The following is a 144,179-nucleotide window of genomic DNA, read 5'->3' as shown; positions in this document are numbered from 1 at the left end:
GAGCAGATGTGTGTGATTAATTAGTATTTTAGTTGAATAGCTAAAATAGTTAAAATAGAGTAGCTTAGCTTTATAACCAGTTGAGAATAAATCCAAATAATGAGGTTGTTTAATCAACTTTCTGTAGGTTTTAACAGCTAAATGAAATTCTACAATGTTATCATTAAATTTTTTTTTATTTATTTGCAAGACCCATAATCAGGTTCATGACCTCCAGACCAACTATAATGAGGGACCAGCCCTCCTTTTTCATATGTAACATTTTGTGTTGCTATGTAAAATAAATAATGCCACTCTATAATAATTTGTATAATGTGGATGAATTACAGTCTGTGGAGAGCATCATTTTGAATCTCCAAATTCTATTGTAGCTTGGCTTCATAAGAAAATTAGGCTTATACAATCTTTCTTTGTCATCAATCTGTCTGTGTGTTAGTCCCCCTCACTAGTAGCTTCTGACCTTGTTTTCAACAGAATTTGAAGAAGGATTACAGTTAATTATGTTTTCACTAGATTTGTGAAAACTGCTTTCTGATTAGAAGAAAAAACACAAAGGTAGTACCTCTACAGAGGAGAAGGCAGGTAAAGCATAGATGTTAGCTGTTTAGGTAAGTAAGCAGTCAACATGGAGCTCCCTAGCACAGCATACATTGCCTTGCACATACAGGGTATGTACCCAGGATACAGTGGGGAGTGAGGAGACAGGTTTGGGCAGCAGTGACTGGGGAAAGCAAGCTGATGAGACAGACTTGACCTCTGTAAGCAACCAGGTTTCATTTTAATGTTCATAGAATAACTTTTTTCACATGTAAAATAGCAAAAGAAGAAAAGGGCATGACTGTGTGGTAAAATGTTATGTGTGAGCTTCAAAGCACAGGGCAGGCATTTGGTATTTCTGAGGTTTACTCTAAGTAAGCATTATTGTGTTTTCAAAGTGAAGAAACTGAGACACTTTCTTCACAGAGATTTGACTTGCTCAAAAGCACTGAATGACTGGCTTAGCAGCACCCCGGTACAGCATAGGGACGTATTTAGGTAGCTTTCTGTATAAATATTCACCTACCACTTGTCCTAGCCACCCCAAATGTTCTCCTTCCTCAAGGCCCTGGAGCTCAGCAGTGCTCCCTAATCCTGAATTCTGGGTTGCTCTTTAGGGCCTTTAGGCTGCTTCTGCTAGTACTGTTAGAAGAGAGCATTGCCTGTTCAAGCCCAGCAATTTTTTTTACGTCCACATAAGCTGTTGTATGTGTTGCCATAACAAGTAAACAGCTTCCAAAAGCCACTGGTTGTTTTGCTCTTCTACCAGAAACAAGAGGATGCTTCTGAAGCAGGATTGCAAAGAAGTGTAAGTAGCCTGCACAAAACTCTAAACCGTGCTAGCAAGTGTGCTCCTGGTATCTGAGCTAGCTTGTTTAAAGTTAGTTTGGCTTCCTCCATGCTATACTACCCAGATGACCAGCTTTGGATTTGACAGCTAATAATCATTGCTGTTTCATACTGCTCTTCTTTCTTATCCATTGCCTGAATGCCAATCAGAGACTATGGGGAAGAGTAATCCTCAGAAGCATTCCCTTTCATCTCTTTAGATGCAACAGTGACTGTGAAGAAGCTTATCGGTGGATTGTGTTTCTCAGAATTGGTGGGCATGGGTTTACAAATAATTTGTATTTGAATTAGGAATGGCATTGCCCTCATGATACAGAGCACTGCTTCAATCTTACTGTGCCACTGAAGTGTTGTCATATTGAGGCCAGAAGCGCTCTCATAAACTAGTCCGAGTATTGGTACAGAGGAGGGGGAAGAAAAGGAATAAGAATTGCTCCTGATACCATGGTTATTTTGTATATAGGAATGCAGCAGCACTGGGAAAGTGTGTGAGGGGGTGTGGGGGACAGGCTTACTAGTGTGAATTCCTACTGCATCTTCCAATAAGACAAACTGATTTGTCTTTCCCCAAATGAGCATCAGATGGGAAAGAATACTTGTAGAAAACTTAAGCCTTTATAGTACATTTATTTCTGGGACAGAATTACGTCTGCTGCTCATGTGACTTTAATGTAATGTGTATGAGTGCACACATACGCAGTGTTTTTGATTTTTATCACATGGCTGCCAAGGCATAGGGTAAAAATGACACTGAAACATATAAGTTAAGCAAGCCATTATAATATAATGGCACTTCATTGTCATTCAGGGCAGCTCAGGTTTCTTTCTAACCGTGTCATAGCCAGTGGATTTAGTATCTTCAGTAATTGTTTTTTACAGTGTTGAATACCATAAATATGGTAATATCAAATTGGATGCTCATGGAGTTTTTCCAAATTACAGCAGTTGGTCTTAGAATAATTTCTCTCTAATCATGAGTCTCTTTCCTTTGTAACTCTTCTTCTAATCTTATTTTCATAACTTGCTACTTCTCTGACTTTCAATTAACACTTCATCTAGGTTCTTTACTTATACACAGTAGGTGTAGCCTTTTGAAATTCTTCTCTAATGTGATTTTAGTGCTGTCATTTCAGTTAGGGGCACAGTAATGACTAACCTCTGTTCCTGTAGCTCTGTTGCTATGTTGCCTAATGACTTTTCACAAATTCTGGATTAACGCAGGTCAGTTGATAATTCGGGGCTACATGGCAATATGATGTCTGGAAAAAATCCATTTATAATCTGAAATCTCTCATGGGAGTGTTGCATAATTTGAGAAAGATAATAGCTCATTAGCTAAAAGTCTGAGGAGTGATTGACTGAGTGTGGGTAAACAAAACCTGATGATTAGTATCACATTTAAATTTTAAAACCTCCCTTTTTTTAAAAGTACTCTTTTCATATACAATATCATAGTAGTCTCAGGTAATGATTGATGTTTCAAACAAATTATTCTGCTCTGGAGCCCTGTTTCTGGAATCCTATCATTTACCAAGTCTCATCTTGCATGTTGATACAGCATACCTCTGCTCTAAGTTTCCTTGCTAAACATGCCAGATGTAGCGTTGCCATAGAACCAAGAAATTTGTTATGCCATTTATTCCATTCTGTCACATTTTAACCTGTATGTGATCTGGCAGTTGTCAACAGGGAAACAAAATAAATAAAAAGAGCAAATCCTATCGTTATTAGCAAATAGGTTTCAGAAAGCTGATGGAAGAAAGCACAACAGCAAATATCTATAAATTGTGAGTGCTCTTTCTGCCTGGGGTCTAAGTTTTTTTCCAGCCTGATGACAAGATTTTATTTTCTTAGTTTATTATATACAGAGAATTCCAGATGAGATTGTGATAGCAAGACCACAGCAGATACTGGGGAGTGTCATGGAGCACTGAGTAGCTGACATGGTAGGTTGTTATGAAATTGTTTTTAAAAATAATTCTGGAATCCTGCCCCTCTTTCAGTTTATTTTAAGGTTCATATGCAATGTGTTGAATGTCTACGATGTCCTGAATTATACTGCCAGTGGATCCTTCCTGCTGGTTCAGTAACTGTGACTAGGACCATCATGTTTTCATGTTAAAATTTAAAAAATAATTTAATCATAACTATGTTTAGTGACATAATTTTAGCACCTGTACAATTTAACTCTTCCTTGCACTTTGCCCGAAACCCTACAACAGCTGGATAGTATCCATGTACATCCCAGTATTTCAGGCACAGTTAAATTTTCAGAAAGAAAGAATTATACTGCCCAAGATCACTGCATGTTCCTCTGCTGTATAGGCTCTAATTTCACTACATAAATGCTTGAGCTTTCTTTAGTCTTCATAAATCTTTGGAAAAAATGTAAAACATTTCCTAAAGGTTCCTGTGGTATATTTTAATACAATTATTCCTTTCAGGGTGAACATATTGGAGACAGATGATTTCTTCTTAAAATGTTGTATTGCCTTTATTATCACTTAAATGATGCAGTGCAATGTTAATAGGCTGCACTGATTTTGGCTGGGATGGAGTTAATTTTCTTCATAGTAGCTTGTATGGGGCTATGTTTTGGATTTAGGATGAAAACAGTCTTGATAACACAGAGATGTTTTAGTTATTGCTGAGCAGTGCTTACACAGCATCAAGGCCTTCTCTGTTAGTAGCAAATGAATTCCTTATTTTGTTTTGCTTGCGTGCGCAGCTTTTGCTTTACCTATTAAACTGTCTTTATCTCAACCCACAAGTTTTCACATTTTTACCCTTCCAATTCTCTCCCCCATCCCACTGTGGGGGGAGTGAGCGAGTGGCTGTGTGGTGCTTAGCTGCCTACTGGGGTTAACCCACAACATAGGTTTATTCTATTAATGACAAATAGTGTTATTGAAATAAGTCGTAAGGTACTGGTCTTCCCATTAGAAAGCTTTTGCATACAGAATCTTTATTGTTCAGGGACGAATATTTCTGAAAAACCTATCACTCATCTTCCCTCCCTAGCTGCTTTGCTGTTTTCATGCAACTGTGACTGGGTATCAGTTAGCATGTTAGCAATTCTGTTTATAGTAAGATAAGATGCACCATAGTTTGCTTTTAGCTACATTGCTGACAATTCAGGATAAGTTGGGTAATATCATTGATAGATAGAGAGCTGTGAGTAGAATTTGTTTGCCTTTTTCTGTCAATCAGGGATCTTCTCTTCATTTAAGAATATGTTCTTTTCATTTCCACAAGATTGTTTCTCATAAGCAAACATCAGAATATTTTTTACCAAATAAGAAAAGCTTTTGCTGCAGTTAATGGTTTAATCTGATGTGTATGGAAGGCAATCTGTAAAAACATGAATATTGACTGTGAGGTCTCATATGTTTCTCTAACTGGCATGTAATAAAAAGCCCCCCAGCTCTACCTTATGTTTGTATTTCACAGGACAGGTAGTTTAGAGTATTCTGAGAAACGTTTTACACTTTCTTCAGCACAGGAAAGATAGGAGAACTACTTTTCTCCACTCCAGCTCCAGTTCAGGTATAAAGCTGACATATTTTAGCCTTCATGTCTGTGTAGCAAAGATGTCTGAGCAAAGTCTGCTCAGAGCCATGCATGGATTTAGCAGTCCCTGGTGTCTCTGTCTTTGAAGTCCAGGTTACAAACCTTGTTGTGCTTTCAGTTTTACCATAGAGAGGGTGTTTTTTAATCTGATTTACATGACAGGCATACTTCAAAACCTATCCTGAGGTCTCCCATTGCAGGTGAAAAAGCTGAGGTATTAAAAAAGAAAAGAGGTGATAAAACAAATGTGGTGGGTTAGTCTTGGCCAACAGCCAAACTCCCACCCAGCCACTCACTTACTCCCCCTCCTCAGCAGGACAGTGGGAGAAAATAGGATGAGAAAGTTTGTGGGCTCAGAAAAAGACAGGGAGATCACTTACCGATTACTGTTGTGGGCAAAACAGACTCGACTTGGGGAAAATTCATTTAATTTATTGCCAACTAAAATACATTCAGGTAGTGAGAAACAAAAAGACAAACATTGAAACAACACCTTTCCTCCCATCTTTCCCAGGCTCAACTTCACTCCTTCACTCCTGCCTCCTCTACTCCCCTGAGTGACACGGGGGGTGGGGAGGAGGGATTACAGTTGGTACTCCAGGGACTGGAGCATCTCTCCTATGAGGAAAGGCTGAAAGAGCTGGGACGGTTCAGCCTAGAGAAGGCTCAGGGCGGGGGGATCTTATCAATGTCTATAAATACCTGAAGGGAGGATACAAAGAAGAGGGAGCCAGGCTCTTTTCACTGGTGCCCAGTGACAGGACAAGAGGCAATGGGCACACAGTAAAACACAGGATGTTCCATCAGAACATCAGGAAACCCTTTTTTACTGTGAGGGTGACTGAGCACTGGAACAGGTTGCCCAGAAAGTTTGTGGAATCTCCCTCCTTGGAGATAATCAAAAGCCGTCTGGACATGGAACTGGGCAACCTGCTCTAGGTGGCCCTGCTTGAGCAGGGGGGTTGGACCAGATGACCTCCCTCAGTCTCTTCCAACCTCAACCATTCTGTGATTCAGTGATTCTGTGATACATAACAGTTTCTCTCTTCTGCTCCCTCCTTCTCACACTTTTCCTCTGCTCCAGCATGGATTCTCTATGGTCTACAGTCCTTCAGGAATATCCATCTGCTCCAGTGTGGGCTCTTCCACAAGCTGCAGGGAACATCTGCACTGATGACATGGAGCACCTCCTCTTCCTCCTTCTTCTCTGACCTTGGTATTCCCTCTGTTGTGTCTCACTCTTTTTCACTCCTCCTCTGCCTGTGTGGTGTTTTCTACCCTTTATTAAATATGTTTTCACAGAGGCGCCACCAACTTCAGTGATTGGCTCAGCTTTGACCTGCAGTTGGTCCATTACCAGGCTGGCTGGAACCAGCTGTGTTGGGCACAGGGTAGCCCCTGACCTCTTCTCACAGAGGCCACCTCTGCAGCCCCTCCACTACCAAAACCTTGCCTCATACACCCAATACAGCAACCTGTGTAATCAATCATTTGATCGTTGGAAGAATTGCCTAAATCCTCCAAGGGAAGAACAGCAGCTGAACTGCTAAGAAGAATGTGTAGTTTATCACTGTGGTTATTTTACAGGAGGGTTGGCTGCTGGCTACTATTCAGTCTGGTTATAAAATTCATTCTGGTTAATAATAAATTCAATAAAAAGATAGCTAAATAAAATTACCTGATATGGCTTGTCACAGTATTGTCAGGAAGCCAAAAGATGCTTTCGCTTCTAGTTTTCTCACTGTCTTGTATTGTATCCAACCAGGCCTTGACTGAGACAGGAACCTTTAAGTTTCTGTGCTAGATGTCAGTGTTATTGCATGAAACAAACCAGCGTGGCTTTGAATTATGATTCCCTTGCCCTCTCAATGGAACCTTGTATTAGGTTCGGGAGGCAGGTCCATTAAATCCGGTTTTGCGGAAGAAATCAGGTCCATAGGTAGGAAAGAAGAATAGAACAGAACAGAACAGAATAGAATAGAATAGAATAGTTCAGTTGGAAGGGACCTACAACGATCATCTAGTCAACTGCCTGACCACTTCAGGGATGACTAAAAGTTAAAGCATGTTATTAAGGGCATTGTCCAAATGCCTCTTAAACACTGACAGGCTTGGGGAATTGACCACCTCTCTAGGAAGCCTGTTCCAGTGTTTGACCACCCTCTCGGTAAAGAAATGCTTCCTAATGTCCAGTCTGAACCTCCCCTGGCGCAGCTTTGAGCCATTCCCACGCGTCCTGTCACTGGATACCAGGGATAAGAGATCAGCACCCCCCGCTCCATTTCTCTTCCTCAGGAAGCTGTAGAGAGCAATGAGGTCGCCCCTCAGCCTCCTTTTCTCCAAACTAGATAAACCCAAAGTCCTCAGCCGCTCTTCATAGGACATGCCTTACAGCCCTTCCGCCAACTTTGTTGCCCTCCTCTGGATGCATTCAAGTACTTTAATATCCTTTTGAAATTGTGGGGCCCAGAACTGCACACAGTACTCAAGGCGAGGCCGCACCAACGCTAAATACAGCAGGATAATCACCTCCTTTGACCATCTGGTTAATGCTGTGTTTAATGCACCCCAGAATGTGGTTTGCCCTCTTGGCTGCCAGGGCACACTGCTGACTCTTATTGAGCCTGCTGTCAACCAGCACCCCCAGATCCCTTTCTACAGGGCTGTTCTCCAGCCACTCCTCTCCCAGTCTATACTTGTGCCTGGCGTTACTCCGTCCTAGGTGCAAAACCCAGTATTTGTTCTTGTTAAATTTCATGCCACTGATGATTGCCCAATGCTCCAATCTATCTTGATCCCTCTGCAAGGCCTCTTGTCCCTCAAGAGAGTCACCAGCACCTCCCAGTTTGGTATCATCAGCAAACTTGCTAATGGTGCATTCAACTCCTGCATCCAGCTCATTGATAAAAATATTGAACAGAACTGGCCCTAGAATCGAGCCCTGAGGAGCACTGCTGGTGACTGGTCGCCAGCCAGATGTAGCCCCATTCACTACAACCCTTTGAGCCCTGCACTTCAGCCAGTTCTTCACCCAGCACACCGTGTACCTGCTCATCCCACGGTTGGACAACTTGTCCAGAAGGATGCTGTGAGGGACAGTATCAAAAGCCTTCCTAAAATCCAGGAAAAACTACATCCACTGCCTTCCCTTCATCCACTAGGTGGGTGACCTTATCGTAGAAGGATATCAAACTAGTTAGACAGGCCTTTTCCTTTGTGAACCCATGTTGACTGTGCCTGATGATTGCATTGTCCTTTAAATGTCTTTCAGTAGCACCCAGTATGATCTTCTCCATAATTTTCCCAGGTACTGAGGTGAGACTAACAGGTCTGTAGTTTCCTGGGTCTTCCCTCAAGCCCTTCTTGTCAATTGGAATAACACTGACGAGCTTCCAGTCAGCAGGGACCTTCTCAGACTCCCAAGACCTTTGGTAGATGATCGAGAGGGGTCCTGCTGTAACATCCTCTAGCTCCTTCCATACTCTGGGACGAATCCCTCAGGCCCCATGGACTTATGAACATTCACCTGATACAGCTGGGCCCTTACAATGTCAGTGTCCACAAATGGAAAGTCACTGTTCCCACACTCGTGGTCCTCCAACTCAGAGGACCGGGCAGCCCAAGGTCTATCAGTATTATTAAAGACAGGCAAAAAAAGCATTGAATGCCTCTGCTTTTTCTTCATCCCTATTTGTCAGGTGACCATCTTCAACAAGTATCAGTCCAATATTTTCCTTGGACCTCCTCTTGCTATTAGCATACTTTAAAAAAGCCTTTTTTGTCCTACTATATTTTTAATTGGCAATAAATTAAATTAATCTTCCCCGAGTTGAGTCTGTTTTGTCCGTGACGGTAATTGGTGAGAGATCTTCCTGTCCTTATCACGACCCACAAGCTTTTCATCTTATTTTCTCCCTCTGTCCTGCTGTGGAGGGGGAGTGAGAGAGTGGCTGGGTAGGCATCCAGCAGCCAGCCAAGGTTAACGCACCACACTGACAAACGAAGTCTAAAAATGCTGTTGATTTTTCTAAAACATTTTATAACTTCAACTTAAAAGACCAGATTTCTCTTAGCTCCTAGTATGAACCTGGATTTCATGACCAATATACTGCCTTTAAACAATCTGTTGTTTCTTGAGAAGTTTTTTCCACTAGAAATAACATTACATCAGAACTGATGTGTATTTTTCACCTCCTGATTGCAATGTTGCCAATAATTTTTCATTTGTTTCATTGAGTGTTTCACTGAAATGTGTTTTGCACCAGGAGGTGCTGGTCCATTATGAATCCCAGTAAGAAAGGCCCTCAGACTCTGTAAAGTATCATTTAAAATGCTCTTTATTAGAGCTAACACTGTAGGAGAGGATAGTGTAGATAATCTTATGTCCCTTTAGATGCTGGGAACCTTGATGGTGTAACATCATCAAATGGCCTTCTGATTCACATGCAGCATGCTGTGCAGACCCCATCCATAGAAGACATTCCCCCATTTTGGTCATTTGAGTTATTATAGGATTTTCTTATGGGGAAACAACTCTATTCATCATTTCTACTGTCAAACAGGAAGGATGTTCCCATGAGAACTTCTTGCTGCACTTTTAGATAAAGGCAAGGACAGGCAGGTGGCGTAATCACCAGTACCAAGTGGGAGCTGCCTGCAGTCTCCTCTGTTACAATGAGCTGGCTGAGTTTATCCTGTGACCGAGGAATTTGTGCAGCACAGCACAGGCCTCGGCCTAGTCAGGTTAACTGTTATATGGATCACTAACTCTTCGATGTACAATGGTCTTCCAGCCAGGATCACTACAAAATGTCCCTGATTACTTTAGTTCAGAAATAGTTTTTTAATAAAATGTTATTCAGATGAATTGTACCTTAATTTCACTAAAGCCTTATTTGGAGGAAAACCCCACTCTCTGAATTTAGATATTGGTTTTGATAAATTAGTAATTCTGTGCTGTAAAACGCTTCCTTCTCTGAGCTAATACATAGTTCTATTTCATTCTTCTATATAGCATAGATTGGACAAGATTGTTTTCTGCTTCCTTAGCAGTAGCCCAGATAGCTTTTTACTACACATAAAGGCACCACAATAAAAATGGAAAATCCTCTTTCTACTAGAATTTCATATCAAACATCTTACATCAAATACCAGTTACACTGGTAGTACTCTGCCTTGGTTTCCATGCTTCTCCTTGGCAGCTTTTACTTTCCCCTCTCTACTATAAGAGAGCTTGTCTTCCCAGTTGCCAAAGCAAAGATCCTTCAAGATATAGTTAACAATAACGTTGACTCTGGAGTTCTTCAAAAGAATACAAAGAAGGAAGGGGAGAAGTGCATCATATAAAAGCTCTTTTAGAAGCCTGATCATGGAGAAAATATGATTTTAACAATGTATTATTGCATTGGGTCTGGCTGGGATGGAGTTAACTTTCCTGGTAGCAGCCCTCATTGTGCTGTGCTTTGTATTTGTAGCTAGAAGGGTGTTGATAACACACCAATGTTTTGGCTACTGTTGAGCAGTGCTCCCACAGCATCAAGGCTCTCTCTCCAACCCCCTACCCCCAAAGGCCAGTAGGCTGGGGGTGGGCAAGAGGTTGGGAGGGGACAGAGCCAGGACAGCTGACCCAAACGGACCAAAGAGATATTCCATACCACATGACATCGTGCTCAGCAATAAAAGCTAAAAGAAAGGGGGGGGGGGGGCATTCATTATTAAGGCATTTGTCTTCCAAAGCAACAACTACTTGTACTGAGGCCCTACTTCCCAGGAAGTGGCTGGACATTACCTGCTGATGGGAAGTAGAGAATAAATCTTTTTGTTTTCTTTTGCTTCCACATGCGGCCTTTGCTTTTCTTTATTAAGCTGCCTTTATCTCAACCCACAAGTTTTTAATCTTATTTTCCCCCCCATCCCGTTGAGGAGGGGGAGCAATAGAGTGGCTTCATGGGCACCTGACAGCCAGCCAAGGTCAACCCACCACATTTATAAATAGCTTAAAATTCAGAATGATACATTCAAGATAAAAATTGTTTCGATGATGCTCTGGTTGCAGTTTGCCTGAGTACACAGTTACTTAATTGGATAGGGGAATGTCTGTTCTGCTGAGCAACTTTAAACACATAAGAAATCCTTTTGAAAGCTTTGGCAAAAGAAGGAGACATATCAGTATTCAAAGACTTGGAGTTGTAATTACATACAAATATCTCAATTTTTAGTAATCTCCACTGTTAGCATGAATGTGTTTTGTTTCTGTGGAAGAAGGTTCTGTTCAATATTCTATTTCCTCTCTCTCTGCTTATATCTAACCCCATATAAAGAAAAATCTTTTTTCATGCCCTTTTGGGATAAACTGTGTGCCCCAACCCAAGAGAAAACATTCTGTACAATTTCTTTACTAAACGTCTGCCCAATTCCTGTTATAAATACCTAAGACCCTCCTTAGACTCTGATGTTCAGATATCACATGGTTATAGCTCTGTGGCAGCTATTGCAAATTTACTCATGTAAGAGGCCTTGCTTCTCACATGTTGTGGTTTAACCCGGCAGGCAGCTAAACACCACACAGCCGTTCACTCACTCCCCCCAAACACAGTGGGATGGGGGAAAGAATCGGGGGAAAAAAAAAAGTAAAATTCGAGGGTTGACATAAAGACAGTTTAATAGGACAGAAAAGGAAGGGAAAATAAAAATAATAATGATAAAAGAATATACAAAATAAATTATGCACAATGCAATTGCTCACCACCCACCAACCGATGCCCAGCCAGTTACCAAGCAGCAGTCACCCCTCCCCCAGCTAACTCCCCCCAGTTTATATACTGAGCATGACGTCACATGGTATGGAATGTCCCTTTGGCCAGTTTGGGTCAGCTGTCCTGGTTGTGCCCCCTCCCAGCATCTCGCTGGCAGGGCATGGGAAGCTGAAAAGTCCTTGACTAGTGTAAGCACTACTTAGCAACAACTAAAACATCAGTGTGTTATCAACATTATTCTCATCCTAAATCCAAAACACAGCACTATGCCAGCTACTAGGAAGAAAACGACCCCTATCCCAGATGAAACCAGGACAGTATCCACCCCTTATTCTATACCATCTACGTCATGCCCAGGTCCCCACACTTTCCAATACATTCCAATTAATCACCACCACTTTTCCTGTATTTTGATATATACAGACAGATATCGTTCTCTTAGTCTATGGGCCCTCTAAAATGTTCGTTGAGTTCATTTAGTCCATGACTTTGGGCTCCATCTGTGATAACAGTCCTTCAGGGCAGGAGAGATGGTGTGTGGTGTTGGATTTTTTTTTTTTTTTTTGCATGCTGAAGCCAGTTTTGCACTTGTCCAGTTCTATCATCGCTGCACTTTCCTCGGTTTCATCAAAGTTCATTCTTCATTAATCTGGGTGATTCTTACTGTAATACAGTTGATATGGCATATAGCCACCACAGAAGTGATGATATACAATATTATATAGTAATTAACATCATACAACTTAATTCATTGGCTATTCGCGCACAAAATCAAATCCCCTTGAGGTACACAGCGGACTTCCCCATCCTCCCGCATCACCCACCAAGTGCACCCAGGCCCTTGAGCAAAAGCAATCCCACGGATGGGTTTGCCTTTGCCCGAGGCAGGAATAACCCAGACTGTCTTCCCCAGCATATTTTTTGCGTGCACTACAGGGACTTTATTCCCATCTACAGTACGTAAAAGTATTGACTGGGCAGGGCCAGCTCGATTGGCAGATCCCCTAGTGTTGACTAACCAGGTGGCTTTTGCTAAATGGGTATCCCAATGTTTGAATGTCCCGCCACCCATTGCTCTCAGCGTAGTCTTTAACAGCCCATTGTATCGTTCAATTTTCCCAGAGGCTGGTGCATGACAGGGGATGTGATACATCCACTCAATGCCGTGCTCTTTGGCCCAGGTGTCTATGAGGTTGTTTCGGAAATGAGTCCCGTTGTCTGACTCAATTCTTTCTGGGGTGCCATGTCACCATAGGACTTGCTTTTCAAGGCCCAGGATAGTGTTCTGGGCAGTGGCATGGGGCACGGGATATGTTTCCAGCCATCCGGTGGTTGCCTCCACCATTGTAAGCACGTGGCGCTTGCCTTGGCGGGTTTGTGGGAGTGTGATATAATCGATCTGCCAGGCCTCCCCATATTTGTATTTCAGCCATCGTCCTCCATACCAAAGAGGCTTTAACTGCTTGGCTTGCTTGATCGCAGCGCATGTTTCGCATTCATGGATAACCTGCGCAATAGTGTCCATGGCCAAGTCCACCCCTCGATCACGAGCCCATCTGTATGTTGCATCCCTTCCTTGGTGACCTGAGGTGTCATGGGCCCACCGAGCTAGAAATAATTCACCCTTCTGTTGCCAGTCCAGATCCACCTGAGCCCCTTCAATCTTAGCAGCCTGATCCACCTGCTGGTTGTTTTGATGTTCTTCAGTGGCCCGACTCTTGGGTACGTGAGCATCTACGTGACGGGCTTTTACAACCAGGTTCTCCACCCGGGCAGCAATATCTTGCCACAATGCGGCAGCCCAGATGGGTTGGCCTCTGCGCTGCCAGTTGCTCTGCTTCCATTGCTGCAACCACCCCCACAGGGCATTTGCCACCATCCATGAGTCAGTCTAGAGAGAGAGCACTGGCCACTTTTCTCGGTCAGCAATGTCTAAAGCCAGCTGGATGGCCTTTACTTCTGCAAATTGGCTCGATTCACCTTCTCCTTCAGCAGTTTCTACAACTTGTCGCATAGGACTCCATACAGCAGCTTTCCACCTCCGATGCTTTCCCACAATACGACAGGACCCATCAGTGAACAGGGCATATTGCTTCTCATTTTCTGGCAGTTTATTATACATTGGGGCCTCATCAGCACGCGTCACCTCCTCCTCTGGCGATATTCCAAAATCTTTGTCCTCTGGCCAATCCATGATCACTTCCAGGATTCCTGGGCGACTGGGGTTTCCTATTCAAGCCCGTTGTGTGATCAGTGCGACCCACTTACTCCACGTAGCATCAGTTGCATGATGTGTACAGGGGACCCTCCCTCTGAACATCCAGCCCAGCACCCGCAGTGGGGGTGCCAGTACCAACGACTTCTGAAGCAGCTCGAACCCCTTCATATGCTGCCAATATCTCTTTTTCAGTTGGAGTATAGCGGGCCTCGGATCCTCTGTATCCCCGACTCCAAAACCCTAGGGGTCGACCTCGAGTCTCCCCTGGTGCTTTCTGCCAGAGGCTCCAGGTAGGGCCATTCTCCCTGGCTGCGGTGTAGAGCACATTTTTTACCTCTTGCCCTGCCCGGATTGGCCCCAGGGCTACTGCATGAACTATCTCCTCTTTAATTTCTTCAAAAGCTTGTCGTTGTTCAGGGCCCCATTTGAAATGGTTCTTCTTTCGGGTCACTTGATAGAGAGGGTTTACAATCAGACTGTACTTTGGAATATGCATTCTCCAAAAACCCACGACGCCTAAGAAAGCTTGTGTTTCCTTTTTGCTAGTTGGTGGAGACATGGCTGTTATTTTGTTGATCACATCCATTGGGATCTGACGACGTCCATCTTGCTATTTTATTCCTAAAAACTGGATCTCCTGTGCAGGTCCCTTGACCTTACTTTGGTTTATGGCAAAACCGGCCTTCGGAAGGATTTTCTTCCCTTTCTCAAAAACCTCTCCTGCTCTGTTACCCCATACGACAATGTCATCAATGTATTGCAGGTGATCTGGAGCTTCACCCTGTTCCAGAGTAGTCTGGATCAGTCCATGGCAAATGGTAGGGCTGTGTTTCCACCCCTGGGGCAGTCGGTTCCAGGTGTACTGAACGCCCCTCCAAGTGAAAGCAAACTGTGGCCTGCACTCTGCTGCCAAAGGGATTGGGAAAAACGCATTAGCAATATCAACTGTGGCGTACCACTTGGCTGCCTTTGACTCCAGTTCGTATTGAAGTTCTAGCGGCACAGCAGCACTCAGCAGTGGCGTGACTTCGTTCAGGCCATGATAGTCTACTGTTAGTCTCCACTCTCCATTAGAGTTTCGCACTGGCCATATGGGACTGTTAAAGGGTGAGCGAGTCTTGCTGATCACTCCTTGGCTCTCCAGCCGACGCATCGGCTTATGGATGGGAATCAGGGAGTCTTGGTTGGTGCGATATTGCCGCCGGTGCACCGTGGTGGTAGCGATCGGCACCTGTTGGTCTTCGACCTTCAGCAGCCCCACAACAGAAGGGTCCTCCGAGAGACCAGGCAAGGTGGACAGCTGTTTAATTTCCTCCGTCTCCAAGGCAGCTCTACCAAAAGCCCACCGGTACCCTTTTGGGTCCTTGAAATACCCTCTCCTGAGGTAGTCTATGCCAAGGATGCACGGAGCCTCTGGGCCAGTCACAATGGGGTGCTTCTGCCACCCGTTCCCAGTTAGGCTCACTTCAGCCTCCAATACAGTTAGCTGTTGGGATCCCCCCATCACCCCAGAAATACAGATGGGTTCTGCCCCCTTATAGCTTGATGGCATTAGTGTACACTGTGCACGGGTGTCCACTAGAGCCTAATACTCCTGTGGGTCCGATGTGCCAGGCCACCGAATCCACACAGTCCAGTAAACCCGGTTGTCCCTTTCCTCCCCCTGGCTGGAGGCAGGGCCCCTCTAGTCCTGGTGATAGTATTCATTACTCACTTCTTGTAAATGCAAATCAAAAGTCCCTTTATTAAGATCGGAAGTAAAATCAGCCCTTCTACTCTGTCTGCGGAACTGCCCACAGGAAACTGGAGCAGCAATTTTCCTGGAAGAACCCCTTCTGTGATTGTTTTCCCTTGCAATTCGCGTACCCGTGCCTCTAGGGTCAAGGTAGGTTTTCCGTCCCACTTCCTCATGTCTTCTCCGTGGTCACGCAGGTAAAACCACAGGGTGCCCCGTGGTGTGTACCCTTTATATCCTCTCTTTCGAGCAAAGGGACGCTTACTCCTAATGGCTGAGTTACTGGTCCGTACAGGTGGAGAGTACGACCTATCCTCTTTGAGTTGCTGGACCTCCCAGGACAGTTTCTCCACAGCCGAAATGAGGGAAGAAGAGAGACTTTCTTCGTATTGCCGGAGTTGGCCAGCCAATTCATCCACTGTTTGTTCCTCTCCATCTTTCCAGGTCATCACTGCCAATGAGTTGGCATACGACGATGGTGCACTCCCTACAAACTTCTGCCACATGGGTCGTGTGCACTTGACTTCATCTGGATCTTTGGATAACTGCTCATTGTTCAGGTCATCGTAAATCACCTCCAGTACAGCTAATTCCCTTAGGTACTAGATACCCGTCTCCATGGTGGTCCACTTGCCTGGGCGACATATGACATCTTCCTTGAAGGGATACCTTTCCTTCACATCTGACAAGAGTCGCCTCCAAAGGCTGAGGACTCATGTCCCTTTTCCAATTGCTTTGTCAATGCCCCCTTCCCTGGAAAGGGATCCCAGCTGCTTGGCTTCCCTACCCTCTAATTCCAGGCTACTGGCCCCGTTATCCCAGCATCGGAGCAGCCAGGTGACAATGTGCTCGCCTGGACGACGACTCTTTTCACATATCTCGCAGCTCACTCAGGGATAGGGATTGGGTGGTTGCCATCTCATTTATGGGTTCTGCCTCTTCCTGCTCCTGTTCTCGTGATGGCCCTGGTTCATCTTCATCCCTTACTAAATGAGTTGATTTTCTTGTGTATTTCTTCTTGTCTATAGGGGCGACTGATACTGGCACAGGTTGGTTCTCTGGTTCAGCCGCAGTGCCTGTCGACCGGGTTTGAGTAGCCACAGTGGCTGTTGCTGGGATTGATCTCTGGATGGTATTCTTAAATAGTTGTTTAACCTTAAACAAGATCACGACCTGAACCACATTCAGGAGACAGAGCAATAGGACCATGCTGGTTTGAACATCCCAAGGATATTCAAAATTCTCAAGAGCTGTTGTAACTCGCCTGAAGGAGAAAGGGAAGGTGAAGGAGCGGGGGAAAGTGTCCCCCCCCCCATCTCCCCCACAGATTGGTTCCCCGAGGAGAAAAGGTAAAAGGTGTAATTATTAATAGTTCCCGAAAAGTGGCTCCCAAGGTACAGAGATGATGGCAATGCCAAGTACAAATACAGAAGTACAAATACAAAAAATAGTCTTACGACCAAAAATTTTATCACATCATAAACCAGTAGTGTTACACAGTGCAGCAAAATGATATCCTTGATCCAGCTCCCAGAGGTGATATACAGCACAACAGGGAACATATACAGCAAGTAAGGTGTTACATAACACAACTTTGAGAGCAAGCACGACAGATTTGAGAGTAAATTAATCAACACTGTCACCAGCGACTATTAAACCAATATGATGAATGCTTATAACAAATTTGCCTTAACACGCTCTGGTGAGATCTGTCGTTATCTCAACCCTTCGTGCCCCACGTTGTGTGCCAAAAGGACTGTTGTGGTTTAACCCAGCAGGCAGCTAAACACCACACAGCCCTTCGCTCACTTCCCCTCCCCCACAGTGGGATGGGGGAGAGAATCAGAAAAAAAAAAGAGTAAAATTCACGGGTTGAGATAAAGACAGTTTACTAGGACAGAAAAGGAAGGGAAAATAATAATAATGATAATGATAAAAGAATATACAAAATAAGTGATGCACAATGCAATTGCTCACCACCCACCGACTGATGCCCAGCCAGTCCCTGAGCAGCGGTCACACCTCCCCCGGCTAAGCCCCCCCAGTTTATATACTGAGCATGATGTCACATGGTATGGAATATCCCTTTGGTCAGTTTGGGTCAGCTGTCCTGGCTGTGCCCCCTCCCAGCTTCTCACTGGCAGGGCATGAGAAGCTGAAAAGTCCTTGACTAGTGTAAGCACTACTTAGGAACAACTAAAACATCAGTGTGTTATCAACATTATTCTCATGCTAAATCCAAAACACAGCACTATGCCAGCTACTAGGAAGAAAATTAACTCTATCCCAGCTGAAAACAGGACACGTTTATATTCCTGTAACCATTTTAGCATTCTGCCTTGTTTGTGATCTGCAGAGAATGGGTAGACATTTTGGTTGCTTCTACCTTCCATGTTTGGGCAGTAGGATTTTAAAAAGCCTCTTGTGTAATTTGCTCACATACGCCACGCACTTGTCCGCTAAATCAGACCAATATAATTGTCTCCATTTTCAAGATGCAAGAGTATAAGCACAAATAAATGGGATAGACATGAATGCAGAGACAAAATTTGTCCTGTGTTCTGAGGCAAGAGTGATACATGTGCATTTTTGAGCCATGTGTGCTGGAACCAGGTAACAAGTGCTACATAAGCGAACTTGCAAGCGTGCTCAGGTAGATTGAGCTTAGTGAGAATAATTTCTGAAGAGGAAAAGTATGCTGTAAAAACATATCTCAGTTTTATAAGCTTAAAGCTGCACTAAGCAGAAAGAAAATAGGCAATCTGAGGAAACAGCTGCATGTGAAACATTGAATAGGCATCATGCCAGAAAGTGAATGTGCTGTGTTACATGCTCATTAATCATATATAACAACAAGAGATTTTTTTTTCTGCATTATCAAAGTTAGAAGACCAAAAGAGCTTTTAAAATAGTTAAAAATCAAGATTGGAAATGCAATAAAATGTGCTAATTGGACAACACAATAATCAGTAAAATTTTGCTGTTAATTACTTAAAAGCAAATATGTTTATTTGCAAGTTTAGAAGAGACAAAAGCTCCTGGCAAGTGGTGTGAAATTGAAACAACCTCTATAAACCAACTTAGAGAACAGGTAGCTAAATGGACCTCACACTCAAATGTCAACAGTCAGTTTACAGAGACAATTCATTTACACCTTGCAAGAAACACAAGTGATTTACCTTAAAAAGCAAAAATTGGGAGCACCATTTCTCTGCTAAAATATGTTACCTTTTCACTTTAGCTACACGCTGCCAATGATGTGCTCATCCAGGGAAAATGAAAACTATCCCTTACACCTTATCTACATGCACAATGTAAAAAAATCAAAACAACTCAAAACTGAGATCCTTTTTCCTTATTCCTGTGTTATTGTACATATTGTCTACACCTTTGCATTGTTACCTGTAAAGTCCAATATTAGTATAGATACACATGCAATTATTTTTTTCTTGTGTCATTTGAAATGTTCTTTTTTATCATTATTTTTAATTATACTTAATGCCTAACTAAACACCCACAAGTACTTTCACACTCCTTAGCTTTAGGTATTAATTTTGATCTTAAGTTTAGAGGCCAGACTCCTCCACTCCTCCATTATAGCTAATTAAGAGTGAGATGGTTCCTCTAGAGAGGGAACTATGGCAGGAGCCCTGCACTGAAGTATGTTGAATGATGTTCTGAAGAAACTTATCTCCACTAACCATGTAGGCAGTTTCCCAGTTTCAGCACCTAGGCGCTGTATTATGTACTCTAAAGTTACTGCAACAGTACTGGATAAAAAAAAAAAAAAAAAAAAAAGAACCCCCTACCCCAAGCTCCAAACTCCCTTCCTTTCAAGCTACATTTTCAAACAAAAGCCATGTGTGAAGCTAAAAATGGGGCCACACATTTCACTTTTCAGGCTCAGTCCTGTACACTGTGAGAACCTGCAACCTGATGTGAATGGGCTTTCCAAGATAATTCCAAATGCAAAATTAATCAAAGTGAACAACCTTGAAGTTTTTTCCCTTAGATTAGATTATGATTGAGTGACCATATTACAATAGCTGAGTACAGAGTATTGCTGAGCTATTCTGCATCTACATTCATTCTATTTTCATTCATGCTAATATTACTTCTCTGAGCATGAGGGAGGCTCAGTCACAATTTATACAGTGCTAAATCAATTTTACCCATCACCAAGTATCAGCATTTGGATTTCTGTGTGTGGAAGTGGTCAGGTTACCGGGCAGTATCATATGTTATTTCATTAGTTACTTAACAGTTTTGTTCTGGTTGCTACAGCATTTTTCTTACTAGTTGCACTGGGTCTGGCTGGGATGGAGTTAACTGTCTTCATAGCAGCCCATATGGTGCCGTGCTTTGCATTTGTGACTAAAACAATGTTGATAACACACCAATGTTTTGACTTTTATTGAACAGTGCCTGCACAGGATCAGGGCTTTCTCTCCAACCCCCCTCCCCCAAGGCCGGTAGGCTGGGGGTGGGCAAGAGCCAGGACAGCCGACCCAAACTGACCAAAGGGATATTCCATACCATATGATGTCATGCTCAGCATATAAAGCTGGGGGAAGAAGAAGGAAGGGGGGATCATTCGGAGTGATGGCGTTTGTCTTCCCAAGTAACCGTTACGCGTGATGGAGCCCTGCTTTCCTGGAGATGGCTGAACACCTGCCTGCCCATGGGAAGTAGTGAATGAATTCCTTGTTTTGCTTTGCTTGTGCATGCAGCTGTTACTTTCCTTATTAAATTGTCATTATCTCGACCCTTAAGCTTTTCCATCTTATTTTCTCCCCCTCTCCTGTTGAAGAGGGGGAGTGAGAAAGCAGCTGGGTGGGGGACTGACAGCCAGCCAAGGTCAACCCACCACATTAGTATATAATATAGGATTTAAATAGTAATCTGCTGTACTGGATCTGGCTGTGATGGACTTAATTTTCTTCATAGCAGCCAGTATAGTGCTATTTTTTGAACTTGTGACTAAAACAGTGTTGATAACACACCAGTGTTTTGGCTATTGGGGCTATTGCTGAGCAGTGTTTGCATGGCATCAAGGCTTTCTCTTTTTCAGCTCTGCCCCCCCAGATAGTAGGCTGGGGGTGCACAAGAAATTGGGAGGGAATGCAACCAGGACAGCTGACTTGAACTGAGCAAAGGGATATTCCATGCCATATAATGTCATGCTCAGCAATAAAAGTGGAGGGGAGGGGGTTTGGGAAGATAGCTGGTAGACTGGCTGGGCATCGGTCTACTTGTGGGAGGTGGTAAGTGATTGCCTTTGCACCACTTTTTGGTTTTGTTTGGGTTTTTTTTCTTTATTCTTCCTCTTTTCTTCACTTATTAAACTATCTTTATCTTGACCCATGAGTTTTCTTGCTTTTATTCTTCCTATTCTCCATGTTGTCGTCATCCCCCGCCCCGTCCTGCTGCAGGAGTGGGGGGAGTGAGCTGTGTGATGCTTAGCTGCCGACTGGGGTTAACCCACAACATCTCAATGTCGACATTCTTCCCCTCTGTAACTAAATGTGCTTTTCATATAGTACTTTGACTTTAAAGCTGTGTTGGTAGAACTAAATCACAGTGAAAAAAACAGGGAAGCAGAGAATGTGGAAAACTATGCTTCCATCCAAGAGTCCTGATTCATGCTCGGGATGCCAGTGCAATGGGAGGAACTGAATATATAGTATTACAATATGCACTGTAGTATTAAATTACCAAAATAAAACATATTTATGTATCATGCAGTTTTAAGCATTAATGCAGAGAGACAGTTCAAAGAAAGGAATGACCTACTCTAACAGGCATTAAACATGTCTCTTGTTGCTAATAATTTTAATTTTGATTTTTTTTAAAAAATCACATTTACTATATGGACTGGAAAAAATCTTCAAGAGCTTTTGATTTTTTTTGTTTTGTTTACAATGGTAGCTATACTATATTACCAGTCTTCTCAACTGTTCTGTTTTCAGAAAAGCACTAATGAGGTCACTGGAAATGAAACTTTTATCTACATTTAAACATACCTTAGCAATGTAGATGTGGGAAATGGCAGAAAACCTGATCAGTTATTAAATTAATTTTTCACTTCTTATGCTAAGCAAGTAAAATCAAACAGCGCCAGTGCAGAAGAAAATTATATTTATAAAATTCTTTCCATTTTAATAGTGATTCTGGGTGTTTGTACACCAGACAGGAGGCTATTAGGCTTGATTCCATACACTGACCTCTGCTCAGGAAAGTATTTGCTAGTCCCCAAGTCAAAGAATCTGGAACCCATTGCAAATGACAGCTGTACAGGGACGGCACATCTGCCTTCAGCTTTAAGGCAACAGTATGGTACTGTAGAGAAACTAATTCTCTGTTTTTAATGTCTTTTTACTTTACCCTGTTTCTTTTAGAATAGTGCTGTCTCCCAATTTCCACTGACATAATTAGGTATTATCTTTCAAAATCCATTCTCATAAAATAAAATGTTCTTTGACTGTGAACAAAATTTCCAGGTGTGGTGGGTTGACCCTGGCCAGCAGCTAAGCACCCACACAGCTGCTCGCTCACTCCCCTGCCATCCCCCAGCAGGACGGGAGAGAGAATAGGAAGAGCAAAAGCGAGAAAACTCATGGGTCAAGATAAAGACAGTTTAATAAGTGAAGGAAAGAGAAAACAAAAACAAAACAAAAAACAAGCAATGCAAAGTCAATCACTCACCACCTCCCACAAATAGACGGATGCCCAGCCAGTCTCAGAGCAGCAGCTACCTTGGAAGACAGTGCCCCCCCCGGCCTTCTTCCATCTATTCACGCTGAGCATGATGGAATAGTATGGAATATCCCTTTGGCCAATTCGTGTCAGCTGTCTCGGCTATGTCCCCTTCTAACCTCTTGCCCACCCCTAGCCTATTCACTGGGGGGGGGGGCAGGTGCAGAGTGGGGAGGAAAAAAAGCGAAAGCCTTGACACTGTACAAGCACTGTTCAGTAATAGCCAAAACATTGGTGTGTTATCAACACTGTTTTAGCCACAAATCCAAAACACAGCACCATACAGGCTGCTATGAAGAAAGTTAACTCCATCCTGGCCAGACCCAGTACACCAGGATAGGCATTCTTCGTTCCTTTGTGGTGGAAAAGTCTTTAGCATATTGTGGGCACTAGTGGAGCAAACTGTGAATCACAAGATATAGTCCTGTTTAAATAATAAAACATAATAAATGCAAGGCAATAGTCGTCCGTCCCCCCCCTTCATTTGCCCTTCATGGTGCTCTACAAGAACAAATGGGATGTTATTTTTAGACTTTCATTTCTTCAGGAGGAAGGCAGCGGAGGAGCTCCTGAGCAACCACATGAAGGAGAGGAATGCAGTAGCTAGTGTTCCCAAGCAAGGTGGCTCCATCTGAGCCTTTGCTCAGAAGCGGTACTGCTTACTTGCTGCCTGTTATAATACTAATTTCTGAAAATTACAGGGGATGGCTCAAAAGCACATCTTCAATTCTCAAATACTAATTCTTCAAAGTAAATAAAGTTTAGTAGGACACAATTTACATCCTTGGGAACCTCACTACTATCCTACATTAATTGCAGCTGTAGCAACCTTTTCCAAGTCCTATGTGAGGAATAATTGTCAAGTCAACTTTTTTATTCATATCTAATATCTATACTCTGCCTCAACTAAAAGTTATGGTATTGATGCAAGAATCAGTGAAATTCTACAGTCTTTCTGAAACAGGTCAAAAAGATACTCATAGTGATCTTATAACACGTGAATTTGCAACTAAAGATCAAGGGAAGTATCTCCTCCCTCCTCCCTTAGGATTAAAGGATATCACTTAAATACTTTAATTTGCTTTATGCAGATAGGCCTGTCAGAATGCATGGACTGCATATTGAAAGATTTGGGCCTAGAGTGTAGATACCAAGATGGTGTATTTTAACAAGACATAACTAGGCTTTAACTCAGCTTGGTTATACAACTAAACCAAGCTGTGAATTCCAAGTTTTGCTAATTTGATCTTTGCTTTTGCAAAACAAACATAATTTTGAGTATTCAAAAAAAGGGGATGGGGGCAAGGTGAAAGGAGAAATCAATATGAGCAGCCTTTTGTTTTAGTGATGTAAAACTAAACCCTACTTCGAAAACTAGTCTATTTTAGTTAATTTTTTTGGTAAATATTGATGGCATCACTGGATCTGAGCATGGTTTATTTATGCTAGATCTTGAGCTAGCTCGGTTGCATACATATGTCTAAGGTAACTCTCCCATTGATACAATAAGCATTAACAGGCCAGGAAAGGTGATGCTTTGCTTCAGTTGCACTTTCCACGAGGGCTGCTACTACTGAGCTTGCTACCAGCGAAACCACAATGGCTCCCTGGTGACAGCTGCGCGCGCGGGGACGGGCGGGTGCCGTGAACGTCCTCGCGCTTAGGCGACAGCAAGAGAGGACGCAGCCGGCGGCGCCCCGTGCGTGTCGTCGCCAGTCACGTGGCGGCGGGAACGGCAATTGCGATAGGCTGAGTCGGCGCTGGTGCGGTGTAAACAGGCAGCATGGCGGCGGCGCTAGGTGGTTTGGGTCTTTTGCAAGGTAGAGTCGGGTTAGCTGCTGCAGCTGCCGCGGCTTTCTTTAGTCGGCCCGGTTGCAGGGCGCTGGTGTGGGGAGGTGGTGCCGTTTTCTCCTCGGCCGGAAGGAGCTACAGTTTCGAGGCGAAGGAGGAGGAGCTGCGGGTCCGGTACTTAGATGACGAACACAAAGGTAACGAGGGAAAGGCGTCGGCAGCTCCTCTGTGGCAGCGACGGAGTGGCCTTTCTGTGCTGTTTTCGCCTAGCTCCTGTCTAGCGGTGGTCTGTCCCGGCTCTGAAGAGTGCCCTGTGCCGCCCGGCTGGGGTAACCTGCGCGATGTCATGGCATTGCGGGATGGCTGCGACCGCGGGGCAAGGAGCGGGGAGGCGGGCTGTGAGGGGTGGGAAGAGAGTGCTGGTGGCTGCTCTTGCTCCTCTTCATCATCTCTGTCACGACTGCTAGTTTTATCACACGTTGTTAGGATTTACCGACGTTTCGCTTAAAACCGGGGTAAGCTTCCCCACTGTCGTGGTTTAACTCCAGTTGGCAACTGAGCACCACACAGCCGCTCGCTCACCCTTCCCTCCCCCCCCCCCCGTGGGATGGGGAGAGAATCGAAAGAGCAAAAGTAAGAAAACTCGTGGGTTGAGATAAGAACAGTTTAATACTTGAAATAAAATAATAATAATAAAATGTAATGAAAAGTAAAACAACAAGAGGGAGAGCGAGCGCAGAACAAAACCCGGGGGGGGGGGAGGGGGAAAACCAAAACCAAGTGATGTAACTGCCTACTGACTGATGTCCAGTCAGTCCCTGAGCAGCGGTCACTGTCCCCCAGCCAACTCCCCCCAGCTTATATACTGAGCATGATGTCATATAGTATGGAATACTCCTTTGGCCAGTTTGGGTCAGCTGTCCTGGCTGTGCCCCCTCCCAGCTTCTTGTGCACCTCCTCGCTGGCAGAGTATGGGAAGCTGAAAAGTCCTTGACTTAGTGTAAGCACTGCTTAGCAACAACTAAAACATCAGTGTGTTATCACATTATTCTCCTGCTAAATCCAAAACACAGCACTATACCAGCTACTAGGAGGAAAATTAACTCTGTCCCAGCTGAAACCAGGACACCCACTCTAGACTTTATTTTTAAAAAGTACTGTATGTGCAAAGTACGCTTTTTTGACTTGGCATCTGGTGGCTACTTTAGTGGGAGAAAATAAAGTCTAGCAACAAAATGTTACAATTATGCTTCTTCTCATATCTGTTATGCTTGTGTTCAGGGGTAGACAGGGACACAGAAGTTGCATCCACAATTTCTTTTCTGGAAAATGTGGCTTCTACGTTCTTGCTCATTTCATGTTGCTTTCCTACTAACCTCTTCCTCCTCCTTGGTTCTAGTGCTGTCAGCTACTGCCAGCCTTGTTCTCCAACTCTCTCCTCACCTATACCAAGCGTCTTGTTTTGTTCTGTGTGATTGAAGTCCATGCTCCAGAGTAATCCGTAGCCAGTGTATCACAATTTGGAAACTGTATTTCCTCCTTTGGTTTACTGTTCACCAAACTTTGGAGGTGCTCCTTCTTTGGAGGTGTTTCATCTCCTTTGGTGTTTGTTGCTTCCTTCCCATTGCATACAGTCAGGCTAGGGATGGTAGAGAAATAATAACTGCAAGTTGTCCTTCTGAAGATTTATTTTTGGAGCCATGATGTTGTACCTACCCCTATAGAGAGGGCACTAGTCTGATGTGCTCTTCTGCAGCATGTGAATTTCTTTGTGGATAGCAGGTCTTGAAATAACCATGTTCTGAGATGCACAATTCGGTTTACGTCTTTCAGAACGTTAACTCAATTATTTTGGAGTTGCTGCAAATTTAGGCAGATGCCTATGAGTTGGGGTTTTTTTTTGGGGGGGAGGTGTATAGAGAGGCTACTTTGAATTTTAGCATGAGGTTTAGAAAAATAATCCTTTCTTCAAAGGAAAACTGAGGTTCTACTCTCATTTGACTGCAGGTTTTGCTGTCATTGTTAATAGCTAGTAAGGTTGATGATGTAATCTGATCTTAAAATCTACTTAGTGATTGTTCTGTACCCAAATCCTTCCACTTCCTTAAAGATGTGCTGCTTTATCCCCATTTTCTCAACCAGCTGTGGAATTGGGAATTGGTTTGAAACAGTTATTTTAATTTTGTAATGGTATTTTTGATTTGAGGTGGAGGCAAGGCAGGAGGAAAGAAAACTTGTAAAACGCTGGAGGTATGTTTTTGCTTGCTTTGTAATTTTCCAACAAGTTTTAGAAAATACTTGAGTAATTATGATACTACATAAGATCATTTTTATTTCTGCTATTACAAAGCAGGTAATTGAAGTAGGTACTCTGTTTCAGCTTTTGAATCAGCCAGGAATCGTTGCTTCTGTAATGTTATCAAGGTGTTCTGTACTCTGTATCTATCTTAAGTTCATTGCTGGGAGTTTTTGATGCAGATACTGTAAATTACTGTGCCAGACAGAGCCAGTTCCAAGACAGATCCACTGCTGGCCAAAGCTGAGCCAATCAGTGAAGCTGGTGGTGCCTCTGTGAAAACGTATTTAAGAAAGGTTAAAAAAAAAAAAAATTGTGCAGCAGGGGAGAGAGAGATATAGGATTGGGGGGAAATGTGTAAGGAAAAAAAATCCCGCAGACATCAAAGTCAGAAAAGAAGGAGGGGGAGGAGGTGCTCCAGGTGCTGGAGCAGATATCCACACTGCAGCCTGTGGAGGAACCCATGCTGGAGCAGGTGGATATGCCCTGAAGGAAGCTGCAGCCCATAGAGAGGAGCTCCTGCCAGGAGCCTGCTCCTGCATGAACTGCAGCCCATGGAGGAGCCATGCTGAAGCAGTCTTTTCCTGAAGGACTGTAGCCTGTGGAGAGGACCCACACTGGAACAGTTCTTGAAGGACTGCAGCCCATGGGAAGGACCCACGCTGGAGCAGGGGAAAAGTGTGAGGAGGAAGGAGCGGCAGACAGGAACTGTTTTGAACTGACTGCAACCCCTGTTCCCCCTGCACTGCTGGTAGGGAGGCAGAAGGGTCTTGAATGAAGGAGTGAAGCTGAGCCTGGGAATTATTATTTTCCCATTTAATAATCATGCTATTTAAGTTGAGGGGGAGAAAATAAGGACAAACAAATGATGTTTCTACTGCAACATTCGAACTGATGCACATGTAATCGATCAACAAGCCAGCTGATCTCTATCTTGACTAAGGGAGTTGTGGAGGTATGGTTGGAGCTGTGTAGCCAAGCACTGAGCACAGTTTATGCTGTAGCTTGGGGGAGAATTCATTTATTTAACTGAAACTTTAGTTTTCCATTTGATCCTATTCCCTCTGTGTTCAGAATTGCTCATCTTAGCTGTGATAACACTTCTTGCTTTAAGTCTCAGAAGGCAGCCTACCTAAATATGTAAACATATGCTTTACAACTGAGTGTCTTTCCTGATTGCATGTTAAAACTTTGTATGCAAATGTGAAACTTGTGCATGCAATTGTGTAATTACACATTCAAACTTTGTAAGCACTGTTTCCATGTGAAGGCATTAGGGGATATATTTTAGTTCTTAAGATATATATCACTTCTGTGATACTAAAATGTTCAACAATGGAAAAGGTAAGTTGATTTTTTTTTTCTTCCCTAGCACAAAGTAGCTAAATAATTACACTGGCATGTTTTTGGTGTGCTGGTGGTGTTTTGTTTTTTTTTTCAGTGCTCATTTATACTTTTTTTTTTATGGCAAAATAGTATACACATAGATAATATATATTTTTCTATACAATATACAATAATGATACAGTTTTTTCCCCCTCCAGGAATTGTGGTGCTTGGATTAAACAGATCTCATGCCAGGAATGCACTTAACAAAAATCTTTTAAAAATGGTAAGTCAAAAAAAAATACCTTCTAGTATGAAGGTAAGTATTAGAATTAAATGCTTAAAAAAATGTTTGGTTATTCCCTTCCCTCCTTTTCTCTGTAGATGACAAAAGCTGTGGATGCTTTGAAATCTGATAAAAAAGTACGAACTGTTATATTCCGGAGTGAAGTCCCAGGGATATTCTGTGCTGGTATGCAAACTTTTTTTTTTCCCCCCTGAGAAGCTGGAAATCTGTACTCTAATGTTGCACAAAAATAAGGTGTGGGTTCCAAGGAAACATATCTTTTGTTTATATTCTTCTCAGTAGCTAGCAAAATCTTTTTGTAGTATTTTCCTCAATTGCTAACAAGAGTCAAATATCTGTTTTATTCTTTCTGTGTCAAAGTATTTCAAAATGTATGATAGATTATTCATGGTGGTGGAAAGTTATTTAATTGAGCTCATATAAAGTATTGCCTGTACTTCTTAAATGAGGACTAAATGAAACCCTTGTCCTGTCACTACAGGTCCTGGTAAAAAGTCTCTCTCTGTCTTATAAGCCCCCTTTATATACTGAAATGCTGCAATAAAGTCTCCCCGGAGCCTTCTCTTCTCTAGGCTGAACAACCCCAACTCGCTCAGCCTTTCCTCATAGGAGAGGTGTTCCAGCCCTCTGATCGTTTTCGTGGCCCTCTGGACCTGCTCTAACAGGTCCATATCTTCCTTGTACTGGAGACCCCAGAGCTGGACGCAGTACTCCAGGTGGGGTCTCACCAGAGCAGAGTAGAGGGGCAGAATCACCTCCCTCGACCTGCTGGCCACGCTTCTTTTGATGCAGCCCAGGATACGGTTGGCCTTCTGGGCTGCGAGCGCACATTGCTGGCTCATGTCCAGCTTTTCATCCACCAGTACCCCCAAGTCCTTCTCGGCTCTCCATCCCTTCATCCCCCAGCCTGTATTGATACTGGGGGTTGCCCTGACCCAGGTACAGGACCTTGCACTTGGCCTTGTTGAACCTCATGAGGTTCACATGGGCCCACTTCTCGAGCTTGTCCAGGTCCCTCTGGATGGCATCCCTTCCCTCTAGCCAGTCAGCTGCACCACTCAGCTTGGTGTCATCTGAAAAGTTGCTGAGGGTGCACTCGATCTCGTTGTCTATGTCGTTGATGAAGATATTGAACAGTATTGGTCCCAGTATGGACCCCTGAGGGACACCACTCGTTACTGGTTTCCACTTGGACATTGAGCCATTGACTGTAACTCTCTGGATGTGGCCATCCAGCCAATTTCTTATCTGTCAAACCCATATCTCTCCAGTTTAGCAGCAGAATGTTGTGGGGGACTGTGTCAAAGGCCTTACAGAAGTCCAGGTAGAGGACATCGGTTCCTCTTCCCTTATCAGCCATCACAGTCACTCCATCATAGAAGGCCAGTATAGGAAATATGAGAGCAGGAATATTGTTTTGGTTTTTTGTTTGTTTGGGGGGGGGGGGGGGGGGGGGTATGCTATTGGAATTGTATTTCTGAGCTCCAAGTACTTATTTGATATTCTTTGTTCGCTGGTTTTGCAGAGCTGCTTTGTTGCCTGTCCCTTTTTTTTTTTTTTTTTTGAAAAAAAAGCTTAGAATACGTATGCACAGCTGACTGTAGACAAGATGTAAAGGTGTTTGTGTGGACATTAGGAAGGGAAATTAACCCTGAAAGAAGGAATGTGAAAGAGTAGGGCTGGATAGCTAGAGTCTGGATCTTGCATCAGGGAGTGGGGATAGAGCATGTACCAATAACCTGTGATTTTTCAAATAAAAAAAAAAAGGCAGGGGGGAGGCAGGGCAACAGATAAAAGGAGGAGCCTGAGAAAGGAAACTATTTCACTGGTTCAGTAGCAACGTTGGACAGTAGTAACTGAAATTCAGGGTGAATTGGAAGACTTGAGGTAGAATTGGGCAATTAAAATAAGCAGAAAGCTCAGGTGCTGGCTAGGTTTTTCCTGTAGATGAGATTAAGGGGTGTCTTTTTTTAATATTAAGGAAAAAAATCAACAGCAAAAAAAGAAACTCAAAAGAAAACCTACTAGATAAAACATAGCGGGCATATGGAAAAAAAATAGATAAAGGCTTAGGGAAGTAGGGTGAAGGGAGGGGCATGTTTGATGTAACAAGGAATTTTCAGGGGGGACTTACCTAGGAAACTGAGTAGATGAGAGGAGAATGTTTTCAAACTTCTAAATGTAAAGGGACAATGTGTTGTTTCAAGATTATTTAATTTCTTTAATGTAAATAAATAAAAAATATATGCAAGGATCATCTTGTGAAGTGTTGTCATGTTTTGCTTTGTATTATAATGAGATGGTGGAGTTCAGAATCTTGGGAGGAGGGTAAAGAAGCAAGCTTACAATCCTGGACTTGAGGAGAGCAGACTTTGGCCTCTTCAGGGATCTGCTTGGAAGAGTTGCATAGGATAAAGCCCTGGAGGGAAGAAGGGCCTGAGAAAGCTAGTCAATATTCAAGGATAAGGAATAGTCAAAAGGAAAGGAAGACTAGGGAAAAATATGGGGCAGTGCATTGAAAAGGCTGAGGTATTGAATGCCTTCTTTGCATCAGTCTTTACTAGCAAGACTGGCCTTCAGTAATCTCAGAGATCAGTGGGAAAGTCTGGAGCAAGGAAAACCTACCCTTCGTAGAAGAGGATCAGGTCAGGGAATACTTAAGCAAACCACCAGTGGGTTGTGCTGCCATCTGGAGGGACCTGGACAGGCTGGAGAAATGGGCTGACAGGAACCTTATGCAGTTCAAGAAGTGCCAAGTCCTGCACCTGGGGAGGAATAACCCCATGTACCAGTACATGCTGGAGGCAGACCAGCTGGAAAGCAGCTTGGCAGAAAAGGACCTGGGGGGGTGGGGGGTGGGGGTGGGGGGTGTGTGTGTCCTGGTGGACACCAAGCTGACCATGAGTCAGTAACGTGCCCTTTCTGCAAGGAAGGCTAACAGTATCCTGGGCTGCATTAGGAGGAGTGTTGCCAGCAGGTCGAGGGAGGTGATCCTTCCCCTCTACTCAGCACTGGTGAGGCCACAACTGGAATAGTGTGTCCAGTTCTGGGCTCCCCTGTATGAGAGATGTGGATATACAGGTTGGACTCTGTAATACAGTCACATGGAACTACAAAGTTGGTGTTTTTAAACTGGCTTATGTGTTCTGGAAAGTATATGAACAGAGCCAAAGTATATATCTTTGGCTGCTGAAGAACATAGTGAGGCTGATAAAACACTGTGGGTAGTGGTGGGTTTTTTTTGTTTGGGGTGTGGTGTGTGGTGTCTTTTTTTTTGTTTGGGGGGTGGTGGGTTTTTTTTTGTTTGGGGGGTTTTTTAAATTACTTTGCTTAAATAGTTTAAAGTGTTTCCTTGGGCTATTAATCCAGTAGGAAAAAAAAAAGCATACAATGTATGTGATATTTCCTGTAAATATTTTTTCAGTGACAACCACCTTAAAAATACTGAATGCTTTATAGACTGTATATTTCTGAGAGGGCAGAATCTGGTTGGTTCTTCAGTTTATTCAGGGGAGGGTAATGGGAAGCAGGGACAACCTTTAAAATTGATTGTAAATGCATGGGGGGAAAAATTGATCAAGTTGAATGCCTGAAGTTATTAAATTTAAATATTAGGTACAAAATAAGTTGTTCTTATGTTATAGAGAAGTAGTCACAAAGCATAGACATATTGTCAAAAAGAGCGATCTAAATGTTTGGACATACAATTTCGCTGTATGGGAATCAGAGTTGTTCTCCAGGGTATCCTCTGAAGGCTATACTTAGCCTTTGTGAATTCCCTCCCTATGTCTAATTTTTACCAAGCTGAGTGAAATTTGTGGAAACGGGTTTATTTTTTGTATTGCTGCTTGCTTTTATTTACTGAAAATATAGGTTTTGAAGCCTGACTTTAGTCATTTGGTTATGAAAATATTAGCTCTAAACTTCATTAATGAGAATAAATATAACTGTATAGCTTACAAATAACCAAATTAAATGGGATCCTGAACAGTTAGAGAACTACAGCTTTGTGAGATGTTTGAAACTGACCTAGTGTCAGGTCTTTGGATGGTTAGAGAAATGATACAGAAGTCTCCTGAGCAGAAACTTCTTGTGACTTGGGGTATATAAACTCGACATAAGTACGAGTTGTGGAAAAGCATCTTCAAGTGTATGTTAGAATTTAAATGGAAGTGACATCTTGTCAAGTTGATACTGAAGCAGTGAAAAGCACTTCACTGAAATATGTGGAATAGTGAAATGTGCATGCATAACTTAAAGTACTATAACCAATTTTCAAATAGTTAAGTCTTTTCTAGAGTGGACTTCAGAATGAACTATATTAAAATGCAAAAAGATACCAGATGAATGCAAAACATTTTATATTGAGGAAAACCTATGTTCTGCTGTGGATGTCTTTAGGTATTCAGACAATGCTTTTCTTTTCCTTTCTCCTGTTCCTCTTACAATGAGAGTAGAGTCTTACAGACTCTTTATGAATATAAAATATGTCTAAATTCTTATTTCAGTATTTAGAGAATAATTCAGTATATTAGAGAATAATTAGAAATAGTTTTGCTCTATATTTGTCTTTTTTAAAGGCTTGATCAATAGTTGTCTTTGGTCCTGTTACTGGGTTATGTGAGCTTGTATGTAATGGAAATACATCTTCAGTAGTTATGTATATACTGCAACTGCAGTGCATTTAACTTTGGTTTTACAAATATGTTCTATAGTATTCCTATTGGTTTATACAAAACCACTTTTTTTAGGTCATGTATGTAGACATCTTCCTACGTTTTATATGCTTATTACAGTCGAATTCAACTTTTGGACTACAGTCCTTGTGGCACTGGCCCTAAAGAGTACTTAGAAGCGGTTTTGAATTTGGTATACTGCAGCTCTCCTAAATGCACATGCTTTCCCTACCTGTATTAGAGAAGCTTGTAATTAGTTGACTACTAGTGTGTCCTTGTAACCTTGGGCCACAGTCTATACTATGTAAAAAATTTTTTCTATATTCATCTGAAATGGAAACAGCAATTACCTATGTGTAGAATTTAGAGATGCTCAAACTCGAATGCTGCAAAAACTGCATGACTCTACTAAAAACTTAAAGCACCATCGCCTGACCACTTTTGGTATTTTTGTGTGTGTATCAGACTGAGGACTGCAAGATTCAGTGTTGAAGTCTTTGATTTAGTATGGTAGACTAGTGGAAAGGATGCTGTATCTGAACAGTCTTTGTTTCCACAGAAGTGAGCAAACTCTGCTCAGCATGTTTGCAGTTCTGTTCAGCAAAATCTTTAATATGGCACAGTTTGTCATCCATAGGCAAGCTATAGGCTTTGTAGATACCAGCAGGCATATTAGAGTTAGATAACTGTTGATTTCTTATCCAAAGCTAGAGAAATATCTATGCAGTCTTCATTGGTATCTCCAGCTCATATAAAGTCACAGTGTAGTTCAGGTGGGTTTTCTTACAAATTTCTTACAAATTTACTTTCCTTAAACTGTGTAGTAGGAACTTTCATTTTAAATTTGATTCTATATGCATATCTTAGCTATCTCTGTGGAATGAATAGGATGTTATATGTGGTAGCTGAAAGCTTTGATTCACTTTTTAATTATGCACACATGGGTATTTTGTCTGCAAAGCATAAAACTTTCTTATTTTACACAGGCAAAAGATTTCAGTAGTGGTTGGCTTTGATTTGTGTTGTGGTTTGTCAAGCATATAGGTTTAAACATAGAAAAATGCTAGATGAAGGCAAAATAAAATTCATTAATTTACATGGTGGCATTACTGCCCTAAAACTTAAATTATGTTTTCGCAGTGAACGATTTTTAAGAATATTAACTTGAAGCATATATCTGTTAGCAAAATAATATTAATAACTTTTATTATTGTGGTGTATATTGTTAACAAACATTAATTCTATTTAAACAAAGTTTTGCACTCCTTAGATGTTACACTATCTCTAAGTAAATGTATTTGTTTCATGAGGTATTGCAGTTTCTATTCAGAATTAGGAATTAATTTATCCTGAATAAATTTCAGGATGAAAAAGCTCTATTTCTGAAATACAGAGAATTATTGGAAATTTGGAGGGAAAAAAATGTTAGTAAATCTTTACTTTCTGAGTTTGAATTTAAGTTGACTGTAATGTTGTCCTCAAATACGTACGCACAGCTCCCTTTTGGGATAATCCTAACCTGATAAACATTGTTTGGGGTTCTACCACTGATTTCAGCTAAACTTGGGTTTCTCACATTGGTTTCTGTAGGAGTTGCACATACCTGCCTTTGAGGAAAGTTGTTTACATGTACAATGAAGGGTGGTGGGTTTTTTTAGTAGTTACAAGTTAAGCTATAATGTGTGTCAAAGTTGGTCCTTTGCCTCGGTATTTTAGTTCAGTAGCTTAAGTGGTATTTTTCCTATGTGGAGGAGGAGGAATATTAATGCAATCTGCTTAATTTCTTTGTATGGGAATGAGCTGTGTGTACACAGCAATTCTAAATGTTAATTGGTGAGGTAGGGCATGTTTTATACTCCTGCTTGAAAGCATAGTAAGCTTATTATTCCTTATTAACTTGTTTCCTCAGGTTATTAAACATATTAAAACTGGTCCATGCTACACAGTTTTTAGTAGTAGTAGTTTTGGTAGTTCTTGCCACCAAGGTACAGAGAAATCAGAGTACACAGAAGGTACCTGCATATCTTCTGATACTCTTGGATGTCACCTCATTATTGAAATTTTGTTGTGTAAACAGGGTTGGCCCATTTGCTTTTAGCCAGATCAGAGGGCAAGCTCAAAATAACATTGTTACAGTAAGAATTTAATACTTTATTCTACCTCAATAACCTGTGCATGAGTTGCTTCCTTTCCTCTTCTCAGAGAAAAGGCACTTTGGGCACCTTTTGACACTCGGTAGAATGACTTCACTGTTTGATTTTGGTGTGCCAGATTTGTAAAAGAATTACTATTTAATAAATGTATTAGAGTGTAATTACACTTTTGAATATGATATATAACCTGTTACAATTTATGCCTTTTTTTAGTTTACAGCTTTTGTAGCGTATTATAGAGGTATGTGTCAAAGCATTTTATAGAATAGTACTGTACAGGAAAATTTCAGGGTATTTAAATATGGCATTTGGAAAGAGAAGCTTGTACAAAGATGTTTGGAACAGATTTCTCAAATACAGCAGTTTTTCAACAGTAAATAAATTCTGTTTAGAAAGCGTGAAAATATCCAAATAAGGCAAGAGGCATAGGGATCAGAGCAATCACTGTTAAAATTAGTTTCTTTTGGTGTATTTTCTAAGTTGAATAGCCTTCCTTGTCATAGAAAAGTGTAGGTAAGAAAATTCTGGTGAATAACAGCAATATGCTTATCTTGCTGGACTCCCTTTGTCTTTCTCAAATAAACATTTTCTCTGGCATCACTGTGAAATGCAAGTCAAACACATGCTGCAAAAACTCTAGATTAACAATGTAAAACAGCCAGACATTGAATAGCCAAATGTTTTAACAATAAAAAGAGAGTTAATTGTATCAGGGTTCTAACACTCATGGGAAGTAAGGAAAAAAATAATTAATATTTTTGTGTTCTCCCAGTTTTGGGGAGGGAAATATGAGGGTGATGGGTCAAAATCAGAGATATTCTTCAGGATTGCAAACTTAAGTAATGATGCCAGTAATATTTAAAACAGCATGCATCTTCCTCAGAGTAGCTTTAAGGATTGATCTACCTATACCAAATTGTTTATGTACTTACTGATCAGCAGATCTGGAAAACCCTGTGCATATCTCCAAAAGAATGCTGTTTGTACTGGTATTTTGCGAACAGGACTGTTAATTTGAAGCTTGCAGTACAGTTCTCTCCTACCAGTTTGTTTGATAAATTTGGAAGTAATGCTTCTTTTGAATGAAGTTGATTCAAGAAAAGTTTCTTCATGAGTGGAGAGTATCTGTCCTAATCCTAATGTAGCTGTAGGAGGAAGCTGCTGGTAGTAGTGTCAACATAGTCTTTCACTGTACTAACTCCTAATAATTTGAAAATGGCACTGCATAGCCTTTAAAAGGGGGTTTGTAAAGTGCTGGGAGCAGAGAGGTGAGAATTGGTGAGCATGACCCCAAGTCCTAGAATCACAACTAGTTTTGATTAGCTTTTGCTGTGTTTCTGGGTGGATAGGATCCAGCCAATGGGGCAAAGCATCAAGATGCCAAAACCTGTAATATGGAGAAAACAATGACTCATATTTCAGTATGAACCGGATGGATGTGGGGACATAATTACAGTGTACAATCAAATCTGCAACAGTTAGTGTGCCTCAGCTCAGTGGCAATTAGGGCTTCCCTTTTCTTACATTTCTGGGTAGAAAGGCTTAGAGAACACTGCATTCAGTGTGATATAGAGTCACAAAGCCAGAGTACAACCCCTGAAGTCTGTTGGAAGTGGATATGGGGAAGGGAATAGGCCAAATGTATCCATAGATTTCAACTGTGGTCCATGGGAAAGTTGCAGAGGTTCATTCTGTGAGTTGTGATTTGCAGATCTTCAGCTGCTTTGTTGCTCTCAGCAGTTGAGCAAATATTGTTTCCAGATACCTTAAGGTACTAAACTTGGAATGAGAGGAGGAATCTTTGATTTCACTAGCTGAGAGAACAGAAGTCTCAGCTTGAAGCTGTACTCTTCTTCATGACTGCCTTCAGTAACTTAACCTTTCCTACTTCTGACTTGAGAACAGATTTCAAAGAAACATGAATAGTTCTTCACTATATGGATCAAGAAATTCTTTGATCAGTGGTTGAATCTTATAACAGGAAGAAAAGTATTAAGTCGGTGGCAGTTCCATCTTCTGTGAACCAGAGGATGCTGAGGCGAGTGTTCTGTTGGAGTGAAATGAATGGTTTCTGCCTAAAAGTCTCTGAAAAAGTTTCAGTTACTATTATTACAATGCTTTGGAGTGTTAAAATAGGAAAGTGTTAGTAAAAGAACTTTCTTTTTTCATTTTCTTGACAGTGATGAGGGAGAAATACTTAAAAAGAGGGAAATGTAAGATTGCAGAAGTTGGGTGAGGCACTAAGATCAAATACTAGAAATTATTTTTACAATATTCAAAATCATTAATTTTAAAATGACAGTTACCTTTTAATCCATTCCTATGAAAGTTTTTGTTGAAAGCTTAATATATTTCCTCAAAGAAATATATTCTAAATATATAAAGAAGTCTGCAGCTTTTGTATTTTTTAATAAAGTTATTTTTTGTGTTGAGTCCATTTTTTTTTTTTAGTCCAAATAAATCAAAACCTAAAAATTGCCTTAACAGTAATACTAAAGATATTCTTAGGTTCACTATTTCTCTTTTAAAGTTGACTTTTCAAGGGTATGCCAAGTGAGCAGGATTTTGGTGTATGAAAGTTTTGAGTAATTTTCTAGTTCCTAAAGTACAGGGTTTCTTGTTGTTCTTACATGGGCAATAAATTGCTTCTAGACAGAGTTGTAGATGCCAAACATTAAGAAACTGATGTCAGAGAAGTGATTTTTTTTTTTTTATTCACACACTTCCTGATGTAGCTTTTAAAGCATGTTTTGCCATCATGTTTTGTAAAGCTGTTCCTTTCAGTTACAGAACTCTATACATAAATGCATTTGTAAATGTTGTTTGCAGTTGTATAGGACTTAAAGGTCTATCCAGATTTATGCACACTTGCATGCAAATTTTGTTTGCCTTTGAGGTTCCTGGCAAGTTTTCTGTATGCATTAATTGTGAATTACTAAGGTAGACAATTGTAGCGATTTTGCTGCAGTACAGACCACAGTAACCCCTATTTTAGACTGACTGCTCAACTGGCCTGCCACACTGTCTTCAGTTGGGGCATATCCTAGAAGATCATTTGGAAGCTTTTGGCAAGGTATCTGGTAGTATAAACTGGACATTATTTAGTGGAAAACATACAAATGCAGGTAGGACTGATGCTTCATTGTTTTTGTATTGGACATGCATAGGAGAACATAGGCCCTAGTAAAATGGCAAGCTTTGCTATGATGAATGTAAAAGGGGAGCAATGTAGAGCTTGCTTTTTTTGAGAATGTTATCTTAAAATGGTAGCTGGATGTCTATCAGAAAATGTCAGTGTTGTGAGTTTTAACTACTGCTGTCAACAGCAATATATCTAAAACTGTGTTTGACAGAGGGTCTAGCATGAGTAAAGTCCAGAAAGGTAAAATAGGCTCCCCATCTATGACTGATTAATTTTAAACTTGGTGTTAGATCTTAGCTGAATTAATCTGATGCCTTTTCCTAAATGGACAGTGTTTTGGTTCTCAGGGTATAGAAATTTAAAACTGTTTTTTGTCAGTTATATGTCTTGTGTTTAGTCCTTTCAGACATGCCAAGAGACTAATTTAATAGGTTCATTTTTACAAAATGGAAAAAAATGCACACTAAATTCTAGTGGGAATGTTGCACTTCTCCAGACAGTAAATGGGTATATGCAGATTTTTTTCTCATGTATTCTTTCTCTGTAAGAAAGATGGACTTTTCAAGATGGTCTTTTTCAAGATGGTCTTTTTCAATATGTTGTGGTTGCCTGTTTCTCTTTTTCCTTACCTGTTCATGAGAGAAAATGTCAGGTTCTCATAACAATGAATTTTTAAAAGCACATTTTTATAACCACCTCTATTTATACTGTGCTTTATAAACAATTATTTTTATATATTCATGATTAAAATGTTCATGTGAAGTTTTTGCATGCCCCCCCTCCCCCCTTGCTTTGGAAGGACCAAAAGGAAATATTGTATGTAACTTTTTCAAAAATACATTTCACTAAAATCACTGTAGAAGTGGTAGAAACATGAACCCTAGGTATTTTGTATTCTTTTTGTTATCATTTACTGGTAGATCATAATATGAAAAATGCATAATTAACAGACTTTGTGACATAGGAAAATAAAAGTATATGTCAGATGAAATATTAACTTCTGTTGTTCATAAACTATTTTAATTTGAGAAGAAGAAATATCACTGGGAGGAAGCTAGTGAAAATCTGGTGGCTATTTGAAATTTTTTTTTTTATAGTAAACATTGTGTGTTGTATTTTCCTTGAAATCTGTGTTAATGAATGCGATCAATTTGAACTGACCTTGTCTCAAAGTAGACTTACATTTTTTGGCACACAAATATTTTACTTCTGAAAACATATTTATGGTACTGTGTACAGCTTGCTACCATATATGTGAAATGTCACTTACAGGTGCTGACCTTAAAGAAAGAGCAAAAATGCACTCAAGTGAAGTTGGTTCTTTTGCCTCAAAAGCAAGAGCAACTATTAATGAAATGGGTAAGTAATCTCTCCCTTGAACAATGTATTGTTTAACTGTAATCTGAAAAGGTTAGATCAGACGAATAACATAAATATGCATGATTAATTCTTGACACATAATAGGATATCCACAACTATTTATATTGATGAGATGAATATGAATCATGAATCAACCAGTAGTGAAGCTGAGCACATATCCCAGAGACATACACGCACAGCCATGCACTGGACAGTCACACAACTGACTACACAGACTGCCCCATACAAGGTGCTGCCAACAGCACCCACATATAGGACTCATATAAGATATAAGCAGACAGTGGAGTCCCCTCTTCTTTGAATTGTAGAGATAGAAGTTCACTAGTGAAGGCACACACACAACACTCACATGCACATTCATGGATCCCCCAAGTACCGGCACAGTCTCTCTGTCTGTCTGGTACCACTGCCCAGATCCCAGACCCTCTTACCTGCTTCATGTGTCCCCTACTCACTGGCTAGTCCAGCTTGATGCTTTCTAGCAAACATGCATGCACGCACGCACTCACAGACTTGTCCCACAGGCACTCCACATTCGCAAGTCCATATGGTACGGAATATCCCTTTGGTCAGTTGGGATCAGCTGTATTGGCTGTGTCCCTTCCCAACCTCTTGCCTACCCCCAGCCTACTCGCTGGGTGGGACAGGCCTTGACGCCGCGTAAGTACTGTTCAAGAATAGCCAAAACATTGGTATGTTATCAACACTGTTTTAGGCACAACTGCAAAGCACAGCACCATATGGGTTGCTTATGAAGAAAGTTGACTCCATCCTAGCCAAAACTAGTACAATCTCCACCCCTTATTCCATACCATTTGCATCATGCTCAGGTCCCACATTATCTCATACATTTAAAGTATCCTCTAACAATCCCATTCGTATATTGTTTCATTTCTATACCCTACTCAAATCTTTCCACTTATTTACCTAACCCACACTGCATTACAATATTTGATCCTTTTATTGCATACCTTCCTTTTTCCTTCTATTCCATCTATTTCTCATTCCTGAAATTCCCTCTCATCAACACTTACAATTTATACTACATACTTAAACCGTCTTTTCATCTGACAATCAGGTTTATACATCCTCATTAACCACCATCCCCTGTCCATTGACATGCACACAGATATTATTCCCCCATTCCATGCCCCCTCTGCCAAACGTCCATAAGAACAGTTGATGACTTGGGCCTTATCTGTCAAGGTGGTCACTCAGGATTGTTTTGGATTGTTGGGTGCCAAGACTGGCTTGGGTTGGGTCATGGCTGCACTCTCCCAGTTCCTTGTGAGGCTCATTCTCCATTGGTTCCTGCTGTAGTACTTCCTATAACATACAACTCAAATCATGGGTTATTTTCCTCCAAGGTTAAATCTCCTTGAGATACACACCAGACTTCCCCATCTTCCCACTTTGCCCACCAAGTGCACCCAGGTCCTTGAGCAAAGACAATCCCATGAACAGGCCTGCCTTTTCCCAAGGGAGGAGCAACACATGTTGTCTTTCCCAGCCAGTTCTCTATGTGCACTACGGGGACCTTATCTCCTCCCACTATAAGTAGGGGCTTTGGGCAGGACCAGGGCGGTTAGCAGTTCCTCTGGTGTTTAGCTTTTGCTAAATTTGCATCCCAGTGCTTCTGTTCCCTGGCACCCAACACTCTCAGTATAGTCTTAAATAGTCCTTTGTATCATTCAATCTTTTTGGAGGCTTGTGGGTGATAGGGGATGTGAAACACCCAATCAGTGCTGTGTTCCTTGGCCCAGGAGTCTATGAGGTTATTTTGGAAATGAGTCCCATTGTCTGACTTGATTCTTTCTGGGGTACTGTGTCACCACAGAACTTGCCTTTCAAGGCCCAGCATGGTGTTTCGGGTGGTGACATGGTTCACAGGGTATATGTTTCCAGCCACACGGTAGTCACTTCCATTAGGGTAAGCACGTAGTGCTTGCCATGGCAGGTTTGTGCCAGTGGTCCAATATAGTTGATCTGCCAGGCCTTGCCATATTGATATCCCAGCCACTGTCCTCTGTTCCAGGGAGAATTTACTCGCATGGCTTGCTTGATTGCAGCGCATGTTTTGCATTCACGGGTGATGTGTGTGATGGTGTCAATGGTCAAGTTGACCCCTCCATCACAAGCCCATCTGTTTGTTGCATCTCTCCCTAGATGTCCCAATGTTTCATGGGCCCACTGAGCTATGAATAGCTCACCCTTACATTCCCAGTCCAGGTCCGCCTGAACCACTTCAATTCTGGCAGCCTGGTCCACCTCACCTGCTCATTGTTTCGATGTTCTTCAGTGGCACAGTTCTTGGGCATGTGAGCATCTACATGATGGACCTTTACAGGAATGTTTTCTACCCAGGCAGCGATGTCTTGCCACAATGCAGCAGCCCAGATGGGTTTACCCCTGCGCTGGCAGGGGTAAAGCAATGGTCTGCTTCCATTGCTATAGCCACCCCCACAGGGCATTTGCCACCATCCATGAGTCAGTATAGAGATAAAGTACTGGTCACTTTTCTCATTCAGCGATCTCTAGGACCAGCTGGATGGCTTTTGCTTCTGCAAACTGACTCAATTTGCATTCTTTGATGGCTGCTGTGATTTTTCATGTGGGACTCCACACAGCAGCTTTCCACTTTTGATGGTTTCCTATAACATGACAGGATCCCTCGGTGAACAGAGCATAGTGCCTTTTACCTTCTGATAATTCATTGTATGGTGGTGCCTCTTGGATATAAATCACCTCCTTGAGTGATGCTCCAAAATCTCTGCCTTCTGGTCAGTCCATCATCAATTCCAGAATTCCAGGGCGGTTGGGGTTCCCCATTCAAGCCTGTTGTGTGATCAGCACTACCCACTTACTCCTCATGTTGTTGGCTACATGATGGGTAGAGGGGACCCTTGCTTTGAACAATCAGTGCAGCACAGGGAATCACTGTGCCAAGAGGAGCTGTGCTTCTGCACCAACTATCTCTCTTTGTAATTTCACCCTCTATCCAGTGTGTATGTGTGCTGCAAAGGCTTAAGTGCCAGCTACTGGTGAGACCTGTGTGAGTAGATTTGGGGCCAGCTACTGGAGCAAGTGAGGGTTTTAGCATCAGTAGTTGGAAGGATCATAGCTCTCTGGATCTAGGGACGGTCCTACAGACTTTGTGCCCAGAGTGCCAGCTACTGGGGGGACTGGCGTGAGTGGAATTGGGGTCAGCTACTGGAGTCAGACCAGGGGTGTAGGCACCCCTGGCCTGTGATATCAGCTATTGGAGCTAGTGGGAGTCTCAGTGTCAGCTACTGGAGCAGGTGGGGATCTCGGCCACCAGCCACTGGGGCAGGAATGGTGTGTGTCACGAAAACCAGCTACTAGGGCGGACCGGCATGAGTGAGGCAAATGAGGGGCTCAGCACCAATGGCTGGAGCGGGACTGTGGGTCACAGCCCATGTGCCTGGTGCCAGCTGCTGGGGGGGATGAGTGTCTGTATCTTCCCTTATCTGGTGTGCGTGGGGGTGTGCATGTGTATTCTCTAGCAAACTTCAAGCGGGACTAGCTGGGGAGTAGGAGGTCTTGGGTCTAGGCAGAGGTATCAGGTGGGCAGAGGGTCCATGCAAATGATGTCATGCTCAGCAATAAAAGCTTAGGGAAAGGAGGAAAAAGGGGGGATATTTGTGGTTATGGTGTTTACGTGTGCTGAGGCCCTGCTTTCGAGGAAGTGGCTGGATATCTACCTGCTGATGGAAAGTAGTGAATTAATCCCTTTTTGCTTTACTTGCATGCACAGCTGTTGCTTTCCCTATTAAACTGTCATTATTTCTATCCACAAGTCTTTTCACCTTCCATTTTCTTCACATCCTATGGGAGAGGGGAGCAAGTGAAAGGCAGAGTGGGTGTTTGGCTGTTGTCTGAGGTTAACCTACCCCAGTCTTTTTTTGGCACCCAACTTGGGGCATGAGGTAATGACAATTTTGATCTGAGTGTGCTAATGTTATATAGCAAGGGAACAATATTTCCAGTTTACCACTTGGTTCTTTTCTATCCAAGTTTAAAATGTGTTCTACTTTTTGCTCTTCAGAAATAGGTCATGTTTTGATAATTGTGTTTATGTTCAGATATCACCCCTAGTAAAGAGGTGCTTCTTTTTCACAGTGTTTTCAGAAAGAAAAACATTATCATCTCTATAGATGAAATACATGAAAAATTACTTACATCTTGAATATCTGCATAAACTTAGCATTTTAGAATTGACATGGTTTTGCTTTCTTTTAGTTCCTGTCAATTTCATTATGTTTAAAATTCTTACACTAGTGGGTTTCTAAAATGCTGCAGTATCATTTTGGAATATAGCTACAGAGAAGAATTTTCTGGAAATTAAAAGCTAACCACACTCTTTTTTTATGGGATTAATATATAACTTCTTGCTAAATTTGGGTGAAATATCAAGAGTTGCAGCTCTGAGAGCTTTAAGTTGAGGGGGGAAATTAAAGCACCCTCTGTTTTTAGCAGTGGGTGCTTTTGCTAAAATTATACAAGAGTTGTGTGGGTGGGTGGGTGGTGGGTGATTTTTTTGTCTGTTGGTTTTTGTAGGAATTATAAGAGCTTGAGGTTCTTTGTTACAGACTTAAGGCTGCCTTTACACTCAAAAAAACTGAGAGAAAAACATTAATAGATCTCTTGAAACCATATATAACAAAACATGCTTACTGACTAAATGAAATAAAATCTTACTGACTCCCAGAAACCTGGTTCGTTGGTTGGTTGGTTTTTTGTTTGGGGTTTTTTGTTTGTTTGTTGTTGGGGTTTTTTTACATTTTGGGGGGGGAAATGCCATAATTATGGGTCACATCTTCAGCATATATTATATAACTACCAATTAAATCCATGTTGTTCTTTATACTGACTGTGGGGTCTGGGCTATGATATTACCATTGTATATATGTTATCCACTGGGATTTCAGCTGTAAACCTGAGGGGACATATGCAGCTGAATGCAATAACTACTCTCCACCAGAAAAACAACTTGTTTAACAGAAGGAAAAAACGAAAATACAGAAGGAGTTTGGACTGGGCACTCGAAGTTTGGCCCCAACCTCTAATATGTGAGAAACACCATTGGTGTGTGTAAGTGCTTAAATCCCACTGAATGTGAACAAAATTTGGAGGCTGACTTTCTTGAATACTTGAAATCCCAGCTGAAGTGTGGTCAAGCTTGATTTTATATCACATTTGGAGACAAAACAGCTTTCTAGTGGCCTGACAGAAACTAGATCTGAACTAAGCTAAGGAAGGAGTTTTTATTGGAATACTAATATTACTTAAGTAACTTGTTTCTTCTTGGACATGTTCCATTCTAACAAACTTTATACTGCTTTATTTATGACATCTGATAAGTTTCCATGCATAAGTTGTGAAGTTTTACTGGACTTCTGGTCTATTAATTGCCACCCTGCTTTCTCATGCTAAAGCCTGAAAAACAGGAAAGAATGATCAGTGATGAGGTTTGATTCAGTGCCTTATTTTAGTATATGAGTTTCTAGGGCTTCTGTGGAGCTTTGGGTTAACATTAAAAGTCCCGGTTTAGTAGTAGAAATTCCAAGGAAAGAAAGTGGCAGCACTGCTGACTGGCTTCTCCAGCATAAATGTATCTTGTTCTCTGGTGAAGGTATGCCAAGAACATGCAGGTTAGGTATGGTGAAAGAATATTCCCTTGCATAGTAAACTGAATATGGAATTTGAATCTTAAAATGTAGAATATTTCATCTTTGCTATGATAAGTGATGATAAGCATTTTCTGTCCATAAACTTCCTAATGGTGATCAGCAACGCAAAGTCTAATTGGAGGCCAGTGACTAGTGGTGTACCCCAGGGATCAATACTGGGTCCAATCCCATTTAACATCTTCATTAATGATCTGGATGATGGGGCAGAGTGTACCCTCAGCAAGTTTGCTGATGACTTGGAACTGGGAGGAGTAGCTGATATGCCAGAGAGTCATGCTGCCCTCCAGAGGGACCTGGACAGGCTGGAGAAATGGGCTGACAAGAACCTCATGCAGTTCAACAAGGAGAAGTACAAAGTCCTGCATCTAGGGAAGAACAACCCCATGCACCAATATATGCTGGGGGCTGACCAGCTGGAAAGCAGCTTGGCAGAAAAGGACGTGGGGGTCCTGGTGGACACCAAGCTGGCCATGAGCCAGCAATGTGCCCTCATGGCAAAGTAGGCTAACAGTATCCTGGGCTGCATTATAGGAGGAGTGTTGCCAGCAGGTCAAGGGAGGTGATCCTTCCCCTCTACTCAGCACTGGTGAGGCCACACCTGGAGTCCTGTGTCTAGTTCTGGGCTCCCCAGTACAGGAGAGACATGGACATACTAGAGAGAGTTCAATGAGGATGATGAAAGGACTGGAGCATCTCTCCTATGAGGAAGGGCTGAGAGCTGGGACTCTTCAGCCTGGAGAAGAGAAGGCTCAAGGGGATTCTTATCAATGTGTACAACTACCTGAAGGGAGGGTGTAAAGATGATGGAGCCAGGCTCTTTTCAGTGGTGCCCAGTGACAGGACAAGAGGCAATGGGCACACAGTAAAACACAGGAGGTTCCATCAGAACATCAGGAAACCCTTTTTTACTGTGAGGGTGACTGAGCACTGGAACAGGTTGCCCAGAGAGATTGTTGAGTCTCCATCCTTGGAGATATTCAAAATCCATCTGGACACGGTCCTGGGCAACTGAGTCTAGGTGGCCCTGCTTGAGCAGGGGTGTTGGACCACATGACCTCCAGAGGTCCGTTCCAACCTCAACCATTTTGTGATTCTGAATTTCACTTTCTTCTGCTCTCCAAAGGATATCTTGATGACCATTGTCTTTATTTTGAGGACTATTTATTGCTTCGAGATCACTTTAAGGATGTGTTTGAGGTTTTTTAAAATATGGTTGATGCTTTGTGGAAAAAAACACGTCTGTTAGAAAAGTCTGGACCATGTGAGAAATGGTCCATACATTTCCATCAAGGCCATAAGATGCTTTTAGAAAGGAGGGGGACAGGAGCTAATTTTTTTTTTTGTCAAAATGTAGTAAAATGCATTTTGCAATTTCTTATGCAACTGCATATTTACATCTTATGCAATAAAAATGTATTTAATCAATGCTCACCTGAAATTCATACTATAATAGCTGTTGTGTGATGAATTTTTACCTCCTGCAGGTGTTTCTAGAGAGCAAATTTGCTGTTTGATATATTGCTCTTCTTTCTGTATCGAGATTTTACACAATGTTTCTTCCTTTAATAAACATTATTTTCATAGAATCATAGAATCATTTAGGTTGGAAAAGACCCTTAAGATCATCGAGTCCAACTGTAAACCTAACACTGCCAAGTCCACCACTAAACCATGTCCCTAAGCGCCTCATCTACGTGTCTTTTAAATGCCTCCAGGGATGGTGACTCAACCACTTCCCTGGGCAGCCTGTTCCAGTGCTTGATAACCCTTTGAAGAATTTTTCCTAATATCCAATCTAAACCTCCCCTGGCGCAACTTGAGGCCGTTTCCTCTTGTCCTATCACTTGTTACTTGGGAGAAGAGACCGACACCCACCTTGCTACAACCTCCTTTCAGGTAGTTGTAGAGAGCGATGAGGTCTCCCCTCAGCCTCCTTTTCTCCAGGCTAAACAACCCCAGTTCCCTCAGCTGCTCCTCATAAGACTTGTTCTCTAGACCCTTCACCAGCTTTGCTCTTCTTTGGACGATCATTTTAAAATGATTTTTCATGTTAAGACACTAAATAAAATAATAAAATGTAAATATTTTGTTCTGATGGAATATTTGTTTATTTTGGAGCTCTGGGGAAGAGCTGTGGGAATTAGCTGTATTAATTTCAGAATGCATGGATTTGTTTTTACTTTGCTGCTTGTTATATGTGTGAGTGAGAGTTTTAGACAGGATTCAGTGCTTCATTGTCAAACGAAAGATAGTAGAAGTCCACTTTATGAAGATTAATTTCCACTGCCTGTGGCAGATACACATATATGCATTTGATTAGGTTTAGGAAGATGCACAAAACTTCAGGAAAGTTTAAGGTGGCAACTTCTGAAGCGACTGTCATTTGAAGTGGATATAAAATTGCCTGTCGCCTAAGGAAGGTACACATAAACTGTGAATGAATATTGGGCAGTTGAAAAACTAAGTGGATTGTCTTGCCCAGACTAATGTTTGGTAAGTTTTTTGAGCGATATACTGGAATGAGCAATGACAGTCTAGGGTTAAGTAAGAAAATACATGCTTAGACATCTTTATTTTCAACTTTACATCTTTGGTGATATTGTTATAGATAAATCATATATTTTATATACTATAGATCCTATTTTGTTTTGGACAAACTTTTATCTCCTGATTACTACTCCAAGAAAGGACTGCTTATGTAACATTGACCTAATCCATCTGTATTTGCTGAAGGTAAATCTGGGCAGCAGAGATGGACTGCTCTAGTTTGGAAATCCAGTGAGAAGAACTGTGGGTTTCACTCTTAGGGAAGTGCAGATGTAGGCCATAACTTGAAAAGACATTCACTGGGAAACTGAATGTAATATTGCAGATAGAAATCAAACTTGAAAAATGACAAATGTATAGCTAACGGTGCCATGCTTAGCACCCTCATCCTCAGGCACCATGGTCTCCCTATGTTGCTGAAGCTGTGAAAGGGAGACTTTGGCACAGTATTTCTCCTTTTATGATATGCTGTTGCCTGTTCAACTGAAGTGTAGAGTATGGCTAATATAGTCCAAGACTGCTAGCATTCTGAAATACTTTGCTGAGCTCTTGGTTGTTTTCCAGTACTAGCTTTGATTTACTGCTTCTTTTAACATTGAATTAATTTAAGATACCCTTTGACTAAGTATTGTCTGTCTTCTAAATAGACAGTGCTGTCCCTGCAGAGCTGAAGTTGTGCTTTGTCAAATTGCATTGGATTGTTTTTTAATTAAAAGAGCACAGTTCTAAATGCTATACCATTATAATGCCAATGAATGCAACATTAAACTCTACCAAGATGTTTATTAGCTGTTTATATGATAGCATTGCTTCCATGATTGTTAATATACTGTTTTCTTTCCATAACAATAACTTTTTTAAAATCATTATAAAAATGATGCAGAAATAGAGGACCTGAATATTAAGATCAGCTGATTGTACTTCCTCATAGATCTGAGGATTAGGGAAGGAGGTGGCTTTGCATTTGCTAATTCATTTATTTGATCTCTGTCAATGCTGTTCAGCCTTAACATAAATTAACATAGCCTCAGCTGTAGTTTAGTTTTCCCTCTGATAGTAATTCCAAATGCTGTTCTATGAGGAAAAGGGACTGTGCTTTCATTTTCCTCCCACAAAAATAACTGTACCAAAAGAGGGGTTCTGCTTAGTCAAATTATCTTTTGAGGTCATCATAGCCAGTTTGCACACTGGTTATTAAACCATACCTCCAGTATGACCTGATGTCCACTGCTTCTGTCCCCCTTCTAGGGAGTCACACGTGGAAGTAAAATAGTTAACACTTCATAGCCCTTTGCAGGTCGCACTAGTTAAGAAATACATGTCAGCATGACCTAACAGCCTCACTGAGTCAGCACGATTTAATTAACAAAGGAGTAAATTATTTGTAAAAAAGAGGTCCTGTCTAGAGCTTCCTTATCTGACTGTCTGCAGCCTCCCTATATGTAGTAGTCCATATGTTACTGTTCTTTGTTGCAATTTACTATAGTCCTGCTTATCTGACATGGTTTGGTGAAGAACGAATTGTGTAACCTTGGAAAAATTATGGAGAAGACCATACTGGGTGCTACTGAAAGGCATGTAAAGGACAATGCAATCATCAGGCACAGTCAACATGGGTTCACAAAGGGAAAGGCCTGTCTAAATAATCTGATATCCTTCTACGATAAGGTCACCCACCTAGTGGATGAAGGGAAGGCGGTGGATGTAGTTTTTCCTGGATTTTAGGAAGGCTTTTCATACTGTCCCTCACAGCGTCCATCTGGACAAGTTGTCCAACTGTGAGATGAGCAGGTACATGGTGTGCTGGGTGAAGAACTGGCTGAAGTGCAGGGCTCAAAGGGTTGTAGTGAATGGGGCTACATCTGGCTGGCGACTGGTCACCAGCAGTGCTCCTCAGGGCTCAATTCTAGGGCCAGTTCTGTTCAATATTTTTATCAATGAGCTGGATGCAGGAGTTGAATGCACCATTAGCAAGTTTGCTGATGATACCAAACTGGGAGGTGCTGGTGACTCTCTTGAGGGACAAGAGGCCTTGCAGAGGGATCTAGATAGATTGGAGCATTGGGCAATCATTAATGGCATGAAATTTAACAAGACCAAATGCCGGATTCTGTACCTGGGATGAAGTAACGCCGGGCACAAGTATAGATTGGGAGAGGAGTGGCTGGAAAGTAGCCCCATAGAAAGGGATCTGGGGGTGCTGGTTGACAGCAGGCTCAGTAAGTCAGCAGTGTGCCCTGGCAGCCAAGAGGGCAAACAGCATCCTGGGTGACCTCATTGCTCTCTACAGCTTCCTGAGGAGGGGACGTGGAGAAAGTGGAGAGGGAGGTGCTGATCTCTTCTCCCTTGTATCCAGTGACAGGATGCGTAGGAATGGTTCAAAGCTGCGTCAGGGGAGGTTTAGACTAGATATTAGGAAACATTTCTTTACCAAGAGGGTGGTCAAACACTGGAAAAGGCTTCCTAGAACACAGAAAATTTTTTCTTTTCTAATTATGCACTGGATGTTAAGGGGGATAAATTGCTTTGATGATGTTACAGAACTAGTGGGTTTGTTGGGTTTTTTTTAAACTTACTGTGAGACAATTATTTAGAGAATTTTTTTGTTTGTTTCCTCTGTAGTGTTCAGTGAATGAGCTGATTGAAAATATTACCTAATACATTAAGCTATTATAGAACTAAAGATATTTTAGTATTAGAGTGAAGAAAGTAGATATATGAAATATTGGTGAAAATAGATATGAGAAACATTTCTAGAAATGCTCAGCTAAAATGATCACACTCTGGGATTTTTCCTTATATTGTTTCAAAGAAGAGCTAGTTATACTGGCACTAGAGTATGTGTTATCTTCATACTGTAAGTCAAAGAAGTTAGCCAATAAACACTTTTATTTTTTGAGGGGAAAAATCTGAATTACACTCTCGGGAGCAACATCGCAAAGAGAAGTTAAAGATCTGGATGGTGAACAGGTGGAAGAGAAATTATTCTGAGTTATAGAATATGAATGTTTAGGTATAAACTCAATTATTTTATAACCAAATTAAAAATCCACTCAGTTATTATAGCAAGCTAGCATATAGTTTTAAGTAATCATTAATGCTGAGTCAAAATTCATACTAACATCTGTGGTCTTTTGAAAATTATTTCCTAAGTTGCAACCAGAAAACTTGCAGAGTTTGGGTTAGTAAAGAAATTCTATATAGTAACAGATCTTGTACCTTTCTTTCTACATTGTTGATGTAGGAATCAGCCCATTCAATAGGCCTTGCAGTATTATGTGATTATAAGCTATTGTCAGTAGATCTTCAGATGATACAAAAAGTTTTCACTGAAGACAAATAGGATGTATGTAAGTACATTTGTTTTTAATAATAAAACCAAATTTTGATAATTCTTTCTTTGACATTTTCACTGTATGATGTGACTTTTGTTTCTTCTTTCTTGCTGGCCCATCAATTATGCAATCTACAAACAAGTGTTGAGCTGTGTTTAGATATTTTATGGGCAGGTGACCATTTGTTTTGTTAATTAGAAGGCTCCATTATCAGTATTACTTTTAAATAAGCATACTAAAAAACAAATTAGAGGAAGGTTTCTTTTCAATAAGTTAAGATTTTAAAAGCTTATCTTTTGCTGCAGGCATGAGTATGCAAATATTTCCCACACTTTCTTCATCTGCTTCAGTTAGATAATGAATTGGAGAACTTCTTATATATCAGCCGTTTTATAGCATGCTTTTCTCTAGTATTCCATGTAATACTCAGAGTATACAGGATATTTTTAGGTAGTTCATCTGTTTCTTTGTTTTATGGAATCTGTTATTCAAGGGGAAAAATAAGCTGCTAGAAATGCCGTCTGAAGTTGCTCATCCCAGTAAGTTACACACTAATCAAACATTATTTGTCAAATAATCAGAAATGTAGTTGTGGAATAAGTTGTTTGGAGAAGTGTATTTCTCCATTCTGATTCTCATTCCATTCTGTCAGTACTCAGTTGTGCTGAGTTGTGCTCACGTGAATTTGAATTCTGTTGCTACTTGTATCTTAGTTGGAAACCCCCATAAAATGTGGGCTTTATAACACACATCTGAGAAACTCTTTCTTGGTAGAATTTTCCAGATCTGATTATAGTATTTATATGTTGGTCTTGCATTCATCATATAATTGTCTCTAAGCAAAAAGAAAATTCCTTGTTAGTTACCAGCAGTGGAAATCACGTGGAAAGTCACTTGAAGGTGAACTAATGGTTATCTGCTTCAAAATATTTGTGATTTTGTTTGTTTCCTGCACATTGCATTTGTCCTTATGTGCTTAAATTCAAAGTCCTCCTGTGATATTCTGTGTTGGTGACATAATTGTGGGAGAGTCAAGCTCACTCCACTCTTTGTCTTTTGGTAATGGAGAGTGGCAGGAAAGGAAGAGGCATCTGAAGGCTACAGATGCTGCTGGTCAGCCTAATCTAAAACTGCATTAAGGTATGTATTCACCAAGAATGGATTCCTGAAGTTGAGCTGAAGATCCATAGTTGTTATAGAGTAGGAAACATGCCCATTTCTTTATATCATCTTTATATAATCTTTTTTAACTTTTGTCTGAACTCCTTCTGGGTTACTTGGACTTACTAGCTACATCATATTATTATGCTTAATTTTTCTTATTAGTGTTTTGCATACCATTTGTATGGGCATTTGCATACCCATAGTTCTTCAGTTTACCTATTGGTCATTCCACCTGTATCAGGTCTTGAATGGCTAATAAACATCCTTTATACAGATTGTATAGCTTTCTGTCCTTTATAAAAAAAAAAAATTATTCTTCAAATAACATTTAATACATAAACATGAATTTGATCTGCTTGTTCATGTTTGTCTCTTTTCTTCAGCTAATCCAAACTCCATCACTACTCTTGTGATCTCAAATACAGAAATACATTTTTGTCCTATATCTAGCTCTATTGCTGAATTATCAGTGACATTTAGTGAAATGGGCCTTTCTTTTTCTTTATCATACTTAAAACCTTCCTCTTCCATATTATCATTAAGCACTGATATTAAAGTAGCACATCAGTATCAACTTTTTATTGTACACTTTTGTAGTGTTCTGTGCACAACAGAAGTGTTTATACAGAACATGCATATGTTTTAAAATATAATTGGAATGTGAAATAATCCTTTATAAATTCATTGTATGAACTGGCTTATTTAGTTTCCTTCATACTCCATAATTTGATGCACTACACTAGTTTAGTGTGAGTCTTTGACTACAATTTAATGCTGCTTATTGCTTAGTCTTTTTTAACTACTTCTAACAACAATCTGTGTATATATACAATCTACTATTCTCTGTATGTTGTGCAATCTAATTTTGTTAAATTATTTTGTATCTCATATATATATTTCTAATTCCTTTTGTGGACTTTATTAAGCAGCTCATGATTCAAATTGTAACTGCTCAGCAGTGGTAATTTGTGACTGAGGAATGATCAGGGCATGGAGGGCAAGAAGGCCCAACTGCAGAAGGGGTTAAACGGGCTGGAAGCAGGAATGCCAGAGACAGAAGGCTCCCTGTAAGGGAGTGAAGTTTCCCGTGGTGATGAGATAAGAAACAGCCCAGCATTGTCTTGTAGCCATCCTGGAATGGGAGAGCTCAGGGACCACCTGTGGGCAGCAGAGCTGGGCTGGGGGATGGACCCAAGGCACCCCATGCAACCGCTCATGGGATTGGTGCTGGTGCAAGAGTATATAAGGAATTGGCTCGTGAAGCATCTTTGCAGACTCCTTGTAGAACCACTTATGGCGGTAGGACTCGGCCCAATGCAGTGTTCATTAAATTTTTTTCTTTATGTTTAAGCACAAGTGTGTATTTAATTCACCTCAAGGGATACCATAAAAATTCCCCAACACTGCACACTGATAAACCCATATCAGATTTAGAATCTAGCACTAATGATCAGTTGTACAAAACTTGCCTTAAATTTATATCCATTATTTTCAGCATGAAAAAGTTGTGGAATGTTTTAGAATAAAACTATTGAGCTTCTTGACAAGGCTTTAAATAGATTTTGCCTATCACTCATAGCAAATGAGTCTTACCATGTAAAATCATTATGGAGACTGACCTGTCTATTTACTCAATTTATCATTCTTAAAATTTGAATGCATACAACTCAGTTAACTCTACAGTTTGATATATTTTTTTAATTACTATTATTTATTTTTTTTTCCTCCAAATATCTCATCTGGATTTGTTATGAACTGAACAGTTTCAGCTATTATGTATTAACATTATGAAAATAAATATAAACAAGTGCCTTTTGTGGTACAGAATATGAACATTCCAAGAAACTTTACCCTTACTATTAAGTTTTAGTGACTTAGAAACTCACTTTTTTTAAATCCAGAGCAATTGCTAATTTATTTCTCTATTGTTTTCTCTGATGGTTCAGAAAAAGATGTTAAATGGATTAATTTCTTCAATTCTTTTGATATGCATGTGTCATTAGCACAGAGCTATTGCAAAGAATTTGTATTTTACCTTTCAAGTGTTGTTCATTGTTAACTTACATGTGTCAGGTGATCTTTTAGAATTAATATTCTTGAGAAGCGATGATGTTAACATATGATAAAGAAAACCAAATTGCTTTTTATCTCTGTGAATTATGATTTTTAGTATTTCTTGTTAGGAATCATGTTTGTAATTATTGAAACCAAGGTATTTTATAATAGTCATCTTCTATAAGTTTCATTTCTGTGTATGATAGTGTACTTGGATTTTACCATAGCTAGGACTGGAAGTTATTCATCACAGAGAAAGTAGTCTGCCTTGGAGTCCTGCAAAAATTGTGTAAATAGTACTCAGGATACTGTTTGCTAATCTCTCAAGAATGGAACATATATGTAGGCAGTAATCACTGGAAGCTACAGTTAATTATGATTATGCTTTCATGTTCAGGTAAATAATTTTTCATTTGCCTATAGCAAAGGCATATTCCTTTAAGAGAAACACTATATCTGTATCAGCTGTAAACTTTGAATGTAAGACTGTATGGCACGTTGTTCATGGTGACAGTTAGTACGGTTTTTGGTCAGCAACCAGACCCTGCTGGAAAAGAGTTGTCTTCTTTTCTTGTCTTTCCATATTACTAAGAAAAAGTGGATGGAGAAAGAACAGATTTTTACTCCTATTCTTTGGTCTCCTATGCCTTCTGTGGTTGATGGCAAATGCAATAGATATCTTGGAATCTTTTAAGTGACTCCAAGTACTTGATGTTGCAGACAGTAATCAATACTCTCTTTTGGCATTGGAACTGATTTTAATCATGGTCTAAACCAGAAAATGAGACTTTGATTTCAAACATCTATCTTAATTTTGAATAGCATTTGTAAAGTTTTGTTCTTTTCATAAAGAAAATGTGATTTTCATTAGTTTTTAATCATAAAAGCATGTTCATTTGTAAATAAAACTAGCCTTTCACTAAATTTGATATTTTGTTTTGTTAATGAGTGGGAGATCACCTGTTTGTGCATAAATGTATTTATGTTGATATAGATTAACATTTAATTAATTTTTTTAAAAAAATTAGTTATCTGAAGTATATCTGTCAGAAAAGAAAAAAGTAAGCTTAGTGGAACAAATTTTAAACTTTAGAAATAAGTAGTTCACTAAAAAAAGAAGTATTATTTGAAGTTAATACATTAAATTGATCATGCTTCTAGATTTTAAAAAGAGAAAACTTATTCTCTCACACTTCACTTTCATTTATATTTTGGCAGCAGAGTTTTCTTTTTCAATTTCCAACTAAGATTGAATGAACTGGTCATTGAATTCAAGTAGCTGAAACATTAAACCAAAGAATATATTTTTTTAACATTTGCAGAAAATACTGTTGCTGTCAAGAGTTGGTTTAACTTTTCAACAAGCTGTACACCCAAGTGTTCAGCTGATGAATTCCAACAGTTCATTGCTTTTGACTGTCTTTGAAACTAGTAGCAAAAATATACTACTTGAATATTTTTTCAGTATAGTTTAAAATTATTGATAGTTTGTGTTAAACATAATATTAAATATAGTTAAAGCTGTAAACATGTTAATTTTTCATGTGAAAAATACATTTTTCATCAGACTTCTTTGAGTTCAGGATGCAGATGGCAGGAAAGAACTTAAATATGTTAGAGGTAAAGAGCAATACTTATACTTGAATGTTTAATACTAGAATTTCTCATGCCACAACGTTGACAACAAATTAAATACACATTATGTCATGGTAACACAGGCCTCTGGAGCCCTGCTACTTGTCATGTATATTTGCAACATGTGGGGTTTTTTTTGTTTTAATCTGACTGAAAACTTTCCCACACTCTAGTCCAGCTATCTGTTAGCTGCTGCTTTATAGCAGAAAGGGACCACAGTGGTGGCCACAGCACATCTGGTAATATTAAGACACAGAGAACTTCCAGCTATGCCATCATCACAGTTGCTAATAATTATGATAGAACATCTGTATTTCAACTGGGGGTTGTTTGTGTATGTGGTTCTTCAAATATTCCTGTTTTATTATTTGCATAGCTTTTCAATGTGTGTTTTTGGAGTTTACTATTAAAATTTTTGTCAAAGGTGAGTAGAAGCTGGAGAAAAAAACTTGCAACGCAATTTGGCCAAAGAGTGATTAGAGGGGAGAGTCAAGTTTTTGCAAAGTCATACTGAAAAATCAATTATAAGATCTGCTTTGTTGTTTTATGAGACTTTTTTTCCCCCTAGTCTGACAGATATTTGAACAAATTGTAATGAAATGATGCTTACAACATGTTCTTTGTGAGGCAAGTGTTAATCGGTACTTTCTTTTTTAAGCTAATCTTCCAGTACCTACTATTGCTGCAATAGATGGGACTGCATTAGGTGGTGGCCTAGAACTTGCTTTAGCGTGTGACATAAGAGTGGCAGGTAAGTCTGAATCCTATTGAGCAAAGGATTATTCGTGTTGCAGAAGGCTTGACTAATTTTTGCCTTGGCAACAGTCTTATAAAATTGATTTTGTATTCTGACATTGTTTATGACAATTATTTCTAAGAGATTTAGCAGAAGCTTAACTGAAGTAATTGCTGATGTTTAATTTCATACTACTTACCACTGATAGCTAGATCATTTTTGTTGCATGTTTTCTTTTGTTCTTATGATCTTCGCTTTATCATTAACAGTATTCCCCGAAGGGTTAGGTAGATATTTTGGTATTTTATTTAATAATTGAAATACTCTTCTCATCTACGCTTGAGTTCTAGATGGACTATTTGTTTTTATGCAAACAGGTTGCAGGGAACAAGCAAAAACTGAGTGTACTATCAAATAAGCAATTAAGCTGTTATAAAAGAAAAGTAACAACAACACATGAAAAGAAGAACCTTGACCTATCCAGCTATCAGAACTTTAAAGCCATTTGTTGGAAAGTAAATGGAAACTTGATCCTGAACAGTTGCCAGTAACTCATAGTATATAAAGCTGTTTGATCCTGAGGGAGTATTCAGTCAGCTAAAGAATTCATAATCATCAGAAACAGAATTCACCTCCCCCATTTTAAGTTGTTAAATAATAACATTCTCTTTCTTTTAGTACTTTATGTTCTACAAATAAGTCTCTGTTATTCACTGTAATACCCTACTTGCATCATCTATCTTCTTATGTGAAAATTTATAAGGTACAGAACTTGCCTTGATGGGAGCAGTTGGGCCTTTTGATAAAGGTAGATTACTTGAATCTATTTAAAGATTTTCATAAGCAAATGCATGTAAAGGGATTTATTGTTCTTTATGAACAAAATATAATACATTAACACTCTTGTAGGTTGTATTTTTCTGCAAGCTGTTTCATATCGATTATAGTAAGAACTCATTTAAACTCTGTTTTTCAGCCTGTTCTGCTAAAATGGGGCTAGTTGAAACAAAGTTGGCAATCATTCCAGGTGCAGGTATGAATATTTTGCTTTTGTTACCATAGATAACTAAATAACGTGCTTTTTGTACTTTGTTTTAGATTGTTGTTGCTGAATTTCTGCTTATTTTTTTTATTTTCATTAAGGATCATTAGCATGTTTTTAAAGCTTATTGCTCATATTGCTTACTGAAAATTAATTTAAAAACGGTGTGTTTCTCATTTTTAAGGAAGTGGCACTTGTGTGCAGTCAAAATCTACATTAACTTAGCATTGACTGATTTTGTTAATGAGACTTGATGTCTTGATCTGAAGGCTGGGTAATTTTGTTGAGGGTCATACTAGGAAAAAAGGTAATAATGATCAATTTATGAAAATGGTAATTTAATGATCCACTTTTGCATACCATTTAGTACTTTAGGATGCAAATTCAGTTTTCATGCTGCTTATGAATTGGTTGCAAAGAGTTTAAAAACTGAAAGTATAGCTGTGAATAGATCTTTTGTATTATCAACATTTTTAGAGATTTTTGAGGTACAAAATCTTGTCTAATTTGGAAGGCCAGTTGGCTGGCTTTTTCTGGATTCGGGTGAATGAAAGTTATAAATGTATGAATAATGTTTGAGACCTTTGTGTTATGAAGACATTTGGTTTTATTTTATGGATAAATCATTCTCATTTCAATTGAGATATCTACCTTTCTGGGGAAAGGGCAATAACTCGAAAACAAGGGTTTTTTTCGGTGATTCCCTCCCCCCGAGCCTTTGGCCATCATTTCTGGAAGTTCTGGGCAACTGTCGTGGTTTAATTTCAGTCGGCAACTAAGCACCACGCAGCCGCTCGCTCACTCCCCCCTACCCGGTGGGATGGGGGAGAGAATTGGAAGAGCACAAGTTAGAAAAACTCATGGGTTGAGATAAAAACAGTTTAATAATTGAAATAAAATGATAATAATAATATGATAATAATAATAATAATACACAAAGCAAGTGATGCACAGTACAATTGCTCACCACCCGCCGACCGATGCCCAGCCAGTCCCCGAGCAGCGGCCCCCCCGGCCAGCTTTCCCCAGTTTATGTACTGAGCATGACGTCACATGGTATGGAATGTCCCTTTGGCCAGTTTGGCTGTGCCCCCTCCCAGCTTCTTGTGCACCTGCAGCCTTCTCAGTCGGTAGAGCATGGGAAGCTGAAAAGTCCTTGACTAGTGTAAGCATTACCTAGCAACAACTAAAACATCGGTGCGTTATCAACTTTGTTCTCATCCTAAATCCAAAACACTGTACCAGCTACTAGGAAAGAAATTAACTCTATCCCTGCCGAAACCAGGACAATATCCACCCCTTATTCTATACCATCTGCGTCATGCTCAAGTCTCATATTTTCCAGTACATTTTCATTAATCACCACCCCTTTTTTTTTATATATATATATATATACACACACACACAGAGATATCATTCCCTTCGTCTGTGGGCCATCCCTCTAAAATGTTCGGTGAGTTCATTTAGTCCATGACTTCGGGCTCTATCTGTCATAATAATCTTTCAGGGCAGGAAAAATGGAGATGGTATGTGGTGTTGGATTGTTTCATGTTGAAGTCAGTTCTGGTACCATCATCACTGTGCTTTGCTTGGTTTCACTGAAGTTATTCTTCATTAGTCTGGGTGATTCTTATTGTAATAACATTAGTATGGCATATAATGTTATTAGTATGGTTAGTATATCTGTGTATTATTAGTATAACTATTATAACTATAATTAGTACTTAACATCACATAATTCAGATCATTGGCTATTCTCACCCAAAATCAAATCCCCTTGAGGTACACAGCGGACTTCCCCATCCTTCCACATTATCCACCAAGTGCACCCAGGTCCTTGAGCAAAAGCAATCCCATGGATGGGTTTGCCTCTGCCTGAGGCAGGAATAACCCAGACTGTCTTCCCCAGCATATTTTTTATGTGCACTACAGGAACTTTATTCCCATCTACAGTACGTAAAAGTTCTGACTGGGCAGGGCCTGCTCGATTGGCAGATCCCCTCGTGTTGACTAACCAGGTGGCCTTTGCTAAATGCGTATCTCAATGTTTGAACGTCTCGCCACCCATTGCTCTCAGCGTAGTCTTTAACAGTCCATTGTATCGTTCAATTTTCCCAGAGGCTGGTGCATGACAGGGGATGTGATACATCCACTCAATGCCGTGCTCTTTGGCCCAGGTGTCTATGAGGTTGTTTCGGAAATGAGTCCCATTGTCTGACTCAATTCTTTCTGGGGTGCCATGTCGCCATAGGACTTGCTTTTCAAGGCCCAGGATAGTGTTCCGGGCAGTGGCATGGGGCACGGGATATGTTTCCAGCCATCCGGTGGTTGCCTCCACCATTGTAAGCACGTGGCGCTTGCCTTGGCGGGTTTGTGGGAGTGTGATATAATCGATCTGCCAGGCCTCCCCATATTTATATTTCAGCCATCGTCCTCCATACCAGAGGGGCTTTAACCGCTTGGCTTGCTTGATTGCAGCGCATGTTTCACATTCATGGATAACCTGCGCAATAGTGTCCATGGCCAAGTCCACCCCTCGATCACGAGCCCATCTATATGTTGCATCTCTTCCTCGGTGGCCTGAGGTGTCATGGGCCCACCGAGCTAGAAATAATTCACCCTTCTGTTGCCAGTCCAGATCCACCTGAGCCACTTCAATCTTAACAGCCTGATCCACCTGTTGGTTATTTTGATGTTCTTCAGTGGCCCGACTCTTGGGTACGTGAGCATCTACGTGACGGACTTTTACAACCAGGTTCTCCACCCGGGCAGCAATATCTTGCCACAATGTGGCAGCCCAGATGGGTTGGCCTCTGCGCTGCCAGTTGCTCTGCTTCCATTGCTGCAACCACCCCCACAGGGCATTTGCCACCATCCATGAGTCAGTCTAGAGAGAGAGCACTGGCCACTTTTCTCGGTCAGCAATGTCTAAAGCCAGCTGGATGGCCTTTACTTCTGCAAATTGGCTCGATTCACCTTCTCCTTCAGCAGTTTCTACAACTTGTCGCATAGGACTCCATACAGCAGCTTTCCACCTCCGATGCTTTCCCACAATACGACAGGACCCATCAGTGAACAGGGCATATTGCTTCTCATTTTCTGGCAGTTTATTATACATTGGGGCCTCATCAGCACGCGTCACCTCCTCCTCTGGCGATATTCCAAAATCTTTGTCCTCTGGCCAATCCATGATCACTTCCAGGATTCCTGGGCGACTGGGGTTTCCTATTCAAGCCCGTTGTGTGATCAGTGCGACCCACTTACTCCACGTAGCATCAGTTGCATGATGTGTACAGGGGACCCTCCCTCTGAACATCCAGCCCAGCACCCGCAGTGGGGGTGCCAGTACCAACGACTTCTGAAGCAGCTCGAACCCCTTCATATGCTGCCAATATCTCTTTTTCAGTTGGAGTATAGCGGGCCTCGGATCCTCTGTATCCCCGACTCCAAAACCCTAGGGGTCGACCTCGAGTCTCCCCTGGTGCTTTCTGCCAGAGGCTCCAGGTAGGGCCATTCTCCCCGGCTGCGGTGTAGAGCACATTTTTTACATCTTGTCCTGCGCGGACTGGCCCCAGGGCTACTGCATGAACTATCTCCTCTTTAATTTGTTCAAAAGCTTGTCGTTGTTCAGGGCCCCATTTGAAATCGTTCTTCTTTCGGGTCACTTGATAGAGAGGGTTTACAATCAGACTGTAATTTGGAATGTGCATTCTCCAAAAACCCACGATGCCTAAGAAAGCTTGTGTTTCCTTTTTGCTAGTTGGCGGAGACATGGCTGTTATTTTGTTGATCACATCCATTGGGATCTGACGACGTCCATCTTGCCATTTTATTCCTAAAAACTGGATCTCCTGTGCAGGTCCCTTGACCTTACTTTGTTTTATGGCAAAACCGGCCTTCAGCAGGATTTGGACTATTTCCTTCCCTTTCTCAAAAACTTCTCCTGCTGTGTTGCCCCACACGATGATATCATCAATGTATTGCAGGTGTTCTGGAGCTCCACCCTGTTCTAGTGCAGTCTGGATCAGTCCATGGAAAATGGTGGGGCTGTGTTTCCACCCCTGGGGCAGTCGGTTCCAGGTGTACTGGACGCCCCTCCAAGTGAAAGCAAACTGTGGCCTGCACTCTGCTGCCAAAGGGATTGAGAAAAACGCATTAGCAATATCAACTGTGGCGTACCACTTGGCTGCCTTTGATTCCAATTCGTATTGAAGTTCTAGCATGTCTGGCACAGCAGCACTCAGCGGTGGCGTGACTTCATTTAGGCCACGATAGTCTACTGTTAGTCTCCACTCTCCATTAGACTTCCGCACTGGCCATATGGGACTGTTAAAGGGTGAGCGGGTCTTGCTGATCACTCCTTGGCTCTCCAGTCGACGAATCAGCTCATGAATGGGAATCAGGGAGTCTCGGTTGGTGCGATATTGCCGCCGGTGCACTGTGGTGGTAGCGATTGGCACTTGTTGGTCTTCGACCTTCAGCAACCCCACAACAGAGGGGTCCTCCGAGAGACCAGGCAAGGTGGACAGTTGTTTAATTTCCTCCATCTCCAAGGCAGCTATACCAAAAGCCCACCGGTACCCTTTTGGGTCCTTGAAATACCCTCTCCTGAGGTAGTCTATGCCAAGGATGCACGGAGCATCTGGGCCAGTCACAATGGGGTGCTTCTGCCACCCGTTCCCAGTTAAACTCACTTCGGCTTCCAATACAGTTAGCTGTTGGGATCCCCCCGTCACCCCAGAAATACAAATGGGTTCTGTCCCTATATATCTTGATGGCATTAGGGTACACTGTGCACCGGTGTCTACCAGAGCCTTATACTTCTGTGGGTCTGACGTGCCAGGCCACCGAATCCACACAGTCCAGTAAACCCGGTTGTCCCTTTCCTCCCCCTGGCTGGAGGCACGGCCCCTCTAATCCTCATCACAGTACTCATTTCTCATTTCTTGTACGTACGAGTCAGAAGTTTCTTCATTAAGATCAAGAGTAAGATCAGCCCTTCTACTCTCTCTGGGGAACTGCCCGCTGGAAACTGGAGCAGCAATTTTCCTGGAAGAACCTCTTTCTGTGATTGTTTTCCCTTGCAATTCGCGTACCCGTGCCCCTAGGGCTGCAGTAGGTTTCCCATCCCACTTCCTCATGTCCTCTCCGTGGTCACGCAGATAAAACCATAGGGTGCCCCGTGGTGTGTACCGTTTATATTCTCTCTCTTGAGCAAAAGAACGCTTACTTCTAATAGCCGAGATACTGGTCCGTACAGGTGAGGAGTAGGACCTATCCTCTCTGAGTTGCTGGATCTCCCGGGACAGTTTTTCGGACAGTTTCTCCACAGCCGAGACGAGGGAGGAAGAGAGACTTTCCTCGTATTGCCGGAGTTGGCCAGCCAATTCATCCACTGTTTGTTCCTCTCCATCTTTCCAGGTTATCACTGCCAATGAGTTGGCGTATGACGATGGTGAGCTCCTTATAAACTTCCGCCACATGGGTCGTGTGCACTTGACTTCGTCTGGATCTTTGGATAGTTGTTCATTGTTCAGGTCATCATAAATCACCTCCAGCACAGCTAATTCTCTCAGAAACTGGATACCCTTCTCCATGGTGGCCCATTTGCTTGGGCGACATATGACATCTTCCTTAAAGGGATACCTTTCCTTCACGCTTGACAAGAGTCGCCTCCAAAGGCTGAGGATACGTGTCCCTTTTCCAATTGCTTTATCAATGCCCCCTTCCCTAGAAAGGGATCCCAGCTGCTTGGCTTCCCTACCCTCTAATTCCAGGCTACTGGCCCCGTTATCGCAGCATCGGAGCAGCCAGGTGACAATATGCTCACCTGGACGACGGCTGAAATCTTTTCGTATATCTCGCAGCTCACTCAGGGATAGAGATCGGGTGGTCACTGCCTCGTTTATGAGTTCTTCCTCTTCCTCCTCCCCGGTCAGCGGCCGGCTCTCCTCCTCCCGTTCTCGTGATGGCCCTTCTCCAGGGTAGTCGTACAGTTCTTCCTCCAGTTCCCTTTTAGAAGAATCTTCTTCCTCCCTTACTAAACGAGCCGACTATCGCTTCCAAAATTTCTTCTTGTGTACAGGGGCGACTGATACCAGCACAGGCTGGTTCTTTGGTTCAGCCACAGGGCCTGTTGCCGGGGTTGGAGTGGTCGCAGTGCATGTCGCCGGGGTTGGAGTGGCCGCAGTGCAAGTGCATGTCACCGGAGTCCGAGTAGCCGCAGGGCCTGTTGCCGGGGTTGGAGTGGTCGCAGTGCATGTCGCCGGGGTTGGATTGGCCGCAGTGCAAGTGCATGTCACCGGAGTCCGAGTAGCCGCAGGGCCTGTTGCCGGGGTTGGAGTGGCCGCAGTGCATGTCGCCGGGGTTGGAGTGGCCGCAGTGCAAGTGCATGTCACCGGAGTCCGAGTAGCCGCAGGGCCTGTTGCCGGGGTTGGAGTGGTCGCAGTGCATGTCGCCGGGGTTGGAGTGGCCGCAGTGCAAGTGCATGTCACCGGAGTCCGAGTAGCCGCAGGGCCTGTTGCCGGGGTTGGAGTGGCCGCAGTGAATGTCGCCGGGGTTGGAGTGACCGCTGTGCAAGTGCATGTCACCGGAGTCCGAGTGGCCGCAGGGCCTGTTGCCGGGGTTGGAGTGGCCGCAGTGCATATTACCGGGGTTGGAGTGGCCACAGGGCCTGTCGCCGGGATTGGAGTGGCCGCAGTGCATGTCGCCGGGGTCTGAGTGGCCTCAGTGCATGTCGCCGGGGTCTGAGTGATCGCAGTGCATGTCGCTGGGGTCTGAGTGGCCGCAGTGCATGTCGCCGGGGTTGGAGTGGCCGCAGTGCATGTCGCCGGGGTTGGAGTGGCCGTAGTGCGTGTTGCCCGGGTTTGAGTGGCCGCAGGGCCTGTTGCCGGCGTCTGAGTAGCTGCAGTGCATGTTGCTGGGGTCGGAGTGGCTGCAGGGCCTGTCGCCGGGGTCTGAGTGGCTGCACGGCCTGTCGCTGGGGTCAGAGTGGCCGCAGGGCGCGTTGCCCGGGTCTGAGTGGCCGCAGTGCGTGTCGTTTTACTGTCAGAGCCAGAGACCTTCTCTTCCCTTTGAGGGCACTGAATGGTGTTGAACAGGGCTCGGTAGGCATGGGCCAGGCCCCAGCACGTTGCAATGATCTGCATCTCTCTGGAGTTGCCAGGGTGACAGCATACTTTGTCCAAATATTCTACTAACTTTTCAGGATTCTGCACTTGCTCAGGGGTGCCCATTGGCCTAGGTACTTGCCCATCTTGTCCCACACACCCTGCCACTCATAACTATCCAGCCTTGGGGCAGATCTCTGGATGATATTCTTAAATTGCTTACCAACTTTAGACAAAACCGAAACAGTATTCCCAAGAAGTATTAATAGAAGTATCTTAACTGCCCAAGGATGTTCAAAATACTGAAAAGTTACTGTAATGAAGGAGGAAACATTATAGAAGAAGGTAGTGACACTGTCATTCTGTATTTCCTCCGTAAAAAAACTCTCAGAAAAGTTACTGCAATTGCTAGTTGTCTCCACGAAATGGTCTCCGTGGTACAGTAACGGCTTCATTGCGAAGTTTACATACCACACTAAGGTCAAGGTCAAGGTCAATGTTCTAAAAACAAACCTCACAAGCGAGACATTACTATTCACTGCAGACCACAGCAAACTGCAAAACCCAACACCAATCATTAACATGTACAGCAGGAAAAAGAGCGCGATGCAGATTATACAAATCAATATCGAGAACAGAGAAACCAACATTGTGACCCACAACTACTAACAGATATAAGTTCTTTAATACACTCCGGTTAATCTGTTATTATCTCAAACCCTTCGTGCCCCACGTTGGGCGCCAAAAAGGACTGTCGTGGTTTAATTTCAGTCGGCAACTAAGCACCACGCAGCCGCTCGCTCACTACCCCCTAACCGGTGGGATGGGGGAGAGAATTGGAAGAGCACAAGTGAGAAAAACTCGTGGGTTGAGATAAAAACAGTTTAATAATTGAAATAAAATGATAATAATAATATGATAATAATAATAATAATACACAAAGCAAGTGATGCACAGTACAATTGCTCACCACCCGCCGACCGATGCCCAGCCAGTCCCCGAGCAGCGGCCCCCCCGGCCAGCTTTCCCCAGTTTATGTACTGAGCATGACGTCACATGGTATGGAATGTCCCTTTGGCCAGTTTGGCTGTGCCCCCTCCCAGCTTCTTGTGCACCTCCAGCCTTCTCAGTCGGTAGAGCATGGGAAGCTGAAAAGTCCTTGGCTAGTGTAAGCATTACCTAGCAACAACTAAAACATCGGTGCGTTATCAACTTTGTTCTCATCCTAAATCCAAAACACTGTACCAGCTACTAGGAAAGAAATTAACTCTATCCCTGCCGAAACCAGGACAGCAACTTTATACCCTTTCTTTGTACCTATTTTATTTCTAACAGGTGGAAACTATTTTGAAAACACTAGGTCTAATTTTAATGGATACTGTTGCAGCTCATGTAGAGAGGAGAGTAAAAACTACCAACCGTAATGGGAACATTGGTATGAACTTTGTGAAAGAAACAATACCATCCCATCACTAATACAGACAATTATTGTACAATTTCAAATGCTCCATTTTTATGGCTATTGTTGAGTTGTGATTTCTCAATATTTTCTCCCTATCTCTTCTTTTTCTATGTGGTCAGAGCTATATTTTGCATGAGGATAACTCTGAATTCTAATGGCTGGTCCCTTTTTAGCAGTGGATAAAGATGAATTGTGTAGATAATTTTAAAGATATATTTCCTTGTGGTGATGTTTTCATGAGATAATGTGTCTTGACAGTAGGTTCTAGTGAAGGAATAGATAGAAAATGCTGTTGTTAATCTTTGTTGCTATTTTTCCCCTCCACACTCTCCCCCCCAAGGAATCCTGCAGGATAGTATTGCAGGCATATTCTTCAGTCCAAGAAATTCAGGTGATGTTCTCCAGATATTCTCAATATTTTTCAACTTACTGAGTTTGCCTCATCATGTTTCCTTGTCTTCAGTTACTTATAGATGTATCAAACTTCTAATGCTTTCACCTGAAAATGCTAGGTGACTGACTCATCATGAGTTTCTTTGAAAGTTTCATTCAGAATGTTTTATTGTCGTCTGAAGACTGAAGCTTTAATGAATGTTTTGTTTTTCTCATCCTAAAATCATGCTTTGGGGTTTTTGGATTCAGTAAAGAATTTTTTCCCAATTCTTATCAGCCTTTCTTAGGACTACTTTTGGTGACTATATTGAGCTTGTCATGACTTTTTCCTGATCAGTCTGCACTTGCACCAACCTTACTGAGTAATGAGAATGTTTCAGCCCTTTTCAGCTCCTGTGATCCAACTAGTAACTGATCATGTCTTGTATCTTCAGAAAGTGAAAGATGAGTGAAGGAATTGTGCATATGTCATCTCAGTAGAGCAGCCAAATATGCCCAGTTGAACCCTAAGCTTCATGGGTAAATCAAATATTTTCTTATAGTGCTTACTTCCAGCTGCTCGGAGCCAAAGCAGGACTGGACAGTGGAGCTGAAGAGAGAGCTGTAGCCATTAAGAAGTCTTAACAGGTTTCTGCTGCTATTTAGTATATTTGAAATTCACTGACAAAATATGTGTTGCTTCTTCCAAGCTGGTCCATGCAGAATGACAACCTACTTCTTCTGTTGTTTATTCTTCTCCATCACTTGCCACAAATATGTGATAGATCTGGAGATTTTCAACTCAGGTGATAATTAATGTGGGTGTTTGAGGTCATATGAAAAACTTTTTTTTTTAACTAGGAAATTACACCAAAAAACTGCATTAAAAGAATGTTATTAGAATTGAATAGTCAAGTATTAAAATATATATTCAGGGCAGATCAGCTATGACATCTTGGACCTTGTTGTATACTATGTTGCATCCCATCCTATTTTGAAATGTGACCATGAAAAGACCTAGTCAGGTGCTCTCTAGCAACCAACCTGTTTTAACATAAAGTTCCCATGTGCAAGAAATTTTGCTTCTGAATATGCGCAAAAGTACTGCAGCCTTCTAAAAGCTGAGGTTGAGCAGCAATTAATTGAATCCTGATTAATATCCAGAAATGAAGAGTTTCTCCATCTAAGTCTGCTGAGGGTCTCAACCAAGTAGGCATTTGTAGAGTATGCCTGGTCTGTGCTAGCAGGTTGAGTCACCACAGAAAATTCATTCATGGTGGATAGCAGAGGAAGAGCAAGTATGGATGACAGCAGTGCCTCCTCTTACACAATAGCTTTGTGCATAGAGCAGCTGCTAAGGATGTGAGAGGGAATGATTGAATCTCCTGCCTTTGGAAATTTAAATCCTCTTTCCTCCTCACTATGGGAAAAGCTTTAGCTGTCAAACTGTGAGCTAGAGAAAGCAGAAAACCTTTCCATTTTTCCTGTTCAGTATATCCCACTGTCTAGAAAGGAAGTCAAGATTCAGTGAACTAGAGGAACTGTGTAACAGAGAGAACATGACTTGGTGACATGTGCTGGGACAGTTACCTGAGAATGAATGGTAACGGTTCTTGTTTTCATTAGAAAGTCTGCCAATCACTATTTGGTGTACAAGTAGTCTTATGCCACCAATACAAGTATATGTGTCAGACTGTCTAGTCCTCACAGAAGAAAAGTTTCAGCATGAACTCACCTGTTATCGGACATGAAAGAATCTACATAGGAGCAAGATGTTATGGATGTCCCAGCTATGGAAAATGTTTCAGTCAGAATGCTCATCTTACTGGTTATCAGCAGAGTGGCTTTTCTCAAAGCTGTTTGCAAAAAAGAGTTGAGGAGCTTTTTTTTGGTTTCTTAGTCAGCCATTTAAACAATTTATTTTCTGTATAAAGCTGCAGCAGGTACAGAAGTCAGCTTCATGTAAGAAGTGTCTCTTGCACAAAAATCATGTTCTCTCCCTGTTGTTATTTCCCAAACTGAAGTAAAAAAGCAAAACTTTCATTAACAGAATGTACTTTCTGGTGTCTCTTAACTTGCACAGGAAATGTTTTACAGCGACAAGTTTCTTCTTAGCTATTATATTGTACTTCCTTTTTCTACATAGTGACCTTTTTAAAGCTCTCTCCAGTCATAATTTATTTTGTTTATCTCTAGCCTGTCACACATGCTGTGCCTGCAATAGATAGAGGACATTGCTGGCAAATTTGCTTTTATTTAGTTAATATCTTATTTGGATACCATTCAGTAATAGATATGTTATGAGAAAATAAAAATGCTTGCAAACATACTTACACTTACTTACTCTGTTAATAAAATGGGGTACAACTGGTTGGACAAGGAGAAATATCCTGTGCCAATAGGAAGTGGGAAAGACAGGTATATATAAAAAATAACTTGTTTGTTTTATGCAAATGTTTTTGGTGTGAATTTTATGTATAGATCTGAGCTATTGGTATACATCAACAACTATATTTCCAAATAAAAGGAAAAAATAAAATAATAAAAAACTTAATTGAAACGAAGAGTCTCATGTCAGCAGATAAATTGACCCAACTAGATTAAAACAGTAACTACTACTCTGCATACTTGGAGCTTTCACACCTCTTTTGTTTTGTTCCTGAAGCCATTTCAATTTGAAAGACTTCACTCAAGTCATCAAAACAAATTTTGTCTTTTTTCTCTCCAATAAAAAAAATCTTACTTCATTACAGTGTGTGGTGGATTGATGCTGGCCAGCAATTAAACGCCCACCTGCTGCTCACTCACTCACCCTGCCAGCGGAATAGGGGAGAGAATTGAAAGAGTAAAAGAGAGGAAAAACTCATGGGTCAAGATGAAGACAGTTTAATAAGTGAAGGAAATGGGGAAAAAAAAACAAGTGAGGCAAAGACAATCACTCACCACCTCCCACCAGCAGACTGATGCCTAGCCAGTCTCCAAGCAATGGCTCCTTTGGAAAGAGGAGTTTTATTGCTGAGCATGATGTTATATGGCATGGAATATCCCTTTGTTCAGTTCCAAACAGCTCTCTCTGCTATGTCCCCTCCCATCCTCTTGCCCACCCCCAGCCTACTAGCTGAGGGGCAGAATGAGAAACAAAGGTCTTGATGCTGTGCAAGCACTGTTCAGCAATAGCCAAAACATTGGTGTATTGTCAACACTCTTTTGGTCACCAATTTAAAACACAGCACCATAGGGGCTGCTATGAAGAAAATTAACTCTATCCCAGCCAGACACAGACCTTTCTTCCACAAAGTCATGAAGAGCAACTCAGTCTCCTTAAAAATAAAAAAAAAATCCAGCACAAAATTCTTAAGGAATATATTTTCCTTCTCAACTTTCAATTAAAAGCATATTTTGCCAAGAATGCTTTAAAAAAAAAAATAAAAAATATTTTTTAATGTGAATCAACTATATCATCTGTGTCTTGAAGTTACTTTGGACCCTTTTTTCCAGAGGTGAAACTGCAGCTATGTTATGTAGCTTGCTGGACTGTTTTTTGTCTTTGAAATACATAGTAAGGGAGAGATTTAATTATCGCATTTATGTGGTAACAGTATTGTTTTGACTTTTTCTAAATTTTTGAGAAGTACTTTGTTACAAGTTATGATATTTGTGGATTATTAAAGGATGAGAGAGGAACACACTAGAAAAATTATACTTTGCATAGGAAAAAAATTAGGGTAATCATGAAAACTGGATTTTAGGAAATCATTGTGAATTTTCCTTATCTCCTAGATTATTCATCTTTCACTTTTAAAAACAAAATGAAGGTCTCTATTATAGGATTTATTTTAAAATTGAAAAAAAAATCTATTTGAGTTGAGAAAGACGTCAAGGGAATTTATAGATGTGAATAACTAATAGAGAATGTGATCCTGCTATCAGCAGAAGCTGTACAATTCAGCCAAGTGTAAAGGTTAAGTAAAATGTCAGACATTTCAAGTTGAAATCTGACACACATTACAATATATAGAGTTAGCATATCCTTCAGATTTATATGATGTAGTTTCAACAGCAATAGCAGTAATTGCATTTGACAAATACTGAAAAATTAAAGTGTGGTAGTTTCAAACACATGGTAGTGTCTGAAACATCTTCAGAAAGGCTTCTGAACATCACTTGTAAATTTTCTCTATGTAGGGGCTACTTGATAATACATCATTACAGACATTTCAAAAGAAAAATCTGATTATTTCCTGTAACTTCACCTCTTACCTGAGTAACCCTACATCCTTCCATCCCATCTTTATTCCTGCCCTTACTGGCCCTACTCTCATCTTCTCCTTTACTTTTTCCATAAACTCTCACTCTCTGGTTCTTACATATATATAATTTTGTCTCATTACATAAAAATACCCATTGAGTCCTTTTACCCTTTCAACTCTTAGTCCTGCAACAACTGACTGACTAATTGGGGAGGGGGGGAATGCATGAAGCAGTTAACTTTGAATTTATTTCTCTTTCATTTAAGTTATTCCATAAAATCTCTTGTGATTTAGCTTACTTCCATTGTTTACCTATCCCAAATTTATGTCAGATTTTAGTATTGTAAATTCCTCAAATTAAACAAATATTGGTAGAATCATAGAATAGTTTGGGTTGGAAGGGACCTTTAAAGGTCATCTAGTCCAACCCCCCTGCCGTGGGCAGGGACATCTTCAACTAAATCAGGTTGCTCAAGACGATTTAAAATAAGGTCCTGAATCACCATCCTCAGCATTTCAGCAATGTTGTTAAAAATTAAAATACGGGGGAACAACCAAGAAAATGTACTCTTTTTTTTTTTAAACACAATTGAGACTTTTAAACAATGTATTTTGTTGAGGTCTAAAAGGGCCTGCTGAGCATTTGCAGTCCTATTATGATTTGATATAATAAAAACCCCCTAAATTAGTTACTCTGTGAACATTTATCTACTTTTTGCTCACTTTTGAATGACAGTCAGAAATATGAATAAATTCAACAGAAGGTTTGGTTTCTTCCATCCTCCCTAAATCATATAGGTTTGAGCCCCATTCAGGTTGTCTGAGTGAGCATGGGTTCTACTATCACTCTTGTATAGTATTCTTCAGACCATTTCTATGACATCGGTAACTGAGGAGTGAAGATTTAAAAGAAAGCAAGCCAAAACCTTGCATTTGCAATTCAATTGTATGACCATATATAGAACAGGATGGCACTGAATAGAAACTTCAGTTTAGGCAGAGCATAACAATATGAATGGATGTCGTGGTTTAACCTCAGTCGGCAACTGAGCACCACGCAGCCGCTCGCTCACTCCTTCCCACCCCCCGGTGGGATGGGGGAGAGAATTGGAAAAGCACAAGTGATAAAAAACTCGTGGGTTGAGATAAAAACAGTTTAATAATTGAAATAAAATGATAATAATAATAATATAATAATAATAATACACAAAGCAAGTGATGCACAGTACAATTGCTCACCACCCGCCGACCAATGCCCAGCCAGTCCCCGAGCAGCGGCCCCCCCCGGCCAGCTTTCCCCCAGTTTATGTACTGAACATGACGTCACATGGTATGGAATGTCCCTTTGGCCGGTTTGGCTGTGCCCCCTCCCAGCTTCTTGTGCACCTCCAGCCTTCTCAGTCAGTAGAGCATGGAAAACTAAAAAGTCCTTGGCTAGTGTAAGCACTACCTAGCAATAACTAAAACATCGGTGTGTTATCAACTTTGTTCTCATCCTAAATTCAAAACACAGCACTGTACCAGCTACTAGGAAGGAAATTAACTCTATCCCTGCCGAAACCAGGACAATATCCACCCCTTATTCTATACCATCTGCGTCATGCTCAAGTCTCATATTTTCCAGTACATTTTCATTAATCACCACCCCCCTTTTTTTTTTTATATATATATATATACACACACACACAGAGATATCATTCCCTTAGTCTGTGGGCCATCCCTCTAAAATGTTCGGTGAGCTCATTTAGTCCATGACTTCGGGCTCCATCTGTCATAATAATCTTCCAGGGCAGGAAAGATGGAGATGGTATGTGGTGTTGGATTGTTCCATGTGGAAGTCAGTTCTGGTACCATCATCACTGTGCTTTGCTCGGTTTCATTGAAGTTCATTCTTCATTAATCTGGGTGATTCTTATTGTAATATCATTAGTATGGCATATAATATTATTAGTATTATTAGTATAACTATTACAACTATAATTAGTACTTAACATCACATAATTCAGATCATTGGCTATTCTCACCCAAAATCAAATCCCCTTGAGGTACACATCGGACTTCCCCATCCTTCCACATTATCCACCAAGCGCACCCAGGTCCTTGAGCAAAAGCAATCCCACGGATGGGTTTGCCTTTACCCGAGGCAGGAATAACCCAGACTGTCTTCCCCAGCATATTTTTTGCGTGCACTACAGGGACTTTATTCCCATCTACAGTACGTAAAAGTTCTGACTGGGCAGGGCCTGCTCGATTGGCAGATCCCCTTGTGTTGACTAACCAGGTGGCTTATGCTAAATGGGTATCCCAATGTTTGAATGTCCCGCCACCCATTGCTCTCAGCGTAGTCTTTAACAGTCCATTGTATCGTTCAATTTTCCCAGAGGCTGGTGCATGATAGGGGATGTGATATACCCACTCAATGCCGTGCTCTTTGGCCCAGGTGTCTATGAGGTTGTTTCGGATATGAGTCCCGTTGTCTGACTCAATTCTTTCTGGGGTGCCATGTCGCCATAGGACTTGCTTTTCAAGGCCCAGGATAGTGTTCCGGGCAGTGGCATGGGGCACGGGATGTGTTTCCAGCCATCCGGTGGTTGCTTCCACCATTGTAAGCACGTGGCGCTTGCCTTGGCGGGTTTGTGGGAGTGTGATATAATCGATCTGCCAGGCCTCCCCATATTTATATTTCAGCCATCGTCCTCCATACCAGAGAGGCTTTAACCGCTTGGCTTGCTTGATCGCAGCGCATGTTTCGCATTCATGGATAACCCGCGCAATAGTGTCCATGGTCAAGTCCACCCCTCGATCACGAGCCCATCTGTATGTTGCATCCCTTCCTTGGTGACCTGAGGTGTCATGGGCCCACCGAGCTAGAAATAATTCACCCTTCTGTTGCCAGTCCAGATCCACCTAAGCCCCTTCAATCTTAGCAGCCTGATCCACCTGCTGGTTGTTTTGATGTTCTTCAGTGGCCCGACTCTTGGGTACGTGAGCATCTACGTGACGGACTTTTACAACCAGGTTCTCCACCCGGGCAGCAATATCTTGCCACAATGCGGCAGCCCAGATGGGTTTGCCTCTGCGCTGCCAGTTGCTCTGCTTCCATTGCTGCAACCACCCCCACAGGGCATTTGCCACCATCCATGAGTCAGTCTAGAGAGAGAGCACTGGCCACTTTTCTCGGTCAGCAATGTCTAAAGCCAGCTGGATGGCCTTTACTTCTGCAAATTGGCTCGATTCACCTTCTCCTTCAGCAGTTTCTACAACTTGTCGCATAGGACTCCATACAGCAGCTTTCCACCTCCGATGCTTTCCCACAATACGACAGGACCCATCAGTGAACAGGGCATATTGCTTCTCATTTTCTGGCAGTTTATTATACATTGGGGCCTCCTCAGCACGCGTCACCTCCTCCTCTGGCGATATTCCAAAATCTTTGCCCTCTGGCCAATCCATGATCACTTCCAGGATTCCTGGGCGACTGGGGTTTCCTATTCGAGCCCGTTGTGTGATCAGTGCGACCCACTTACTCCATGTGGCATCAGTTGCATGATGTGTACAGGGGACCCTCCCTCTGAACATCCAGCCTAGCACCGGCAGTCGGAGTGCCAGGAGGAGCTGTGCTTCAGTGCCGATCGCTTCCGAAGCAGCTCAAACCCCTTCATATGCTGCCAATATCTCTTTTTCAGCTGGAGTATAGCGGGCCTCGGATCCTCTGTATCCCCGACTCCAAAACCCTAGGGGTCGACCTCGAGTCTCCCCTGGTGCTTTCTGCCAGAGGCTCCAGGTAGGGCCATTCTCCCCAGCTGCGGTGTAGAGCACATTTTTTACATCTTGTCCTGCGCGGACTGGCCCCAGGGCTACTGCATGAACTATCTCCTCTTTAATTTGTTCAAAAGCTTGTCATTGCTCAGGGCCCCGTTTGAAATCGTTCTTCTTTCGGGTCACTTGATAGAGAGGGTTTACAATCAGACTGTACTTTGAAATATGCATTCTCCAAAAACCCACGACGCCTAAGAAAGCTTGTGTTTCCTTTTTGCTAGTTGGTGGAGACATGGCTGTTATTTTATTGATCACATCCATTGGGATCTGATGACGTCCATCTTGCCATTTTATTCCTAAAAACTGGATCTCCTGTGCAGGTCCCTTGACCTTACTTTGTTTTATGGCAAAACCGGCCTTCAGCAGGATTTGGACTATTTCCTTCCCTTTCTCAAAAACTTCTCCTGCTGTGTTGCCCCACACGATGATGTCATCAATGTATTGCAGGTGTTCTGGAGCTCCACCCTGTTCCAGTGCAGTCTGGATCAGTCCATGGCAAATGGTGGGGCTGTGTTTCCACCCCTGGGGCAGTTGGTTCCAGGTGTACTGGACGCCCCTCCAAGTGAAAGCAAACTGTGGCCTGCGCTCTGCTGCCAAAGGGATTGGGAAAAACGCATTAGCAATATCAATTGTGGCATACCACTTGGCTGCCTTTGACTCCAATTCGTATTGAAGTTCTAGCATGTCTGGCACAGCAGCACTCAGCGGTGGCGTGACTTCATTTAGGCCACGATAGTCTACTGTTAGTCTCCACTCTCCATTAGACTTCCACACTGGCCATAGGGGACTGTTAAAGGGTGAGCGAGTCTTGCTGATTACTCCTTGGCTCTCCAGTCGACGAATCAGCTTATGGATGGGAATCAAGGAGTCTCGGTTGGTGCGATATTGCCACCGGTGCACTGTGGTGGTAGCGATTGGCACCTGTTGGTCTTTGACCTTCAGCAGCCTCAGGGATAGAGTTTGGGTGGTCACTGCCTCGTTTATGAGTTCTTCCCCTTCTTCCTCCCCAAGCAGCGGCTGGCTCTCCTCCTGCTGTTCTCTTGATGGCCCTTCTCCAGGGTCATCTGTCTCGTCCACTTCTTCCTCCGGCTCCCTTTTAGAAGAAGCTTCTTCCTCCCTTACTAAACGAGCCGACTTCCGCTTCCAAAATTTCTTCTTGTGTACAGGGGCGTCCGATACTGGCACAGGTTAGTTCTTTGGTTCAGCCACAGGGCGTCTCACTGGGGTCTGAGTGGCCGCAGTGCCTGTCGCCGGGGTCTGAGTGGCCACAGGGCCTGTTGCCGAAGTCTGAGTGGCCACAGTGCCTGTCGCCGCGGTCTGAGTGGCCACAGAGCCTGTTGCCGGTGTCTGAGTAGCCGCAGAGCATATCACCGGGGTCTGAGTGGCCGCAGAGTGTGTCGCCGGGGTCTGAGTGGCCACACGGCATGTCGCTGGGGTCGGAGTGGCCGCAGAGCATGTCGCCCGGGTCTGAGTGGCCACAGGGCGTGTCGTTTTACTGTCAGATCCAGAGACCTTCTCTTCCCCTTGCGGGTACTGAATGGTGTTGAACAGGGCTCGGTAGGCATGGGCCAGGCCCCAGCACGTTGCAATGATCTGCATCTCTCTGGAGTTGCCAGGGTGACAGCATACTTTGTCCAAATGTTCTTCTAACTTTTCAGGATTCTGCACTTGCTCAGGGGTGAAGTTCCAAAACACTGGGGGTGCCCATTGGCCTGGGTACTTGCCCATCTTGTCCCACACACCCTGCCGCTCATAACTATTCAGCCTCGGGGCAGATCTCTGGATGATATTCTTAAATTGCTTATTAACCTTAGACAAAACCAAAACAATATTCCCAAGAGACACTAATAGAAGTATCTTAACTGCCCAAGGATGTTCAAAATACTGAAAAGTTACTGTAATGAAGGAGGAAACATCATAGAAGAAGGTAGTGACGCTGCCATCCTGTATTTCCTCCGTAAAAAAACTCTCAGAAAAGTCACTGTAATTGCTAGTTGTCTCCACGAAATGGTATCTGTGGTACAGTAACGGCTTCATTGCAAAACCTACATACCACGCTAACGTCAAGGTCAATGTTCTAAAAACAAACCTCACAAGCGAGACATCACTAATCACTGCAGACCACAGCAAACTGCAAAACCCAACACCAATCTTTAACATGTACAGCAAAAAAAAGGAGCACGATGCAGATTACACAAATCAATATCGAGAACAGATGAACCAACATTGTGACCCACAACTATTAACAGGTATAAGTTCTTTAATACACTCCGGTTAATCTGTTATTATCTCAAACCCTTCGTGCCCCACGTTGGGCGCCAAAAAGGACTGTCGTGGTTTAAGCTCAGTCGGCAACTAAGCACCACGCAGCCGCTCGCTCACTCCCCCCCACCCCCCGGTGGGATGGGGGAGAGAATTGGAAGAGCACAAGTGAGAAAAAAAACTCGTGGGTTGAGATAAAAACAGTTTAATAATTGAAATAAAATGCTAATAATAATAATACACAAAGCAAGTGATGCACAGTACAATTGCTCACCACCCGCCGACCAATGCCCAGCCAGTCCTTGAACAGCGGCCCCCCCGGCCAGCTTTCCCCAGTTTATGTACTGAGCATGACATCACATGGTATGGAATGTTCCTTTGGCCAGTTTGGCTGTGCCCCCTCCCAGCTTCTTGTGCACCTCCAGCCTTCTCAGTCGGTAGAGCATGGAAAACTAAAAAGTCCTTGGCTAGTGTAAGCATTACCTAGCAACAACTAAAACATCAGTGCATTATCAACTTTGTTCTCATCCTAAATCCAAAACACAGCACTGTACCTGCTACTAGGAAGGAAATTAACTCTATCCCTGCCCAAACCAGGACAATGGAATTCACAGTAATTTTCATAGCATAGATGTGAAATAGGATAGATTCATTTGGGGTGCTCTAATGCAAGGCAGATGGAGAGAATAATAGATGGAGAAAAGTATGATTTAAAGTACTGTGAGTTAAAGATCCTTTTACTTTTCTAAAGCCAGTTAAAATTTAAAATTATCCTTATGTACCTGATTAGCTCCAGTATGAGAGTTCTTTAGTCAGTCATAAAGATCCAGAAGGGTTCATGAATGCCTTTGAATTTTTTTTTCTTTGCACAAAATTTGGAATTTATTTAGAGAGTTGAAAGAAGCCAAATAGTAGAATAGTTTGTAAAGGACCACCCTTTCCACCCCCTCAAATGTGTGAAAGCACCACCTGACTTCTATCTTGAGGGCTATTGTCCATTCTAAATCAATTATAAAAATATCCAAATGCACACTTTGCTGCAAAATTTCTGTATTATTTTCTTTCATAAAAACTAAAGGAAAACTAGAGAAAGATAGGGCATGGATGAAAATAAAAGTTTACTATACATGGAAAATACAATTGCATAAACATTTATTTTTTAAAATTAATTTACTTAAGTCTTGTATTTTGAAAATAAATACTAGGCAAAGTAAATTAAGTATCTGCTGACTTGTCTAGCTTCTTATGGCAGACTGGCGACTAAAACAAAAATCCTGAGCTTTCAAGTTCTTGGCTCAACTTTTTCCGTAGTCAACATCTCTGATTTTTAAGGTTTTCCACCTTTTTGTCTGGTTATTTTTCCCAAGTTCCTCCACTGAGGCAGCTCATTACTACTTCAGCTGATTTTCAGAGTGTGTTTTCTCAGTAATGGCTTTTTCACCTGTAACTTTGCTTTCACTATCACTGGCAAACTAATGCCACTTCTCTTCAAGGAGTTCAAAACTTAAAGGAGAAAGAAATGCACTTGATGGTTTTAGGAAAGGTAGAGAAAATAGGCAGTTGAAAGTAAGAGTCTAGTATAGAAAATTATTAACCTTAATGAATCAATGATGAATGAAGATGAAAATGTGTGAGCCAGTCAAACTAGGTTGGGCATTTTTTTCGAACTTCTTGAGGTGGTCAAGGAAAAGTTAATGAATTTCTTTTAGTGACAGAATCTAGCAGAAAGGTATTATTGTGGTGGGTTGACCTCGGCTGACTGCTAGACACCCACCCAGCCGCTCTCTTACCGCCCCTCCTCAGCAGGACGGGGGGAGAAAATAAGATGGAAAAGCCCATGGGTTGAGATAAAGACAGGGAGATCACTTACCAATTACCGTCACGGGCAAAACAGACTTGACTTGGGGAAATTGATTTTTTTTACCCTTTCTTAAATATGTTTTCACAGAGGTGCCACCAGCATAGCCAATTGGCTCAGCTTTGGCCAGTGGTGTGTCCGTTACGGAGCCAGCTGGAACTGGAATGGGCTGTGTCCAGCATGGGGGCAGCCCCTCCTGGTCTCTTCTCACAGATGTCACCCCTGCAGCCCCCCCGCTACCAAAATCTTGTCATGTAAAGCCAATACATTTATTACCAAGTATTAGTCTTGTCTGTATGAAGAAAAATACTAGAGCAGTGGAAGACAGCAAAATAAATGGAGGAGTGAAGAAGAGTATTCATACCATGTAGACTACTTTGGATATCATAGTTGCTGTGCATCATACCTATCTCTCTGCACTGATTGCCCAGAAAGCATAAACTCTGTATTTTAGTTCTTGATTTGTTCCTAAATAACATGTCCAAATAAAGTGATGCAAATATTCATTGTAGTGTTAAGAAACTTGTTAATCTGCATAGTGATGGACACAGTTTAATATGAGATGAGGAAGATGAGACGTCTGACCCTAAAACATGTAGATGATTATATTACATATATGTTAGTAGTTCTTTAGAAATGATGACCAAATATGTTTTTCAGTTGCAGAAGCTGAGGTAAAAGGTATGTGTAGAAGGCCTGCATGATTCACGCAGGTGAGAAAAGCAACATTCTGACATAGGAATCAAGCAGCTCATAGGCCGCTCTTCACTCTTTAAGTCTCAGCTTCTGCTCCCCCTCCCCCCCTTTTCTATTTTTAAACTCTATGGTTTGACAGAATCTAGCTATGATACTGCCACGGTATGTACATACATTCAGGATGGAGACTGCAAAAAACCCTCAAATCTATACAGAGGAACAACAGAGGTTTGAAATACAAACCTGAGTTCTTAATAACTCTTGATAAACAAGGAAAGAAATGAGATGCTAAAACTTCCCTATTGATTCTCTTAAAAATGTTTTTTAAGAAGAAAATTGTTATGGATTTTAGAAGATATCCGTGAATCTATTTTTCTATTTTGTTTTGGTTTTTGCCAGATACTCCCATAGCATTTTTGAAATTAGTGTTGGGTATGTCCTTCCAAAACATAGTTACAAGTCTTTATGTCATTATTTGGTCAAAATTTCCATTGACATGAGAGTTTGCCTCAGTAAGGACTACAAAAACTATGATCAGCCTTTAGGATTTGATCTAGTAGTAATGAATCCGGAAATAGTGAATCTGAAAGAAAAGAAAAATCACAAAATTTTGTGGAGTTTAAATGAAAAGTATCTTTCTGTCTTTTAAATTTTAAATCTCTTGTATAAGTCTTTACATAAGTGACCTTTTTACTGTGTATAACACACAGTTAAGAGTTGCAGTTTAGTCATTGGCACATGTAAATAAGGACTTCTTGTATAAACAGGGATTGCTGGGTTGGGCTGCAAGTGTTCCCTCTTTGAAATTAATGCCTTTCATTACTTATGTCATATTCCTGTTTGGTTCAAAAAGAATGTGGGGTTTTTAGCTTTTCAATAATAGTCTTCATAGAGTATTTCAGTTTACCTTCTGTACTTGGTTAGTGAATGGAAAGCAATTTGCAGAAAGCAACAGGTTTTGGAAAGATGAAAAATAGAAAATGAAATGTCTTCTGCTGCGTGTTATTATTTAGATTCCTCTCCTCAATATGTCTCCATTTCAACATAGATGTTACTGGGGGTGAAGGAGTAAGGGTGCGCTTCTGGAGTACCTGCTAGAATATATAAATGGGGGCTAGTATAGACCAATGCTTGGTAAGTTCCTAAAAATTATGTCAACAGCTGTTGAGCTCATCCATGCTTGGTGTGTTTTTTGAAGAGAAGCCAAGGAATTTTTAATCAAGGAAGATTACTGAGCAGATTACTGTGTGCTGAATATTTTAAAAACAGACTTACTTTTATTAGTAAAAAACTCCTGAAGTGTTACATTTTTCACTGAAAATGCAGTTGATTTATAACAGCATTAAATTATTATGAATGAGATGGAAAGATAATGAGATGGAAAGATGATATTTATTCTCTCTAATGGGAATGCTCTATAGGAATGGCAGTGTAAGTAATGTAAGTGCATTTTAACTTTAAAATTTAAGGGATGTCAGACTGGCATTTTTTGGGAGAGGGTTTTTTCAGTGACCTGTTAGAATGGAAAATGTATGATTTAAAGAAAATTTTGTATGGAATGTTTTCATCTTGATGAAGTTATTTTGGTAATCTGTTCTCATAGGACCAGTTCCTATTCCTTTCCCACCCTAATGAAACTAGGTCACTAGTTTTTGGCACTCATCCAAATTGTGAGATTTATTTGGTGTTCAAGCTCATTGTTTAGAAATAGTGATGCAATGTCAGCAAGGCCACTTCTCATTTCATGGACATAATTTCCAGTGCCCTGGAATTAATTTATTCACTGACCTGTTAACTACAACCTGTCACTGGCTTACAGAGGCAAAGGAAGTGTCTGGAAATAGTCATGGTCACCCTACTAGGTGAATAGTTACAGGATTTCTGTTCAATGTAGCAGTTTTGGTTTTGATCATCTTGAATACATACAGTTTGGGGGCTTCTGAGTTAAGTTTCTTCATGTGATATTAGAGTATGTTAAAATTTTCTGATGGTGGAACTTTCAGCAGAACTCGGTGCTGAGCAACTCTTGCTCCCCTTGCAATCATAGGAGGAATTGCTACTTCTTTGTCTCAAGTTTCGTGATCTGTGGTGTTTTTCTTGAATCTATAGAAAACAACTTGTGGCCTTGGATTTCATGGCTGAGCAACAGTAGTAAAAAACATGTCCCTTCTTCCTAATGGTTCAGAAAGTTGATGTGACCATCCCTGAAGTGGTCAGGCAGTTGGACTAGATGATCATTGTAGGGCCCTTCCAACTGGAACTATTCTATCCTATCCTATCCTAAGAATGCTAGCAAATTTTGATGACTTGGCCCACTGCATCTTTTGAGGTCTCCTTTGCTTTCAAATTCTTTTAAGTAACACAGTAAATTAAGATGTTCTCTGTTCACTACATCTGTTGACTTCCCAAAGTATCTCTAATAAAAAAGAGAATAAAAACAAATTAAATTCCTGCTAAGTCATTTTCTAATATGTGATAAAACAGAAAACCAAAAAAGGGGATGAACAATGTAAACCAAAATTTTGATCTAGTAAATTACATAGAAGCACAATGTACTTATTTGATTATTCATGCCAGGCAAACCAAGTGAAACAGATTTGCATATATCTTCCAGTGTTTCAGATGCATGGGTGCTTTTCTTTAAAACAAGCTGTTGAAATGCTTTTGGTTGTATTATTTTTTAAATTATAAGGAAATCTCATTAATATTTTATAGTGTTCTTAGGTTATTCTATTATTAAGGCATAGTGTGATCATGATTCAAATATACTTCTTTGTCCCATTTTTATGTTTCAACATGAAATAAAGCAATGCGTTAATGTTTAGTGGCTTGGCTTTCTAAACTCATGGTGGGCATTTGAACAAATATGTTGGTAAAATCCTTCAATGTGAATCCCTAGTTCACCTCTACTGTAGAAAGCATAAAATGGAGCAGTTTCATCATCTTCTAAACATTCATGTGAATGTCATTCTTGTAGATTTCAGTATTCTACGGGTTCATTTTTTTCTGGCATTACTGCAGCAATTTTTGCATCTTGCTCCATTTAACATCTGCTTTATTGACCATTTCAAATTAATTTCTATGACGCTTTTGCCAAAGGTTTTCACTTGCCAAGAACATAAGCTCATAAGCTAAGTGCAGCTTTCCTCTTCTGTCATTGTCTTTTCTTTCCCCTCTTTTTACTGAGGAAGGTTGCCAGAGTCCAATACTCTCTGACCGGGTTCTTTTAGATATTCCACACATGGAGGGTGTAATGTTTAATATCAAATTTACTTATTTGAAGATAGTTGATGTTACACGGGATTTCTGATTTAGCAGACTGATCCAGCAATATACTGAAATCACAGTACAAGTGTAAGTTACGCTTAGCAAAATATAGCAATTGCAATATACAGTTCAATCACAATACCAATGTGATCCCTATTGCCGATCTCCTTAACATGCTCACTGTCACGACGCTGGGCGTCCCCAATCGCCGGGAAGGAATACATGGGTTGAAACCAGCTCAAGCCCGTTGCTGTCTTTGAAATTCTTTTGTTAATTGTTCAGTTTTTATACTCTGTCTTGGGCTGAGCCACATATACACTTCCCCCATGCTGCTCTGGCTAACTCAAGGAGACATTCACACTCTTCATGAACTCAGGGGAAAACATTTATACCACCGATCGATCCACTCAACTGTGATGTAGTCAGTTGATCCACTCAACTGTCATAGCTGTTTATCTAAAACAAAGGCCACCCTCGCATCCCCTTTGTGTTGAGATAAAGTCAGCTTTCTTTGCAACAGTTGTGGTCACTCACACCCTACATTATTCCCTGAGCTTCATAGGCACATCGCCCTTGCCCATCTCCTCTGAGCCTTCTTCCATTGTAGGGATTTATTGGTCAGTCCAAAGGTGCTTTAGAAAATATCTGTGTTGACTATCTTCTTGTAAGGGATCAGCAGGTGATATTTCTCTCAGCAGAGCTGGAATAAAAGCAGGTCTTATAGAAAGTAGGTGACAGATAGCCAGTTTAAAAATCTTTGAAGTGTTCATAGCTTTGAACATTTCCTATGTGGAGTTTTCACCATTGTTGCGGACGGGCAATTTAGACCGCTTAAAGAACCACCGCCAAAGCTATCAGCAAAAGTGGTTTTATTGAAGTAAGATGTTGTAAAAGTGAAACTTAACAAAGTTCAATGGCAAGGTTCACTCTATTACTTACTACACAAAGGATATAATAATGATTCAGGAGACTCCTGGAGTGCATCGAGAATAACTTCTTAAGCCAGGTAATAGACAGCCCTACCAGAGGGGATGCGATACTGGACCTGATGGTCACCAACGCAAGTGAGCTAATCAGAGACATCAAGACTGGGGGCAGCCTGGGCTGCAGTGATCATGCACTGGTGGAGTTCGCAGTCCTGAGGTATATGGGACAGGCGAAGAGTAAAGTCAGGACCCTGAACTTTAGGAAAGCAAACTTCCAGCTGTTCAAGGAGTTAGTCAATAGGACTAACTGGGAAACTACCCTCAGGGACAAGGGAGCAGAACAGAGCTAGCAGATCTTTAAGGACACTTTCCATAGAGCGCAAGAGCTCTCGATCCCCAGGTGTAAGAAATCAGGAAAAGCAAGAGACCAGCATGGATGAGTCAAGACCTGCTGGTCAAACTAAAGGGCAAGAAGGAAATGCACAGGCAGTGGAAGCAGGGACAGGTATCCTGGGAAGAGTATAGGGATGCTGCCTGGTTGTGTATGGATGGGGTCAGGAAGGCCAAGGCGCAGCTGGAGCTGAACTTGGCAAGGGATGCAAAGAATAATAAGAAGGGCTTCTACAGGTATGTCAGCCAGAAAAGGAAGGTCAAAGAAAGTGTACCCCTGCTGATGAACACGACTGGCAAACTGGTAACAATGAAGGTAACAAGACTGGTAACAAGGCTGAGGTACTCAACAACTTTTTTGCCTCAGTCTTCACTGGCAATCTCTCTTCCCACACCTCTCGAGTGGATGGACCGCAAGGCAGGGACTGGGGGAGCAAAGTCCCTCCCACTCTAAGAGAAGATCAGGTTCGAGGCCACCTGAGGAACCTGAACATACATAAGTCTATGGGACCCGACGAGATGTCAGAGTCCTGAGGGAATTGGCTGATGTAGTTGCCAAGCCACTCTCCATGATATTTGAAAAGTCATGGCAGTCAGGTGAAGTCCCCGGTGACTGGAGAAAAGGGAAACATTGCACCCATTTTTAAAAAGGGTAGAAAGGAGGACGCTGGGAACTACCAACCTGTCATCCTCACCTCTGTGCCTGGGAAGATCATGGAACAGATCCTCCTGGAAGCTATGCTAAGGCACATGGAGGACAGGGAGGTGATTGGAGACAGCCAGCATGGCTTCACCAAGGGCAAGTCTTGCTTGACCAACGTAGTGGCCTTCTATGATGGAGTGACTACATCAGGGGACAAGGGAAGAGCTACAGATGTCATCTATCTGGACTTCTGTAAGGCCTTTGACACGATCCCCCACAGCATCCTTCTCTCTAAACTGGAGAGGTATGGATTTGATGGGTGGACTATTCGGTGGATAAGGAATTGGCTGGATGGTCACATCCAGAGGGTAGTGGTCAACGGCTCAATGTCCGGATGGAGACCAGTGACAAGTGGTGTCCCGCAGGGGTCCGTATTGGGACCGGTACTGTTTAATATCTTCATCAACGACATAGACAATGATGCACTCACTGGTGCGAGTGTTTGATTAAAGTAAATTACATTAATCACTTGGTCGGCAATGTAGAAATATGGAAATGGTGTAATAGTAATAATCATTTCCATAATGAAAAAGTCAGCTTTAAGAATGTGTGTAGGAGGAAAACGTTTTCCAAGAATGAACTACATTTGAATATTTCATCTAAATAGAATATACCTCCATATGACTGATATTTTCATTTTTAGTCATCATTGACATTCTTTGTCAGAAGTTGCTCGTGAATTCATCTGTTTTGAAAACTCATCTGTTAAGATTTATTTTTAGAAATGATAAATTAAAAATAATATGCATTATTTGCTTTCCACTCTGTCCTATGATGAGCCAAATACTTTCAGCACTTGGTTGTCAGCCATTGTCACGGTCAGTCTGGCAATTATCTCTACTGTACCTCATTTTTCACTGCCATTTACTAAGCTCTTTTCCTCATAAAAAGAGCTGCTTTGCACATTTCTTTGTCTCACAAATATGTGGCTGATTTAATATAATAATTAAGTTGAAAAGCAAAACCTTAATATTTACTACTTTTTAAATATAAATCAGAATTAAGCAAGGTACTCATTTCTACATATCAGTTTTCTTAAGGTGTTTAGGAAGATTTTTTTTCTTTTAATGACCCCTTTATTGTATTAAAGACTAAGAATAATTTGAAAGAGATACAAATCTCTGTACTTCAAGTAAGTCGATCTTTTACAATAGGGGGGTTAAGGAAAATCCAAATTAATTCAATAATTTATCACACTTTCCTCTGTGTATCATTTGTGGGGAAATCAGAGGTTGAATATGAGACTAGGTGGAATCTGGCTGGATATAGTTGGTAAACTTAATGTAGCATTGTTACAAAGGTTATTTTATAATGCTCTGTCATTGTACCTGTAGTTTAACAGGATAGAAACAGAAAGTAATCAAGAAAATAATAAATCAGTTTGAAAATCCTACACCTTGGGGAAAATGTAGCAGCTTGTTGGAAGCCCTCTGGCTATTTAATTATTCTAACTCATATTTACAGTATTAAAAATAGATAACAAATGTATTTTTAGTTTTCTACTTTCAGTCTTGATTCTTCTTAGAGAGCAGTCATATTAGGCTTGCATATAATTTATCAGCACTACTTTGAAGATAAGATAATCAAGGATAAATATCCCTAATATCAAGTCCATATTGTATATCTGTGCTCTGTATCACTGAAACTTTGATTGCTTGAACTTGCTCTATGATGGTTGGCAGATATGACTGATTCCAAAGAGTGGAATTTCACACAGCCAAGGGTTCCGCCATTTGCTTGGAAGTTAATTTTAATGAACTACATAACTTACTTAGGTTAAATTCATAGAAGCTGATACCATAGTTTTTGTTGTGAATACTTTCCTGAATCTTCACAACTTTAGACTTCTGAGATAACTTAGTAAAGAAAATGCATAATATTATGTTGAATCTAAATAATTTTAATGCTGTGATACGTATATTTTGTCTACTGTAACTTGAAGTGTTCCCTAATGGGAGATGCATGGCTCTTTCTACAGACTATCACTTACTGAACTTGCTCTTTTGAATCACTTTAGAGCAGAGACAATGGACAGTACTTCAGTAAATGCTTGGTGAAAGCATAAGAGAGAGAAAATTACATGAGTTATATAAAGATGTTTTGTGCAGAAAAGAAAATGTAATATATTCTGACTTAGTTAGAGATAATATTCACTTTGAAGAGCAGATAACTATAGCTGAAATAAAGATTTTTTTTCAATTCTTGACAATTACCCATTCCAAAAGACTTGCAAAGTGTCTGTTTTGATTAGTGCTGACTGATAGTCTTAATTTTTAAAAATTTTTACCTGCTAAAATATCAAAACTAAAAAAAAAATAGGTACAAAAGGTTTGTAGATGTTTGATAAACATTCTTTTTTATCTTGTTTTCTTTCCTTTTTTAGGACAACCAATTAGAGTAAAAGAATTTGGTCTCTTATTGCATAAAGGATGTTAGTGGTGGTATTCCCCATTATGATATTCAGGTTGTTAGTTTTCATCCCAGCTATAATAAATGTTAATCATAGAATCATAGAATAGTTTGGGTTGGAAGGGACCTCTAAAGGTCATCTAGTCCAACCCCCCTGCCGTGGGCAGGGACATCTTCAACTAGATCAGGTTGCTCAGAGCCCCGTCCAACCTGACCTTGAATGTTTCCAGGGATGGGGCATCCACCACCTCTCTGGGCAACCTGTGCCAGTGCTTCACCACCCTCAGCGTAAAAAAATTCTTCCTTATATCTAGTCTATATCTACCCCCCTTTAGTTTAAAGCCATTCCCCCTTGTCCTGTCACAACAGGCCCTGCTAAAAAGTTTGCCGCCATCGTTTTTAGAAGCCCCCTTTAAGTACTGATAGGCTGCAATAAGGTCTCCCCGGAGCCTTCTCTTCTCCAGGCTGAACAACCCCAACTCTCTCAGCCTTTCTTCATAGGAGAGCTGTTCCATCGCCCTGATCATTTTCGTGGCCCTCTTCTGGACCTGCTCCAACAGGTCCGTGTCTTTCTTATGCTGAGGGCTCCAGAGCTGGACACAGTACTCCAGGTGGGGTCTCACCAGAGCAGAGCGGAGGGGCAGAATCACCTCCCTCGACCTGCTGGCCACGCTTCTTTTGATGCAGCAGAGGATATGATTGGCCTTCTGGGCTGCAAGTGCACATTGCTGGCTCATGTCCAGCTTTTCATCCACCAGTACCCCCAAGTCCTTCTCAGCAGGGCTGCTCTCCATCCCTTCATCCCCCAGCCTGTATTGATACTGGGGGTTGCCCTGACCCAGGTGCAGGACCTTGCACTTGGCCTTGTTGAACCTCATGAGGTTCACATGGGCCCACTTCTCGAGCTTGTCCAGGTCCCTCTGGATGGCATCCCGTCCCTCTGGCGTGTCGACCGCACCACTCAGCTTGGTGTCATCTGCAAACTTGCTGAGGGTGCACTCGATCCCACTGTCTATGGCATTGATGAAGATATTAAACAGTACCGGTCCCAATACGGACCCCTGCGGGACGCCACTCGTCGCCAATCTCCATCTGGACATTCAGCCGTTGACCACTACCCTCTGGATGCGACCATCTAACCAATTCCTCACCCACCGGACAGTCCACCCATCAAATCCATACCTCTCCAGTTTAGAGGGAAGGATGTTGTGGGGGACCGTGTCAAAGGCCTTACAGAGGTCCAGAGAGACGACATCTGTAGCCCTTCCTGTGTCCCCTGATGTAGTCACTCCATCAGAGAAGGCCACTAGGTTAGACAGGCAGGACTTGCCCTTGGTGAAGCCATGCTGGCTGTCTCCAATCACCTCCCTGTCCTCCATGTGCCTTAGCATAGCTTCCAGGAAGATCTGTTCCATGATCTTCCCAGGCACAGAGGTGAGACTGACTGGCCTGTAGTTCCCCGGGTCTTCCTTTTTTCCCTTTTTAAAAATGGGGGTTATATTTCCCCTTTTCCAGTCAGTGGGAACTTCTCCGGACTGCCATGATTTCTCAAATACGATGGATAGTGGCTTAGCAACTTCATCCGCCAGTTCCTTCAGGACCCGCAGATGGATCTCATCGGGTCCCATGATGAATTAATGGCTGAACTGTGAAATGGTAATGTATCATACCAATATAGTTAATATAACATATCAAAATAACTCATCTTTTAATAAAAACTATGCAATAATATTATTGTATTATTACTAATATTCCCTAATATTATCTTTTAATAAACACTTATGTGTGCAAATAAGATGGTCATTTTAGGACTTGTCTTTAGATCTCTGTAACTAAATAGTTTACAGGACAAACAAGAGCACTTCTTGTTTGACCCTATCATGCCTCTGTGTGTCAGGCCTTCTGGCCAGTTAAGGATCATTTTTTTATGGTGAAGTTTATGTGGAATAGTTTCTCAGACATTTAGAAAATGTCTATTACTTGAATCACATTGTCTCAGTGGAATAAAAATGAGTTGAACTGTGGTCTACATCAGCCTCTTGTTTTATAGTCTTATGAATCAGTGCTTGGGTATTATATTGTTCATATTGTGAGGCTAGTGGAGTAGAATTAAGCAGTTATGTTACATGTTGGAAAAAATGGTGTATTTATACTTGGACAATTGGTCTGCAATGATGTAATGGGAGTCAATCTGTTAATTTACCATTTACTTCAAAGTTTGTTGGCTCACTCCGATTTTGAAGATGGTTTTCAAAAAAAAAACCCTAAATTGTCTGTATACCCTATTTTATCTCTGTGGTATTTAAAGAAGTGTTTTAAAGGAAGCTTCAGATTGTTTTTCCATTAAAAAAGAAAGCTTTTTTTTTTCTGATAACTGCAAAGTTAGAACATTAGAACCTAAATAATTGAGAGGATTTATTAGAACCTGTAATAACAAAAAGCTACTTTAAAAAAATGTTTGGTATTGTTCATTTGTATTATTGTACCACATAAAAACTCTGGTTATGGATGAGAACCCTGTTATATAAGGCACAATGCAAAAAGGGAACAAAGTGATTCTCCCTATTGCAAAATGCTTACAATTTAAATGTAGAAAAGATACACTATATGGTTGTAAAATATAAGGAAACCATGAGACAATATTCTTTGGTGAGATAGATAATGGTTTTAGTATACTAGTAACTTAATCTCTTGAGGTTTTGGGTGGGCATCAGAGTAAAGGCAGTATTTGAAGAAGATAATGAGTATCTCCAGAAAGCTGCTTTCAAGCATGAGCTGTATCATGGGAGAAGATAAAAAGATGCTTATTTCAGAACCTGAAATGGTGGGGTCTGGCATTATTGCTGTCATTCAAAGAGAAGATTCAGTCTCTCAGTACTGAATGAGACTTAATAGTTAGGATGAATGGCCTTCAAACTAAAAACATTACATTTATATTTCTGTAATAGAAATAGAGTGGAGTCAATAAAAGATGCAAAGGGAGAGATAGCAAGATCAGAAGGCCAGAGTAGAGAAACTACCTTTGACATTTAGAGAATGAAGTCTTTGTTGAAGTTTCATCATCATACTCTTATCAACAAAGGTGTGAAGGCTAGTCATATACATTATAGTTTAAACCCATCATATCTTTCCGCGGGACTAACAAAGACTACTACTGGCATTCCCAACATATTCTAGGAGAAGGGGGAAAAAAAATCCTTTAATACTCTTGCATTTTGCTCCTGATCTTTATGATAAACATTATTTGATTTGAAGAACAGTTGATTGATGCTGCAAATGAAACTGAGAGCAGACACATTATGGTAAAAAAAATTAAGAAGGTTTTGAACTGGCAGAAGAATTGTAGGAAGCTATTAGAGGAAATAAGAGTACACCTGATAGAGTAAATGCAGCCTTAATTGTGGATCTTGCACGTATACTTTCTGTTGGTTGAGATGATTGAACAAACCATTTCATGGCTGCCTTGTTTCTCTCTCTGTTCCCGTAATGCTTCCCTTAAGCCACAGATGCAGGTGTTACTAGAACTCTAGTTTCACATTTTTATAGGCTGGTCTTGCTTTCCCCCAATTAAAATGAGAAGGAATTTTTGCACCAAACAAAATTTAAAAATGTATTTTCATTGAATCTGAAATAGCCTAAACTTTTTCACATTTATTAATTATTTCATCTCCCAGTGTCTACACAGTGTAAATCCTCAACAGTTCATTGGACCACCTCTGACAAGTTTAAGACTTGGTTGAAATCTAAAAGTTTAAATTTAAACTTTTCAAGAGCAAGGGTGGACACAGGAAGCCAGGTGTGGTCTCATGAGTACCAAGAGAGGGGATTAATCATTTCCTTTCACCTGCTTGCTTCAGTCTTACTAATGCATCCCCTATGCTTTTACCCTTCATCACTGTAAGCACACTGCTGACCCTCTGGTCCTTTTCTGGAAAGCTGCTTTGTAGCCAGTCATCACCTAGCCTGTACTGTTGCATGGGTTATTCCATCTCAACTGCAGGATTTTGCATCTGCCTTTGTTGAATGTCATGAGTTTTGCTCATAGCATATTTCTCCAGGCTGTTGAGATCCTTCTGAATGTAGCCATATTCTCCAGCATATCGAATGCTCCCCGTAATTTGGTTTCATCTGTGAACCTGCTGAGGGCGCACTAGATCCCATCATCTGGATTGTTGATGAAGCTGTTAAATAGCAATGGCCTATTGACCCTCCAAAGAACATCACAAATAATGGCCTGCAGTTGAACTTTGAATTGCTGTCCCTACGCTTTGATTAGTCCAGACAGATTTTCACCCATCTTGTAGTCTACTCATCCACCTTTCCAATGTGGCTACAAGGACACTATGGTAGACTGCATCAAAACCTTTCTGAAGTTGAGGTAAATGACAGCCTCTGCTCTCCCCTCATCTATCAAGTCAGCCATCTCAACATAGAGGGCAATCAGGCTGGTCAGGCACTACCTCTCACATGCCTGGAAATTATTTCCAGGAAGATTTGCACTGTAATCTTCCTGGAGACTTAGGTTAAGCTGGCTAGCCTGTAGTCCCCTGGATCCCCCTTCTTGAAGATTTGCCTTTTTCTAGTCTTGTCATAAGGTACTTTACCTGACTGCTATGACCTTTCAAAGAAGAGAACAGTGTCAAAGTGACATTAACCAGCTTCCTCAGCACCCTCAGATGCATCCCATCTTGTCCCTTGGGACTTGAATATGTCCAGTTTGCTCAGCTGGTCCCTGGCTCTGTCTTCCTCTTCTGTGGGTAGTACTGCAGTCCCCTAGACACTACTATGAGGGTCAGGAACCTTGGGGGGCCTGAGAGCAGACCTTGACAATAAAGAGCAAGGCAAAGAAGAGACTGATTAATATTTCGGCTTTTCTTTGAGCTTTGTCATACCTTTTCTATGTCTTTTGTTGCTTGGTCTCATGCCTCATTCAGCAGGGACTCACATTTACCTTGGTTTCTCTTTTGCTGCCAATGTACCTATAGAAGCTCTTCTTGTTGCCCTTCATATCCTTTACCACTTCAGCTCTTAATTCCATTTGTGCTCATGTGGGTGATGTTTCTGTATTCATCTCAGATAGCCTGTCCCCACTTCCAACTTCCATACACTTTCTAACATTCTGGGTTTTTTTCTCAATTCCTTTGAGGTATTATATTTACTGTCCTCATACTATGCAGAGGGAATTTATCATTCTTTTTGCATGCCCAGTTTTCTTCCAGATGACTGCTGCCAAAATTTCATCTGCTTTGAACTGGAGAAATACCTGTCTTCGAGCAAATAGTTCAATATCCTGAAGTCTCTGCTCATAAGTAATTGAATAAGCTGCACATTCCATAACTGCTATCTCAGGCAGGAGCATAAACCTAGAAATTCATTTTGCCTGTTATGCTCTAAAACGCTATTGCTAGACTGCCTTCCAAATACCTTATAATAATCATTTTTTATAAAACGAGTGTATAGTAAAATGAGATTAACCTTTTTCTGATTTCAGAGTGATTACTTCTTTTAGTCTGTTCATAAAATGCACAAAGCCAATTGTTAATTCCAGTCTCATTGTTTAAAACAGTATGAGTAGTTTTCAATGTTTCAAGTATGTATTTAAGCAGTTTTCCTTCTGTGGTGGATTGACCTTGGCTGGCCTGCCAGATGCCCACCAAGCCACTCTATCACTCCCCCTCCTTAGCAAGACAGGGAGAAAAGATGAAAAGCTCGTGACTCATGATAAGGACAGGGAGATCACTCACCAATTGCCATCATGAGCAAAACAGACTCAACTTGGGGAAAATTAATTTAATTTATTGCCAATTAATAACAGAGTAGGATGGTGAGAAACAAAGACAAAAACATCTTTCCCCTCCCCCCCTTCTTCCCAAGCTCAACTTCACTCCTTCATTCATTCCCAACTCTTCTACCTCTCCCCCCGCCACCAGTGGTGCAGGGGTGATGGGGAATGGGGGGTTGTGGTCACTTCATTGCAGTTCATCTCTGTCATTCCTTCCTCCTCATACTTTTCCCCTGCTCCAGCATGGGGCCTCTCCACAGGCTACAGTCCTTCAAGAACTGCTCCAGCATGGGTCCCCAGCAGGCCCAGTTCCTGACAGAAAACCTTCTCCTGTGTGGGCTTCTCTCACAGGCCACAGTTCCTGCTCTCCATGGGCTGCAGCTTCCTTCAGGGCAAATCCACCTGCTCTACCACAGGCTGCAGGGAAATATCTCCTCTGGTGCCTGGAGCACCTCCCCCCCTCCTTCTTTACTGACCTTGGTGTCTGCAGAGTTGTTCCTCTCACATTTTTCTCACTCCTCTCTCTCACACTGCTGTGCAGTATTTTTTACCCTTTCTTTTCACAGAGGCGCCACCAGCTTCTCCGAGTGGCTCAGCTTTGGCCACTGGTGGGTCTCTTTTGAAGCCGGCTGGAACTGGCTCTGTCCAGCACAGGGGCAGCCCCTGGTGTCTTCTCACAGAAGCCACCCCTGCAGCCCCCCCACTCCCCAAACCTTGCTGCATAAACCCAATACACTTCCTTTTTTTTAATCTTTCTTTTTGTATTTGAGACATTACACTAAAAATGGGCCTTGCTGAATACCTGGCTTATAGCTAACTTTTTTTTTAATCGGTTAATTGGACTGTGATAACTAAATATATTTTTAACGGTAATTCAGAGAATTTTAAAAATTGAAGTTAATGTCCTTTTTATAGTAGCTTTATTAGCAAATGTATGTTTAATTTTATGTAATTGAAAGAAAATTATAAAATGTAGAACTGTTCATGAAGAGTTATAAAGATCTGGCAGCTCTTTAAGGCCATTTTTCTTAGAGCACAAGAGCTCTCAATTCCCATGTGTAAGAAATCAGGCAAGGAAGGCAGGAGACCCAGTGGAAGCAGGGACACGCATCCTGGGAAGAATATGCATACGCTGCCCAGGTGTGTAAAGATGGGATCAGGAAAGCTAAGGCACAGCTGGAGCTGAATTTCGCAAGGGATGTGAAGAATAGTAAGAAGGGCTTCTACAGGTACATTGGTCAGAAAAGGAAGATTAAAGAAAATGTACACCCCCACCCCCCCCAGTAAATAAGACAGGATATCTAGTGACAACTGACATGGAGAAGGCTGAGATACTCAACAATATTTTTGCCTCTGTTTTCACTGGCAATCACTCTTCCCACATCTCTCAAGTCCCTGAACCTCAAGGCAGGGACTGGGGGAACAAAGACACTCCCATTGTAGGAGATCAGATTCGAGACCACCTGAAGAACATGAACAAGTCCATGGGACCCGACAAGATGCATCCCAGGGTTGTGAGGGAACTGGCAGACGTAGTTGCTAAGCCACTCTCCATCATATTTGAAAAGTCATGGCAGTCAAGCAAAGTCCTCAGTGACTGGAGAAAAGGGAAACATCACGCCCATGTTTAAAAAGGGTAAAAAGGAGGACCCTGGGAACGACTGACTAGTCAGCCTCCCCTCCGTGCCCAGTAAGATCATGGAGCAGATCCTCCTGGAAGCTATGTTGAAGCATATGGAAGACAGGGAGGTGATTAGAGACAGGCAACATGGCTTCACCAAGGGCAAATCGTGCCTGACTAATCTGATGGCCTTCTACGATGGAGTGTCTGCATCAGTGGACAAGGGAAGAGCTACAGATGTCATCTACCTGGATTTCTGTAAGGCCTTTGATATGGTCCCCCACAACATTTCTGCCTCTAAATTGGAGAGATATGGGTTTGATGGATGGACTGTTAGATGGATAAGGAATTGGCTGGATGGCCACGTCCAAAGAGTTATTTTCAATGGTTCAATGTCCAAGTGGAAACTAGTAATGGGTGGTGTCCCTCAAGGGTCCATACTGGGACGAATACTGTTCAATATCATAGAATCATAGAATAGTTTGGGTTGGAAGGGACCTTTAAAGGTCATCTAGTCCAACCCCCCTGCCATGGGCAGGGATATCCTCAACTAGATCAGGTTGCTCAGAGCCCCATCCAACCTGACCTTGAATGTTTCCAGGGATGGGGCATCCACCACCTCTCTGGGCAACCTGTGCCAGTGCTTCACCACCCTCAGCGTAAAAAATTTCTTCCTTCTATCTAGCCTATATCTACCCTCTTTTAGTTTAAAGCCATTCCCCCTTGTCTTGTCGCAACAGGCCCTGCTAAAAAGTTTGTCCCCATCTTTCTTATAAGCCCCCTTTAAGTATTGAAAGGCCGCAATAAGGTCTCCCCAAAGTCTTCTCCTCTCCTGGCTGCACATATCTTCATCAACGACATAGTGGGATTGAGTGCACCCTCAGCAAGTTTGCAGGTGACACCAAGCTGAGTGGTGCGGTCGACACGCCAGAGGGACGGGATGCCATCCAGAGGGACCTGGACAAGCTCGAGAAGTGGGCCCATGTGAACCTCATGAGGTTCAACAAGGCCAAGTGCAAGGTCCTGCACCTGGGTCGGGGCAACCCCCAGTATCAGAACAAGCTGGGGGATGAAGGGACTGAGAGCAGCCCTGCCAAGAAGGACTTGGGGGTACTGGTAAATGAAAAACTGGACATAAGCCGGCAATGTGCGCTCGCAGCCCAGAAAGCCAACCGTATCCTGGGCTGCATCAAAAGAAGCGTGGCCAGCAGGTCGAGGGAAGTAATTCTGCCCCTCCACTCCGCTCTCGTGAGACCCCACCTGGAGTACTGCATCCAGCTCTGGGGTCTCCAGTACAGGAAAGACATGGACCTGTTGGAGCAGGTCCAGAGGAGGGCCGTGAAGATGATCAGGGGGATGGAACGCCTCTCCTATGAAAGAAGGCTGAGAGAGTTGGGGTTGTTTAGCCTGGAGAGGAGAAGGCTCCAGGGAAACCTTATTGTGGCTTTTCAATACTTAAAGGGGGCTTATAAGAAAGATAGAGAAAAACTTTTTAGCAGGGCCTGTAGTGACAGGAAGAGGAGCAATGATTTTAAACTGAAAGAGGTTAGATTTAGATTAGATATTAGGAAGAAATTCTTTACAATGAGGGTGGTGAGACACTGCAACAGGTTGTCCAGAGAAGTTGTGGATGCCCTATCATTGGAAGTGTTCAAGGTCAGGTTGGACGGGGCTTTGAGCAACCTGATCTAGTTGAAGATGTCCCTGCCCATGGCAGGGGGATTGGACTAGATTATCTTTAAAAGGTCTCTTCCAACCTAAACCATTCTATGATTTTATGGCAATAAACCCCAGAAAGCTTAATTACAATAGTCTGTAGGTGTAATGGATATATGCTTAACAGAGTTAAGGTCTCACTAACTAGTTTAATGAGCTGATCAAAATTCTCTCATAATGTTATTGTTTGCTACACATTACATAGAATAATTCTGTATTTTTCATCTTGTATGGCATATGAAAGTGTAGCGCTTTTTTTTGCCAGTGCCTTAAATTAGACAACTTTAGTGGTATTTTAATGAGGTGTTTAACTGCAACCAAAGCCATTTAATAATATACTTCCTAAAAAGAACCCTTTTCCTTACATTGTTTTATGACATAATCACTTGACTGAAGAGACAAATTGCTTTCTTAGAGTAAGTCAATTTAAAAGCACAGATGTTAGCTTCTGAATGATTTTAAATAATAGTTGACAGAAATATAGGATGTTCAGTGACAGTTTCAGGCTTTAGGTGATGAAGTAAAATTAGAGTCTGATGATTTCATATTGAACAAAGTGAAATTTCAGCTTTGATCCTAGGGGATGGAACTTCAGATGTGTATGATGACTCAGTTGTGGTTCAGTGTATGACCATTTAAGTAAGTCATTGTTGGATGGCACTACATGTTGAGATGTCTGTAGGCATAAGTGAAACAACTTTTATCTTAAAGCTCCAATTCAGAGGATTCATGTTTTAATTGCTATCTTTACCTTTATAATCAGCCCAAATTCACAAATATAATTTTATTAGAAGTAGCTGCATTATGTTTTGAGGCTTTTAAAATGTACATTCTTTCTGTAATCTAGTTAAAGCATATGCATGTTAGACTAATTACTGAAATGAAGAAAAAATAAAAGAAGCAAAAGGAATGTATACTTTTATTTAAGAGTTTTATGTAAGTCATTCCAGATGACATTTAGGTGGTAAAAGAACAAAACATAGTTGTGCTACAATTATTATAGGAAATTGGATTTGACATATAACAAGAAAGAAAGAACAACCTCAGTATGTCGGTGGTTTCTGGGTGAACCTAAAATGTAATTATTTGTATGTCAATCAAAATCCTCTTTTATTAGGTATTTTTCAAGTACTGCAACAATCTCTTTTTGAGAAGTTAACTCTAGAGATGAACTAACAAAGACACTGTTAGACTTTGTTTTCTCCCTCTCTCACGCTGAAGAGAGGAAGTGAGCGAGTGGCTGAGTGAGAGTTTGGCCCTTAGCCAAGGTTAACCCACTACACCAGTTTTGCACTTGCTTGCCTTCTGCTACAAATTAACGTCATTCAGGGAGTTCTATGTCACTTTCTACCCTCCAAAATGTTCCCATCCTGCAATTTCTTTTCCTAAAGGAGAAAATGCCTTGGTTAACTTTTCCCTCCAAAAATCTTAAAAGTGATCAAACGTATTATGAACTGATCACTTATCAGATTTCATTTTTGAGGAATAAGCCTGAATCAAGCTGGTGGTCTGCTGCAAGGCGAGCCACTGCCTGTCCCAGCCCCTGTCTCTTGGTGCCACCTCGATGCTCTTAACTGAGTGTCCCGTGGGGCCCAAAGCATTTACTTTGAAAAAATTAGAGTGTTCAAAGCAGGCCTGCTGCCAGAATACTCCAGCTAGGGATAATGGAATAGGACTCCAGTTCTGTTTTGTTGGGTTTTGGGAAGGGGAAAAAATTTCCCATGGCGGGGGGGTTGGAACTAGATGATCTTGATTCTATGATTCTATGATCTTTAAAGGTCTCTTCCAACCCAAACCATTCTATGATTCTATAAATAGATTTTTTTTTGCAATGTATATTGAGAAAATTAGCTATATTAATTAAAAAATAGAAACTAGTGTTAAGATTTTACATCAAATTGTAATGCAAGTAAATATTTTTTGCTTATTTCCTATACCCTTGAAAACACCAGATTGTAATGGAAATGATGACAAAATTACTTCCAGGTAATGAGGCTGATATAATGTCCTTCTAGAGACTTTCAGTCAGTGTAAGCCCATCTACTGGGAACCCATGCTGTTCTTTTAAATGTTTAATGTAACTTCCATTATGAACGAAGCATTTGTAGGTTAGGGTCTCTGTCCAAGAACTTCTTTTTTTTTAACTAAAAATAAGTAATTATGAAATACTCTATTATAAATCTGTGTTCAATACAAATAAAATTTAGCAATTTAATTAAAAAGTTCCAAGAGAAAGCAGCAAGCTGATAGGTAAAATGTTTTAAGAATTTGGATATTAAGCCTAGAAAAGGCTTCAAGCAGGAGTTGTTCAAAATGTTATCTTCCTATATCAAAACATGAAGCAAATAAGAAGCTTAAAAAAAAAAATCCCAAACAAGAACATAACATTGAGAAGAAGCATTAAGTTTCAGCAGAGCACTCTGAATTAAGAAGTTCAGTTCCTTTCATCTGGTATTTCATTGTTGTGGTTTCTTTGAAATAAAGAAAGTCTCTTTCTTGCCATTTGTCTTGAGATGCAAGATACAGGAGATGAGAGCAATGTTTTACTAGTTATTGTTTTGAAAAGTTATCTGATTACTATCTATTTAGGAATAAAAACATTTGGGATCTATTCTGAAGTTAGAAGGAAAGCTATATGATAATTTTTCACATGCTATTTAATGTAAACATATTTCTTTTATGCAGTTTGGGATTTAAATGCTAAAATTTCAAATACTTTTTTGTTAAGTAAAAATGAACTCCAACGGAAATTGTAGATTTTAAGCTAAACTTGCATTGCAGTTCACACAATGCAGTAATCTGTGATGTAAATATAAAGATCTTCACTTTTAACCATCCTAATTTGATTTTCTTAAAATGTAGCATTTCTTTAGTTCTGTAATTTAAAAAGGTATGTTTTTTGTCTCTGTGGCCTTACAGATTAGCGTGTGTAATCTGATCTGAGAAAAAAAGAGAATCCAGACAAAAGAGTGGGCTGTTCAGAATACCTCTTTGACAAACAGGTATACTGAAATTCAGCTTGAGTGAGTATCACTTCAGCACAAAGGATGGTGTAATTTTTTTGGCATCACTTGAACCTTGAATGGATTTCATTCTAGTACAGATAGGGTGAACAGATATTTTGTATAGACAACGTCCTGTATTATGAGGTCAGATTCTACATCCTATACAAAAGCATATGGGACATGTCTTTCTCCATGTTTTTGTGGTGCCTGGACAGTTTTCAGATGCTTCGTAGCCCAAGTTGCTGAACGTGTAGAAAGGTGGATACCGAGTACATCTAGCTAAACTATACATGAATAGTAGGTCCAGCTCCAGCTGTGTTGCATTCATTCCACATGACCAGAGTAACTCTGTTGTAAAAGTGCTAACATACTGGATTTACTGCTCATGTGCAAAACCATACGTGTATGATTCGTCTGACCAGGATTGTTCTAGATTTCAGCATTTAAAATCTGCCAGTGCTATATATAGCCTGGACTTCATTTAATATGGTGCTTAAAAGTGGCTTAAGGGCTTAATTGCACTTTAATGGGAAAATAATTCCTGCAGCAAGTCCTCTGCAGTAAGGCAAATTTCACATTGTGTACAGAAGCGTTAGATAACTGCTTTTTATTCTTAATGAATGGGATGGAGTTTTCTTCATAGCAGCCTGTATGGTGCTGTGTTTTAGATTTGTGACTAAAATAGTGTTGATAGCACACCAATGTTTTAACTATTGCTGAACAGTGCTTGTACAGCATCAAGGCCTTTGTTTCTCACTCTGCTCCCCCAGTGAATAGACTTGGGGGGTGCACAAGAGGATCGGAGGGGACGCAGCCAGGACAGCTGACCTGAATTGACCAAAGGGATATTCCATGCCATACAACGTCATGCTCAGCAATAAAAACTGGGAGTTTGCTTGGAGACTGACTGGGCGTTGGTCTGCTGCTGGTGGGAGGTGGTGACCCTATGGGCCTGCATCTCGATTGTGGAGAAACGCTCCCAACAGGTCCAGCAATTCAAAGAGAATATCTCTTCCTCCTTGCCCCTACAGGCTGGCATCTCAGCTATCAAGAGTGCCCTATGGAGTCAGTCTTTCTCTGCTCAAGGGAAAGGGAACCATGGGTGCATGCCACGTGCCACCCTGTGGTTCTATCTGTGTGACCGGGGGGAGGACATGAGGAAGTGGGACAGTGCACCTACCTCCAACCTAGAAGCTTGCGTACGTGAATTGTGAGGAAAAACAGTAGCCAAAAAGGGTTCATCCAGGAAGATTACTGCAATGGTTGCTGTTGAGCAATTCCCAGACAGAGTAGAAGGGCTGATCCTACTTCTGATCCTGATGAAAGGACTTCTGGTTTGCAATTACAGAAGTCAGATAATGAATACTCCGACCAGGAAGAGAGGGACCCTATCTCCAGCCAGGTGGAGGAAAAGGACAACCAGGTGTACTGGACTGGATGGCCTGGCACATTGGATCCATGGGAGTATAAAGGTCTGGTGGACACCTGTGCACAGCATACCCTAATGCCATCAGGGTATAAGGGGATGGAATCCATCTGGATTTCTGGAGTGACAGGAGGATCCCAACAGCTGTCTGTGTTGGAGGCTGAGGTAAGCCTAACTGGGAATGAGTGACAAAAGCATCCTAGTGTGACTGGCCCAGAGGCTCCATGCACCCTTGGCATAGACTACCTCAGGAGAGGGTATTTCAAGGACCCAAAAGGGTACCGGTGGGCCTTTGGTGTAGCCACCGTGGATGCAGAGAAGATTAAACAACTACCTACCTTTCCTGGCCTCTTGGAGGATCCCTCTGTTGTGGGGTTTTGCTATGTGTCGAAGAACAGGTGCCAATTGTTGCCATGACAGCACACCGGCGACAATATTGCACCAATCGAGACTCCCTGGTTTCCATCCATAAGCTGATTCATTGACTGGAGAGCCAAGGAGTGATCAGCAAGACTCACTCACCTTTTAATAGTCCCATATGGCCAGTGCAAAAGTGACGGAGGGTGGAAGCTATCAGTGGACTACCATGGCCTGAAAGAAGTCAGGCCGCCATTGAATGCTGCTGTAACCGGACATGATAGAACTCCAATATGAACTGGAGTCAAAGAGAGCCAAGTGGTATGCTACAAGTCATATTGCTAATACATTCTTCGCAATCCCTTTGGCAGCAGAGTGCAGGCCACCATTTGCTTTCACTTGGAGGAGTGCCCAATACGCCTGGAATCGACTGCTCTGGGGTGGATGCATATCCCTACCATTTGTCATGGACTGATCCAGACTGCACTGGAACAGGGTGATGCCCCTGAACATCTGCAGTATGTTAATAACATCATCATGTGTAGCAATACAGAGGAGGAAGTGTTTGAGAAGAGGAGAAGAATAATCCAGATGCTTCAGAAAGATGGTTTTGCCATAAAACAAAGCAAGGTCAAAGGACCTGCACAAGAAATCCAGTCCTTGGGAATAAAATGGCAAGATGGGCATCATCACATCCCTATGGATAAGATCAATAAGATAACAGCCATGTCCCTACCACCTAACAAAAAAGAAACACAAGCTTTCCTAGACATTCTGGGTTTCTGGAGAATGCAGTAGCCCTTGGGTCTGTCCATACAGGACCAGATGTGAGAAACATGCTCTACACCACAGCCAGGGAGCATGATCTCAACTGGAGCCTGTGGCAGAAAACACCCAAAGAGACCCGAGGTCAGCCTCTGGGGTTTTGGAGCTGGGGTTATATAGGATCCAAGGTCCACTACACCTCAACTGAAAAGGAGATACTAGCAGCATAAGAGGGGTTTTGAGCCACTTCAGAAATAGTTCATCTAGAAGCACAGATCCTCTTGGGACCTCGATTGCCTGTGTTGCACTGGATGTTCAAAGTAAACATCCCCTGTACACGTTACACAACTGATGCTACATGGAGTAAGTGTATAGCATTGATTATGCAACAGGCTCAAATGGAGAACCACAACAGCCCAGTAATCATGCAAGTGGTCATGGACTGGCCAGAAGGAGCATTTTGGAGCATGGCCCACGGAGGTGACTCATGCTGAAGAGGCCCCACTATATAATGAATTACCAGAAAATGAGAAGCAATATTCTGTGTTAACCGATGGATCCTGTCACATTGTGGGAAACCATCGGAAGTGGAAAGCTGCTGTATGGAGTTCCACGTGGCAAATCACAAAAGGAGAAGGTGAGTCAAGTCAGTTTGCAGAAGTGAAAGCCATTCAGCTGGCCCTAGAAATTGCTGAATGAGAAAAGTGGCCAGTATTCTATCTCTATACTGACACATGGATGGTGGCTAATGCCCTGTGGGGATGGCTACTGCAACGGATGCAGACCAACTGGCAGCGCAGAGGTAAACCCATCTGGGCTGCCGCATTGTGGCAGGACATGTCTGCCTGGGTTGAGAACTGTTCTGCACTGCAGGGGTGCAGGGCTGAGAGAGACGGTGCAGGGTTCTTTCTGGATCTCAATAAGAAAGGCCTGACAACAAATGGATTAATAAAATAGACGTTTTAATAAGATAGGATAAAAAGAGGAATATAGATAGCAAGTAAATCTTACATCCATTCAGATGCTGGGAACCTGCCTACGGACATAATCTGTACAGTATGCCTTGGGAAAATCCATCCAAGGTCCATCTGATCCTGCGTGAAAGCAGGGTTCCTAGCATCTGAAGTGAGCAAGCAGCTGGTGGGTGCTTAGTTGCTGGCCAGGGTCAACTCACCACATGAAAGAAGTGCTGTTACACTTTTGTCTCTTTCTACTCCTTTTGTTGATCTAAAGGTTATACCTGGATGCCATATTTATAACATCTTTTGAATATGTAATAAAGAAAAAACTGCAAAATAAATCTTTTTTCTTAAATCACTTTAATACTTTTAAAGATAGCACAGAATTGCAGAATGATTGAGGTTGCAAAGGACCCCTGGAGGTCATCTGGTCCAACACACCTGCTCAAGCAGGGTCACCTAGAGCAGGTTGCCCAGGATCATGTCCAGACAGCTTTTGAATATCTCCAAGGATGGCGATTCCACAACCTCTCTGGGCAATCTGTTCCAGTGCTCAGTCACCCTCACAGTAAAAAAGTGTTTCCTGATGTTCCGATGAAACCTCCTGTGTTTTACTGCGTGCCCATTGCCTCTTGTCCTGCCAATGGGCACCACTGAAAAGAGCCTGGCTCCATCATCTTTACACCCTCCCTTCAGGTTTTTGTACACATGGATGAGATCCCCCCTGAGCCATTTCTTCTCTACGCTAAACAGTCCCAGCTCTCTCAGCCTTTCTTCGTAGGAGAGATGCTCCTGTCCCTTAATCATCTTTGTGGCCCTTTGCTGGACTGTCTCCAGTAGCTCTATCTCTCTCTTGTACTGGGGAGCCCAGAACCGGACACCATACTCTGAGTGTGGCCTCACCAGTGCTGAGTAGAGAAGGATCACCTCCCTCGACCTGCTGGCAATGCTTTGCCTAATGCAGCCCAGGATGCCATTAGCCACCTTTGTCACAATGGCACATTGCTGGCTCATGTTCAACTTGGTGTCCACCAGGACCCCCACGTCCTTTTCTGCCAAGCTGGTTTCCAGCTGGTCAGCCCCCAGCATAGAAGCATAGAATCATAGAATCATAGAATCATTAAGGTTGGAAAAGACCTCTAAGATCATTGAGTCCAACCGTCAACCCAACACCACCATGCCCACTAAACCATGTCCCTAAGTGCCTCATCTACACGTCTTTTAAATACCTCCAGGGATGGCCACTCAACCACTTCCCTGGGCAGCCTGTTCCAATGTTTAACCACTCTTTCAGTAAAGAAATTTTTCCTCACGTCCAAACTAAACCTCCCCGGCGCAACTTGAGGCCATTTCCTCTCGTCCTATCGCTAGTTACTTGGGAGAACTAGCATATATTGGTGCATGGGGTTGTTCTTCCCTAGGTGCAGGACTTGATACTTCTCCTTATTGAACTGCATGAGGTTCCTGTCAGCCCATTTCTCCAGCCTGTCCAGGTCCCTCTGGATGGCAGAATGACCCTCTGGCATATCAGCCACTCCTCCCAGTTTTGTTTTGTTTCATCTGCAAACTTGCTGAGGGTACACTCTGCCCCATCATCCAGATCATTAATGAAAATGTTGAACAGGACTGGACTCAGTATTGATCCCTGGGGTACACCACTAGTTACTGGCCTCCAACTAGACTTCATGCCACTGATCACCACCCTCTGGGCCTGGCTATTCAGACAGTTTTCAATCCACCTCACTGTCTTCTCATCCAGCCCATATTTCATCAGCTTCTCTATGAGGATCTTATGGGAGATGGTGTCAAAAGCCTTCCTGAAGGCTAGGTAGACAATATCCACTGCTCTCCCCTCATCTTCCAGGCCAGTCATTTAGAAGGTCATTTAGGCCATCATATAAGGTTATCAGGTTGGTCAAGCATGACTCCCCCTTGGTGAATCCACGCTGACTGCTCCTGATGACCTTCTTGTCCTTTGTGTGCCTCGAAAAGGTTTCCAGGATTAGTTGCTCCATCACCTTCCCAAGGATCAAGGTGAGGCTGACCAGCCTGAGACCAACTCCTGAAGGAGTTCCCTGGGTCCTCCTTCTTGCCCTTCTTGAAGAGAGGAGTGACATTTGCTTTCCTCCAGTCCTCAGGCACCTCTCCCAGTCGCTGTGATCGATCAAAGATTATCGAGAGTGGCCTTGCAATGATATCTGCCAGCTCCCTCAGCACTTGTGGGTTTATCCCATCAGGGTCCGTGGACTTATGTATGTCCAGTTTGCTTAAATATTCGCTGACCTGATCCTCTTCTACCAAGGGTACATTTGGGGCCTGGGATTCCTGAAGGCTGGTCTTGCTAGTAAAGACTGATGCAAAGAAGGCATTCAGTACCTCAGCCTTTTCCATGTTCTGTGTCACCAGGTCCCCTGCCCACATTCAGCAGCAGGCCCACATTTTCCCCAGTCTTCCTTTTGTCACCTATGGAGTTACAGAAGCCCTTCTTGTTGCCTTTGACATCCCTTGCCAGATTCAATTCCAGTAGGGCTTTGGCTTTCTGGCCCCATCCCTGCATGCTCGGACAGTGCCTCTGTATTCCTCCCAAGTTTGCCTGTCCCTGCTTACACCTTTTGTATACTCCCTTTTTTATGTAGGGGTTTGGCCAGGAGCTCCTTGCTCATCCACACAGGCCTCCTGGCATTATTGCCTGACTTCCTGCTTGTTGGGATGGACCGCTCTCGAGCTTGGACGAGGTCACCCTTGAATATAGGATAATTAGAAATAAGAACAAATCTAAACACACCTTCCCCCGACCCCTCCCTTCTTCCCAGGCTCAACTTCACTCCCATCTTCTCTACCTCCTCCCGCCCCGAGCGTCTCAGGGGGATGGGGAATGGGGGTTGAGATCAGTTCATAACGCTTCGTCTCTGCTGCTTCTTCCTCCTCACATTCTTCCTCTGCTCCAGTGTGGGGTCCCTCCCACGGGATACAGTCCTTCAAGAACTGCTCCAGCATGGGTCCTTTCCACGGGGTACAGTCCTTCAGGAAAAGACTACTCCAGTGTGGGTGCCCCCACAGGGTCACAAGTCCTGCCAGAAAACCTGCTCCTGTGCAGGCTCCTCTCCACGGGCAACAGTTCCTGCCAGGAGTCTGCTCCTGCCTGGGCTCTTCATGGGCTGCAGCTTCCTTCAGGGCATATCCACTTGCTCCAGCATGGGGCCCTCCATGGGCTGCAGGGGGACAACCTGTGTCACCATGGTCTTCACCATGGGCTGCAGGTGAATCTCTGCTCTGGTGCCTGGAGCACCTCCTCCCCCTCCCTCTTCACTGACCTTGGTGTCTGCAGAGTTGTTTCTCTCACATATTCTTGCTCCTCTCTTCCAGCTGCTGTTGCGCAGCATCTTTTACCCTTTCTTAAATGTTATCACAGAGGTGCTACCAACATCGCTGATTGGCTTAGTTTTGGCCAGCAGTGGGTCCATCTTGGAGTCAGCTGGAACTGGCTCTGTCTGACATGGGGCCAGCTTCTGGTGTCTTCTCCCAGAACCTACCCCTGCAGCCACCCCACTACCAAAAACCTAACCACATAAACCCAATACATCCCCATGTGGACCAGGGCCTGCGAACGTGAGGCTGCTTCTAGCTGTCTGTAGAAGGCCTCATCTGCTTGTTCTTCCTGGTCAGACAGCCTATAGCAGACACCAACTACAGTGCCACCCTTACCTGTCCCCTCTTTAATCCTGACCCATAAGCTCTCAGTCGGCTCCTCATCCATCCCCAGGAAGAGCTCCATGCATTCCAGATATTCTCTCACATAAAGGGCAACTCCCTCTCCTCTTCTTCCCAGCCTGTCCTTCAAAAAGGGCCTGTAATCCTTCCATTGCAACACTCCAGTCATGGGAGCCATCCCACCACATCTCCGTGATCCCAACAAGATCGTAGCCCTTCAACTGCACGGAAATTGCTTACTCCTCATGTTTTTCCCCATGCTGTGTGCATTAGTGTACAGGCACTTCACAGAGGCACTCTAGCATGTTGACTCCCTAGAAAAAGTTTTGGGGAATTTCTCCATAATGGTGCCTTGTAGGCACTTCCTTGCTTACATACAAATGCTGGAGATGACCCCACTTGAGTTCTGTTTTGTTGATTCTGTGATCCTCTTCTGTCACATCACTCCAGGCCCTTTGCTCATCAGGCTTGTCCATCATTCCCGCCTAAGGGCTGCTGATTACTCTTTCCCTCCCCCCATCATTCCTTGTTTAAAGCCCTCCTTACCAGGTCAGCCATCCTGCAGGGAAAGATACCTTTGCCCTGCTTAGTGAAGGCATCTCTCCCAAGCAGATGCTGATCCTCAAACAGGGTCCCATGGTCATAGAACCCAAAACCTTGTTGCCGACACCAGCTCTGCAACCAATTGTTGACCTGCAGTATCAGTGCCCTCCTCCTCCTCACAGCCTTTCCCCTCACTGGCAGGATTGAGAAGAATACCGCCCAGGGCCCCCATGCCCTTGGCTACCGCCCTCAGAGCTCTGTAGTCACTTTTGATACTCTCCAGGTTGCCCCTGGCAATATCATTGGTGCCCACATGGAAGAACAGCAGGAGGTTGGACAAGCTGTGGCAGTCCCTCTACAACATCCCAGATCTGGGCCCCCGGCAAGCAGCAAGACTGCTCTTGTCAATAGGTCAGGTCAGCAGATAATTGCCTCTGTCCCCTGCAGCAGGGAGTCACCCACTACTATCAGTAGTAGTCCTGGTGGTCTTGCATGGTTTAGGGTCAGGTGGTCCAGATGCTTTGCCTGAAGGCACATTTGGCGCCTCTTCAACTTTGAGGGTGGTGAACCTATTCCATAGCTGCAAGTCTTCAGGTGAGGCAGGAGCCTTCCTCTTGGTGCCAGAAGTCACTGGCTTCCATTCTTCACCTTCTCCACAAGTTGCACTTACCGTTTTACCGGGGATGGACACTGCCTGTGTCGCCACTGCAATTGGGGTCTGGGGCTTTTCAAGCTGTTGGCATCTCCAAGAAGATCCTATTTCTCTTTCATCCTCTCCGCTGCTGTGCAGCCTGCTCACTTCCTTCCATAACTCCTCCGCTTGGCAACACATCTCCTCAAAGACAGCACACCTCCTTTTGGAAAGAAGACCTTCTCTCCCAGCATCAGGGAAAGGCCCCAGGCACTCCCTGCAGCCTGGGACTTGGAGGGCTGGATCCACCATCTGAAGCGCTGTCTGGGTCAAAGCCTCTGCCTTTGCAGGGACAGCTGTTCCAACACCTGCTGGGGGAAGTGCCCTGTGGCATATCACCACCATACCTTAGAATGTTTAGGTTGATTTCAACTCAGATGAGGATCCCCTCTGTGCGAACTGCTGCGCAAACTACTGTGTCTGTTGGCTGCCTCTGTTAGGTGCACTCATATATATATATGCAAATATATAAAGAAGTATTCCTAAGTAGGGGGTTTTTTTGTATGGTACTCAGGCCTTTTTAACTTTAGATCTGGAAAGGTGCAAATAATATTTCTATTACAGGAAAACATGGGGTTGTTAGTATTTCTATTAAGTAAACACAGTGATCCAGTTCTGTGTGTGTGTCTGTGTATGTGTATATACATACTCATTCATACATGCTGTCGTGGTTTAACCTCAGCCGACAACTGAGCACCACACAGCTGCTCGCTCATTCCCCCCCCAGCCCCAGTGGGATGGGGGAGAGAATCAGAAGAGCACAACTGAGAAAAACTCACGGGTTGAGATAAGAACAGTTTAATAATTGAAATAAAATAAAGTAAAAGAGTAATAGTAGAAATAATAATAATAATATACAAAGCAAGTGATGCACGATGCAATTGCTCACCACCCGCCGACCGATGCCCAGCCACTCCCCGAGCAGCGGCCCCCCCGGCCAGCTTTCCCCCAGTTTATATACTGAGCATGACGTCACATGGTATGGAATATCCCTCTGGCCAGTTTGGGTCAGCTGTCCTGGCTGTGCCCCCTCCCAGCTTCTTGTGCACCTGCAGCCTTCTCAGTCAGTAGAGCATGGGAAGATAAAAAGTCCTTGACTGGTGTAAGCACTACCAAGCAACAACTAAAACATTGGTGTGTTATCAACATTATTCTCATCCTAAATCCAAAACACAGCACTATGCCAGCTACTAGGAAGAAAAGTAACTCTATCCCAGCCGAAACCCAGACAGTATCCACCCCTTATTCTATACCATCTACATCATGCCCAGGTCCCCCACTTTCCAATACATTTCCATTAATCACCACCCCTTTTCCTGTTTTTGATATATACACACAGATATCATACTCTTAGTCTATGGGCCATCCCTCTAAAATGTTCGGTGAGCTCATTTAGTCCATGACTTTGGGCTCCATCTATCATAATAGTCTTTCAGGGCAGGCGAGAAGGTATGCGGTGTTGGACTGTTCCATGTGGAAGTCAGTTCTGGTTCCATCATCACTGTGCTTTGCTCGGTTTCATCAAAGCTCATTCTTCATTAATCTGGGTGAGTCTTATTGTAATATCTTTGGTATGGCATATAATATTATGTAGCAATTAACATCATATAATTCAGATCATTGGCTATTCTCACCCAAAATCAAATCCCCTTGAGGTACACATCGGACTTCCCCATCCTTCCGCATTATCCACCAAGCGCACCCAGGTCCTTGAGCAAAAGCAATCCCACGGATGGGTTTGCCTTTGCCCGAGGCAGGAATAACCCAGACTGTCTTCCCCAGCATATTTTTTGCGTGCACTACAGGGACTTTATTCCCATCTACAGTACGTAAAAGTATTGACTGGACAGGGCCAGCTCGATTGGCAGATCCCCTTGTGTTGACTAACCAGGTGGCCTTTGCTAAATGTGTGTCCCGGTTTCGGCAGGGATAGAGTTAATTTCCTTCCTAGTAGCAGATATAGTACTGTGTTTTGGATTTAGTATGAGAATAATGTTGATAACACACTGATGTTTTAGTTGCTGCTAAGTAATGCTTACACTAGTCAAGGACTTTTCATCTTCCCATGTTCTACCGACTGAGAAGGCTGGAGGTGCACAAGAAGCTGGGAGGGGGCACAGCCAGGACAGCTGACCCAAACTGCCTGAAGGGATATTCCATACCATGTGACGTCATGCTCAGTATATAAATTGGGGGAAAGCTGGCCGGGGGGGCCGCTGCTCGGGGACTGGCTGGGCATCGGTGGGTGGGTGGTGAGCAATTGCATTGTACATCACTTGCTTTTTTGTTTATTATTAATATTAATATTAATATTAATATTATTTCATTCTATTTCAATTATTAAACTGTTTTTATCTCAATTCACGAGTTTTCTCGCTTCTACTCTCCCAATTCTCTCCCCCATCCTACTGTGTGTGGGGGGACTGAGCGAGCGGCTGTGTGGTGCTCAGTTGCCGGCTGAGGTTAAACCACGACAGTCCTTTTTGGCGCCCAACATGGGGTTCGAAGGGTTTGAGAAAATAACAGATTAACCAGAGCGCATTAAGGAATTATATCTGTTAACAGTTGCGGGTCACAATATTGATTCATCTGTTCTCGATATTAGTTTATCTGATTTGCACCATGCTCTTTTTTTTGCTGTACATGTTAGAGATTGGTGTTGGTTTCTGCAGTCTGCTGTGGTCTGCAGTGATTAGTGATGTTTTGCCTGGGAGGTTTGTTATTAAAACACTGGCCTTGGGCTTAATTTGGTATTTCACTTTGTACTGAAGCCATTACTGTACTTCGGGTACCACTTTGTGGAGACAATTAGCAATTACAGTCCTTCCTCTGAGAGGTTTTTTTTATGGAGGAAATAGAGAATGGCAGCGTCGCTACCTTCTTCTATGATGTTTCCTCCTTCATTACAGTAACTTTTCAGTATCTTGAACATCCTTGGGTAGTTAAGATACTTCTATTGGTACTTCTTGAGAATATTGTTTCGGTTTTGTCTAAGGTTAATAAGCAATTTAAAATATCATCCAGAGATCTGCCCCAAGGCTGGATAGTTAGGAGTGGTGTGTGGGATAGGATGGGCAAGCACCTAGGCCAATGGGCACCCCCAGTGTTTTGGAACTTCACCCCTGAGCAAGTGCAGAATCCTGAAAAGTTAGTAGAATATTTGGACAAAATATGCTGTCACCCTGGCAACTCCAGAGAGATGCAGATCATTGCAACGTGCTGGGGCCTGGCCCATGCCTACCGAGCCCTGTTCAACACCATTCAGTACCCGCAAGGGGAAGAGAAGGTCTCTGGATCTGACGGTAAAACGACACGCCCTGCAGCCACTCCGACCCCGGCGACAGGCCCTGCGGCTGAACCAAAGAACCAGCCTGTGCCGGTATCAGTCGCCCCTATACAAAAGAAGCAATCTTGGAAGCAGAAGTCGGCTTGTTTAGTAAGGGAGGAAGAAGCTTCTTCTATGAGGGAGCTGGAGGAAGAAGCGGACGAGGCAGACTACCCTGGAGAAGGGCCATCACGAGAACAGGAGGAGGAGGGCCGGCAACTGCTCGGGGAGGTGGAAGAGGAAGAACTCATGAAAGAGGCAGTAACCACCTCACCTCTATCCCTGAGTGAGCTGTGAGATACACGAAAAGATTTCAGCCGCCGTTCAGGCGAGCACACTGTCACCTGGCTGCTCCAATGCTGGGATAACGGGTCCAGTAGCCTGGAATTAGAGGGTAGGGAAGCCAAGCAGCTGGGATCCCTTTCTACGGAAGGGGGCATTGACAAAGCGATTGGAAAAGGGACATGAGTCCTCAGCCTTTGGAGGTGACTCTTGTCAGGTGTGAAGGAAAGGTATCCCTTCAAGGAAGATGTCATATGTCACCCAGGCAAGTGGACCACCGTGGAGAAGGGTATCCAGTACCTGAGGGAATTAGCCGTGCTGGAGGTGATTTATGGTGACCTGAACAGTGAACAGCTATCCAAAGATCCAGATGAAGTCAAGTGCACACGACCCATGTGGCGGAAGTTTGTAAGAGGAGTTTGGAGAGGGACCAACAGTGGATGAAGTGGCTGGCCAACTCCAGCAATACGAAGAAAGTCTCTCTTCCTCCCTCGTCTCAGCTGTGGAGAAACTGTCCTGGGAGGTCCAGCAACTCAGAGAGGATAGGTCCTACTCCCCACCTGTACGGACCAGTATCTCGGCTATTAGGAGTCAGCGTCCCTTTGCTCAAGAGAGAGGATATAAAGGGTACACACCACGGGGCACCCTGTGGTTATACCTGCATGACCACGGAGAAGACATGAGGAAGTGGGACGGAAAACCTACCTCGACCCCAGAGGCACGGGTACGTGAGCTGCAAGGAAAAACAATCACAAAAGGGGGTTCTTCCAGGAAAATTGCTGCTCCGGTTTCCAGTGGGCAGTTCCCCGTGGGCAGTTCCCCAGACAAAGTAGAATGGCCAATCTTACTTCTGATGTTAATGAAGAAACTTCTGACTCGTATTTGCAGGAAATGAGAAACGAATACGATGACGAGGACTAGAGGGGCCCTGCCTCCAGCCAGGGGGAGGAAAGGGACAACCGGGTTTACTGGACTGTGTGGATTCGATGGCCTTGCACATCAGACCCACAGGAGTATAAGGCTCTAGTGGACACCCGTGCACAGTGTACCCTAATGCCATCAAGCTACAAAGGGGCAGAACCCATCTGTATTTCTGGAGTGATGGGGGGATCCCAACAGCTAACTGTATTGGAGGCTGAAGTGAGCCTAACTGGGAACGGGTGGCAGAAGCACCCCATTGTGACTGGCCCAGAGGCTCCGTGCATCCTTGGCATAGACTACCTCAGGAGAGGGTATTTCAAGGACCCAAAAGGGTACTGGTGGGCTTTTGGTAGAGCTGCTTTGGAGGCGGAGGAAATTAAACAGCTGTCTACCTTGCCTGGTCTCTCGGATGACCCCTCTGTTGTGCGGTTGCTGAAGGTCGAAGACCAACAGGTGTCAATTGCTACCACCACAGTGTACCGGCGGCAATATCGCACCAACCGAGACTCCCTGATTCCCATCCATAAGCTGATTCGTCAACTGGAGAGCCAAAGAGTGATCGGCAAGACTCGCTCACCCTTTAACAGTCCCATATGGCCAGTGTGGAAGTCTAATGGAGAGTGGAGACTAACAGTAGACTATCGTGGCCTGAACGAAGTCACGCCGCTGCTGAGTGCTGCTGTGCCAGACATGCTAGAACTTCAGTACGAACTGGAGTCAAAGGCAGCCAAGTGGTACGCCACAATTGATATTGCTAATGCGTTTTTCTCAATCCCTTTGGCAGCAGAGTGCAGGCCACAGTTTGCTTTCACTTGGAGGGGCGTCCAGTACACCTGGAACCGACTGCCCCAGGGGTGGAAACACAGCCCCACCATTTGCCATGGACTGATCCAGACTGCACTGGAACAGGGTGAGGCTCCAGATCACCTGCAATACATTGATGACATTGTTTTATGGGGCAAGACAGCAGGAGAAGTTTTTGAGAAAGGGAAGGAAATAGTCCAAATCCTTCTGAAGGCCGGTTTTGCCATAAAACAAAGTAAAGTCAAGGGACCTGCACAGGAGATCCAGTTTTTAGGAATAAAATAGCAAGATGGATGTTGTCAGATCCCAATGGATGTGATCAACAAAATAACAGCCATGTCTCCACCAACTAGCAAAAAGGAAACACAAGCTTTCTTAGGCGTTGTGGGTTTTTGGAGAATGCATATTTCAAAGTACAGTCTGATTGTAAACCCTCTCTATCAAGTGACCCGAAAGAAGAACGATTTCAAATGGGGCCCTGAGCAATGATAAGCCTTTGAACAAATTAAAGAGGAGATAGTTCATGCAGTAGCCCTTGGGCCAGTCCGGGCAGGGCAAGATGTAAAAAATGTGCTCTACACCGCAGCCGGGGAGAATGGCCCTACCTGGAGCCTCTGGCAGAAAGCACCAGGGGAGACTCGAGGTCGACCCCTAGGGTTTTGGAGTCGGGGATACAGAGGATCCGAGGCCCGCTATACTCCAGCTGAAAAAGAGATATTGGCAGCATATGAAGGGGTTTGAGCTGCTTCAGAAGTGATTGGCACTGAAGCACAGCTCCTCCTGGCACCTCGACTGCCGGTGCTGGGCTGGATGTTAAAAGAGAGGGTCCCCTGTACACATCATGCAACTGATGCTCGTGGAGTAAGTGGGTCGCACTGATCACACAACGGGCTCGAATAGGAAACCCCAGTCGCCCAGGAATCCTGGAAGTGATCATGGATTGGCCAGAGGGCAAAGATTTTGGAATATTGCCAGAGGAGGAGGTAACGCGTGCTGAAAAGGCTGCAACATATAATAAACTACCAGAAAATGAGAAACAATATGCCCTGTTCACTGATGGGTCCTGTCGTCTTGTGGGAAAGCATCGGAGGTGGAAAGCTGCTGTATGGAGTCCTATGCGGCAAGTTGTAGAAACTGCTGAAGGAGAAGGTGGATCGAGCCAATTTGCAGAAGTAAAGGCCATCCAGCTGGCTTTAGACATTGCTGACCGAGAAAAGTGGCCAGTGTTCTCTCTCTAGACTGACTCATGGATGGTGGCAAATGCCCTGTGGGGGTGGTTGCAGCAATGGAAGCAGAGCAACTGGCAGCGCAGAGGCAAACCCATCTGGGCTGCCGCATTGTGGCAAGATATTGCTGCCCGGGTGGAGAACCTGGTTGTAAAAGCCTGTCACGTAGATGCTCACGTTCCCAAGAGTCGGGCCACTGAAGAACATCAAAACAACCAGCAGGTGGATCAGGCTGCTAAGATTGAAGGGGCTTAGGTGGATCTGGACTGGCAACAGAAGGGTGAATTATTTCTAGCTCAGTGGGTCCATGACACCTCAGGCCATCAAGGAAGAGATGCAACGTACAGATGGGCTCATGATCGAGGGGTGGACTTGACCATGGACCCTATTGTGCAGGTTATCCATGAATGCGAAACATGCGCTGTGATCAAGCAAGCGAAGCGGTTAAAGACTTTCTGGTATGGGGGACGATGGCTGAAATATAAATATGGGGAGGCCTGGCAGATCGATTATATCACACTCCCACAAACCCGCCAAGGCAAGCGCCACGTGCTTACAATGGTGGAGGCAACCACCGGATGGCTGGAAACACATCCCGTGCCCCATGCCACTGCCCGGAACACTATCCTGGGCCTTGAAAAGCAAGTCCTATGGTGACATGGCACCCCAGAAAGAATTGAGTCAGACAATGGGACTCATTTCCGAAACAACCTCATAGACACCTGGGCCAAAGAGCACGGCATTGAGTGGGTGTATCACATCCCCTGTCATGCACCAGCCTCTGGGAAAATTGAACGATACAATGGACTGTTAAAGACTATGCTGAGAGCAATGGGTGGTGGGACGTTCAAACATTGGGGGACACATTTAGCAAAGGCCACCTGGTTAGTCAACACAAGGGGATCTGCCAATGGAGCTGGCCCTGTCCAATCAATACTTTTACGTACTGTAGATGGGAATAAAGTCCCTGTAGTGCACGCAAAAAATATGCTGGGGAAGACAGTCTGGGTTATTCCTGCCTCGGGCAAAGGCAAACCCATCCGTGGGATTGCTTTTGCTCAAGGACCTGGGTGCGCTTGGTGGGTGATGCGGAAGGATGGGGAAGTCCGCTGTGTACCTCAAGGGGATTTGATTTTGGGTGAGAATAGCCAATGATCTGAATTATATGATGTTAATTGCTACATAATATTATATGCCATACTAATGATATTACAATAAGGATCACCCAGATTAATGATGAATGAACTTTGATGAAACCGAGCAAAGCACAGTGATGATGGAACCAGAACTGACTTCCACATGAAACAATCCAGCACCGCATACCATCCCCATCTTTCCTGCCCTGAAAGACTATTATGATAGATGGAGCCCAAAGTCATGGACTAAATGAACTCAACGAACATTTTGATGGATGGCCAATAGACTAAGGGAATGATATCTGTGTGTGTATATATATATATATATCAAAAACAGGAAAAGGGGTGGTGATTAATGGAAATGTATTGGAAAGTGGGGGACCTGGGCTTGGCTTGCTTGATCGCAGCACAATTTTCGGCAGGGATAGAGTTAATTTCCTTCCTAGTAGCTGGTACAGTGCTGTGTTTTGGATTTAGGATGAGAACAAAGTTGATAACACACTGAAGTTTTAGATGTTGCTAGGTAATGCTTACACTAGTCAAGGACTTTTTAGTTTTCCATGCTCTACTGACTGAGAAGGCTGGAGGTACACAAGAAGCTGGGAGGGGGCACAGCCAAACTGGCCAAAGAAACATTCCATACCATGTGACGTCATGCTCAGTACATAAACTCGGGGAAAGCTGGCCGGGGGGGCCGCTGCTTGGGGACTGGCTGGGCATCAGTCGGCGGGTGCTGAGCAATTGTACTGTGCATCACTTGCTTTGTGTATTATTATTATTATCATATTATTATTATTATCATCATATTATTATTATTATCATTTTATTTCAATTATTAAACTGTTTTTATCTCAACCCACGAGTTTTTCTCACTTGTGCTCTTCCAATTCTCTCCCCCATCCCACCAGGGCAGAGGGAGTGAGCGAGCGGCTGGGTGGTGCTCAGTTGCCGACTGAGGTTAAACCACGACGACATGTTAAACATTCACAGTCTCGGTTAGTGTGATATTGCCGCCGGTGCACCGTTGTGGTAATGATCGGCACCTGTTGTTCTTCGACCCTCAGCAACCCCACAATAGAAGGGTCCTCCGAGAGACCAGGCAAGGTGGACACCTGTTTAATTTCCTCCGTCTCCAAGGCAGCTCTACCAAAAGCCCACCAGTACCCTTTTGGGTCCTTGAAATACCCTCTCCTGAGGTAGTCTATGCCAAGGATGCACGGAGCCTCTGGGCCAGTCACAATGGGGTGCTTCTGCCACTCGTTCCCAGTTAGGCTCACTTCAGCCTCCAATACAGTTAGCTGTTGGGATCCCCCCATCACTCCAGAAATACAGATGGGTTCTGCCCCTTTGTAGCTTGATGGCATTAGGGTACACTGTGCACGGGTGTCCACTAGAGCCTTATACTCCTGTGGGTCTGATGTGCAAGGCCATCGAATCCACACAGTCCAGTAAACCCGGTTGTCCCTTTCCTCCCCCTGGCTGGAGGCAGGGCCCCTCTAATCCTCATCATAGTACTCATTTCTCACTTCTTGTACATACGAGTCAGAAGTCTCTTCATTAAGATCAGAAGTAAGATCAGCCCTTCTACTCTCTCTGGGGAACTGCCCACTGGAATCTGGAGCAGCAATTTTCCTGGAAGAACCTCTTTCTGTGATTGTTTTCCCTTGCAATTCACGTACCCGTGCCCCTAGGGCTGCAGTAGGTTTCCCATCCCACTTCCTCATGTCCTCTCTGAGGTCACGCAGGTAAAACCATAGGGTGCCCCGTGGTGTGTACCCTTTATAGTCTCTCTCTTGAGGAAAAGAACGCTGACTCCTAATAGCCGAGATACTGGTCCGTACAGGTGGGGAGTAGGACCTATCCTCTCTGAGTTGCTGGATCTCCCGGGACAGTTTCTCCACAGCCGAGACGAGGGAGGAAGAGAGACTTTCTTTGTATTGCCGGAGTTGGCCAGCCAATTCATCCACTGTTGGTCCCTCTCCATCTTTCCAGGTCATCACTGCCAATGAGTTGGCATATGACGATGGTGTGCTCCCTACAAACTTCTGCCACATGGGTCGCATGCACTTGACTTCATCTGGATCTTTGGATAACTGCTTGCTGTCCAGGTCACCATAAATCACCTCCAGCACGGCTAATTCCCTCAGGTACTGGATACCCGTCTCCATGGTGGTCCACTTGCCTGGGTGACATATAACATCTTCCTTGAAGGTATACGTTTCCTTCACACCTGACAAGAGTCGCCTCCAAAGGCTGAGGACTTGTGTCCCTTTTCCAATTGCTTTGTCAATGCCCCCTTCCCTGGAAAGGGATCCCAGCTTCTTGGCTTCCCTACCCTCTAATTCCAGGCTACTGGACCCGTTATCCCAGCATCGGAGCAGCCAGGTGACAATGTGCTCGCCTGGACGACGGCTGAAATCTTTTCGCATATCTCGCAGCTCACTCAGGGATAGAGATCGGGTGGTTACTGCCTCATTTATGAGTTCTTCCTCTTCCTCCCCGAGCAGTGGCCAGCCCTCCTCCTCCTCTTCTTGTGATGGCCCTACTCCGGGGTAGTCTGCCTCGTCTACTTCTTCCTCCTGCTCCCTCATAGAAGAAGCTTCTTCCTCCCTTACTAAATGAGCCAACTTCCGCTTCCAAGATTGCTTCTTTTGTATAGGGGCGACTGATACCGGCACAGGCTGGTTCTTTGGTTCAGCCGCAGGGCCTGTCACGGGGGTTAGAGTGGCCGCAGTGCCTATCACCGGGGTTGGAGTAGCCACAGTGCCTGTCATTTTGTCTTCAGATCCAGAGACCTTCTCTTCCCCTTGCGGGTACTGAATGGTGTTGAACAGGGCTCGGTAGGCATGGGCCAGGCCCCAGCACATTGCAATGATCTGTGTCTCTCTGGAGTTGCCAGGGTGACAGCATACTTTGTCCAAATATTCTACTAACTTTTCAGGATTCTGCACTTGCTCAGGGGTGAAGTTCCAAAACACTGGGGGTGCCCATTGGCCTAGGTGCTTGCCCATCCTATCCCACACACCACTCCTAACTATCCAGCCTTGGGGCAGATCTCTGGATGATATTTTAAATTGCTTATTAACCTTAGACAAAACCGAAACAATATTCTCAAGAAGTACCAATAGAAGTATCTTAACTACCCAAGGATGTTCAAGATACTGAAAAGTTACTGTAATGAAGGAGGAAACATCATAGAAGAAGGTAGCGACGCTGCCATTCTCTATTTCCTCCATAAAAAAAACCTCTCAGAGGAAGGACTGTAATTGCTAATTGTCTCCACAAAGTGGTACCCGAAGTACAGTAATGGCTTCAGTACAAAGTGAAATACCAAATTAAGCCCAAGGCCAGTGTTTTAATAACAAACCTCCCAGGCAAAACATCACTAATCACTGCAGACCACAGCAGACTGCAAAAACCAACACCAATCTCTAACATGTACAGCAAAAAAAAGAGCATGGTGCAGATCAGATAAACTAATATCGAGAACAGATGAATCAATATTGTGACCCGCAACTGTTAACAGATATAAATTCCTTAATGCGCTCTGGTTAATCTGTTATTATCTCAGACCCTTCGTGCCCCACGTTGGGCGCCAAAGAGGACTGTTGTGGTTTAACCTCAGCCGGCAACTGAGCACCACACAGCTGCTCACTCACTCCCCCCACCCCGGTGGGATGGGGGAGAGAATTGGGAGAGTAGAAGTGAGAAAACTTGTGGGTTGAGATAAGAACAGTTTAATAATTGAAATAAAATAAAGTAAAATACTACTACTAATAAGAATAATAATGTACAAAGCAAGTGATGCACAATGCAATTGCTCACCACCCACCAACCAATGCCCAGCCAGTCCCCAAGCAGCGGCCCCCCCCGGCCAGCTTTCCCCCAGTTTATATACTGAGCATGACGTCATATGGTATGGAATACTCCTTCGGCCAGTTTGGGTCAGCTGTCCTGGCTGTGCCCCCTCCCAGCTTCTTGTGCACCTCCAGCCTTCTCAGTCGGTAGAGCATGGGAAGCTGAAAAGTCCTTAGTGTAAGCACTACTTAGCAGCAACTAAAACATCAGTGTGTTATCAACATTATTCTCATACTAAATCCAAAACACAGCACTATGCCAGCTACTAGGAAGAAAAGTAACTCTATCCCAGCCGAAACCAGGACACATGCATATATAAATATATGTATATGAGTATCTCCATTCAGTGCATCTGCTTGTGAAAGCTCTTGTTTCTCTGAGGCTTCCCGGCAGCATGCACATTACATAAGAATATTTTAGACAAGAATTATGACTGTCAAATTCCAATTGTTTGGGCTGAAATTTTTTATGCTAAATATCTTCCTTGGGATAATATTAGTGGAAATTTAAGTGGCAATGTAGGCTAGTTTAAACAAAGCAACTTTTTTTGTCTGGGAAGTTTGGAGGACTTTACAGAGGACCCAATGTTTAGGGGCATATCTTTTTGCATCCCAGATTCGGCTAAGTATTAGCCTTTGAAAAATGACTCCTTTTACATGCTGTTTATACATATTCTGGAGCTTCCTAACTAGATTCTTTTGTTTCTGTTCTGTTCCCACCACATCAGATTACAGTACTTGGCTGAGAAGCAGAAGGGGTGATGGATGGAAGTAGGTTGGGGTAGGGCTATTACAGAGATTCAAGGCTCATATGGAGCATGAGGAAGGAAGACACACCTTTGGATTTGTTTAGGGGAATGCTAAATGTTACTTTATAAGGAACTGGAGAAGGAATGGGGTTTTGGGAAGAGTTGCATTAGCTTTTTAGGTAGAAAAAAATGATGGTGATCCTGGAACTGCAAGGACAATATGTTAAGGAACCAATAGCTAAGGAGGAAGCAATAAAAGTTTGTTGAAGAGACATAACACTGGGGAGGGGACTGGGGATGACCAGACAAAGAGCAAGTGGGAAAAAGGACAGAGCAGAGTTTGAGTGTGAAAATGGACAGATGGTGTATAAAGAATGATATTTGGGTGGGGACATATCAGAAATGACTGTGCGCACTAAAACAGAGTCCCTTCCAGAGTTGGGAATAGAGCCAGTGTTTTTTAAAGGATTATCGATGGTGGGGAGTGGCGGGGAGGGTGTCACTTTAAAATTTATTTATTTAAAGCCTTACATAAATTGCGTTTAATCCCTGTGTGGACACAAATAGTTTTAAAATAACCTTAACTTGGTTTATTTCAATTCATTTTGAAATCGAGCTTTCTTACATTAATCTAAATAAGTCTAATATTTCAGAATGCTCCCATACAGATGTGCTCCAAGTCTCATTACCCTTCTGTCATCAGCATACCCAACTGCAGGATGCACTATGCACTTCATGGTATTCAGTGTTACTGTAGGAATATGTTACTATTATCTTTTAGTGGCACAGATCATGAAATCAGTACCTTGCAACTGAAGATCATATACCTTAAACAGTTTCTGTATGTTTGGTCTTTAAAAAAGAGAGGGGCAGCAGGGGGGCAACACCTAGGAGATTACACAGACACACATAAAATGTATCTTAGAAAAACATTATTAAGATTGAAAAGTGAAGTACTCAAAAATTAGCTAGTGTTATATGCAACGTTGCACAAAATTGCACAATATTACTCATGCAGCTTTAAAGCCAGCTCCTTCTCTATGCATTATTATGTAAATGCTTTCATTTCATGGTCACATATGCTGGTGCTGTTCACACTGAAATTTTTTTTTTAAAGACTAAAGCTTGCCCAAAATATAGTGTGTGGATTGCAAATGGCATGTTTCTCAGACATTACTGCCAATATCAAGCCAAATTGAACTTTATATTCCAAAGTAGAGATGTTAAAAGTGGCTCAAAATAAGGCCACTAAATTTTTTAATTATGGGCAAAACATTTTTCCACTAGCTTCATTTTTACATACAGCTGAAGTGTTTTGGCTGAATTTCTTTAGAATAGAAAATAAAAAAATGAATAGCTTAGCAAAAAGAACCTCTTGCTGGGCAATATTTGCAAAGAAAAGATCAATAACGAAATTTGAGAAATTATACTCAATGAAAAATAACACTTTATATTGGGAAGTGTTATGTGATATTAATAAAGATGATACCTCCAGCACTGTCTATAAATAGAAATACAAGTCCATCATACTGCTAAGTTGCTGTGAATTAATGGTTAATTTTTATACAGATTTGAACCTTTTTAGCATTTGATTTAAGAGAAAATAGGCCTCTGATAGTCTGTTTACACTACTATATCATATAAAGCAAATTAATATGGGTGTGACATGACAACTTATGCAGTTACACTGCAGTGTAACATACAGCAAGATCATTAAATCATGTACTAGGAAAAGAAATAAAATGCTACAAAATAATGCAAAGAATTCATGATATTCTATATTTGTTTTTTAATTTACATTTAAAAGATTACTTTGTACTTGAAGTAGCTGAATTAGATGAACAGTCCATTTTATTCTCTTGTCCAGAGTGGTGTAAGTGGTCTGGACAACCTGATCTGAATGTCAGGAAGCATGAAAAAAATGAAGACTATTAAATAAAATGCCAACAATAATAATAGGGACTATGGTAGTGTGAACAAGATGCTATCATTTCCTGAAAATTAGGAGATGGGTGAAATTCAGTCACAACTCCCTTTGCTATTCTCTTCACACAGAAGCTTAGAAATATTTTATTAAATATTAATAACAACATGCAAGTCCTTTAGTCTTATTTTCATTTTAATTAGCCAGGATACATATGTCATTCGCTATGAAGCCAAATGCTACTCCTTTGTATTAACCTGCAGGGGGTACTAGAAAATTGAACCAAGAAGCATTTAGCGATTTTTCCTCTTACCATGAGATAATTAACATCTTCCCTTTTGCAGAATCTTAATGTTACCTGATCCCCATATACAGGTTTCATATTGACTTCTAGAATTTGAGCAGTATGGTGTGAAATTTCTGCCTCAGCCCATTTCTTACAAATCACTGGAACTCAGGAAAGTTATTAGCCTTCAACTTGAACTTCTGAACGTACTAGAGAAGCTTAAACTCATAATAAAATGAAATTGGAAGAGACAAAATTACAATAATTATTGAACCAGTTATGTTTTGTAGTGAAAGATAAGGGCAACTGAAAAACATAAGAACTTAATGGTAGCTGGTATGGCTAAAAGAATAAGTTTTTTGACAAAGAAAGCTGGGATATGAATAAGTAAGAAATAAATGATGAAAAATTAAAGAAATTTATGTATAAAGTCTGTGGGTTTCCAGACTCTTAGCCAGCTGGTTCCCCAGTTTGCCTGCCTCTTAGGTTTCCTACTCCACATCAAAAGCCTAGAGATCATCTTAAATAGGGCCTCAGAGCTTCCAGCCTAGCTGCCAGGGATCCAGGGGCCTCTGTTTGGAGAACCTGAAGAATTGCCAGGCTCCTCGGCCAGCTGTTTGGTGCCTTTGGCTACTGGCCTTGGGCACCGACTTTGGCAAGAGTTTGGTGTGCTTTAGCCAACTGGCCATAAAGCCTAGTGCCTTGTAACTCTTGGACCTAACATATTTTGCCTGGTGAGTTTACCACAAAGCTATAAGCCTACCAGTTCTGCAATTCTGTGGGACTGGACACTCTTCATGGCTAAGCTTGCCCAGGCTGAAGAGTTTGGTGGAATTAAATGTTACATGCATTAACTGACTGGAAGCAGAGCTGCTTTCAGAGGAAACCCACCTGTGTTCCATTCAATGAAAACAAGTATGTTTATATTGGATATTTCAATTACTGATGAATTCACATTTTCCAGTGGATATTAGAAAAAAATGTAACCAGCTTGACTGTCACTGTAATGCCCGATGATTAAAATTGTCTCTTGTGTATGTATGCATTATGAAATATGCTAAATTACGTCATCACATTTTTTTCATTGATACCCTGCTTCATAGGGTAGGTGGTTCTTCTTTAACAAGCTGTTATTTAATATTTTATCTTCCCATTGTGTAAAACGAACCTCACACCCTATTGCCTGTACATTATTCAAACCTTGTTCTGGGGACATATTTATTTTTCCCTGATATTTTGTATAGAGGTGTGGTGGGTTGGCCTTGGCCAGCAGCCAGATGCCCACTCAGCTGCTCACTCACTCCCCCTCCTCAACAGGACAGTGGAGGAAAATAGCATGAAAAAGCTTGTGGGTTGAGATAAAGACAGGGAGTTCACTTCCCAATTACCATCATGGGCAAAGCATGTGTTGACATGCAAATGTGTAGAGCAATTTCAGAAAATAAGTATTTTTCATCTTGAACCTAGTGAAATATTTACAATGTATTCTTGACTGTCTGGAGTGGCTTAATGGAAGTTGGGGGTTGAACTTAACAATAGGAAGACCACTATTTATGACAATCAAATCTGTACTGTAAAAGCTAGCATGAGCATTGGACATCATTAAATCAAATGGTTAACAATCAAGCGATATAGAAATGGGAAAGAACAGAAGCCTTGAGATAAATCTATTGCTTCTGCAAAACTTTGGTGATTTTGATAAGAGGAAAGTCTGATTATCATCAAAGTAAGCTTGGTCCAGAAATGAGTTATAAATATTAGTTACCAAATTGAGTTTTATGGGTGTTATTCTTTAAATAGTTCTGTAATACCCACAATTGTAAAGCAGAAAGTAATGATGACAACAGAGGAAGCTGATGCATTATTAAAGCAGATAGTCAAAGTCATGCTAATTTGCAAAGTGAATAAAGAAAATGCTTACTTGATTCCAAATAAACAGTCCCCTCTGTGTAGGTGAACTTTTGAAAGCCACAAAATGAAGATTGCTTCAATTCTATCTGGCCAAAGATTATAGACTAATAGAGGGTCAGGTACTTTCTTGTTCATAGTTTTTACTGCTCAGGTGGAATTGCATTCAAGTCATAGATGTTCTTTTGCTGATATATAGTTAATTGATGGCATGGATCCCTTTTGGATTCCCAAAGGAAGAGAGGAATTGTATCAGGTAATAAAAAGTACTACTTAGATAGAAATCCAGTTTTATCCCTCTGGCTTTAGACCAGTCTACTTTTCAGGCTTCCAGAACTCATGCTGAAACCAGGCAACAAAAAAATTCGGAAGTTGTAAGTGGCATTTGGGAACCAGAAAAAACTGAAGTGATAGTCTTCCAAATATTAAGAGATCACAAACTGGTATTTAATTCTTAATAGTATGGATCTAAAAAAAGCCTGTAATTAAGTAAACCTCTTATGGAAAATCATTCTATGCTAAACTAAAAGTTATATAACAAATTGGAATACCAAGCAATGTTAATCAAGGAAGAAACATCTAATACAACTGCTTTAATATTCCTGTGATGAAAGTTCATACTGCCACCTATATGAAGTGGCACGATAAGAGGTGGAATGAGACCAGTCTTGATCTTACAGGGATAAAATACCAGATGAACATTTAATAAATAAATAAAATCAAGTTTTTATGCCATACTGATAAATCAAAGTGAATTCTTCCAGAGGTTCAGTAACTAAACTTAGAATACTCATGTAAAATATAAGCATGGATCATTTATATTGTAAATACTAAAGACAAACTTTAATATCTTAATTATATTGTAAGGTTGTCATCATTCTACTACAGAGCTGATGGGTTTCTCAGTAAACACTACTAACCTGTATTGGTTCTGGCTGGGATAGAGTTAATTTTCTTCATAGTAGCTTGTATGGGGCTATGTTTTGGATTTGTGCTGAAAAAAGTGTTGATAACACACTGATGTTTTAGTTGGAGCTTACACAGCATCAAGGCCTTTTCTGCTCCTCACACCACCAGCAAGTAGGCTGGGAGTGCACAAGAAGTTGGGAGGGGATACAGCTGGGACAGCTGATCCCAACTGACCAGAGGGATATTCCACACCATATGATGTCATGCTCAGCAATAAAAAGCTGGGGGAAGAAGAAGGATAAGTCAGTATCATGACCAGCAACTGTTAAACAGATATAATAATTATAAATTCCTTCTAATATGCTCTGGTTAAATCTGTTGTTATCTCATATCCTTCGAGCCCCACGTTGGGTGCCAAAAAGGACTGTCGTCGTTTAACCCCAGCCAGCAACTAAGCACCACACAGCTGCTCACTCACTCTCCCACAGTGGGATGGGGGAGAGAATCAGAAGGGCAAAAGTGAGAAAACTCGTGGGTTGAGATAAAGACAGTTTAATAGGTAAAGCAAAAGCCGTGCGTGCATGCAAAGCAAAACAAGGAATTCATTCACTACTTCCCATCGGCAGGCAGGTGTTCAGCCATCTCCAGGAAAGCAGGGCTCCATCATGCCTGATGGTTACTTGGGAAGACAAACGCCATTACTCCGAACGTCCCCCCCTTCCTTCTTCTTCTCCCAGCTTTATATGCTGAGCATGACATCATATGGTATGGAATATCCCTCTGGTCAGTTGGGGTCAGCTGTCCCAGCTGTGTCCCCTCCCAACTTCTTGTGCACCCCCAGCCTACTCGCTGGTGGAGTGGTGTGAGAAGCAGAAAAGGCCTTGACTCTGTGTAAGCACTGCTCAGCAGTAACTAAAACATCCCTGTATTATCAACACTTTTTTCATCACAAATCCAAAACATAGACCCATACAAGCTACTATGAAGAAAATTAACTCTATCTGAGCCAAAACCAGTACAGGGCCATGCTCACACATTGCAAGCTTATCCTGCTTTTGGTATTCCATTGGATATCACCACAGAACACCTATGCTTTGCAGTGTAGACTTGCAGTATATGTGCATGGTACTATGTCACCCTGTTTGGAGAGGGTTAGCAACAGAAGAGTGATAAAGGGTTGCAGTTTCTGAGGTCTCTTTCAATGGTCCACTTGCAAGAATAATAAGGGGTAAGTGCAGTTCCTGTTGCACAGGAACTGTCCTAGCAGAAAATCTATCCCATGTACATTTAAAGATGTTTTATATCTTTATACACAATTATATGCAAATTAAAGTGAAATTTTATAATGATTTTGGACTATTACATGTTTTTTTAAACTCTGATTCTTAAAATGTTAACAATGTGAATTAAATGAAATAATATCAGTAAGGATTCAGGGAAGAAGAGACAGTTTTATATGTACCATCTGTTGTCTGACCTTTTAACAATATTATACCTCAAAACAATGTGCTAGTCCTACCTACCTCCTACCTAGTTGATGCTGAAAGCAATATATGGGACCAAGTGTCAGTCCAAGATAGTAATGAGGCATATGTCTCTGATAGGGACATAAATAAGCAATTTGGATATTCTTCCAATTGCTTTTGTTTATTTTGTATTTTTAACCTTTCAGCCTTTGAGTACATAGTCTTGTATATATTCTAGAGGATTTCTGCTTCTCTCTGTACAATTGAGTAGTGATTGAATCATATTTGTATAGTGAATGAAGGTGTTTTCTATAGAGCCTGTAAAGGATGATCCTGACTTCGTAAAAGTAGCTTCTATCCCAGCTTGTGTCATAGACTTCTAAGTTGGTATGTCCAGATTACTTAAACTGCAATTTTTCAGATGTCAGTTCATTGTTTTTAACATTTTGATAGCCAATTTGAGTCAAATCCTAATATTTTAGAGGTATTGAGCATGAAAAGCTGAAATGACTAAGATTGCAGATGCTTGATTCCTCTGAAAAAACTACTCTTCCTTTGTCTCAAGCTAGGTATACAAATATCCAAGTGCTCAAAATTTGCATGTATAAAATATCCTATAACATATACTGAATGTATGTTTATATTTTATTTACATTTACAATGGACTTATTTTAATTGGTAATTTCTAATATAAGTTGGAATTATACTTGCAGATAGACATACTTACAAGGAGTAGCAAATAATGTAACATTCAGAATACAGCTTAACATGCACAAATAAAAATGTTTCAATTATCCATTCATGTGACAAAGAGTTTTTAATAACAGCAGTGGTATCAACTATTCTTTCTTCAGGTATCAACTATTATTGTAAAATAAAAAGTAGAAGGATCACTCTGGGGAATAAAAAGAACAGAAAGCAATTCTGGCACTCCTAGATAGTGCAACAAAATTAAACAGATCAAGCAAAAAAAGTTAGGAGCATTTCTGAGTATCAGACTTGGTATGTCAAACTCTTCACTAAATGGGAAATTTAATTTTGCTTTTTGCATTGAAAATCATTAGAATAATGCATGCCAGCTTTGAAGGATTTGGCCATTTTTTGATCAAGACTATGTTTTCAAAGCACTGTAAAAGGTCATGTGCAAGCTCCTTTTAATAGGGTAGCCTAGGCATTAGATGCAGTGTAGCTATAGCAGTATGGCTATCTCATCTGGGAATGCATCCTAATCAATGAAAAATACACTTTATATATTCAAGTTTGTTTCCTGTATATTTATCTGAATGCTACCTTCTTTGGATTTGACAGCTGAACCTGGCGATTCTATGTCCCACTACAGTCTAGTTGGTGTTGTCATTTTCCCTGGACTTCCATTCAAAGTTAACCACTGATTCTTCTTTATTTAGTGCTGCTCAAGTCAGAGAATTTCAAGGATTAATAATTTTGGGGGTGAATTCTTAAAAAACCATTGCTGTTGAAAGCAGATGGATTTCTTAGTGTGTCAAGGACACATGAATTTGACAGTAGTCAGGATGGGAGAAGGAATAATCTTTTCTTTTTTCAGTTAGGGGTTTAGCAACGTGATGTGTGGAAGGATAAAATGGTAGATTTCTATATAGAGAGCATTGGAAGTGAGGAAAACATTCAAATTACTTGTCCATAAACTCTGAAGACTCCAGATTTAATAGTCTAATTTTTGCTTTGCTTGTTTTTTGTTTTCACTTGTGGCCAGTAAAAACAAAAAGTAAGTAATTGTCCCAATTTGGGGCTCTGATCTCATCCTAAATGTTAAAAAAAACCCAAAACTCCGCCATGGTAATCCATTTTTCTGTATTTCACTTGCCCTAAAATAATTATGACAGTTTTTCTTATCTCTGCTTTTTGTCCCGAATCAATATGAATCAATTTGTAGCTGCCCTAATCAATCCAAAACTGTAAGAACACAGACTATACAATTATTCTTTTCAAATACAAGTTAAAAATAAGTTTTTACCTAATATTACTTATAAAGCCCATATGATCATACAGAGCAGCATTGGTCTAGAGTTCCTACCTGTTGTTACAGCTGAGTAATGACTTCATAAATGTGTAGGTATAATTTTGAAACTAGAAAATACCTTCTCTTGGGCCATTAATTTCTATTTGGAACAAGGTGAGTTATGTTTCAATGTATATGTACTTTGGAATTTCATTTAAGTTTGATTTCTCTTTGCATTCCTAAAGGACAATAGGAACAATTTCCCATTCAGCATAATAGGAAGGCATGTGGCCTTAACGAATATCTATGTGTGCTCATATTTGTTGCATTTGTTTATTTTTAAGTGAAATTTAATATGTAGACTAATGACTTTATGCACTTCTCTTTTCTTCCTCAAATAATTTCAAAAAAATTATATAGCGGCTTGTCAGTGTGTACTGCTAATACCTTAGATCCTTGGATTGCATGTGTAGTAATTCAGGTCTGTAATTGTCAAGCAGTGTTTGGTCTGACAGTGGAGACTTTGCAGTGCTGTAGGTCTGACTGAACAGTTGGTTGTATGATAATTGTGAGGGAAATGTGAACTGCCTCACACTAGATATAGAATCCCTTTTGAAGTGGAGTCCATTTTATAAATATAAAGTTTCAGGTTCATTTTTTGGTTCCATTCATTTCACACATGCAGCTGTCTGCTGGGAAACCATTTTTAGTCTTTCTCCTTTCTCAATTTACAAGAGGATTACGTATTTTGAATACATAATACATCAGTTTTTCTAAATTACCCAAACCATTTCATCTTTCTGTACCAAAGCTGCGATTATTTAACTGCTAGTGAATTTTGAAAGTTTATTTATACTTTGTCTCATGAACTGTAAGCATTCTTACATCCTCAAGCCAGGACAACTGACCATACAATGTCTTCTGCAAGGCTCCCAATAAAAGTTATGACATGAATGAAAAAGTTATGTCTGAAATTTCTTCTCGGTTATCACAGATCCCAAGGAAACCCCTAAGTCAGCCTCAGGCTGCTGTCTCAGGCATGCTGAGCAGTACACTTCTATCAGGTCTCCACTCTGTTTTTCAAACAACTACTTATATATATGGCTAGACATGAGAGACCTAGCCTATCTGCCTTCTCTCTTTCAGCTCAGCTCTTTTTTCTCATTGCAGAGAATATTTTGTTTCTTTTGTTCTCCATTTGATTTTCACCCTATGACTTGCATCTTTGTTGATGTCTTTCCAGTCTAAGCTGTTTTCAGCTGTTAGTCTGTTATTCAGTTTGTGCAAGTTAAAGGCTCTTTATGCTTTTTTTTTTTATGGAAGGACTTGGGATTTCTGATTCCATAAAGATTTATACCTGGATTTAAGTTAGCTAAAACATGTACATCTTTGCAGGATCAAGGCCTAATCTGGTAAATATTGTGTTGGAAATTTGGTGTTAAATATTGTCTTGATAGCTTTCAGATTGTTTAATATTTTGAAAATTGCTTAATTTAGCAATGGATGGCAGGTACATTAAAAGTATACAATATATTTGTTAGACTTTTAAAATAGGAGTTATATGACTCAAAAGTATTAGATTAAAAAAAAACATTTAATAAAAGAGAAATTTAGACACTTAGTTAAATGAATCTAATATAAATCAAACAAAGCTTGTGATAGAAAGGATAGGATAGAAAGAATAATTTTTACTTGACTTAATAAACAGGAGTATGACTGGATTAAAGTTTGGATTTTTTTTTTTGTCAGAACAGGATTTTTTCCCAATATGTTTTGACAGAGCCTTGAGTAATGAGAAACTACTGACTGTAGATATTCTTTGCTAGAATTATGAATTTCCAGTAAGCTAGTTGCTTCATCATGTTGAATATACTCTTGGGAATTGTTCATGTAATTCCCTTAATTCAAATCAGTTGTGTACATATTTTGTAATTGATGAATTACTGACAGTAAATAAATATTAATTCAAAATCAACTATTTGTTGAGCAAAAATATTGGTTAACAATTTTCATACCAGTAGTTAGCAGTCTTGTATTTACTGTGTCTTTTCACATGGACTGGAGTTTCATCTAAAACTGCTGTTTACAATTGTAATTGACATTGAATATATAGTATCTCAGATAAGAGTGCATTTACAGTGCAACTGTATGTCAAATACTTTTATTAACACAGAGTAATACCAAATCAATAGTCCTTGAAATAACATGTCATTAAATTTGTCAAGATGAAACAACTATTCTTCCATCAAATTCTGCTCTACATTTAGATGAAATGCCTTGCTTAAGTAATGTCTTTGAAGGCTGGGTGTTACTTCCTTTAGCTCCGATTGATTGTAGTTAGCAGGAACTATGTTCTTTGTGTATCACCAAAACAGAACATCTATCTGCAGCATATTGTCTGTGTTTTCCTCATAAATGTACATAGCTTATGTATACTTTGATGTGCTGTTTGCATTTGATTAATTGAGTCTTACTGCTTTTGTGTGTGTATATGTCTTATTCCTACTACTGAATACATATGATTGATGCATTGAACTGTTGGATTCTATTCAGTGAATATTAATCAAACAACATGCTTCTCTGCTTAATGGCTTTACAGTGTGGGAGGCAGCCAAACAGCATAACCTATAGTCTGCTTTTTTGCTCTTTAATCATTATCACTTTGACATGGGAGAATAGACACAGAATGGCTGCTATTGAGGTGACAGAAGCTGACAGTTATTGGAGACATCAAACAAAAGTTCCTCTTGCTGTTGCCCATTGTCCTTGACCACTAGGACAGTTTTGCTAAAATCATCTCACAGTGGTAGGACCATTGAGAATACCACATTGTTTGTATTTAGTAATGTTGCTATTCTAAAAAAAATTATTTTAACTATTATGGATGTTAGCATTTTTTGAGTTCTTCCAGTTTCAGCTCTGAAAATATATCTCAGTTTTTGTTATAAATCATGATTTTGTAGTAGTATTGAAAAAAATAAGGCAGAAATCCGCCAAACCTCCTGCATTTTTGTATGAAGTAATGTGTTCAAAGCCAGGTATGTTTTTATGAAAAGGAATACAGTAGTACTGAAGTTTGTGGTTCATAATAAATAATAGTTGAAAGCTGAATCACTGAAGCACAAAAACTTTTTGTTTCCAGTCAGTTTATTTTGTCTCATGGGTGTATTTAAATATTTTCAAAAAACATCAGTATAAGAATTTAATGGCTTCAATAAAATACTGGATTAGTCTGCCATTATCTAGTGGAAATTAATCTATTTTATATTTGTTGAACACACATTTATCCACTGTTGTACCACCTCCCCTTGAACATATCCTGTAAATATTCCTGTTGCATATATACATATATTTATATTTTAATATGTTAAAATGTCCTTGCAGAAATAGCTCTATTTGGAAAGAAATTTTTATTTATAGCCTGTATAAATAGATTGAATATTTGTTTCTGATCCATGTCAAAGCAGTAGACCTGGTATAGTTCCAAAGTCCCTTCTGCTGGATAAAGGCTATTTCCAGTTTTTTGATTCATACAAATATCTGCTTCTGAGATTTGAGTATACTTCTTCAATTTAAATAATGATTATTCCTACATTCTCATTGTTTGGTAATTCTGGAAAGTTAATTCTCAGTATAACTAAGCAATCTTCACAAATCTGGTTAATGTATTTACTGCTTGTTGATGATCTCAAAATGATAGTCTGCCAAATAATTTTTTAGCATAGCAAGAAAAGCTAACTACTGGTAGGTGCATTTCTCTGCTGATCCACACCTGTCATTGTCCTTTCCTAATTTTTGTAGTCAGGCTTTAGATTTCAACAGTAAGATGGAAGTAAGGAGAGAAGAGACCGTGGCTTTTTAAAGACCTTATCTAGTGGGTTTAGTTCTTTTGGGTAGAAATTTTTATTAACCCTAATATATGCAAATTTTAGCATGGACTACAGTCTTGTTATGTTTCACATAGTTCTTCAAAAGTGTTCATATTGTGGTGATTAATATCATAAAACATATAGACTGTTAAAAAGAAGCAGAATATTTGAATATGATCACTTACTGGCAAGTAGTTTTCCTTCAGCATTAGGCTGCTATGAATAAGGTAACTTGTCTGTAATCAAACAGAATCTTTATTAATATTAGCTCTTTTCAGTTATTTACATATCTTTCTAAGATGCAGAAAAAAATATTTCCTTTTAGATAAAGTTTCAAAACTGAATAAGGCTTTTAGGAATGTCTTTGTATGGTAGTATAATTGCTGTATGTTCACGTAATTGTTTATGGAATTAAAAAATGAAAATATTTGAATTGAATAAGGCATTTACTTTTTTAGAATAAATGGATGTAAAACTAATACTTGCATTTTCTGTTTTTCCAAACTGTAGGGGGGACACAGAGATTACCTCGCATAATTGGTGTATCTTTGGCTAAAGAACTAATCTTCTCTGCACGCATTGTAGATGGTGAAGAAGCAAAATCAATAGGATTGATTAGCCATGTGGTAGAACAGAATGAAGCAGGGGATGCTGCATACAGAAGAGCATTAATTCTGGCAAGAGAATTTTTACCTCAGGTACAACTAATTAATTTGGTTTTAGTTTTGAGTTATCAAATATTAAGAGTGAAAAAGAACCAGCTGTAGTAGGAAAAAGCTATCATTAAGTTATGTATTAAAAAATCATTCTAGCTACATGGAGAACAATCAGAAGTTTTCTCTCATGTATATAATGGTGTTATTTCGTAAGTATTTCGCAGTGAAGCAAATAAAACATGTCACTCCTTGTATCATCGTGGTATGGTCTGTGTTTGCATTGTATATTTTGGCTTTCAAGTTTTAAACATTGAAAAAAATGCTGTATTTTTTTAGTAAAGCAATTGTCTCAATAGGTTATTCTGTTGTTGTTGAACACTTCAGACGAGAGACAAAAAAGTCCATGTGAAAGTGGACGTATCTGAGCCTGAGAGTCAAAACTCTGATTTTGAAAACATAAAGCCAAATGTAATTTCAGAATTAAAGCAAAACCCAATTACTACTGGAGAGCCATCTATTTGCTTTTTTTTGCCTTTTATTTATTGCTTTCCTCAGTGTGAACTATCATAATTAGCTTCCCATTGTTTAAATGGACTGATTGCTGGGCCCTTCATGACAATGAGTTGTAGAGCATGGTGGCAAGAATGGAGTTAGCCATTCTTTCTATATCCCTCATTGATGTTTCCACTCACAAATTTTTCAATATTTATTTTCTTCTCAGATCTGTGAATAAAACACAGGTTTGTCATCATCTGCCCAGGTAACATATAAAAAAAGGGGAATTGCTGAATTCCTGTGCTTTAGAACTTGGAAATTTTAGTAAGAAATTTAAGTATGACCCTTGCAGGAGTCTTTGTGATAAATAATTCCTACATGTTCCCTTACTGCCATAGAGTGCAAGCTATTTATTTGGAAAAGGAATGTGAATTTGGAGCTCTTGATAAACCTGCTTTTCAACTGAAAGCTCACAGTTGGCAAATTCATAGCAGACAGTATTAAAGAAAATAATTAGGAAACCACTTTATGTGGATCACAAGTGTAACAGCAAAATCTTTCCATTCAGAATGGAAAATGTTACAGATTAAATATGGCATTTAACATTGATTGTTTGTGTTTTGAAAACCCTCATAGAAACACAAACATTAAACGATGAAAAATATAATAAAAATTATAACATACAGTGCTTCCAGAATGTTGATTTATAGGTACAACTTCACACTGGAACCAGTTCATAAACATACTGAAAGCTCTGAGGTCCTGGCAACTCATGCAAGTACAATGCCATATCACCACTGAAGAGATTGCATTTGCTTTTTCCCAAAGCAGCAGGCCACTTTAAAGCAATGTCTGAACATTCAGAAGTTGATGCCAATGATAGGCATAGTACTGAAAGGATTCCCAAGGTGCCTAGCTGTTTCATAGCATATTACAGGAGGAGAGTGGAAATCCCTCTGCTTTTTCCTTACCTCAGTTGCTCACAGAAGACAGTCATGACTTGACCAGTGCAGGCTTTGCTGTAGCACATTTTAGGTTTGAATCTGTATCAGTTCATTTCATTTCATTTTCATCTTTTCATGTCTCTCCATTGTATGATAATAGGGATATAATAAGAGCGATCATATGAAGTCCTATAATATCCTATTAAGGTGGCTGTTTTGAGCCTTGTTTTGAAGGGTATTGAGGAATCTTGACATAATTGGAAGTGCTCAGGATCTTTGAAATCTAAACCAAATATACTGCTTTAATTGTGCTCTTTTGAAAACAATATGTTGCTTTCACTTTTTCTCAATAGTTAAAATACCTATTTGGAAGAAATTATCTACTATAGTCATGCAATTTAGGATATTTGACCTGCTTGCTATCTATTTAATAAAAGTACAAAGTCTAGAATGTCCCAGTATAACAGCATTGATGTGCAAACTCTTCACAGCATAATCTTGTAGAATTTGATGACATGTAAATCAACTTTTTCTTTCATTTTAGGGACCACTGGCAATGAGAGTTGCAAAACTGGCCATCAATCAGGGAATGGAGGTAAGATCTATACTTTCCATAAAAGTAAGCAGACATCAGGCTAGCAACAGTTCTTCTGTAGTGACTTTTTTTCTAGAGCTGTTCTTAGTTTCTCAGTGTATAGTCTTTCAAAATCTATTTGGTCAAAACTTTTTTTCAGATTAAATGCAATTTTGTTTATGTCTGCGATTATTGATTTCAGACTCCTGAGACTAGACCTGATACTGTTTGGACATTTCCATAATTTTCCTGCTGGGAGGAAAAAAAAAAAAAACAGTCATACTCTTTCAAGTCCATCAAGGCTATCAGTGTTATTTTAGTAACTAATAATGTTAAAGGCCAAAAGGCATGTTATTACTTTTTAATAGTTTAATACAGGCTAGTGTTAAAATTATATCAGGAGTCTGATTTCAGACATTGGATTGCCACTCCTTGAATGCTATTGACCTAGCTCTAAAGCTCATTAAGACCCAGCCCTGAACACATCTGGACATGTGTTTTACTTTAGGCTTGTGAATCCTCTTGTTGAGCTCAGCAGGACTATTCCTATTTAAAGTTAAGCACATGCATAAATTCTGCATGAGGACACCTTATAGATCAATCTGGGACAAGAGAAAGGGGATCACATTGCATGCAAAATATGAATCCAATAAAATAAATTTAAGAATGGCCTTTTTAAATTTTTTTTTAAAAGTCTTCATAAGCAACCAGTGATATAATTGTGTTTAGCAGAGCACACCACCAATGAAGTTTGCCCTGAGGAACAAATTCAGATGCTGTTGTGCAAAGAGTATGTTCATTACATTCACACAGCAAGTAATGATGTAATTAAAGTTTTCTTTCAGTGGCACCCAAGGTTTAAAATGCTACAAGCTAAATTCTCTAAGTACCAGATATAATGAATTGGAAGGTGAGAATGATTTTTGTAGAATTAGGGAAAATATGGTTAGAAGGACTCTGAATGATTATCTAGTTCAATTTGAGCCCCCAAGACAAGATCTACTGTATCAAAACCAATCAAGCCAAATATTCGTTCAGCCTATTGTAACAATCCTTTCATGACAGAGATTTCACAACTTCCCTTGGTAATCTATTCCATTGCTTATCTCCCCTTGATGAATTGCTTGTGGTGCATAGCCCCAGTCTTGTCAGTGGCCGTTTGGAAAGCTGATAATTTCTGCAACAGCTGACACTTAGGAAAGGCAGAGAAATAGTGAGGAGAAAGTTCAGCCATTTCAGCTGTTCAGACCACCTCACAAAGAAAAATATTATCAAATCTAGGCAATGGTGCAGGATTACTACTGGCCTAATTTTCTTTCTTAAATCCATTTAAGCTTGAATTTATGTTTACTTTTAGTATGGCATCATTTTCTTATATGAAATTGTGAAGATGCTGGTTTCAGAACACTTTTGAGTAAGCATGCAGTACATTAAACCTTTTCCCCTGTAGTAACTGAAATGATTACAAACATGCAAGTAGCTAATGGTTTTTAGTCCAGATGATATGTAGTGAAGAGCATACATTCTTTTGACAGTGTATTACATACTAATTGTATCACCGAATAAGGAAGGAAATACTAACCACTCTCACCACATGGCAGTGAAATATTTCTATGTTAAAGTAATGCAAAAGGACTTTGCAAAGCATTTTAGTATTTGGCATATAGAAACACAGTATTTAAGTTAGCTATCAGGAAATAATGTTAGCTATCAGGAAATAATGTATACTAAATGTACAAAAATATGCTTTAAAAATATTTTATTCTTTTCCTCAGGTCGACTTAGTAACAGGTTTAGCAATTGAAGAAGCTTGTTATGCTCAGGTATGTATTTATAATTTCACCAAAAAAACCCGTGAAACAGGCTTTGCTGGAGCCTGTTGTGAAACACATACAGAAATACAACTTGAAATTGCTTTATGATTTCTTCTACAAATATTTTGTCATTGTATTTAGACCTTCCTTCTACTTGCTCTGTTTTTTTATAAGGAATTTAAGGAAGGAACTGTAGTTTAGGGAAAAAAACATCCTCCTGTCAAAACTGTTCAGGCAAAGGGAATGAAGCGCTGGCAGCCCTATACCTAGCCAGCCATACACTACCATGCATCTAGCCCAACTGCCTTACTTTTCCTTTGCTTTTGTTTAATGTGAAATGGCATTGTACTGGATCTGGCTTGGATGGAGTTAATTTTCTTCATAGCAGCCCCTATAGTGCTGTGTTTTAGATTGGTGACCAAAACTGTTGATAACACACCAATGTTTTAGCTCTTGCTGAACAGTTCTTGCACAGCATCAAGGCCTTCTCTGTTACTCACTCTGCCCTGCCCAGCAAGTAGGCTGGGGGTGGGCAAGAGGATGGGAGGGGACACAGCTGGGACAGCTGACCCAAATTGACCAAAGGCATATTCCATTGCCATATAACATCATGCTCAGCAATAGAACTGTGAGGTAGTCTTTCCAAAGGAGCTTTTGCTCAAAGACTGACTGGCTGAGCATTGGTCTGCTGGTGGGACATGGTGAGTGATTGCCTTTGCATCACTTTTTTTGTTTTCTTTTTTTTTTTCCTTCATCTATTAAACTGTCTTTATCTTGACCAATGAGTTTTTCTTGCTTTTGGTCTTCTGATTCTCTCCCACATCTCGCTGCGGGGGGGAGTGAGCCAGTGGCTGCTGGGTGCTTAGTTGCTGGCTGGGGTCAACCCACCACAAATATGAAGGGCAGACACTTCACTAACATGTGCCAATAATAGCATGTGTGCTAACCAACAGAAAATCAAGACAAACCTCTTTGCCAGCAAAATATAGGAATGGAGTATTTTGAATTTGCATATTCTTGGAATTCGAGACAAATTTTTGATCATGGAAATTGAAGCATCAGCATTGGAGATATGCTTATTTAAAACATATGACAATCCGATTAATAACCTACAAAAACAAACCAAAACAAAACCAAACAAACAAAACCCAAATCCTAGAGAGATTTTCATTGTCATCTGTTCAGAGGAAAGATACTCCTTCTTCTCCCAAACTGTTTCTCAGCCTTATGTTGTGCCTTTAAAGTGTCTGGTACTTTCCTATATCTAAATATATACTGCAGTTTTCATTTCTATGTTACAATATATGTTGCATGTTGGATTCATTATAAAGAACTGGGGTTTGTATGGAAATATTTTTCTTGGTATTGTTTTGGGTATCAATAATAAAATTTTACTCTGCTCTTTGTAGACCATTCCAACAAAAGATAGAATTGAAGGTCTTCTTGCATTTAAGGAGAAAAGACCTCCTTGCTACAAGGGAGAATAAAAGAAGCTGATGGGGTAAAAGTACTGCTATGAGGACCATTAAGGTGCATTTTACATCAGCACCTGGAATATCACAACGACCAAAGTAAAAGCAAATCATACTGATGTTACAACATTTTCAATGTGTCCATACTTGTACTGGGCCCAGATAGATATGTGTGTCAACTCATGCTAATTTAAGTTTCTGAAGGTTGCTCTGTGTATTGGCAGGTCACAGAGTCATGCAGCATTTCTTTAAATTTCATATGTATGAAACTCACCATTCCACAATTAAAAAAGCTCTGTAAATTCTTTATATAGACAGAGCCTATATGTGATATGAAGTATAAATCTACTGTATTATTTTATCAAAATAAAAGTGACTTCTGCACACCAAAAATAAGAAATTGTATCAAATATGCATTAAAATGATTCTGTGTATCAGGAAAAATTACATTTGTGTATCCTAGCTGAATATGTACATTAGTAATAAAGTTAATGGAAATTAAGAGGTTTATTTTTAATTTTTGTTAATTATTGTTTATTATCTGACTTACACTATTATAAGTAAAATGAAATTAACTTTGAGAATAGCACATAATGGTGTCCTTTTGATGAAGTCATTTGCCATTATATTAATTTGTGTTAAATTCAGACATCTTCAAGGCCAACCTTTAGTTATACATTCTTGTATGTTAAACTTAGCTTTGGCTTGCATTCTTAGAATCATAGAATCATAGAATCATAGAATCATTGAGGTTGGAAAAGACCTCTAAGATCATCGAGTCCAACCGTCGACCCAACACCACCATGCCCACTAAACCATGTCCCTAAGCGCCTCATCTAAATGTCTTTTAAATACTTCCAGGGATGGGGACTCCACCACTTCCCTGGACAGCCTGTTCCAATGAATATTTCTTCCAAAATATCATCTGATCAACATTGTCTGCTCTGAAGGAATTCTATTTTACTTGCCCCAGTTATTTTATTTTTTTATTATATTAAAGATTTTTGAGTGCAGGAATGTGATGAATACACCGTTAAAGCTAGGATTCTCTTCAGCCTCAAAATGCTCTTTTTACAGGTTCTAATACTACATATACAACAGGGCTAAAAATGAAAGGTTTTTTATTCTGTGGAGGCCTCAGGGTTCTTTTCATACATTGAAAGAGAAATCCAGTAGGTTATGAGGTGAGAAAACTATTGTGATTCATATTGTGTATTTGCTATGGAAATGGCATATAGAGCAAATATCTGGAAATAGCCTTTCAGAAAGTATTTTTGTTAACTTGACTGGAAAATAAGCATGGCTTAGCAGTCAGAGGCATCTTTTTTATATGGAAACAAATTTCTTTGTATTTTTTTACCATTATCTCATGAAACTTGTGCATACACTTCTTTCTGCAACATTACTATGGTCACTGTCCATATCTATGGTGATAAAGCAACTGATCAACATGAAATGATGAGAACTCATTTAAATTCATATTTAGACATGTCTTTACATGTAAATTGATTATAACTAGTAGAGCACACACTTTTTTGTCTGATAAACTTGCTAAGTCAATTGTTTCATGCATGGTAATTTGCAAATAAAGTACCAGTGCTTGTTTTGATAGTCATATAAAGCCTAGAGGGTCATTTTCTCCTATTTTTGAAATGTCAAAATGTCATTTTTATTTTTACTGAGTAGGAAATAATTATGTTAATGGGAGAAAAAATATTAAGTCTATGCTGACTGGTTTGTGTTTCATAATTTTTATATATAGTCTGGTTATTGAGCTGCGTCTGTTTTTTTAACAGGCCCTGATTAAGTAACTTCTGTGAATATCTATTGAAAAAATTTCTAATGACTTTAAATACTGTGGCATAAGACTGCTGTTCAATGTCTTGTCAGAGGTATCTGAATGACTTAAGTCAGTTTGGTGCTTTTAAATATCTCACCTCTGAAGAAATTTGGTGTTTTGTTTATTTAGAGTTTGTATAATTATATAGTTAAGAGCACTTGGAAGATGTTGTTCTATGGAACATTTCTATTAGATTTGTAGAGCCATTTGGGTCAAACTTGTTGAAATTTCTGTCAGTCTACACACAATTACTCATAGTTCTACTTCAGGGTTCATATCTATGTTTTTCTAGAGCTGTTTTTACACAGCTGCATTCAAAATAGAAACAATATATATCATGTGCAGCTGCTTCATATTTTTATCAGTTGTTTCTTTATGATGCATTTAACCATAATCAAATTCGCTAAACACACCAAAAATTACTGGTCTCTCCAAAACACATAACATGGGATAGCCTTGGCTAACAGACAAGTCATTCCCACCCCTTCTCAGTGGGATGGGGAAGGAAATAAAAAAAAGGAAAAAAAAAAGATAAAGACAGGGATATTGCTTACCATTTACTGTCATGGGCAAACCAGACTCAACTAGGGGGAAATTCGTTTAATTTATTGCCAATTAAAATAGATTCGGGTAATGAGAAACAAAAAGACAAGCATTAAAACAACACTTTTTCTTCCTCCTTTTCCAGGCTCAATTTTACTCCTTCACTCCAGACTCCTCTCCCCCACCACTGATCGTTGGGGGGGGACACAGTCAGTACATAACAGCTTCTCTCTGTCGTTCCTTCCTTCTCTCTTTTCCTCTGCTCCAGTGTGGGTTCTCCATGGGCTGCAGTTCCTTCAGGAATATCCATCTGCTCTGGCACAGGTCTTCCATGTACTGCAGGTAATATCTGCTCACCATAGAGCTCTTCCTCTTCCCCTTCCTCCTATGACCTGCTCTGACCTTTTCTTCTCTCCACCTCTGCCTGTGCAGTGTTTTCACAGAGGTGCCACAAACTTCATTGATTGGTCCAGCTTTAGCCTGTGGTGGGTCCATTGCGGAGCTGGCTGGAACCTGACCTTTTCTCACAGAGGCCACCCCTGTGGCCACCACCATCCTGCTACCAAAATCTTGCCATATACACCCAATGCAGCACAAAAAGGCAGAATATCATGCTAGTAGAGTCTGAGTTTGGGAGACTTAGGGAGTAAAGGAAGGAGTTTGGTAAGAGTGATATGTCACAGTACCAAAATCAATTCATAGATGCAAAACGAAAGGAATAATTCAAACAATTTATCACAGACTTGTTTCATTGTTTTTCCATGTAAGCCAGTGTCCTGGTGTCATGGTTTAACCTTCCCCTTACGGGTACTGAATAGTGTTGAACAGGGCTCGGTAGGCATGGGCCAGGCCCCAGCACGTTGCAATGATCTGTGTCTCTCTGGAGTTGCCAGGGTGACAGCATACTTTGTCCAAATATTCTACTAACTTTTCAGGATTCTGCACTTGCTCAGGGGTGAAGTTCCAAAACACTGGGGGTGCCCATTGGCCTAGGTACTTGCCCATCTTGTCCCACACACCCTGCCGCTCATAACTATCCAGCCTCGGGGCAGATCTCTGGATGATATTCTTAAATTGCTTACCAACTTTAGACAAAACCGAAACAATATTCTCAAGAAGTACCAATAGAAGTATCTTAACTACCCAAGGATGTTCAAAATACTGAAAAGTTACTGTAATGAAGGAGGAAACATCATAGAAGAAGGTAGCGACGCTGCCATTCTCTATTTCCTCCATAAAAAAAACCTCTCAGAGGAAGGACTGTAATTGCTAATTGTCTCCACAAAGTGGTACCCGAAGTACAGTAATGGCTTCAGTACAAAGCTCAAATACCAAATTAAGCCCAAGGCCAGTGTTTTAATAACAAACCTCCCAAGCGGAACATCACCAATCACTGCAGACCACAGCAGACTGCAAAAACCAACACCAATCTCTAACATGTACAGCAAAAAAAAGAGCCTGATGCAGATTAGACAAACCAATATCGAGAACAGATGAACCAACATTGTGACCCCCGCAACTGTTAACAGATATAAATTCCTTAATGCGCTCTGGTTAATCTGTTATTATCTCAAACCCTTCGTGCCCCACGTTGGGCGCCAAAGAGGACTGTTGTGGTTTAACCTCAGCCGGCAACTGAGCACCACACAGCCGCTCGCTCACTCCCCCCTGCCCCGGTGGTATGGGGGAGAGAATTGGAAGAGTAGAAGTGAGAAAACTCGTGGGTTGAGATAAAAACAGTTTAATAATTGAAATAGAATAAAATAATAATAAGAATAATAAGAATAATAATGTACAAAGCAAGTGATGCACAATGCAATTGCTCACCACCTGCCGACCGATGCCCAGCCAGTCCCCGAGCAGCGGCCACCCCGGCCAGCTTTCCCCCAGTTTATGTACTGAGCATGATGTCACATGGTATGGAATGTCCCTTTGGCCAGTTTGGCTGTGCCCCCTCCCAGCTTCTTGTGCACCTCCAGCCTTCTCAGTCAGTAGAGCATGGGAAGCTGAAAAGTCCTTGACTGGCATAAGCACTCCTTAGCAACAACTAAAACATCAGTGTGTTATCAACATTATTCTCATCCTAAATCCAAAACACAGCACTGTGCCAGCTACTAGGAAGGAAATTAACTCTATCCCTGCCGAAACCAGGACAAGGACAAGGACTTTTCAGCTTCTCATGCCCTGCCAGCGAGAAGCTGGGAGGGGGCACAGCCAGGACAGCTGACCCAAACTGGCCAAAGCGATATTCCATACCATGTGATGTCATGCTCAGTACATAAACTGGGGGGAGTTAGCTGGGGGGTGGTGACTGCTGCTCGGGAACTGGCTGGGCATCGGTCGGCGGGTGGTGAGCAATTGCATTGTGCATCACTTATTTTGTATATTCTTTTATCATTATTATTATTATTATTATTATTATTTTCCCTTCCTTTTCTGTCCTATTAAACTGTCTTTATCTCAACCCACGAATTTTACTTTTTTTTTTTTTCTCTCGATTGTCTCCCCCATCCCACTGTGTGTGGGGGGAGTGAGCGAACAGCTGTGTGGTGTTTAGCTGCCTGCCGGGTTAAACCACAACAGCCAGTCCCTGATAAGGTGTATACTGCAATTAGAATGAGGATTTACAATAAGCAAATATTTGAAAACCATTAGTATTTTGTGTGGTATACATTGAACAAGATGTGCTTTCTGGTCTCATTTGTGGGATTTTAGCCATGTTCTCTCAAGTATTACACCTAATGAAACCACTGAAAAGCTATAGGGCTTCATTGTCTAATGAGGGTGATATTGTATTCAAGATGCGATAATGATGACAATGTAGTTATTTAAAGGTGTTCTTTTTGTGCACACTTTTAGAAAGACAGCTGTCTCCAAAAAAATGAGGAAAAGGAGAATAATTGCAATCATAAACCAAAAGGAGAGATGTGTTCAGCTGAAAGGTAATGTGTATTTTGAGGGATTATAAAGGCTACTTTTTCTGTTTGTATTTTTTTATGTTGGTTTTCATTTTGTCTGAGTCGGGAGCTCAAATACTAGGGTACAAAGAGCAATTTTAAGAATTTGTTTGGGTTGTTTTCACTTTAAGAACACTATAAGTTTTAAAAGCAAAATTAAGAGAGTTTTAAACATGTTCCCAAAAGGTTTTTGAAAGATTGAATCAAAAATTATTATCACCAAAGATTTGCCAAGATACCTATTTTATTATAGATTCAAATAATGTTCAGTTTCAACCTTGGATTAGAGTTGAATGAAGGTTTTCTTAATTATAAAGAATGCACTATGTTTGTACAGTATATTCATTATGCATTATAATATATATGTATATATCAATGTTATATGCAAGCATATATGTGTATGCATATGTGCATATATACATAAAATTG

At 41.5% G+C, this 144,179-nt stretch overlaps 1 protein-coding gene across 2 annotated transcripts; it reads left to right on the top strand.

The window, feature by feature from the left end:
• Positions 1-24,170: 24,170 nt before the first annotated feature.
• Positions 24,171-138,912, top strand: LOC143172069 (methylglutaconyl-CoA hydratase, mitochondrial-like). 2 transcript variants are annotated; one of them, XM_076361303.1, is made up of 10 exons: positions 24,171-24,408; positions 28,052-28,119; positions 28,218-28,305; positions 39,384-39,470; positions 56,597-56,689; positions 57,651-57,707; positions 132,966-133,153; positions 135,095-135,145; positions 136,900-136,947; positions 138,348-138,912. In XM_076361303.1, the coding sequence occupies exons 1-10, from the start codon at positions 24,204-24,206 to the stop codon at positions 138,423-138,425; spliced, it is 963 nt and encodes a 320-aa protein (XP_076217418.1). In that variant the 5' UTR covers positions 24,171-24,203; the 3' UTR covers positions 138,426-138,912. The 2 variants fall into 2 exon arrangements, with proteins under 2 accessions (XP_076217418.1, XP_076217419.1); XM_076361304.1 differs by lacking the exon at positions 39,384-39,470.
• The last annotated feature ends 5,267 nt before the right edge of the window (positions 138,913-144,179 follow it).

The sequence above is a fragment of the Aptenodytes patagonicus genome, chromosome W (assembly GCF_965638725.1).
Source record: "Aptenodytes patagonicus chromosome W, bAptPat1.pri.cur, whole genome shotgun sequence".
NCBI classification, from domain to species: Eukaryota; Metazoa; Chordata; class Aves; order Sphenisciformes; family Spheniscidae; genus Aptenodytes; species Aptenodytes patagonicus.
This window is presented reverse-complemented; position numbering and strand designations above follow the sequence as displayed.

What these genes read in the sequence shown, in the direction of transcription:
- LOC143172069 (XM_076361303.1), top strand. Translation starts at nt 24,204, where the DNA reads ATGGCGGCGGCGCTAGGTGGTTTGGGTCTTTTGCAAGGTAGAGTCGGG. An exon ending in CCCAGGGATATTCTGTGCTG is followed by an intron (nt 28,306 to 39,383) that starts GTATGCAAACTT and finishes TGTCACTTACAG; the next exon opens with GTGCTGACCTTAAAGAAAGA. An exon ending in GGCAATCATTCCAGGTGCAG is followed by an intron (nt 57,708 to 132,965) that starts GTATGAATATTT and finishes TCCAAACTGTAG; the next exon opens with GGGGGACACAGAGATTACCT.